The 144,179-nt window shown below is 43.9% G+C and overlaps 3 protein-coding genes across 19 annotated transcripts in view; 1 reads left to right on the forward strand and 2 right to left on the reverse strand.

Moving 5' to 3' along the window:
• The first annotated feature begins 18,990 nt into the window (after positions 1-18,990).
• On the forward strand, positions 18,991-25,183 carry PDHB (pyruvate dehydrogenase E1 subunit beta). Its single transcript, NM_001131433.2, has 10 exons — positions 18,991-19,048; positions 19,132-19,185; positions 20,827-20,934; positions 21,018-21,080; positions 21,183-21,218; positions 21,873-22,158; positions 22,579-22,689; positions 23,025-23,116; positions 24,200-24,341; positions 24,634-25,183. Exons 1-10 carry the CDS (start codon positions 19,007-19,009, stop codon positions 24,777-24,779), a joined length of 1,080 nt encoding a protein of 359 aa, NP_001124905.1. The 5' UTR covers positions 18,991-19,006; the 3' UTR covers positions 24,780-25,183.
• Positions 25,184-26,805: 1,622 nt separating this feature from the next.
• Positions 26,806-120,546, reverse strand: PXK (PX domain containing serine/threonine kinase like). Of its 16 annotated transcripts, none has more exons than XM_054551970.2 (19): positions 117,622-120,546; positions 84,156-84,206; positions 80,592-80,639; positions 70,357-70,543; positions 62,467-62,544; positions 61,598-61,671; positions 60,978-61,052; positions 57,838-57,942; positions 57,180-57,281; positions 55,736-55,897; positions 55,214-55,331; positions 53,560-53,638; positions 49,058-49,106; positions 44,006-44,083; positions 43,387-43,473; positions 42,836-42,905; positions 40,032-40,091; positions 39,180-39,280; positions 27,877-28,091 (listed from the first exon to the last, which is right to left on the reverse strand). In XM_054551970.2, the coding sequence occupies exons 1-18, from the start codon at positions 117,721-117,723 to the stop codon at positions 39,201-39,203; spliced, it is 1,605 nt and encodes a 534-aa protein (XP_054407945.1). In that variant the 5' UTR covers positions 117,724-120,546; the 3' UTR covers positions 27,877-28,091; positions 39,180-39,200. The 16 variants fall into 16 exon arrangements, with proteins under 16 accessions (XP_024100175.2, XP_063578088.1, XP_024100174.2 ...); XM_054551969.2 differs by having other exon boundaries at positions 40,032-40,094; XM_024244421.3 differs by lacking the exon at positions 39,180-39,280 and adding an exon at positions 29,360-29,393 and having other exon boundaries at positions 27,908-28,091.
• Positions 120,547-130,327: 9,781 nt separating this feature from the next.
• RPP14 (ribonuclease P/MRP subunit p14) overlaps positions 130,328-144,179 on the reverse strand; it is a 13,884-nt gene continuing 32 nt past the window's right edge. The window contains exons 1-6 of one of the 2 annotated variants that reach the window (XM_009238854.4): positions 144,039-144,179; positions 140,070-140,167; positions 139,889-139,973; positions 133,942-134,018; positions 133,540-133,618; positions 130,328-133,092 (exon numbers count right to left, since the gene is read on the reverse strand). The exon at positions 144,039-144,179 is cut by the window's right edge and continues 32 nt beyond it. In XM_009238854.4, coding sequence (XP_009237129.1) covers positions 133,036-133,092; positions 133,540-133,618; positions 133,942-134,018; positions 139,889-139,973; positions 140,070-140,146 — 375 coding nt within the window. In that variant the 5' untranslated portion in view covers positions 140,147-140,167; positions 144,039-144,179 and the 3' untranslated portion in view covers positions 130,328-133,035. 2 annotated transcript variants of the gene reach the window in all.

Below are 144,179 nucleotides of genomic sequence, written 5' to 3' on the forward strand. Positions count from 1 at the left end.
CTTTTTACTTCTTTTACATGGACCCTTCCATGATATGGGCACTAAAACTACAGCAAATGGTAGAAGAGGGATTGCTATCATATAGAAATATTTTTAGAGAAATGAACAAAAAAGTCAAAAATAAATTACATTGCATTTCTGTAGTTTCACTGAGTGTGTCCACTTCTGCCTCCCCTTCCACCTCCTCCACCTCTTCTGCCTCTGCCACTCCTGAGACAGCAAAATCAACCCTTCCTCTTCCTCCTCCTCAGCCTACTCAACAGGAAGTGAAGAGGATGAAGACCTTTGTGATGACCCATTTCCACTTAATGAACAGTGAATGTATTTTCTCTTCCTTACAATTTTTTAAATAGCATTTTCTTTACTCTAATTTACTCTATTAAGAATATAGGGCGGGTGCAGTGACTCACACCTGTAATCCCAGCACTTTGGGAGGCTGAGGCGGGTGGCTCACCTGAGGTTGGGAGTTCAAGACAAGCCTGGCCAACAGGGTGAAACCCTGTCTCTACTAAAAATACAAAAACTAGCCAGGCGTGATGGCGCATGCCTGTAATCCCAGCTGCTTGGGAGGCTGAGGCAAGAGAATCGCTTGAACCTGGGAGGCAGAGGTTGCAGTGAGCCCAGATTGTGCCACTGCACTCCAGCCTGAGTGACAGAGTGAGACTCCATCGCAAAAAAAAAAAAAAAAAAAAAAGAAAGTGGTATATAATAGATATACAAAATGTGTTAATTGACTGTGTTATTGTAAAATTTCTAGTCAACAGTAAGCTATTTGTAGTTAAACTTTGGGGGAGTCAAAAATGACACATAGTTTTTTTTTTAAGACAGAGTCTCGCTCTGTCACCCAGGCTGGAGTGCGTTGGCGCAATCTCGGCTCACTGCAAGCTCCGCCTCCCGGGTTCAGGCCATTCTCCTGCCTCAGCCTCCCAAGTAGCTGGGACTACAGGCACCCGCCACTGTCTCACGCATCTGTGTGAAGAGACCACCAAACAGGCTTTGTGTGAGCAACAAGGCTATTTATTTCACCTGGGTGCGGACAAGCTGAGTTTGAAAAGACAGTCAGCAAAGGGTGGTGGGATTATCATTAGTTCTAATAGGTTTTGGGATAGCCGGTGGAGTTAGGAACAATGTTTTGTGGGCAAGGGGTGGATCTCACAAAGTACATTCTTAAGGGTAGGAGGGAGATTACAAAGAACCTTCTTAAGGTTGGGGGAGAAACAAATCACAATGGTGGAATGTCATCAGTTAAGGCTATTTTCACTTCTTTTGTGGATTTCCAGTTGCTTCAGGCCATCTGGATGTATACATGCAGGTCACAGAGAATATGCAGGCTTAGCTTGGGCTCAGAGGCCTGACAGCCACCACACCTGGCTAATTTTTTGTATTTTTAGTAGAGACAGGGTTTCACCATGTTAGCCAGGATGGTCTCCATCTCCTGACCTCATGATCCACCCTCCTCAGCCTCCCAAAGTGCTGGGATTACAGGTGTGAGCCACCGCGCCCAGCCGACACATGGATTTTTGACTGCAAACAGGATCAATGCCCCTAATTCTTCAAGTTCAAGGGCCAACTAAATACAAAAATCAACTCAAAATGTATCATAGACCTAAATATAAGAGCTAATATTGTAAAACCCTGAGAAGAAAACATATGGGAGCAGCTCCATGACATCTAACTTAAAAATTTCTCACATGACCCCAAAAGCACAGACAATAAAACAAAAAAAAGTCAAATCAGACTTTACCAAAATTTAAAAATTTGTGCAACAAAGGACACTATCAACAGAGTAAAAATGCAACCCAAGAAATAAGAGAAAATAATTGTATCTGATAAACGATTAACATCTAGAATATATACAGAGAGAACGTCTACAATTCACAGCAGAAAAAAACTATTTAAAAATGGACAAAGGACTTGAATAGACATTTCTCCAAGGAAGATATGCAAATGGCCGATACACACATGAAAAAATACTCAATATCACTAATCATTAGGGAAACTAAAATCAAAATTACAACGAGATATCACTGCAAACACACTAAGATGGCTATTATCTAAAACAAACATATACATGGCCCGGCATGGTGGCTCATGCCTGTAATCCCAGCACTTTGGGAGGTCAAGGCAGGCAGATCACTTGAGACCAGGAGTTTGAGACCAACCTGGCCAACATAGCAAAACCCCATCTCTACTAAAAATACAAAAATTAGCCGGGCATGGTGGCACATGCCTGTGGTCCCAGCTATTTGGGGGAGGGGGTGCTGAGGCATGAGAATTGCTTGAACCCGGGAAGCAGAGGCTGCAGTGAGCCAAGATCACACCGTTGCTCTCCAGCCTGGGCAACAGAGTGAGACTCCATCTCAAAAAATAAATAATTAATTTTTAAAAAATTTAAAACACACAAAGCAACAAAACAGAAAATAATGTAGAGAAATTGAAAGTTTTATTGTGTGTGTTCTGACTCTTCCACTGACCAGTTACCCCAACCAGTCCACCCCATCTCTCTCTCCCTTTCCTCGGGCCTTTCTATTCCTTGAGACACAACAATATTGAAATTAGGCAGGGTGCAGTGGCTCACACCTGTAATCCCAGCACTTTGGGAGGCCAAGGTGGGAGGACTGTGTGAGCCCGGGAGGTCAAGGCCACAGTGAGCCATGATTGTGCTACTGCACTCCAGCCTGGGCAACAAAGCAAGATCCTGTCTCCAAAAAAAAAAAAAGAAAGAAAGAAAGAAAGAAAAAAAAATTAGGCCAAATAATAACCCTAAAATAGTCTCAAAAGTGTTCAAGTGAAAGGAAAAGTCACACATTTCTCATTTTAAATCAAAACCTAGAAATAATTAAGTTTAGTAAGGAAAGCATGTCAAAAGCCAAGATAGGGTGAAAGATAGGTCCCTTGCATCAAACAGCCAAGTTATGAATGATAGAAAAAGCTCTTGAAGGAAACTAAAAGTGCTACTCCAGTGAACACACAAATGACAAGAAAGCAAAAACAGCCTTTTGCTAATGTGGCAAAAGTTTGCGTCATCTGGATAGATCAAACCAGCCACAATATTCCCTTAAGCCAAAGCCTAATCCGGAGCAATTCTTAAATTCCATAAAGGTTCAGAGAGTGAGGAAGCTGCGGAAGAAAAGTTGAAAGCCAGCAGAGGTTGGTCCATGAGGTTTAAGGAAAAAAGCTGTCTTCATAACATAAAAGGGCAAGGTGAAGTAGCAAGTGCTAATAGAGAAGCTGCAGCAAGTTCTCCAGAAGATCTAGCTAAGATCATTGATGAAAGTGGCAACACTAAACAACAGATTTCCCATGTAGATGAAACAGGCTTATATTGGGAAAAAGATGCCATCTAGGACTATCATAGCTAGAGAGGAGAAATCAATGCTTGGTTTCAAAGCTTCAAAGTACAGGCTGACTTTTTTGTTTTTGTTTTTGTTTTTTTGAGACAGGGTCTCACTCTGTTGCCCAGGCCGGAGTGCAGTGGCAGTCATGGCTCACTGCAGCCTTGACTTCCTGGGCTCAAGTGTGATCCTCCTGCCTCAGCTTCCCAAGTAGCTGGGACCACAGGTGCATGCCACCATGCCCAGCTAACTTTTTAAAAATTTTTTGGACTGGGCATGATGGCTCACACCTGTACTCTCAGCACTTTGGGAGGCCGAGACGGGCAGATCATGAGGTCAGGAGATCGAGACCATCCTGGCTAACATGGTGAAACCCTGTCTCTACTAAAAATACAAAAAATTAGCCGGGCGTGATGGCGGGTGCCTGTAGTCCCAGCTACTTGGGAGGCTGAGGCAGGAGAATCACTGGAATCCGGGAGGTGGAGCATGCAGTGAGCCGAGATCATGCCACTGCACTCCAGCCTGGGTGACAGAGGGAGATTCCATCTCAAAAAAAAAAAAAAATTTTTTTTATAGAATCAGGGTCTCCCTACATTGCCCAGGCTGGTCTCATCTGGGCTCAAGCAATCTTCCTGCCTCAGCCTGCCAAAGTGCTGGGATTACAGGCATGAGCCACCATGTCCAGCCCAGGCTGACTCCTTTGTTAGGGGCCAATGCTGCTGGTGACTTTCATTTGAAGCCAATGTTCATTTACCATTCCTAAAATCCTAGAGCCCTTTAAAAATTTCCACTCTGCCTGTGCTTTAATAAACGGACAAACAAAGCCTGGATGACAGCACATCCATTTACAGCATGGTTTACTGAATATCTTAAGCCTACTGTTGAGAACTACTGCTCAGAAAAAAGATCCCTTTCAAAAGATTAGTGCTTATTGACAGTGCACATGATCACCCAAGGAGATGTGTAAGATGTATAAAAAGATTAACATGTTGTTTTCATGCCTGCTAACGCAACAGCCATTCTGCAGCCATTCAAGAAGTAATTTCAACTTTCAAGTTTTGTTATTTAAGAAATACACTTCATGCCAGGTGAGGTGACTCACGCCTATAATCCCAACACTTTGGAAGGCCGAAACAGGAGGATGGCTTGGGCCTAGTTTGAGACCAGCCTGGGCAGCATGGCGAGACCTTGTCTCTACAAAACATTTAAAAATTAGCCAGGTGTTGTGGTGCATGCCTGTGGTCCTGAGGTGGCATACACTTGAGGAAGCTCAGGCTGGAGGACTGCTTGAGCCCAGGAGGTTGAGACTGCAGTGAGCTGTGATCATGCCACTGCACTCCAGCCAGGGTGACAGAATGAGACTCAAAAAAAAAAGAAATGCACTTCATAAGGCTATAGCTGCCACTGCACTCCAGGGTGACAGAATGAGACTCAAAAAAAAAAAAAAAGAAGAAATGTACTTCATAAGGCTATAGTGATTCCTCTGATGGATCTTGTAAGTTGAAAACCTTTCAGAAAGAATTCACCAGTCTAGATGCCATTCAGAACCTTTGTGATTCATGGGAGGGGGTCAAAATATTAACATGAACAGAAGTTTGGAAGAAGTTTGGCCAGGCGTGGTGGCGGGTGCCTGTGGTCCCAGCTACTCGGGAGACTGAGGCAGCAGAATGGCATGAACCCAGGAGGTGGAGCATGCAGTGAGCTGAGATCATGCCACTGCACTCCAGCCTGGGCGAAAGTGTGAGACTCTGTCTCAAAAAAAATAAAAACAAAAATAAATAAATAAATAAAAATAATTTTAAAAATTAAAAAAAAAAAAAGAAGTTTGGAAGAAGTTGATTCTCACCTACATGGATGGCTTTGAGGGGTCCAAGACTTCGGTGGAGGAAGGAACTGCAGATGTGGAAATAGCAAGAGAATTAGAATTAGAAGTGGAACCTGAAGATGTGACTGAATTGCTACAATTTCATGATTAAACTTGAATTGATGAGGAGTTGCGTCTTAACAAAGTGGTTTCTTGAGATGGAATCTACTCCTGATGTAGATGATTGTGAACATTTTTGAAATGACCACAAAGGGCTGGGCACAATGGCTCATCTATAATCCCAGCACTTTGGGAGACCAAGGCAGGTGGATCACTTGAGCCCAGGAGTTTGAGACAAGCCTGGGCAACATAGTAAGATGTCATCTCTACTAAAAACGCTTTGAAAAAATAAAATTAATTTTAAAAAAGAAACGACAACATAGGATTTAGAATATTTCATAGTCTTAGTTGATAAAGCAGTGACAGATTGGAGGAGACTGGCCAATTTTGAAAGAAGTTCTGTTGGGGGTAAAATGCTATCAAATGGCATCATGTGCTACAGAGAAACCTTTGTGAAAAGAAGAGTCAATTGACATGGCAAACTTCACTGTTGTCTTATTTTAAGAAATTGTCACAACCACTCCAACCTTCAGCAACCATCACCCTGATCTGTCAGCAGCCATCAACATCAAGGCCAGGCCCTGGGCCAGTAAAATGATTATAACTCACTGAGGCTCAGATGAGGTTAACATTTTTTAGTAATAAAGTATTTTTAAATTAAGGTATGCAAATTTTTAGACATAATCCTATTGCACATTAATAGACTACAATATAGTGTAAACATAACTTTTATATGTGCTGGGAAACAAAACAATTTGTGTGACTTGCTTTATTGCAATATTTGTGTTATTGTGGTGATGTGGAACCATACCTGCAATATCTCCAAGGTATGCTTGTATACCTAAAAGAAGTAAAAGCAGGCATTCAGACAGATATTTGTACACCAATATTTACAGCAGCATTATTCACAAATCCAAAAGGTGGGGGCAACCCAAATGTCCATCAACAGGCAAATGGATCAGCAAAATGTGGTGTAGGCATACAGTGGAATACTATACAGCCTTAGAAAGAAATGAAATTCTAACATGTGCTACAACATGGGTGAACCTTGACATGCCAAGTGAAATAAGCCAGACACAAAAAAGACAAATATTGGATGATGCCACTTATATGAGGTATTTAGTCAAATTCATAGAGACAGAGAGCAGAATGGCAATTGCCAAGGGGTGGAGTGTTGGGGTGATCAGATCCAACACCAAGTCGTGCGGGTGACAAAGTCCGGCAGAGTCAAAGGATTGAGAAAAAGACAGTGAGAGAAAAAGGTGGGACACCAGGGGCCATTGCTATTGTATGGAGGCTGCAAAGGCCCCGAGCTCTGAGACCCCACGGTATTTATTGGTAATCCAACAAAGAAACAGGTGGTGAGAATGTGGAGGTCAAAAGAGCACGTTCCATTAAGCACATGATTTACAGCTGTGATGGTTTAGCATTTCTATGGAACATGTCCTGCTACTTGAGATAATGGGAACAGGAGCCTAGGAGGGCTAGAAGCAAGCAGCCAGCAAGTCTAGACACATTCCAAAGGATACTATGCAAGCCCTGCCTCAGTTTCCCTCCCAACACTCAGCTTTTTCCCAACAGTGGCGGGAGGGGAGAATGAAGTTGTTTATTGGTAGAATTTTAGCTGGGGAAGATAAAACAGTTCTGGAGATGGATGGTGGTGTGGCTAAACAGTGGGAATGTGCTTAGTGCCACAGAACTGCACAACTAAAAATGGTAAATGTTATGTTATGCACATTTTATCACAATTTTAAAACACAATCTAATTAGAATATGGTCAAAAGACATAAACACACACTTTCACCACAGAGGATGACCTGTCACTAAAGATGGATGGCAAGTCAGCACATGAAAAGATGATCGGGCTGGGCACAGTGGTAACGGCTCATGTCTATAATCCCAGCACTTTGGGAGGCCAAGGTGCAAGGATCATTTGAGGCCAGGAGTTCGAGACCAGCCCAAGCAACATGACAAGACCCCTGTCTCTACAAAAATAAAATAAAATTAGCCAGGTGTGGTGGTGCACACCTGTGGTCTCAGCTATTTGGGAAGCTGAGGTGGGAGGATCGCTTAAGCCCAGACAGCAAGGCTGCAAGGATCTGTGATTGTGCCACTGCACTCCAGCCTGGGTGACATAGTAAAACCCTCTCTCAAATAATAATAATAATAATATTACCAAGTGCTGGAAAGGATCCAGATGTCTCATACATTGGGGACATAACATAAATGACACAGCCACTCTGGAAAAACAGTTTGGCAGATTCTGAAAATTTAAACATACATATACCATTACAATCATACAATTACCATACAATCATACAATCTACGATTTCCTGCAGAAATGAAAACTGATGCTCACCCCTAAACCTGTAAGCCAATGTTCTGTGGTGAGCAGGTCTACGTAAACCCCCAAAGACAAAGGGAGGTGAGAGGCTGAAGACAGAGGGTGAAAAATCCAGTTTCTCAGAAGGAAACATTTAATAGGGACTTACAAACAGAAGTGGCATCTCTGGCAGCCAAGAGATGGTGGATGCCCACACCCAGCTTCTTTCTGGAAAATATTCTTTAATTAGCAAGCTGTTTTTGGTAAAACATGTGCAGCTGGTCATGTCTCAGACCCTCTTGTGAAACAACTAGGGACCACTGGGGAAGTCAGATAAGCATCTTTATGAGGGGTTATCTATGTACAGGCGTTGTTTCTCTATGAGGAGTTGGATGCTATGGGCATTGTTTCTTGACCTTGTTGTGGGAATGGGAATGAGTTGGTATGCAGACATCAGTCATCACGGCAGTTTCGCTTCAAAATGGTGTTACTCTTGCCATGCAGCAGGCTGTTTTCCTACAACCAATGTTGATAACAGCGTTATTGGTAATAGCTAAAACCGGATATAGCCCAAATAGCCTTCAATGGGTGAAAGGGTAAATTAATGCAGCCACACAACAATTTAGCAATAATAAAAAAAAAATTTGGCCTGGCACAGTGGCTCACGCCCTTAATTCCAGTACTTTGGAAGGCCGAGGCAGGTGGATCACTTGAGGTCAGGAGTCCGAGACCAGCCTGGCCAACATGGTGAAACCCCATCTCTACTAAAAATATACAAATTAGGCGGCGTGGTGGCACGTGGCTATAGTCCCAGCTACTTGGGAGGCTGAGGCAGGAGAATTGCTTGAACTTGGGAGGCGGAGATTGCAGTGAGCCAAGATGGTGCCACTGCACTCCAGCCTGGGCAACAGAGCGAAACTGTGTCTCATTAAAAAAAAAAAAAAGGAAAAAAATTTGATACATAATTTGAATGGATCTTGAGGGCATGTCAGCTGATGACAAGAACCAATCTCAAAAAGCTACATATTGTATGATTCTTGAAATCAAACATATTGAACATTCTTGAAATAACAAATTATAGTACTTAAGAATAGATCAGTGGTAGCCAGGAGTTAGGAGTTGGGGTAGATGTGACTGTGAGGTAACAAGGAAGTTTCTTTGTGGCAAGGGAACAATTCTGTATTCTGATTGTGGTGGTAGCTACATGAAAATGTACATGTGATAAAACTCTACAGTACTACACACACACACACACACACACACATACACACAAACACAAGTACATATACAAACTGATGAAATCTGAATAAAGTCTCTCCTGGAGTTAATAGTATAGTTGTACCAATGTCAGTTGCTGGGTTTTGACAACTATGGCTATATATTATAATTGGGTAAAGGTACACAGAAAATATTATTATTATTATTATTTTTTTTAATAGAGATGAGGTCTCACTATGTTGCCCAGGCTGCTCTCAAACTCCTGGCCTCAAGCCATCTTCCTGCCTTGGCCTTCCAAAGTGCTGAGATTACAGGCGTGAGCCACCGCACCCGGCCCAAAAACATTGAATGAAGGACTTTCTGACAACTGACAAAGAACCCAAAATCTTCTTAAGGGCAAATATTCCATGTAACCCTGAAAAGATTTAGTTCCGAGAGAAGACTAGTTGGCCAATTTACACCTTGAAATCTCTTTTAGGAAAATCTAGTGAGCATAGAAATGCAGTCATTTTAAAAAGATTATGGATTTAAAATTCACCACTTTGACCTTTTGTGTTTTTTACTCTGTAAACTAAAAATAAAATTATAAGCCCCCCAATCAACTGAATGGACCCTCACCCCCTTGGCCAAGGGGATTCCCCAAGACAACCTGAAAAACAAGTTCAGGGCACTAGATGGGAAGGGAGGTAGGATACCCTCAGTATACTTTCCTCGCTTTGGAGTTTAGGTGCAACTGACCAACATTAACACTAAAATAGAGATCTTAAGACTGACAGACTCTTTATAGCAATAAGATACCAAATTCCAACCTGACTCTGGTATACCATCACATGACAGATAACAGGGTCTAAAGGAAATGCAAGTATTTTACCCTACAGTATGTTTATTTGACATATTTTGGAATGGCCCTGCAAAGCCTTGCCTTGGGGAAATTTGCATTCTGTAGAGAATCCCGTTCCTTTTCCAGGTCTTTCCCTGATCCAGGAGAAATTTAACTAAGAGTCTGACACCTTTGAAGGTCTGATAAGAGACATTTACCATCTATTTACTCTGAGGCCTGCCACTCAGAGGCTTCATCTACCTAACAAAAACCTTGGCTTCCACAACCACTCTTATCTTAACTCAAGCATTTCTTTATGCTGACTTCATCTCTTCAGGCAAAGCTTAACTTTTTCAACCAACTGCCAATCAGAAAATTTTTGCATCCATGTATAACCTGGAAGCATCCCACCCCTGACTTGGAGACGTCCCACCTTTCCTGGCTCAACCAATGTATACCTTACATGTGTTGATTTATGTCTTTGCCTGTAATGTCTGTCTCCGTAAAATGTATAAAACCAAATGGTAACCCAACTACCTTGAACCCATGTTCTCAGGACCTCCTGAGGCTATGTCCTGGGCCAAGGTCACTAAATTATAAGGCTCAGAATAAACTTCTTTAAATATTTTACAGTTTGACTTTCTTCGTTAACAGCTTTTAAACAGAAAATTCCACCCAGCCTTTCCAAACTGGCCAGTCTGAGTTTGAAAGGAAGGCACATGTACTAATGAATATACTTCTTGTCAGGCCTCTGAGCCCAAGCTAAGCCATCATATCCACTGTGACCTGCACGTATACATCCAGATGGCCTGAAGTAACTGAAGAATCACAAAAGAAGTGATATTTAAATGGCCTGTTCCTGCCTTAACTGATGACATTCCACCACAAAAGAAGTGAAAATGGCCGGTCCTTGCCTTAAGTGATGACATTACCTTGTGAAATTCCTTCTCCTGGCTCATCCTGGCTCAAAAACCTCTGGCACTGAGCACCTCGTGACCCCCATTCCTGCCCGCCAGAGAACAACTCTCCTTTGACTGTAACTTTCCTTTACCTACCCAAATCTTATAAAATGGCCCTACCCCTCTCTCCCTTTGCTGACTCTCTTTTCGGACTCAGCCTGCCTGCACCTAGGTGATTAAAAGCTTTATTGCTCACACAAAGCCTGTTTGGTGGTCTCTTCACACGGACGGGCATGAAACTTCTAATGTGTCTAAAATGTCCACAGTCGTTATTTCAAAAGAACATTCTCAGCTGGGGCCTGTGACTCACTTTGCCTTCCAGACTAGCTACACAGACTCAGTGTTCCTGGCTTTTCTGGATCTCTGTATTAAATATATCTCAAGAATACTGTCCTTTGTTTAGACCACAGTCCAGATCCTGGCTTCTCTTTGGGCTATCATTCCTTCATCTTGATTTCTCTCTCAGAGGTATGTGAACCAGAGCAACTCTATCTTGAGTAGGAGCTGGGTAAAATAAGGCTGAGACCTACTGGTGAGAGACAAGACTAGCTGGATTTCCTAGGCCAACTAAAAATCCCTAAGCCTAGCTGGGAAGGTGACCATATCCACTTTTAAACACAGGGCTTGCAACTTAGCTCACACCTGAGAAATCAGGTAGAAAAGAAAGCTCACTAAAATGTTAATTAGGCAAAAACAGGAGGTAAAGAAATAGCCAATCATCTATCACCTGAGAGCACAGGGGGAGGGACAATAATCGGGATATAAAACCAGGTATTCGAGCCGGCAATGGCAACCCCCTTTGGGTCCCCTCCCATTTTATGGGAACTCTGTTTTCACTCTATTACATCTTGCAACTGCACACTCTTCTGGTCCGTGTTTGTTATGGCTCGAGCTGAGCTTTTGCTCGCCGTCCACCACTGCTGTTTGCCACCGTCGCAGACCCACTGCTGACTTCCACCCCTCTGGATCCGGCAGGGTGTCGGCTGTGCTCCTGATCCAGCGAGGCACCCATTGCTGCTCCTGATCGGGCTAAAGGCTTGCCATTGTTCCTGCACAGCTAAGTGCTCGGGTTCATCTTAATCGAGCTGAACACTAGTTGCTGGGTTCCACAGTTTTCTTCCGTGACCCACGGCTTCTAATAGGGCTATAACACTCACCTCATGGCCCAAGATTCCATTCCTTGGATCTGCGAGGCCAAGAACCCCAGGTCAGAGAACAAGAGGCTTGCCGCCGTCTTGGAAGCGGCCTGCCACCATCTTGGGAGCTCTAAGAACAAGACCCCCCACCACCCTCTTAACACTGGATTCCCAGACAGGGCATTCTCAGTCACAGAACGAGATAGGAGGTCAGCACAAGATACAGGTCATAAAGACCTTGCTGATAAAACAGTTTGCAGGAAAGAAGCTGGCCAAAACCCACCAAAACCAAGATGGCGATGAGGATGACCTCTGATCATCCTCACTGCTACACTACCACCAGCACCATGACAATTTACAAATGCCGTGGCAACATCAGGAAGTTACCCTATATAGTCTAAAAAGGGGAGGCATGAATAATCCACCCCTCGTTTAGCATATAATCAAGAAATAATGGGAGAAATGAGCAACAAGTAGCCCTTAGAGGCTGCTCTGTCTATGGAGTAGCCATTCTTTTTTTTTTTGAGATGGAGTCTCGCACTGTCGCCCAGGCTGCATGGAGTGCAGTGGCGCAATCTCGGCTCACTGCAAGCTCTGTCTCCCAGATTCATGCCATTCTCCTGCCTCAGCCTCCCAAGTAGCTGGGACTACAAGTGCCCGCCACCATGCCTGGCTAATTTTTTTTGTATTTTTAGTAGAGACAGGGTTTCATCATATTAGCCAGGATGGTCTGGATCTCCTGACCTCGTGATCCACCTGTCTTGGCCTCCCAAAGTGCTGGGATTATAGGCGTGAGCCACCGCACCCGGCTGCCATTCTTTTATTCCTTTACTTTCTTAGTAAACTTGCTTTTGCTTTGCACTGTGGACTCGCCCTGAATTCTTTCTGTGCAAGATCCAAGAACCCTCTCTTGGGGTCTGGATTGGGACCCCTTTCCTATAACATCTTTCTGGTGACCACTGAAGGGACTACAGTGCAGAAACCCTGGACCCAAACCTCTTACTTACCAAGGTTTTCACCAAAAGTAAAAGTTGCTAAGAGTTAACATTGTAACATGTATTTGAGACTACTAAAGAAACAGTTCTTCTACATGTAAGGCGTGTAGGGAAAGCGAAATGTGTTTTTAGTAAAAGATTATAAGAAGTCACGGGAATGTGGATTTTCTTGTCTAAAGGGTTAAAGGATTGTTTTAAGTTAGACAGGATAAAGCTAAAGGTTTGAGCAAGTTATGAAAAGTTTATAAAAAATGAATCTTGTAAAAAGAAATTCTTTGTGTGAACATATTGGCTGAAGTTAAAGGGGTATTATTCAGTTTTTCCATAAATTAAGCATTGGACTAAAAGTATAACAGGTTTTTCTTAGAACACTAATCTGCTCTTTCACAAAAAAAGTAAAGGGTTAATAAAAGGTTTATGAAAATCTTACCTATGGTCAAACTAATTGAGTATTCCTAATTTATGCAATATAGTTATTTGCATAAGTGCAAATAAGTATCTGTTTTCTTTTGCAACAGGACACAATTGGAAAAACTGGTTATTTTATCAAGGCTTTGACTGGAAAGGCATGTTTTCTTTTAAGGAATTAAACTTAACTTATAGAGCCAATAGAAGCCCCTTGGGGAACTGGCCTCACACCTTGCCTACACAGTCCTTGTACAGGGTTTCTGACCCGTGGTAAGTAAAGAATGTCACTTTCTAACAGATCCAGGAACTCCAAGTTATCTTGGAACCTCAAGAAGAGAGGAATTTACCCAACTCATAAGTATTTGAGGGTACAAACCCATGGCAAAAAGTCTTATCTAAGATTCCTTCTTTGGAACAGAGTTCCAGGAAAGCCAATTTAAAAAGAGCTTATGTGGCTGGCTGCGGTGGCTCACACCTGTAATACCAGCACTTCGGGAGGCCAAGGTGGGCAGATCACTTGAGGTCAGGAGCTCGAGACCAGCCTGGCCAACAAGGTGAAATCCTGTCTCTACTAAAAATGCAAAAATATTGGCAGGGCACAGTGGTGGGCACCTGTAATCCCAGCTACTTGGGAGGCTGAAGCAGGTGAATCGCTTGAGCCCAGGAGGTAGAGGTTGTAGTAAGCCAAGATCGCACCACTGCACTCCAGCCTGGGTGACAGAGTGAGACTCCATCTCAATAAATAAATAATAAAAAGAGCTTATGTGAAAAATAATTATTCTTGCTACACTTTATACAAATAATCAGGCCAAGTATAACAAAGCAAATCAGTCTTACCAAGATTTGTCTTTAGTAAAAATGGGAAACTGGAGAGAGAAATATTATGTTTCAAGAACTATGGTACACTGGTTATTAGATTCTGGTCTCATCAGTTGTTTTTAAGTTTGTTTCTGCAATTTAGGCTAACCCCAGCTTATTCCTGTGAACCAACCAGTGATCTCTGACTGCTGCTCAAAACAAACAAGAGTGATGGTGTCAGGTCTCTGAGCCCAGGCCTGCATGTATTCATTCAGATGGCCTGAAGCAAGTGAAGAATCACAAAAGAAGTGAAAATGGCCGGTTCCTGCCTTAACTGGTGACATTACCTTGTGAAATTCCTTCTCCTGGCTCATCCTGGCTCAAGAGCTCCCCCACTGAGCACCTTGTGACCCCCACTTCTGCCAGCCAGAGAACAACCCCCTTTGACTGTAATTTTCCACTACCTACCCAAATCCTATAAAACGGCCCCACCGCTATCTCCCTTCGCTGACTCTCTTTTCGGACTCAGCCCGCCTGCACCCAGATGATTAAAAAGCTTTATTGCTCCCATAAAGCCTATTTGGTGGTCTCGTCACATGGACGTGCGTGGAAGATGGGTAATATAAAAATCTGAATCGATATTCTAATTCTGAACACACTGGAATCAGCTAGCAACCCCACATCAGCTTGGTTCCAACAGTTGCCCAGTTCATGGAAAGCCTTCTAATTTAGTTTAATTTTACTTATTTTGCTTTACTCTTGTGGAAGATACCGCTATTGTACTCTTTGTGTGCAGGATAAGCTTACTGAATGTTTTCTTAAACTGAATACTTATTAATCTTCCAGATATCACCTTTTGTCAGAACTTGGAGTTATGAATGGCCCTCACCATACTGATGTTTTCTGAGCTCCTCTCTACCCTGAACATAAGGGACCCTAATAGTTAAGCAGGAATATCATCACCCCTATTCGGCCTGAAGAAGTTACAGAAGATGCATCTTCATCCCTCCGAAACTTTTAGGATCAAAGTTTCTCTTATAATAGGGAGAAGGCAAATGTCAGAAGAATGTGAACCAGAGCAACTCCATCTTGAATAGGAACTGGGTAAAATGAGGCAGAGACCTACAGGGCTGCTGCATTCCCAGACAGTTAGGCATTCTCAGTCACAGGACGAGATAGGAGGTCAGCACAAGATACAGATCATAAAGACCTTGCTGATAAAACAGGTTGCAGGAAAGAAGCTGGCCAAAACCCACCAAACCCAAGATGGCGATGAGCGTGACCTCTGGTCGTCCTCACTGCTACACTCCCACCAGTGCCGTAACAGTTTATAAATGCCATGGCAATGTCAAGAAGTTACACTATATGGTCTAAAAAGGGGAGGCATGAATAATCCACTCCTCATTTAGTATAAAATCAAGAAATAATCATAAAAATGGGCAATCAGCAGCCCTCAGGGCTGCTCTGTCTATGGAGTAGCCATTCTTTTATTCCTTTACTTTCTCAATAAACTTGCTTTTGCTTTGCACTGTGGACTTGCCCTGAATTTTTTCTTGTGTGAGATCCAAGAACTCTCTCTTGGGATCTCGATCAGGACTCCTTTCCTGTAACATCTCCTTTTGCTTGGCAAATCTGATCCTGAAATCTTTTGGTGCTAGTTGGTGGGAAAGGTGGGAAGGACTGATTCACTTTTTCATTCTGAGCACCACCCACAAACTTTTGGGGGCTGAAATCTCAAGTTCAGGAGTTTCTCAGGGATGCTGTGGCAGTCTAGGAAGTGCTGGCCATTCCTGAGGCTTCCTGGCAGGGACAGTTGGGACTAGATGATGGTGGCAGGTGAGGGAGACTCAGAAGGTGTTGATTCCATATCTTGAAGATCTTCTGTCCATTTTACAGATGAGACAGTCCCAGAGAGTAAATGTCATCTCTATGCAGCTGTCCCCAAATTTCTATCTTTGACCCTGACTAGGCCCTAGGCTCCAGACAACCTGGGTATGTCCCAGTCATCTAAAGAATAAAGGCTGGCTGCAGTGGCTCATGCCTGTAATCCCAGCACTTTGGGAAGCTGAGGTGGGTGGATCACTTAAGGTCAAGAGTTCAACACCAGCCTGGCCAACATAGTGAAAACTCATCTCTACTAAAAATAAAAAAAATTAGCCGAGCATGGTGGCAGTTGCCTGTAATCCCAGCTACTCGGGTGGCTGAAGCAGGAGAATAGCTTGAACCTGGGAGGCAGAGGTTGCAGTGAGGGCCACTGCACTTCAGCCTGGGTGACAGAGTGAAACTCCGTCTCAAAAAATAAACAAACAAAAATACACTCTTACTTCCCCAGCTCCTGGCACTTACACTGCCTCAGGCTCCTCCCTTACCCCATCTATCCATCCAACAATGACAAAAATCCAAAATTTTCCTCTGCTCTTCCCTAGCACTTACAGCATTCCTATTGATTCTAGCCCAAATAGATCTCAAAACTGTCCCCCTACTCTCCATCTGGAAGTTGCCTCCTAGTCTGGCTCTGTTGCTGCCACAGACTTCCCAGCATCCGCCTGCTCTTCCTTTGCCTCCACCCACTCCCATTCCCAGTCAGCAACCCATTGGAAGTTGCAAATTCTTAATTTGGCAGCCTGCAGCTGTGATCCATAGAAGGGAATGTTTGGAATGTCGTGGGGATAGGTGGAGACTGGGTCCCCAATTGTCCCATCTGACCCCCAAGGGCCAAATTAAGACTAATGAACTTCCAGAGGTTGTCCCTATGGCCAAGTGTTTGACACCTCCCCATAAGGGAGGAGACCACCCCTCATATTGTCTTATGCCCAATTTCTGCCTCCAAAGAAAGAAAAAGTAAAAACTAAAAGGCAGAAATGAAATCCACAAGCAGACAGCCTGGTGCCACACCCTGGGCCTGGTAAAGATCAACCCTGACCTAATCGGTTATGTTAACTATAGATTACAGACATTGTATAGAAAAGCACTGTTAAAATCCCTATCCTGTTCCGATCTAATTACCGGTGCACGCAGCCCCCAGTCACGTACCCTCTGCTTGCTCAATCAATCACGACCCTCTCACGCACACCTCCTTAGAGCTGTGAGCTCTTAAAAGGGACAGGAATTGCTCATTCGGGGAGCTTGGCTCTCAAGACAGGAGTCTTGCCCATGCTCCCAGCCGAATAAACCCCTTCCTTCCTTAACTCGGTGTCTGAGGAGTTTTGTCTGCAGCTCGTCCTGCTACACCCATAGGGCCGCCCTTCTCTAAAGTTGTTGTAACCTTCCCGCAAGCAGGACCCCAACTTCTGCTTTAGGAAGCAGTGGGAAAAAGACCATGCTTTAGAGTCAAGACAGTTCTAAATTGAAATATCGGCTCATTTAATCAATTTCTGCTTCAATTTAACCATCTTCAAAATGGAGATATTATAATAACACTAATTACCCAAGTGGGGTACTGTGAGAATGAGCTATACAGCACATATCTCAATGCTTGGCTCACAGTAGGTGCTTAATGCAATCAATGAAAGCTATGACGTGCATTATAAGGAATAAACAAACAGCACTGTCCAGGGAAGACTAGGCTAACTCATGAAGTGTTAAGTTCCCCATCACTAGAGTGTGTGTAAGCATTTCTTGGTGCCCAAAGGATTCCAGCACCCACAACAGGTTGGCCTAACTCTTAAGGTGTGGGGAAAAGCAAGAGAGATCAGACTGTTAATATGTCTGTATAGAAAGAAGTAGACATAAGAGACTCCATTTTGTTCTGTATTAAGAAAAATTCTTCCGCCTTGAGATGCTGTTAATCTGTGACCTTACCCCCAACCCCGTGCTCTCTAAAACATGTGCATAAAACTCAAGGTTAAATGGATTAACGGTTGTGCAAGATGTGCTTTGTTAAACAAATGCTTGAAGGCAGCATGCTCCTTAAGAGTCATCACCACTCCCTAATCTCAAGTACCCAGGGACACAAAAACTGCGGAAGGCCGCAGGGACCTCTGCCTAGGAAAGCCAGGTGTTGTCCAAGGTTTCTCCCCATGTGATAGTCTGAAATATGGCCTCGTGGGAAGGGAAAGATCTGACCGTCCCCCAGCCCGACACCCGTAAAGGGTCTGTGCTGAGGAGGATTAGTATAAGAGGAAGGCATACCTCTTGCAGTTGAGACAAGACAAAGGCATCTGTCTCCTGCCTGTCCCTGGGCAATGGAATGTCTCGGTATAAAACCCGATTGTACGTTCCATCTACTGAGATAGGGAAAAACTGCCTTAGCGCTGGAGGTGAGACATGTGGGCGGCAATACTGCTTAACAAAGCATTGAAATGTTTATGTCTATGCATATCTAAAGCACAGCACTTGATTCTTTACCTTGTCTATCATGCAAAGGCCTTTGTTCACGTGTTTGTCTGCTAACCCTCTCCCCACTACTGTCTTGTGACCATGACACATCCCCCTCTCTGAAGAACACCGATAAGTAATCAATAAATACTAAGGGAACTCAGAAGCCAGGGGGATCCTCCATCTGCTGAACGCTGGTCCCCTGGGTCCCCTTATTTCTTTCTCTTCACTTTGTGTCTTTTCCTGTTCCAAGTCTCTCGTTCCACTCAACGAGAAACACCCACAGCTGTGAAGGGGCGACCCACCCCCTTCATTAAGGTCTCTCCAGCTTCCAGAGATCATGCTCCTCAGTGTCTGACTTCTAGTCCCCATGCTTCAAGTAACACCGACCAGGCACGTGTGCCCAGCGTGTACCCCGCCTGTCGGTCACCGCCTACTGTCAATAAAGTTGATTTGACGCGGCTCCAGGCAGAGGGGATCTAGTCCCCATGCTTCAAGTAACACCGACCAGGCACGTGTGCCCAGCGTGTACCCCGCGTGTGGGTCACCGCCTACTGTCAATAAAGTTGATTTGACGCGGCTCCAGGCAGAGGGGAACGGCCACCCACACGCCACCTCGGCCAGGCCCCGCGGCCCCTCACCCGGTGGGCGGGTGGGCGGGTCACGCAGGCGCCGCACCTTCCCATTGGCCCGCGCCGGTGGAGGCGGGGCCTCCTCAAGTCTGCCCGCCCCTCTGTGTTGTCATTTGGCAGCGGATAGAGGACACGATCAAGATGGCGGCGGTGTCTGGCTTGGTGCGGAGACCCCTTCGGGAGGTAGGCAGCAGCGCGCGGCCTGTATTCCCACGCGACCCCTGCCCACCCTGCGTCCCGTCGTCATCTTCCTCTCTCCCTGCCAGGTCTCCAGGCTGCTGAAGAGGCGCTTTCACTGGACCGCGCCGGCTGCGCTGCAGGTAACAGGCGCGGGCGCTCGTCGGACGAGGGCGGGGAGGGTCCCACTTCTCTCGGGAAGGAGGCCGGAGTCGCGCCTGCGCTGTGGCCGTCCGGCGTCGTGGGCCTTGGGTTTGCGGAGCCAGCATCCTCCGTGAAGCTCCTGCTGCCTCTGTCGCCGCCTGGCGCTTATCACACCGGCGAGTCACCACCTCACAGCTGGCTGGGCAATGGGGGAAAACTAAGACTAGGCATTTCCTCCCTCACTCCATGTTTTTTTCTTTAAATTGCAGCAAAATAGACCTAACTTAAAACGTACTTTCTAGAAGTGTATAATTCAGTGACATTAAGTACATTCACCGTGTTGTACAACCATTAACCACCATCCATTTCCAGAACTTTTAAATCATCCCAAACAGAAACTGTCCATTACTCGGGAACTCCTCATTTCCCTTCCCCAAACCCCTGGTAACCCCTGTTGTACTTTTCTGTCTCTATGAGGTTGCCTATTCTAGAACTTCATATAAGTGGCATCATTTGTCCTTTTGTGTCTGGCTTATCTCAGCGTAATGTCCTCAAGGTTCATCCACGTTGTAGCATGCGTCAGAGTTTGATTCCTTCCTAAGGCTAAATAATATATATATGTATTTTTTTTTAGATAGTCTCCCTCTGTCACTCAGGTTGGAGTGCAGTGGCGCGATCTCAGCTTACTGCAACCTCCACCTCCTGGGCTCAAGGGATTCTCGCGCCTCACACTCCTGAGTAGCTGTGATTACAGGCGGGTGCCACCACACTGGGCTAATTTTTGTATTTTTAGTAGAGACAGGGTCTCACCATATTGCCCAGGCTGGTCTTGAACTTCTGGCCTCAAGTGATCTGCCTGCCTTGGCCTCCCAAAGTGCTAGGATTATAGGCATGAGCCACCTCGCCCAGCCCGACATTTTCTTTTTTTTTTTGAGACGGAGTTTTGCTCTTGCTGCCCAGGCTAGAGTGCAATGGCACTATCTCAGCTCACTGCAACCTCTGCCTCCTGGGTTCAAGCAATTCTGCCTCAGCCTCCTGAGTAGCTGGGATTACAGGCACCCGCCACCACACCCGGCTAATTTTTGTATTTTTAGTAGAGAATGAGTTTCACCATATTGGCTAGGGTGGTCTCGAACCCCTGACCTCAAGTGATCCACCTGCCTTGGCCTCCCAGAGTGCTGGAATTACAGGTGTGAGCCACTGTGCCTGGCCTTGTTTTGTCTATTGTGAATAATGCTGCTGTGAACATTGATGTGCAAGTATATGCTTGAATCCTTGCTTTCAATTATTTGGGGCATATACATAGAAGTGGAATTGATGGATTGTATGTTAATTCTCTCCTTCCTTTTTTTAACTAGATTTTACCATTATATTAAAATAGCAACTCCTACATTCTGGATGCAAAGTATTTGGCAGTGTTTGGCACCTAGTGAGCACTCAGTACATTAACATATACAGTCAAAGACCAACTATGTGTAATAGAAATGTTACTTTTACAATTCTTTTGAGTTTTTAGAGAGAAGCTTGTTCTAGTGTTTTTATATTGTATGCTGTGGGCAGCCTAGGTAAATATAAAGGAAGAAAATCTTAGTTGAATCCCAAACAATTCTTTATTGACTGTTTTTGCATACCTGTGACAGGTGACAGTTCGTGATGCTATAAATCAGGGTATGGATGAGGAGCTGGAAAGAGATGAGAAGGTATTTCTGCTTGGAGAAGAAGTTGCCCAGTACGATGGGGCATACAAGGTAACTAAAATATGTGAGAGTTATACAAAATTGAGATCACTGTTACCCCCAGATACACTTAAGGGATCAACTCTTAATTGTAGGTTAGTCGAGGGCTGTGGAAGAAATATGGAGACAAGAGGATTATTGACACTCCCATATCAGAGGTAAGCCTTCCAGTGGGAAGCAGACCCTGGAGGGCATGTCTGTTAGTGTCCATCATCCTCATTTTTATGGATTTTCACTTATGTTTATATTTTACTTTATAGATGGGCTTTGCTGGAATTGCTGTAGGTGCAGCTATGGTATGTAATACTCTTTATGAAACTTATCCAAAGACATTTCTTGTTGTTTTTTTTTTTTTATTTTGAGATAGAGTCTCATTCTGTTGCCCAGCCTGGAGTGCACTGGCACCATCTCAGCTTCCAGGTTCAAGCGATTCTCCTGCCTCAGCCTCCATAGTGGCTGGGATTACAGGTTGCGCCACCGTGCCCAGCTAATTTTTGTGTTTTTAGTGGAGATGGGGTTTTACCATGTTGGCCAGGCTGGTTTCGAACTCCTGGCCTTAAGTGATCTGCCTGCCTCGGCCTCCCAAAGTGCTGGGATTACAGGCATGAGCCACTGTGCCCATCCCCAAAGAGATTTAACATCACCTTTTAAAAACATCATTTGGGAAAAAAACAAAAAAATACCAAGTAGGTAGATGTGGTGGTGCTGGCCTGCAGTCCCAGCTACTCGGGATGCTGAGGAAGGATTACTTGAGCCTAGGAGTTAGAGGCTGCAGTGAGCTATGATGTGCGCCACTGCACTCCAGCCTGGGTGACAGTGAGACCCTGTCCATAAAAAATAAAAATAAAAAATAAAAACATTATTTGAATGTTGGAAGACTTGGAGTGATTGTTTGCTACTATTTGTTGCTGTTTCTAGTCTTTTTAACATCCACGTTTTTTATTTTACAGGCTGGGTTGCGGCCCATTTGTGAATTTATGACCTTCAATTTCTCCATGCAAGCCATTGACCAGGTTATAAACTCAGCTGCCAAGACCTACTACATGTCTGGTGGCCTTCAGCCTGTGCCTATAGTCTTCAGGGGGCCCAATGGTGCCTCAGCAGGTGTAGCTGCCCAGCACTCACAGTGCTTTGCTGCCTGGTATGGGCACTGCCCAGGCTTAAAGGTGGTCAGTCCCTGGAATTCAGAGGATGCTAAAGGACTTATTAAATCAGCCATTCGGGATAACAATCCAGGTCAGCACAGGGACCCTTTGGTTTGTTTTGAAGATTGAAAAACTAAAATGATATATTTGCACAGAGGAAACCATTAAAGTCTTTTAGTTAGGTTTAGATATATCGTATAAAATGTTAATACTTTATATAGTAAAGACAGTAAAGAATGTGCTTGCTTTTCCTATTTCCGACTATAAGGGGGCCAGCTAGGTAAGTGGGACATTTGCTGCACACCCACAATACTGGTTTGATAGATAAAATTATATTGACCAAACTACAAATTTAAGTCCCTAAACTGCTCTCAAGGCTGCCGGTCATGGTAGAGATAAGGCTAATCAGCACAATGAAACTTCTCACAAGATGAATGATATTGCTTTCTATACAGTTTTAGTCATTCTGGATGTGATTAATTACTTTTGTTTAAATATTTATGTTTTTCAGTGGTGGTGTTAGAGAATGAATTGATGTATGGGGTTCCTTTTGAATTTCCTCCGGAAGCTCAGTCAAAAGATTTTCTGATTCCTATTGGAAAAGCCAAAATAGAAAGGCAAGGTAAGAAAACTAAGATATATAAACAGTATTTTTAATCCAGCCCTCTATTTTGGTAAAATTTAATCTAGAAGTTACTGTCATTTACTTTGACTGAAAAATTATAGGATGAGCTCAAGAACGTGTGATGCCCCAATTTCTCATTCAGTTGTGCTTTTCTAGATCTCAGTCTGGTAGGTTTGTGTTTCATTTCTAGGAAGGCTGCCACATTCCTCAGCTCACTGGAATGAAGTTGAGTTGAAGACTTTATGAATGAACAAGAGCCACAGCTGGCTGCACAGTGGTGTAGCATCTTCAGTTTCAACCTGATCTTTGATCTGTGACCACTCTGTTTTCAGGAACACATATAACTGTGGTTTCCCATTCAAGACCTGTGGGCCACTGCTTAGAAGCTGCAGCAGTGCTATCTAAAGAGGGAGTTGAATGTGAGGTGAGTGGACATTTACTTGTTCTTGAAGAATTAGAAGGGCTCCTTTTAGATTTAAGACCCAGAAGAGTTCTGTTAACAGGTTAATTAGATGTAAAACCTTGCTTTATCACTGATTTCTGTCTCTGCTTAAAGCTGGGAACCTGCCTGCAGTTCACATACTTAGCTTTTTACCACTCAGGTCACTTAGGTTCTGGATCTTTTTTGAGAGGCAGCAGGGGCTCTCTGAACCTCTTCTGGTTCTCAGTGATACCCCCCGGAGGGAGGAAAAAACAGGGTTTTGTTCTGTTGCCCAGGCTGAAGTGCAGTGGCTGGATCATGGCTCACTGTAACCTTGAACTCCTGGGCCCAAGTGATGCTCCCACCTCACCCTTCTGAGGTTCTGGATCTTTTAGAAACCTACCATGTGCTAGTTACACTTGGGCAAGTTATATACTCTAAATCTGTTTCATCAGTTATAAAATGGGGATAATATAAATACTGTCCCGTCATAGGGCAGTTGTGAGAATTACACTTAGTATAGTGCTTGGTACATGATAGGCACTCAGCTGTTAACTGTTACTTATTTTGATGAGGGAATTTAAAGTGAAGGAGGATTGGCTGGGCATGGTGGATCTCCTGAGGTCAGGAGTTCGAGACCAGCCTGGCCAACATGGTGAAACCCCATCTCTACTAAAAATACAAAAATTAGCCAGGCGTGGTGGTCTGTGCCTGTAATCTCAGCTACTCCAGAGGCTGAGGCAGGAAAATGGCTTGAACTGGGAAGGCGGGGGTGGCAGTGAGCCGAGATCACGCCATTGCACTCCAGCCTGGACAACAAGAGCAAAACTCCGTCTCAAAAGAAATAAAAAAGTGAAAGAAGATAAATGAATCTTATAACTGCACAGAGCTGCTTGTGGTAGGCATACAGATCTTTGTTTTAATTAAAACTTTTACAGTTTGTACATTCATGTACCTATTCATAGGCAGATTAGATTTTCCTAGATACAAAGATTAACAGGAAACAAAAAAGGAAATGGTATTATGGGGATAAGGCTCTATTTGTGCTGCAGTAGCTCTGTAAACTTGATTATATTACCTGTTTAGGTGATAAATATGCGTACCATTAGACCAATGGACATGGAAACCATAGAAGCCAGTGTCATGAAGACAAATCATCTTGTAACCGTGGAAGGAGGCTGGCCACAGTTTGGAGTAGGAGCTGAAATCTGTGCCAGGATCATGGAAGGTATTTCAAAGAAACTGGTTCTAGAATACAGTCAAGCTATAGTAAACATCATGTACCTGAATACGTACAGGATAAAGAGATTGAAAGCTAGGAGTGGCCAAACGACTTCAACTTTAAACTTATAAGTTTGGCATTTCTCTTTAGGCAGATATTTTAAAAGCAAATCCAGAAAGCGGTTCCCCATAATTAGCATTCCTTACATTTTCTTTTCCTGGTCAGCCACACCTCTGTGCCAAGGTGGTAGTGCCCAGCTGGCATTTGCTGTCTCTCAGTTGAGCCTTCCTTCTCCTAGGTCCTGCGTTCAATTTCCTGGATGCTCCTGCTGTTCGTGTCACTGGTGCTGACGTCCCTATGCCTTATGCAAAGATTCTAGAAGACAACTCTATACCTCAGGTTAAAGACATCATATTTGCAATAAAGAAAACATTAAATATTTAGTTTGGACTTGAATATCAAGTCGTTGAAATTTATTTGAAATACTTGCTGGCACTGCACCTGGATTTGTACTGCAAGACCTGACTACTCATAAAGGAAAACAATTTCTAAAGCAACAGCAGGTATTTTTGTACAGGGAAGTTTAAATGTGTCTGTGTATGGAAAACTCTCCACTCGCCTGCCCTAGACGCCATGCTTCCTTTTGTCTGTTACAGTTGCCATGTTCTTTGAATAACAAATTATATAACATTTTACCCTCTCTCACCACAAGGACAAAGTATGGATGTGGCAGAGTCCTGATGAAAGATATATCCAAACAAGATAACTTATATGTATAAAATTAAAGCATATAATATACATTTACTGTTAGTTTGTTTTGATAAGGAATAAAGGAATTTCTAACATGACTTTTTTTTTTTTTTTTTTGAGACAAGGTTTGGCTCTGTTCCCCAAGCTGGAGTGCTATGGCACAATCCCGGCTCACTGCAGCCTCCACCTCCCAGGTTCAAGTGATTCTCCTGCCTCAGCCTCAGGAGTAGGAAATTAGTCACCACATCCGGCTAATTTTGGTGTTTTTAGTAGAGGTGGGGTTTCACTATGTTGGCCAGGCTGGTCGTGAACTCCTGACCTCAGGTGATCCACCCGCCTCAGCCTTCCAAACTGCTGGGATTACAGGCATGAGCTACCACACCTGGCCATGACTATTTTATTTTTATATTGAAAGAATTGGCTGGGCTGGGCGTGGTAGCTCATGCCTGTAATCCCAGTACTTTGGGAGGCCAAGGCGGGCAGAACACGAGGTCAGGAGATCGAGACCATCCTGGCTAACATGCTGAAACCCTGTCTTTACTAAAGCCGGGCATGGTGGCATGTGCCTGTAGACCCAGGTGCTCGGGAGGCTGAGGCAGGATAATTGCTTGAACCCAGGAGGCGGAGGTTGCAGTGAGCCGAGATGGCGCCACTGCACTCCAGCCTGGGCAACAGAGCAAGACTCCGTCTCACAAAAAAAAAAAAAAAAAAAAAAAAAGAATTGGCTGGGTGTAGTGGCTCAAACGTGTAATCCTAGCACTTTGGGAGGCCGAGGTGGGTGGATCCCTTGAGTGTAGGAGTTCAGGACCAGCCTGGGGAACATGGCAAAACCCCATCTCTACAAAGATAGAAAAAAAAAGTCCATGTAGGTAGAAAACTTGAAATTCTATTAAGAAATTAGTGCTGCCAGGCCACAGTAGCTCATGCCTATAATCCTAGCACTTTGGGAGGCTGAGGCAGGGAATGCTTGAGCCCAGGAGTTTGAGACCAGCCTGGGGCAACGTTGCAAAAACCCTGCCTACAAAAAAAAAAAACAGGTATCTGGTGGTGTACCTACAGGAGAATCGCTTGAGCCCTGGGAGGTCAAGGCTACAGTGAGCTGTGATGGGGTCACTGCACTCCAGCCTGAGTGAAAGAGCGAAACCCTGTCTTAAAAATAACGATAAAAGAAATTAGTGCCATGTGGAAAATAAGCTGATACTGTACAAGACCATTACCTGTTTGTATTCATATATCTGAACTATCCAAAATAGTCGGCAAAACTGACTTCAGAAGGACTCAGGCCTCACAAGCCTCCATCAGGTAATCACCTAGGTTGCATCACACTTAAAACAGGAACTTCTCCACAGACTCTCCAAATGCCTAATTCTAATAGCATTCTCTTTAAAGTTATGGCAAAGTTTATATCAGGTGTTTTTCCCATTTCCAAAGATCAGATACTCTGTCAAATACTGCCCTCTTCAGAAGCTGAGATGGAAAAGATGGGTTTAAATTAGTTAGAGAAGCATATAGGTGGTACCTAATTTAAGTAGCAAGACAGGATTTTAGTTCTTAGAGGAAAAGTGAGACACAAAAGAAGAGACAGGATAGGTACACAAAAGAATAGAGACAGGATAGGTAGAGGAAGGAAACCTTAGACTGTGTGAATCTATTCTTTGTTAACAACAGATGCTACAACAAGTTCTCATTTGAAATATCTCGTCAAGCTACAGACAACACGTTTTCTTGACATGATTTTAATAAAAAATACAGCTGACATTTATTACAGATTACATGAAACTATACACAATGACATTCTCTCTGCATAGTAACCAACACTGATGTGTGTACTTGAATTTTTAAATGGATTATTTATAATCCTTTAAAGTGCAATTTATTGAAAGGTTTAAGCAAATCAGGATAAAGGATCTTTCTTTCTAATAAATGACTAACATTAAAGAGATGCTATATTGATACATTTAGATAAATCTTTCAAAAATCATAATTGATTTCTATAGATGCCAAATTTACTTCTGTTGTAACAATGACCTGCCCCCCTCAAACCCCAAACTTAATTGCTGAGGATTAAGAAGATCCTCTAATTGGCAAGAGCTTTTTCTGATGTTGATATTTTTGTCTGTTTCAATACACTCTAACTAAAAAGAACTATAGGTCCAGAGTAGTTGCTTTAGCAGCCCTGAGTTCTATAACCACAATGGTATTCCTGTTAGAACTTAAGAGAATGGTGTGAACGTTCCCCATTCTATTTGAGGGGAAAACGAAGAACTCAGTTGCTTTCTGATTCAGCAAAGTAACTATGCTTTGGGCTATAGTGTTAATGTCTAAGATAAAGGTAGCAAAAATTGGAGTTATCTAAGAATCAGAAAATGCTTTAGAGAAATGAACTGTAAGAGGAATGTTTCTAGGAGCTGTCTGATGGGGTAGAAGGGATTGCAACACAAAGGCCATTTACTGCTGTGACTGAATATTGTCATTGTTTTTCTGTCTATTTCCTTTAGTTGGTGAAAATATTTCAATATGCTGCTGCCCCAAAAGCATGCCCATTAGAGGATAAACAAGACTCCTTTGCAGGGTTAATAAAGGAGCAAAATCTTAAGGGAGCAATGCCAGCCTAACTTTATTCTGCTTAAAGAATTATTTCCCTCTTGAAAAGCTTCTTACATGAGCATCTGCAAAATAGTACTGTTTGTGGCTGTACTGGCTCAGCAATTACTTTCCCAGGAAGGAGGGTAGTTTGGGGGGTAGGGGTGAGTAGGAATAAAAAAGAATTTTTCCCTCCAAGTGTAAACAGGAAGCTTCAGCCGATCTTCGGAGCACTGTGATCACAGGTTTTGGCTTTCCTCAAAGTTCCTTTTTGGAAATTCTGGATGGAGCTGAGCAAGGCCCCTCGGCTCATGCCATTCACAGCCTGAGACGAGAGCTGGGCAGGTGCCTCGGTGCTCACAGGAGGCAAGGGAGCTGCTGGTGGTGGTGGAGGTGGAGGAGGTGGAGGTAATGCAGATATCCCTGTGGAGGAAAAGGGGGACAATCAGTATTCACCTCCGCAGCTGCCCTGCACACACGCTACTGCTCAGTCCTGAGCACAGGGGACTGGTGAGAGTCCACATGTTTTCCTCAGAAGGACCAACATACCTAGTACTGTATGAGTTCTTAAAATACTAAACAAAGCTAGAAGTATCAAAGGGGAATTAAAAGTTGCCATGTTTCTCAAATAATAGTCATGTTAAAGGCTGTTGGAACAAATAATTGCAGATTACATGAAGCCACATATGGTGACATTCTCTGCATAGATGAGGCTCTGACCCCATTTGCAAATATTAGTAATAGTCCCCAAAGAAGAGTTCCATCTATCAGTTACTTTAGCCAGGTCCCAGGAAGCTCTGTCTGCTTCTGAGCTAGCAATTAAAGATAGACATCTGCATGATGGAGTTGGGCTTCCTGAATGTCAATTATTCATAAGGGGTGAACAGTTCTTTCACTGCTCCAACACACACAATATTTGAAAGATGTGATTTTATGTAAAATGACAAACCACTCAGGATTCTCTGCAAGGAATCAGTGCCTCCTGGGTTATGCATTTCCCAGAGGAGTCTGTCTCGAATAATAATTTCCTATTAGGTTGCATTAAAGAAATATAAAATGCTAATAACTGTTAGCAATGCAAAGCAGGGGGCAGAGGGGTCTCTCTGCCATGGTATTCTTACAGAGAAATCCTTCTCAAGTACTATTCTCTCCATTGTGGCCCAACCAAGGAACAGGACAGAACTGCACTAAATGTGTCTTTGACGAAGCATCAGGAGAAACTAGAATGTTGTGCTGTACCACAGTGGGCAAGGAGAGGGAAACTGAGCAGGTGTCTAAAACTTCCCTCAGCTTCCAGGCACATGGACATTTGCAACTCGAATTTTATATTTTGGAATCAATGAATGGTTCTCTCAGGACAGAATAAACACCGAGTTCAGAAAAAGCCTTGCCTTAAAGAATGTTCCTGTGTCACAGTTAGTTGCCTTGTCTCCTGTGACCTTGCAGCTCTCTGAGACTGCCTGTCAGATGCTGTCTCTGTCCCTCCCAGGGCTACTCCAGGGAGACATTCTGCCAGGTGGTTTCCCCTACACTGCTACTGAGTTGTGATAACAGGTAACAGGTAAAGCTACCCTACTTAAGTTTGTATGGATGATTGGCTCAGAATCACCAATACAATACTCAAGTAAGTACATCCTTTTCACCAAGTGTGACAGGTATTGGTTAAAGTCTTACAATAGAAAATCACTTACCTTTCTTTACATCTTTTACTCAAACCTAAGGCAGCTGAAATTAAAGGATCACACAAATACACACGCTCATGCTCTGCAATCTTGGAATGCTCAAATATAGCAATACAAATAAAGACTAAATACAGACAAATGACCAACATGTTCATTGGTTCTACACAGTAACAACTGATGAATGAAATTCTGTTATGTTTTATGCTAAGGTGGATTGTGGGAAAATGTTCCTGGCTTTCTGTCACAGGGTTACAGAGATAAAAAGGACTTTAAACTTGAAGTAACTGTTGAAGTGGGAAAACGGAGAATAAGCGTGTGTGATAAGCACTCCTCTGAAGAGGACTTCTGGAGAGCAACCAGTGAAATACCAGGAGGAGGGGAGACCTCTGCTGAAGGCTTTTGGAACTGAGTTTCTTGACTGCAACACCAAGTGGGCCCGAAGGAGTGAGCTCTGCCCACTTGGGGGTGAGTAGGTGCCAATGCCCTTCCCCAGCACCCTCCCACCCAATAGCCAGAAAAGGGCAGTGGAATCTGGACTTGATATTCAGGGCCACATCGTGTAACAGAAGGAGCTCCAGGGTTTCTGCCTCCCAGGTTTGTGCTTTGACCCCCGGCATGAGAATCACTGTGCAGTTCTCGGCTGCAGCAGTACTTGGGAGTTCTACTAAAGGCCCGGCACTGGCCATCTAGAGACTGACTAGCCCTCCAGGCAAGGATTCTGGGAGGCTGGAGACGGACCTCAGGGCTGGGCTCAGGGGTAGGGGCTGCCATCTTGGCACAGAACAAAACTGCTTGGCCTCACAGAGAACCAACCCTTGGTTTTGGCCTCATTACCAGGCCCTCAAAATTAGAAGTGCAAATGCACCACCGCAGAGTTTGGGAGTTGAGGGTGGGGTTCAGTACGTGGATTTTCCACTGTCCAAGTAAAGGCTGAAACTTGTCACTTTAAATGAGTCTCTTTGAAAATGTGCAATTTATTGAAAGGTTTAAGCAAATCAGGATAAAGGATCTTTCTAATAAATGACTAACATTAAAGAGATGCTACATTGATATATTTAGATAAATCTTTCAAAAATCGCAATTGATTTCTATAGATGCCAGATTTACTTCTGTGGTGTCAATAAATACACTGTCCAAAGGGCTCCAGGGCTCCAGTAAAGCAGATGGAACGAAAGGACAGGCAGCAGGATCTCCCTGGTGTGGCCTCAGCAGGCTGGAGCAGTCCGGTGGGGCTTGATGTCCCAGGAGGTCCACTTTTCCTCACTGGGCCTGCAACAACCATGGTGGCTCTTATGTACAACCAGGGCAAGGAAGGCCAGACCCAGCTTGCCAGTTTGGAACACTGGAGGGGAGAGGAGGTCTAGGGGTCAGAAGGTAGAAACTGGAGGAGGCAGGAACACAGACCTGGGACTCGGTCTCACTCATTCTGCCCCACTGATTGTTTTTGGCTTTTCCTTTTGGCCCTTTCCATGGTCCACAAGCTTCCTGAAAGGTCCATTGGGGCTTCAGCTACAACACATGGCTAACAATGGAGGGAAGAGGGGGCAGGGGCAACAAGGGCCAAATGAAAGTTACCATTTGGCCTGTGACAAACCTGGGAACAACTGCCTGCTGCCTGCGCTCTCTCCACCCCTAAAATGTGAATGAGTCCCTCCTGCCCTTATCTTATCCTGCCCAATACCCTTATCTCCAGGCCACATACGAGGGCAGACCGATTCCATGTTAGACTGATGATACCTGAATTCGCACCCAGGAAGGGGGATGCTGCAAACAGCTTACCTTCAGTTACGACCAGGTCAGTCCCGATTTCTCCCATCTCACTTTCTCTTAGACAAAATCCCTGAGAGCCAACTACTTACTCCACCCACCCCAAAATCCTCTCCACCAAGCCACATGGGAACCTGGCAGTCCAGCAGAGGCCCTGTCAGAGGGCAGAGAATGCTGCAGCAAGAGCGTAGGTCAGATCTAGGGAGGAATGCCAGGCCAGAAACCCCCTCGACAGCCTTGTGGACAGGATGTCTGAGGGTAGCCCCCCACCTCCTTTTTTTGTTTGTTTTTTGAGATGGAGTCTCGCTCTGTCGCCCAGGCTGGAGTGCAGTGATGCGATCTCGGCTCACTGCAAGCTCCGCCTCCCGGGTTCAAGCGATTCTCTGTCTCAGCCTCCCGAGTAGCTGGGATTACAGGCGCGTGGCACCATGCCCAGCTAATTTTTGTATTTTTAGTACAGATGGGGTTTCACCATGTTGGCCAGGCTGGTCTTGAACTCCTGACCCTTGTGATCCACCCGCCTCAGCCTCTCAAAGTGCTGAGATACAGGCGTGAGCCACTGCTCCCGGCTCCCTTCCCCGCCGACTCTTAGGCCCATGTTAGCAGCCAGCAGTGGGTAATCTACAGGTCTCTCTAATTCCGAGCTCCTTTGTGGTCACATACAGGAGGGGAGGCCAAGTGGCCATGAGACCACATTAGGGTAACACCAGACTTACCAGCCACCCTCGGGAGAGAACCGAAGCAGGCAAGCCCCCAGCTCTCGGGAGAACCACCTTCTCCTTTGGCCTCAGGCAGGTGAGGAGGCTGTACTCCTGTCAGAGCTCGAGAATTATAAAGGATGCTTACAAAAGAACTGTTTTTCCCTACCGTCAGTTATAAAAGCCAGTAAGTTGTCTCCCTGTAACCAAGAGCTCAAGTGCCTAACACTCTTTCCTCTTCATCAGAGTAACTAGGAACCAACATTTTTGCAGCAACAGGACTTTGAGAGTTATGGTTTCCAAAATTAAAATATACCAAAATGCCATGCAGTTGATTTGCAGGTTTTAGAGCTGTATTTTAAAACTGAAATCAGAGTGAAAATGAAGATTTTGAAGGTCATGATGAAAATGAAATGAATATAGATGAAGTCACTGGGTGCTTTTTAAAGATGCTGTATTTCATTTAAATATTCAGATAAGGAAATAGTCTCAAATCTGCTTTCCCACTTGTTCATCACTTCAGCAATCGAGACACTTTGGGTCCTATTTCACACACAGAAACAGAGCATCTTTAAAGTTGAGAAATCAGCATAGTTTACTTTACCGAAAATTCACGTTCAAAATGGTGCATGCTCTACTGAAAACAGCAAAGAGAGAGAGAGAAAGGGGGGACACAAGTCATTATTCAGATTTTAGTGTCATTTAATCAAATAGTAACAGACAGTAAAATACTAGTCTGAATCACAAGCTGATTATTCTCACTTCAAAACTAGGATATACTCAAATTAACCACAGCACTGGTTTGTAAACACGATTGTGAGCCTTTTAAAACATGGCAAACGTATTTATAGAATAACCAATGAGTCGCTTTTTGAGCCACCTAATGAGTCATTTTCTTCACGTTCTTTGTCCTCTGAGCCAGTTAGATACTATTTTTATTTATTTACAAGCACGATGCTCACTTCAGAAGAGCCATGAAGGTTTTACCTCTGAAGAGCAGAATGGATATGAGGAGTGTGCTTAGTTCTATTATTAAACAAGGACGGTTGATCAAGAGGGGAGAAAAATGAAAACCCATAACTTTTTTCCAAGCAAGTCTTCTAGAGTCTACAATAGATTTGTCTCTTTAAAGTTAGAAGGAGTGTGAGCAGGCCTAAGGCCAGAGATCCTGGGCAGGCATCCTCAAGGCGGAAGCACTGGGCCCCTCCGTGAGGCCCTGTGAGTCCCTCCCTAGAGGCTGAATTGGGCAGTGAGACTTACTTAAGGCCCTAAAGCCATTTTAAAAAGGAAAGCAAGGCAAATGTTTTTCTTGTCTTCTTTTAAACTGACTAGATCCCCAGCTAAACGTGAAGGATCATGCTTTGGTAAATCTCAGAGTTCCTAATGAACCAACTCTGCCCCACAGCCTTCTTCTGGAAAGGGGCTGGGAAACGGAAAAGAGGCCCTCCAGCCTTCTCAGTACCATTGTCCCCCAAAGCTAGCCAGAGAAACTTGAATTCCTCCTTCTCCAAGGTGGGTCATAGAAACAGAACCCCTTTTTCCCAAAGCCAGCAATCATACCTAAAAATATTACTCTCCCTCCACCTTTCTGTGTAAAAACTGTCCATAAAGAAATCACTTGGCTAGGCGTGGTGGCTCACGCCTGTAATCCCAGCACTTTGGGAGGCCAAGGCGGGCGGATCACCTGAGGCCAGAAGTTCGAGACCAGCCTGGCCAACATGGCGAAACCCTGTGTCTACTAAAAATACAAAAAAGTAGCTGGGCATGGTGGTGGGCGCCTGTAATCCCAGCTACCTGGGAGGCTGAGGCAGGAGAATTACTTGAACCCAGGAGGCAGAGGCTGCAGTGAGCCAAGATCGCGCCATTGCACTCCAGCCTGGGCAACAAGAGTGAAATTCCATCTCAAAAAATAAATCATCTGACCTACCTTGTCTGACTATAGGTTGTAAGACCCCCATTCCAGAGAGGGTCCTGCCCATACCCAGAAGGAAGGAATGCTGCTCAGAGAGGCTGAGAACAATCTAGACAGACAGACTTGCTGGGTTTCCCCACTCAGCCTATTAGCATTAGATCATAGCCTTTTCCTCCAATCATATTTCCACACAGCTGTCCATACTTTGTTGAACCTAAGCATAAAAATGGACAATTTTCCCTGTACCTTTGGGTCTTCATTCTGCAGGCTTCTGTGTATACACATTAAATAAACTTGTATGCCTTTTCTCTTATTAATCTGTTTTGCGAGTTGAATTTTAAGCAAACCTTCGGAGGGCGGGCTCCCACACCTCTTCCTCTGCAGATTTGAAACTTCCCTTTTTCTCCACTCATTCTTGCAAACTGGGTTTTCTACAAACTGCCAGCTCTCTCACCTCAAAATTATTGCTTAAAACATAAACTACAAGCAAGAACAGCTAGAATTATCTGATTGCAAGACATTCATAGTTTATACCTGATAGTGCTTTACTGCTTATAAAGCCTCGCCATGTATGCCATCTATCTAATAAAGAGTGAGACTTCTTTTAAAAGACGGCCTCAAAGAACAGAAATTATTTGTCCAAGGTCATAGCGGGAATGTGGCAGAGCTAGGACTCAAGCCCTGGTTTACTGACTCAATATTCAGGGTTCTTTGCACACCAGCCAACCATAGTATTTAAGAGCACAGGCCCTGCAGCACACCCTGAAGAAAGCAGGCACTCAATACATCAATGGGGTAAATGAACAAAGAACAAGTTACACGCCTGGCTCTAGCACCGCCTTAACTTGTGTGACCTTGGTCAAAGTCTCTTAATCCTACTAGACTGTAAGTTTCTTCAACTGTAAAATGGAGCTAAGCTGGAGTCCACTCACACTGGATAAGAAGGTATTCACGATGATTAACTGAAACAAATGACTATAAAGCAACAGTGCCTGGCACAAAATAAGTGCTTCAAATATATTAGATATAATTATTTTAAATAACAATTTAGGGTCCTCTGCTTACTTAGCTTTCCCAAAATACTCTTTTACAAACCCATTTTTTAAAAAAAGGGTTGGGTGTGGGTGGCTCATGCCTGTAATCCCACCATTATGGGAGGCCAAGGCAGGCGGATCACTTGAGCCCCAGAGCTCAAGACTAGCCTGGGCAACATGGCAAAACCCGTCTCTACAAAAAAATACAAAAATTAGCCAAGGGTGGTGGTGCACGCCTGTAGTCCCACTCGGGAGGCTGAGGTGGGAGGTTAAGGCTGCAGTGAGCCGTGATTGCACCACTGCATTCCAGCCAAGGTGACAGAGAGAGACCCTGTCTCAAAAAAATAGATAGCAAGGCAACAGGCCTGTCTAATCCCAAAGCAGGGTGGGAGGGAATATTTGTGTGTGTGTAAATTGGGACCTTTAAAACCAATCAGTTCTATGAATAGAGTACAAATACTAGTTGGTGATATTACCATGAAATAAACCAGGATAAAGAATTTTAAAGTCCTGGAAAAAGTGACCTTCCTGAGGCAGAAAACAACCTTTTGCAGAAAAGACAGTGCTAGGAATGTTCTTACTGAAAAAACAAGGGTCTCAGCAAAAGAGTATTAGAGAATCCCACCCCACCCAATGGAACTGCCAGCAGACTTAAAGAAAGGATATTTCTCCCATCAGCTTGGTAAGGACCTCAAGAAGGAGCCCCCAGAGAAGAACCTACGATAAGAAAAGGCAGGGGCCCCAGCCCTTACACAATTGCTGGAAGGGGCTCATAAGGGTAAGACCCCTTCACTTAGAAACTGAGATTAAAACCACCTTTAGCTGCCATAAATGTGCTTACAACCGATGCTTTCGGGAAGAAAGGCACTGCTGCTGAATTCAACTTACCTAAGCTGATCTATTGCTGCTGATCTATTGCTGCTGATCTATTGCTGAGCAAACTGCCAAAGGCCAGAGTTCACAGTGGATTTAGGATTTAGAGTGTGCTTGATTAGAAAGAACTGTGAGGCCAGGTGCTGTGGCTCACATCTATAATCCCAGCAATTTGGGAGGCTCAGGTGAGAGGAGTGCTTGTGCCCAGGAGTTTGAGACCAGCCTGGGCAACATGGTGAGACCCCTGTCTCTACAAAAAATTTAAAAATTAGCTGGATGTGGGGGTGCACGCCTATAGTCCCAGCCTCTCAGAAGGCTGAGGCAGGAGGATCACTTGAGCCCAGGAGAAGGCTGACCTCCAGTTCTGCAAGGAAGAACAGCCTAAGCATGGGCTGGCCAGCCAAAAGTTGCAATCCTGGCCGGGCACAGTGGGTCAAGCCTGTAATCCCAGCACTTTGGGGGCCGAGGCAGGTGGATCACTTTGAGGTCAGGAGTTCAAGACCAGCCTGGCCAACGTAGTGAAACCCCATCTCTATCAAAAATACAAAAAAATTAGCCAGGCGTGGTGGTGAGTGCCTATAATCCCAGCTACTTGGGAGGCTGAGGCATAAAAATCGCTTGAACCCAGGAGGCAGAAGTTGCAGTGAGCCGAGATCGCACGACTGCATTCCATCCTGGGCGACAGACCGAGACACTGTCTCAAAAACAAAAATGGTGTAATCCCTAAGCTCAGAGTCCTGCTCTCACTCTGCAGAGGCCTTGAAGGCAGAGCAAGCCTATGTAAATCAAAGATTTGCCAAGCATCTCCTACACACGCCCCATACTCTAGAAGATGGAAAGCTGTAGAGAGAGGCCAAGCAGAATCTGAACAAACGGGCCTTGCTGGGGTTAGATCATACCCTTTTTGTCCAATCACACTGAGATGGAACTGGGACCGCCCCCAACTTTTAGGGACCTGTAAACCTCAAGGCATGGAAATAAGGGAAAATCCAAATGTTTTTTAAGAAAAATTCCAGGCATCCAGCTAGCCCTAGAAGTAATTAAGTAACTTGGTAAACAAGAAGGTAATAAGTGGCTTAAGAACAATAGCCAAGGAAGTTAAAGCTCCAGAGAAGTTCCCTTGCCTTATAGAAACTAAAGATAAGATCTTAACATATGTCCCTGAGTTGTCTTTCAAAGGCTCAGGCCCCCACTGAAGACCCTCACCACAAAGATCCCAGATCAGGAGGAAAAGAAGACTAAACTGTACCTATTATCGATCCCACCGTCCTTTGTTCTAAGTTTCTTCCTGAGAGGCTTGGAGAAAGTCACTCCCCCTAGCAAGTTAGCATTTTTCTACTGACCCCAAAATTCTTAGAGCTTCTGCAACTAAGATCAACTGCAAGTCAGATCTCTGAATCTACCTGTGAGCACCCCCTACCCCCAAGATGTCCTGCCCTTTTAAGCTTAAACCGATGTGCAACCTCGGTGTACTGATTTATAATTTTGCCTGTAGCTTCTGTTTTCCTGAAATTTACCCCACCGTTAAAAATCCTTGCCTGTAAGCCATCTGGGAGGTCAGATTTTTGAGCATTTTGCTGCCTGGTCCTCCTTGCCCAGCACTCTGCAATAAATGCCTTCCTTTCTATCACTGCAACAGCCTTGGTGTGGGTATCTGATTTTATTGCACTGGGTGAGCAGACCAAAATTGGGTTGTATAATAACATTTCTATATGGTTGTCAATCATGCCTATCCGATGACGTCTCCATAAAAGGCCCAAGAGGGCAGGGTTTGGAGAGCTTCCTGACAGCTGAACATGCGGAGGTTCCTGAAGGGTGATGTGCCCAAGGAAGGCATGGAAGCTCCTTCCCCCACACCTTGTCCTATGCATCTTTTCATCTGTATCCTTTGTAACATCCTTTATAATAAACCAGTAAACATGTTTCCCTGCATTCTGTGAGCTGCTCCAGCAAATTAACAGAAACTAAAGAGGGGGCTGTGGGAACTCCTACTTGAAGCTGGTTGGTCAAAAGTTCTGGAGTCCCATCCTCACAAATGGTGTCAGAAAGAGCAGGTAGTTTTGGGGACTGAGCCCCAACCTGTGGGGTCTGACGCTATCTGCAGGTAGATAGTGTCAGAATTGAATTGGAGGACACCCAGCTGGTGTCCACAGCAAAACTGATTGCTTACTTGGTGGTGGACAGAACCACTCCCCCACACCCTGACATTTGGTCACAGAAGTCTGTCTGTGTTGATTATTATTGTGTTGAGTGACATAATAGGGAAAAACACTTTTGAGTGTGAGTTTTTCCTAAACAGTGTCTATCATTTTGGAGCTTCTGAGAGGCACTGGAAATGTGACTCCACGAGAGCTAGGGCCTTGTCTTGCCACTTCTGTAACCCAGGGCCAAGCACAGTCCTTAGCAAACCATAGGTTCTCAGTAAATACACCTTGACTACATCTTGAATGAATAAACTCCCTTGGGTTGAAATGCGTAGGACCTGAAATGCTAGGTTGCCAGGCAAATGCTAAATACCATTCTCATGAGCTGCATTACAGGAAATGCCCAGCAGAGGTCAGATTGCAGGCTGAGTCAATTTCATCAACAAAACATTAAGGAGATAAAAGAAAGGAGGAGCCAATATTTGCTGGGAACCTCTCATCTCTGCCAGGCACTCTCACTCTGCCAGGCATTGTGCTGGGGCCTCACATGTGTTTTCCTTCTAAATCCTCAAGACTCCCCTTCAGGCTGGGTGCTATCAAATTCACAGGAATGCCCCTCCCACTCACCTCCAAGTTTTCCCAACATTGACTCTAATTACACAAGATTCCTCTTTTTTTCTCTCATTCTAAAAGTTACCTTATCTCATGCAAACTTGCTACTGTATGAGACAGCACCCATTTAAACACAGATAAATTAGAGAATTCCCCCCAAAAGTCCAAATAGATTGTAAATTCCCAAAGGCATTTAGAGATAAGAACGGGCAGTCAACTGAGCAGGGGCAGATCTAACCACACAGACAGGGGCTGTGAACCCTTAAACAGACGCCTCAAGTGCCTTGCTTGTTAAAGGAGGATTTCTGGATTCTCACTATTAATTTTCTCCAATTTTCTTAATATGCCCAAGTGGTGTTAAATTAATATCCTATCTTCTAGAAAATGGCTCAATATAGTCCGGGCAGTAGATCACCAGACATTTCTGATGAGCCTAAACAATTTATCTCCACAAAAGACAAAAAAGGCCTATTTTCTGTCTTGATCAACATTTGGGGGCTTTCTTGGGAAATCTGCTGACAAAGTAAGGTAAGGACAAGAATATCCTCCCATGGACCAGGTACTTTGCTACCCAAAACAGGCCCTAGAACATTCAGCAGTAAGGCACCAGTAACCACCCTCAGCCAGAAGTAAGTCATTCACACTAGTCCCCTTGTGTTTTCTTGCTCTCATTTTCTTAGGAGGGTCAGTTAGAAGCATCTGAGTGGAGTTGAAGAATGCTCTTGGCAGCTCCTGGGTGCTGTGTTAGGTATTATTAATAATGAATATGGGATCAACTCATATACCAACCCCCTGCCAATGACTCTCCCTTCACACAGCTGTAGGAACTCTTCCAGGCACAGCCGGCAAGCTCTGAGTGGCAGAAGCAGCTCCTCGCACATCTGGAACAACTGGTTCGTTTAAGAAGCAAAAGGAGATACTGGTGTCCCAATTGTTTTTACTGGGCTTGCAAAAGACTTTAGGAGAGACATCTTGGTTCAATAATAAAAGAAAGATAGTATTATGGGGCTACTCCACAAAATTAGGGATTATTTTTATAAGCAGTCTCCAAGATAAATTCTTTTTACATTTTTCAATCAAAACTAGTATCTAATTTACAAAAGTGAAGCAAAGGCTAATAACAGAAAAATATTCAGATAATTACATACATTACAGAAAAAACAGAGTCAAATCATTGCCAGAAAATCAGAAACGCAGTGACTCTTTCACTCCTCCACCTAGGCATCTTACCAGTTGTGCTCTGTGACAAAACTGACCCTATGGATGGGCTCCCTGAAGAGAGAGGCCTGGCAGGACGGGACCCCTGGGCTACAGTGCATTTGTGTTTTCAGCTAAGCATGCACCAAGACAGGCTCCAATCTGAGAAGCTCTGCGTGAAGCTTTTCAGCAAAGACAGCAAGCTGGAGCCCGGGGGTGGCTAGTAGCCCTGAAACTGGTCCATTCCCTGTGAAAGCCGAGCTTGGAAATCTAGCCCCTCAGCTCTCCCAAATGACACTGCTAATTTGCACTCCCACTGATCTCTCTTGAGAAAGCTGCTGCTATCTAACCCCTGAAATTGTTGGGCCAAGGCAGGAAGAGGCACAGCCAGCTCCTCCTGTTGGCGGAGAGGAAGGTGGCATGTCACTTTACTCCATCACTAACCTGATGTAGAGGGTGGAGTTGGCGATGACGGGGACGTGAGAGGTGAGCTGGCCCCAGATCCTGCTAAGATAAAACACAGAGAAACCCTCATGGGGACCAACAAAAGACATTTGGAATTTGGCCCAGGCCGGGACCCACTGCTGTCTGAGAATCTATACTTGGCTTAGTGTGTGAGCCTTGTGAAACAAGATGATGAGGGACAAAAAACTCAGAGACTGGACCCAATGACAGGCTTTAATCTGGTGCAAGGTCCACCTCCTTCCCCAAGCCACTAAAAGCTCCTTGCCTCCCACTGCTCCCCATGGCCTGCCTGGTTTGAAACTTTGCACAATCAACAGCTTAGGCAATTGGCTGCAGTATCTTTTCCTGACCCAACCTCCACTCCTGGGTAATGACAAATGACAGAAGCCACAAGTGGTACAGCGGACAGACAGGTGCAGAGCAGCCTGCTGGGGGCTTCCAAAGGAAGGGAGCACTCCCCACAGCATCCACCCAGTAACACGTTCTGCAGACGTTCCATTTTATCAGCAGGTAGAGTCAACTAGATGGGGTCAGTCTATTCAGTTTATGGATTTCACAGCCCTCTTCTTATCTAGAATAAGTAAATGTCCTTATTCACATTAAAACAATGTGAATCTCACCTGTTGCATGCTTTTTCTGGATCTAGTAACCTTATTATATTTCAAATATTCCCAAGTTCTCAGAATCTCCTCATTACTTGGCGATCCCTAGAAAATATCTTCCTGAGCTGACATGAAGTAGCTCAATGAGCAGAGGTTCCTACATAAGCCTTTCTGTGGACACAGAAAGCCCCCCCCACACACATAGAGATCCTATGGAGAGGTTAACCAAATCTGCCTAGTCAGGTGCTTTCTGGGCTGATGGGCACACACACCCCAAGGGAGGGCTGCCATCACATGCCTGAGAAGCCACCAGAGCTGGTGTGGTTAAGGCCCCAGCCATCACTTCACTCACTACCCACAGGACTTGTTGGTGTCTCATGGACACTGGCCATGAGAAATGTCCTGATTAAACCACACCTCCCTCCAGTTTAATGCTTTTCTACTTGCAATATTCCCTCAGTTTCCTATAAAATATGAGGGTGTTTTACTGAAAAAGGAGGTAAAACTCAATGCATGCTGTCTTTATACTGTTTGTAGTGCTAATGAACTTTAATGGGGAGAAGCTTCACTGCTTGACTCTGGTAAAGTTTGGGAATTATCTGTATATATCCATCAACTGCTACTTCATTTTCCTAAACTCCTGAGGGCACTGGGGTATCCTGAAGTCCTTGAGTCCTACCTGGCTGCATGTGACACAGCTTTGCAGGCAGGCAGGGTCTTAGAAGGTAGAGAGCACACTGTCGGGCTTTCTCTGCTCTATAAAAAATTAGCTACTGGACAGAATGACTGCTGGTTGGAATCATGAGTCTCAGCATAATAATGACCATGACTGGTCCATGTCCCTCCCATCAACCATGGCGAACATAGGCTTCCAACTGAAATTACCCGCCAGCCACAACAGCATTCACCTCCGAGGAGCCTGCGCTGGTCCTCATTGGGACCACCCCTCCTTCCTCTCCTTTGCAGCTCTTCCTGAGCCCTTCTCCAGTCTGGACTCTGCAGTGGTGTCAATGTGACTCTCACTCTCCTTCTGGAGTTTATGGGCTTTCTCTATTCAGGGCTGCCAATCTCCAGCTCTGGCCACGCCACTTGCATTCTCCAGCTGTGGCTCATGCAGCCCTCTGGGCTGCAGCCTAATCATCCTGTACACTTTTCTCCTCCCGCCCCAGGCAGACATTCTCCTCCCTGACTTCACTGAGAAGACTGAGGCATGACCTGTGAATACCCCCAATTTCCTCCCTTCTAAACATCTCTACCTCTTCACCTGCCCCCACCAAATCCTACCGCTAGGAAGAGATGCGTGGGTTTCCTCAAAGCTGAGACTGATAGCTGGGCTTTGGATGCTAACCCCTTGGCTTTCTACCCACCATGGTGCCCCTGTCAGTCACCGTCTCTTTTGCATCTTCAAATTCCCCCTCTCTGCTCTGTCCTTCCTCTGCCTAAAAGTATAAGCAGGTATTCCTCAACCCCAAAATCTCCCCTTCCCATGGCCCTCCAGGGCTAAGCCAAAACTGCTTGGTAACTAGGATGACACCTTCCCTTCTCTATGTGGGCTCCACTTCACAGATTCATAAACTAGAAAAACTGGAAGGCCCCCAGGGATCATTCAATCTGGCTCTGATTTCCAAAGATGGGACATTATGGCCCAAAGCCAGCAGAGCTGGGTGAAGGGCAGCTGGGAGTGGCAGCAAGGACTGCCAACTCAGGACAGTGCTCTTTGTACCATCTCAGTTTCTTGTCATCCCCACACACCATCGAGTCCTTTCCTTAATTCACACAGGAGGGCACATCCTCCCACCACGTGGGGTCCAGAGCAGCGGGCAGGATTTAAGGTCATTTCTGTTCATGCAGGCTCTACTAAAAACAGGAGGCCTTACATTTTAAGTCAGGTCTGTTTTCCTTCCATGACTAATGCTCCTGTGTCTTTAGTTGATCAAGTGCTGCCATCAATGAAGAAGGTGAGCTACCCAATTACCTCAGAAGTCTCTTCTAGCATTTGAGTGCTGTAAGCCTATGAATGCTGTTGCAATCTTTCATTAGAGACAGAGTTATTTTGTTCTCTGTAGTCATTACTACATTACCCAGTTTCTGGCCAGCAGAACTCAAAACCTCTTGACCAACTAGAGACTCCTGATCCTGATCTCTGGGTCCTGGGCCCCATTACCATCTATAACCAGTTACCTGAATTATTGGAGTTGTTGTACTTCGCTGAATGCTCTTCACTATTTTCAAGAGCAGATCGTTTTGACTTCTTTAAGAATAAAAGAAAAGGGGGAGGGAGGGAGAGGAAAGCAAAGAATAAACACAGTGAAGCTGGGAGTTAGAATAAAAATATTTTCCAGGCATACCATTAAACTAGCTACAGACAAGGTAATATTCAGTCCCATAACTTAATACAGTGAAGATGTCACAGCCAAAACTAAAGGGGGAAATAAAACAAAAAATGCTGACTTTACTATCTCAGGCCAATCGTTTCCTCCGATTATATTATGCCATAATCTGCCCAGCAAGCTAGGAAACTACATGGGCCATTTCTCTGCTGATTATCATATGGCTCTTTTTTTTTTTTTTTTTTTTCCAAGAAAAGCTGCACCCCAGTCATCTGGAAATAGTTTTAGCTTTCAAGGAGATATAGCACAGCATCTGTCATTAAATGGGCACCATTAACCTAGAACTTTCTTCACATGTACTCAAGAACCCATAGAGGGAATGCAGAGAGACACCAGGCTTACCTTTCGAGCTAAAATCTTTCTTTTTTTTCTTTCCTCCTCAGATCCATGGTGGGACTGAGCTCTTGTCAGTCTTCGATGCTGGTGAATCTTTAAGAGACCATAAGATGTAAGCATATCCCACATAAGGCAGCTTCCTAATGAAAATCTTCTCCAACATGTTTTGGCAAACCACATTTTATTGGGATAAAAAAAAAAATCTTTCCTTGCTCAAGCTGTCTACCTCCTGGTTCGGGTCTGGATGCCAGGTAGAGGAGTATGCCAGAGGAATAGGACCTTTCTCATGCTGCTAATGCCTTCCTGCCTTTCCCTCTTTTACAGAAGAAGAATGTGGTGAGACAGCATGGACCATGCATGCCCCCAACTACCACCGGCCGGCATGCTCTGATCAGAAACCCAGACTGCCCTTCCTGGACATGTTTGTTTCCCACATAGACTAAGCAGGACTGAGGGCAGGACTGTCAAGTATTCAGCTCCGCGGGGCAGCATTTAGCCTAAAGGCTGGCTGAGAGTAAGTATGCTTAAAATATTTGTGGAGTGAACAGTCAAATGTCAATCACTATAAAAACCATGGCAGAAGATGGGGACACTAAAAGGCAAAGAGGAACCGTTATCAATTTACCTGTTTCTGTTCTTCAATTAGTCTCTTCTCTATACATTCTTTGGCAATTCTCAATGCCTCTTTTAACTTTGTAGGGATCTGAAAGGAGAGAAAAGTACATCATCCATTGAAAAAGGTGACTGGAGATACTTCCAAGTCCTGGAGTAAATGAAGGAGCAGGTGGTTATCAAGAGTCATTTCGGCCGGGCACGGTGGCTCACGCCTGTAATCCCAGCACTTTCAGAGGCCAAGGCGGGCGGATCACGAAGTCAGGAGATGGAGACCATCCTGGCTAACACGGTGAAACCCCGTCTCTACTAAAAATACAAAAAATTAGCCAGGCATGGTGGCAGGCACCTGTAGTCCCAGCTACTCAGGAGGCTGAGGCAGGAGAATGGTGTGAACCCGGGAGGTGGAGCTGGCAATGAGCCGAGATCACACCACTGCACTCCAGCCTGGGTGACAGAGTGAGACTCCGTCTCAAAAAAAAAAAAAAAAAAAGGTCATTTGGAATAAAATCAGTTAAAGCTGTCCATTCAAATCCTACCCCAGCCACCTTTGGTATCCCTAACACACTCACTTCTCTAGCATTTTTTAGCAATGAACACATAAACTAAAACATAAATAAACATGATATGTTTCAAGTAATTCAAGTAATTTTCAAGGGCTGTAAATTGCCAAAACAATCTGAAAAAGAAAAACAAAGTTGAAGGCCTCACATTTCCTGATTTTGAAACCTATTACGTAGCTATAGTAATTAAAACAGTGTGGTACTGACATGCAGGCAGATACATAGACCAATGGAAAAGAAGAGAGAGCCCAGAAATAAATGCTTGTGGATATGGTCAAATAATCTTTGACAAGGGTTCCAAGAACATACAATGGGGGAAAGGACAGTGTATTCAATAACGGTGCTGGGAAAATTGGATATCCACATACAAAAGAATGAAGTTGGACCCTTACCTTACACCATAAACAAAAATTAACTCAAAATGGATTCAAAACCTAAATGTAAGACCTAAAACTATAAAACTCCTAAAAGAAAAGACACAGGGGAAAAGCTTCATTGACACTGGATTTGGCAGTGATTTCTTGGATATGACACCAAAAGCACAGGCAATAAAAGAAAAAAAATTAAACTTCATCAAAATTTAAAACTTTGGTGCAGCCGGGCATGGTGGCTCATGCCTGTAATCCCAATACTTAGGAAGGCTGAGGTGGGTGGATCACTTGAGGTCAGAAGTTCAAGATCAGCCTGGCCAACATGGCAAAACCCCATCTCTACTAAAGATACAAAAATTAGCCAGGTGTGGTGGTGCACACCTGTAATCTACTTGGGAGGCTGAGGCAGGAAAATCGCTTGAACCTGGGAGGGCAGAGGTTGCAGTGAGCTGAGATTGTGCTGCTGCACCCCAGCCTAAGCAACAGAGCAAGACCCTGTCTTCAAAAGAAAAAAAAAGAAAAATAAATAAATAAATAAATAAAACATTGGTGCAACAAAGAACGGAGTAAAAAGACAACTCAAGGAATGGGACATAATATTTGCAAATCATAGGTCTGATAAGGGGTTAATATCCAGAATATATAAAAGAACTCCAACAACTCAACAACAAAATATAAGTAACCCAAATAAAAAGAGGCAAAAGACATAGACATTTCTCTAAAGAAAATATACAAATGTCCAAAAAACATATGAAAAGACACTCCATGTCTTCAGTCATTAGAGAAATGTAAATCAAAACCACAATGAGACATCACCTCACACCCATTAGTAGAGCCACTATTAAAATAATAAAATAAGTGTTGGTGAGAATATGGAGAAACTGAAACCCTTGTACACTGCTGGTGGAAATGCAGAGTAGTACAGCTGCTATGGAAAACAGTATGGAGGTGCCTCAAAAAACTACAAAATGGAACTACCATATGAGGAATTCCACTTCTGGGTATATATCCAAAAGAACCGAAAGCAGGATCTCAAGAAGATATTTGCACACCCATGTTCACTGTAGCATTATTCATGACAGACAAGAGGTAAAAGCAGCCTAAATGTTCATCAACAGATGAATGGATAAAAAAAGTGTGGCATATATATACGATGGAATATTACTCAGCCTTAAAAATAGAAGGAAATCTTGTTACATGCTACAATATAGATGAACCTTGAGGACATTATGCTAAGTGAAATAAATGATTCACAAAAGGATAAATACTTATATAAGGTTTCTAGAGTAGTCAAGATCACAGAAACAAAGTAGAATAGTGATTGCCCGGAGCTGCAGGGAGGGAGAAATGGGGAGTCATTATTCTATGGGTATAGAGTTTCAGGATGTAAGCTCTAGAGATCTGTTATACAACAATATGAAGATAGTTAACACCACTAAACTGTACACTTAAAAATGGTTCAGAGAGTAAATTTTATATTGTATTTTTTATCACAATTAAAAATTTAAAAATTAGGTCAGGCACAGTGGCTCACACCTGTAATCCCAGCACTTCGGGAGGCCACTTGGGGCCAAGAGTTCAAGACTAGCCTGGGCAACATAGTGAGACCCTGTCTCTACGAAAAAATTAAAAAATTAGCAGGGTGTGGTGGTATGCGCCTGTTGTCCCAGCTACTCAACAGGCTGAGGCAGGAGGATTACCTGAGCCCAGGAGATTGAGGCTGCACTGAGCCCCGTCATTGCACCACTGCACTCCAGCCTGGCAACAAAAAATCGCCTACTTCAAAAAAAAAAAAATTAAAATTAAAAATTAAAAAAAATTGGCCAGGTGCGGTGGCTCATGCCTGTAATCCCAGCACTTTGGGAGGCTGAGATGGGTGGATCACCCCATCTCTACTAAAAACACAAAAATTAGCCAGGCGTGGTGGCACATGCTTATAATCCCGGCTGCTTGGGAGGCTGAAGCAGGAGAATTGCTTGAACCCAGGAGGCGGAGGTTGCAGTGAGCCAAGATCATGCCATTGTACTCCAGCCCAGGTGACAAGAGCGAGACTCCATCTCAAAAGAAAAAAAAATATTTAAAAAATTATATAAAGCTTATTGGAACATACACAGATTCAACCAGTTATTATTTTATAACTTCAGAGATATTTTCTTTGTGAGAGATTTATGTTCTGAATTTTACAAGATTAAACTTTCCCAGCTTTCCCTGTTGGGAGACATTCCTAACAACAGCCCAGTTTGTTTCTGAGCATATCATTTCTTTTTTTTTTTTTTTTTTTTTTGTTTGAGACAGAGTCTCACTCTGTTCCCCACGCTGGAGTGTACTGGCGTGATCTCAGCTCACTGCAACCTCTGCCTCCATCATCTCTTTTTTTTTTTTTTTGGAGACAGAGTCTCACTCTGTCGCCCAGGCTGGAGTGCAGTGGTGTGCTCTCAGTTCACTACAACCTCTGCCTCCCAGGTCCAAGCAATTCTCCTGCTTCAGCCTCCTGAGTAGCTGGGATTACAGGCACCTGCCACTAAGCCTGGCTAATTTTTGTATTTTTAGTAGAGACGGGGTTTTGCCATGTTGGCCAGGCTGGTCTGGAACTCCTGACCTCAAATGATCCACCTGCCTCAGCCTCCCAAAGTGTTGGGATTACAGGCGTGAGCCACCGCGCCTGGGCCATTTCTTAATTTATTAGCTTTTTAAACCATGAGGAGTCCGATCCTGGAAGATAAGACCCCCAGATCATGTTGAGCTTTTTGTCTTTATTATTCTGTAAAAATTTCAAATAAAAAAAAAAGCTGTAAGTAGGTAATACAGTCACATGGTTTAAAATCCCAAAGGTATAAAAGGGCACATACACAGTGAAGTCTCCCACCTACTTCCATGGAGGAAACCAACGTTACCAGTCTCCTGTATATCTTTCCAGAAAGTCAGTGTACATACAAGAATTAATGTTGGATTTTAAAATCATACTATCTTTGCTGCATAGGCTCTCTGGCTTAGGGGTAGAGCGAGGTCTAGTACTAATTCCTGAATCCTAGAGGCCGAACTGTCAGGGTTGGAGGAGAATATATTTATTGACAAGGCTGAAGAAATTTCCTAAGATGTTTCAGTGAAGAAGACATTAAATTTAAATGTTTTTTCTCTCCTACTTCAGATCCAAAGAAGCTATTATTGTCAGAATTCCTCTAACTGGCAAAACAGAACAGAGGAAAGCACCTCTCTCACTGACACAATCTTCTAACCCTGCCTTGGTTTTCTTTCTTTTTTTTGTTTTCTAAATTTATTTTCATCCTAATAGTATTACATGTTCTTTTGGAATATAGAAAGGAGCGAGAGAATTACCTTTTATCCTCCCACCCAAATCGCACTCACAGTGAGCACTGCCAAGAGCCATGGCCTGAACAAGGAGCTTCCGTAGATGACCTCAGTTGTCTAATGACAACAGACATGCATTACTCACCAATTTTACACATGAATACATGCAGACTCAAAGATTAAGTGCTTGCCCATAGGTCAGCAGCTCTCAACTGGGAGCAATTTGTACACCACCCCCCAGGAGACATTTTTGGTTGTCACAGTGCGGGAGAGGGGTCAAGGAGTATTGTTGGCATCTAGCGGTGAGGTTAGGGATGCTGCTTCACATCCTACCATGCACAGGCAGCCCTCACAACAAAGAATCATCTGGCCCAAAACGTCAAATACCGTGGTTGAAAAACCCTGCTGTAGATAACAGCTAATATTGTAAGAACAAAGTAAGATATCATTCTGGTTTTTTGGGTTCTGAAGCCCATTCTCTTTCCATGACACATGCCACCACTGCTTCCCAGGAGAAGACCTCCTTCCAGGCTTGTTTCTACATAGATATGTTGTTTTACACATTGTCTTATTTTTTTATACCTAAGCACAAATCTAAATCATTTTCCATATTACTACAATGTCTTTATCAATTTCACTTTTAATTATAGTATCAAATAGATGTACCATAAATTATTAAACTAGCCCCTAATTGTAGGACATTTAGATTATTTCCAAATTTTCCCTATTATATATCTTTTCTTTTTTTGGCTAAAAATACAGCTAACTTTCAAAGTCAACTTAGTTATGTCACAAACCAAAAAACGATATAATTGTCTTTACCTTAAACTGTGGTTTTTCAGAAGTGGTTAGTAAAACATCGCTGAATAATCTGTAAAGAAAAGAAACAAACAAAAATCTTTCTTGAACCAGGTGCACTCTCAGACTAGGATTAATGCAGATTAAGACACCTTTAGCCCATGAGGTCTCCCTTCCCTGCACCACATCCTCCAGCCCCCGGCCCAATCCACCATTCCATGTTCATTAACAAATGCAAAGGGGTTTGCAGGTGGCCCAGTGTGACCCCCTTCCCACTGTGTTACTAGGGTATCTGGGCCAGCTGTGTACTAGAGGGGGTTTCCCCGCTATGGGCAATATTGCATTTTTAAAAAATTACTTTTGCAAATGCTAATTTGCAAAAATGTCGCAAATAATATATGCAGTAGATATTTCTAAATAGAATAGTTTTCTGCTATTTTTCTTGCCTCAGAAGAGGATAAAATTTATTCTAGAGTTCAGTAACATAAAAATGTTCAAGTAAGTAGAAAGGAATTGTCCTGATTGGAATCTAACAGGAAAGTAATTTTCTTCTAAGTATTTCTCATGCTTCATTTTTAAAAGTAGTAGCTTTTGGAGTAAATCAATTCTCTCTTCAAAAATCTGTTACTGGCTGGGCACGGTGGCTCATGTCTTGTAATCCCAGCACTTTGTGAGGCTGAGGCAGGCGGATCACTTGAGGTCAGGAGTTCCAGACCAGAGTGGGCAGCATGGTGAAACCCCATTTCTACTAAAAATACAAAAATTAGCCGGGTGTGGTGGTGCATGCCTGTTGTCCCAGCTACTTGGGAGGCTAAGGCAGGAGAATCCCTGGAACCCAGGAGGCAGAGGCTGCAGTGAGCCGAGACTGCACTACTGCACTCCAGCCTGAGCAACAGAGTGAGACTCCGTCTAAAAAAAAAAAAAAAAAAAGGTATGTTATTGCAAAAAAGTAAACGACAGACACCGGGTCTACTTAGGGGGAGAGGTGGGGAGAGCAGCAGAAATAATAACTATTGCGTACTGGCCTTAATAGCTGGGTGATGAAATATGTACAACAAACCCCCATGACGTGTTTACCTATGTAGCAAACTTTCGCATGTACCCCCAAACCTAAAAGTTAAAAATAAAAATAATAAAAAATGATTTTAAAATTACCCATGTGACCAAAAAAAAAAAGTATATTATTAAAAACAATAGCATGGGCCGGGTGCAGTGGCTCACACCTGTAATCTCAGCACTTTGGGAGGCTGAGGCAGGTGGATCACCTGAGGTCAGGAGTTCAAGACCAGCCTGGCCAACATGGTAAAACCCTGTTTCTACTAAAAATACAAAAACCAGCCAGGTGTGGTGGCACGCACCTGTAGTTCCAGCTACTCGGGAGGCTGAGGCAAGAGGATCACTTGAACCTGGGAGGCAGGGCTTGCAGTGAGCCAAGATCACACCACTGCACTCCAGCCTGGGTGACAGAGCGAGACTCTATCAAAGAAAAGAAAAGAAAAGAAAAAAACAATAGCATGAACTGGGTGACCTGGGCACAGTGGCATGCGCCTGTAGTCCCAGCTACTCCAGAGCTAGAGGTGGGAGGACCCTTTGAGCTCAGGAGTTTAAGACCAGCCTGCATAACACAGCAAGACTCTCAAAAAGAAGGAGGGGGGAGAGGGAAGGGGAGGGGGAGTGGGAGGGGGAGGGAAAGAAAAGAGGAGAGGAGAGGAGAGGGAAAGAGGGAAAACAATAGCAAGAACAACTCTGAACTGCTGGGTAAAACAGGTCAAAGAATAGAAATGGTTGCTTGGGTAGTACCCAAACAGCTATAAGTGAGTCTTTCTTTGAATATGCCTCCTGCCCCTCCCCTACTTTTTAAAGACATGGAGTCTTGTTACGTTGTCCAGGCTGCCCTGGAAGTCCTGGGCTCAATCAATCCTCCCATCTTGGCCTCCTGAGTAGCTGGAACTACAAGCATGTGCCAGTATGCCTGGCTGAATATCCTGCACCCCCACTTTGTTTTATTTTTTATTTTTTTGAGATGGAGTCTCACTCTGTCACCCAGGCTGGAGTGCAGTGGTGCGCTCCAGCGCAAGCTCCGCCTCGCGGGTTGCTGGGACTACAGACGCCCGCCACCATGCTCGGCTAATTTTTTGCATTTTTAGTAGAGACGGGGTTTCACCATGTTAGCCAGGATGGTCTCAACCTCCTGACCTCGTGATCCACCTGCCTTGGCCTCCTAAAGTGCTAGGATTACAGGCATGAGCCACCACGCCCGCCCCTCACTTTGTTTTATTTTTGAGACAGGGTCTCACTCTGTCATCTAGGCTGGAGTGCAGTGGCGAGTTCACAGCTCACTGCAACCTCAAATTCCTAGGCTCAAGCGATTCTACCACCTCAGCCTTCCAAGTAGTTGGGATTATTACATGGCGCACACCACCACACCTAGCTAATTTTGTTGTTGTTGTATTTTTTGTAGAGATAGGGTTTCGCCATGTTGGCCAGGCTGGTCTTGAACTCCTGAGCTCAAGTGATCCATCTGCCTCAGCCTCCCAAACTGCTGGGATTACAGTTGTGAGCCACCGCACCCAGCTATATTACTCTTTTTTAAAGACGGGAACTTCATCACAAGTAGAAATGACAGGATTAGCTTTCCCCACAGGGCTCCTCAGGGCCCCATCTGTCCCTCAGCCACACATCTCTTTACTTCCAGAGGACACATTTTAATTGAACATGGTTTACGCCTGTCCAGGAGCTCTTCTCATGGCTGAAGCCCACATGGTAGAAAGACTTAGGTGAAGAAAAAAATATTTGGATTCACTTAAGGACTGGAAGACTGAGAGAAAGATGTAAGAGCTTTGGAATGGGGAGTGTAAATGCAAACTTGAGTAAATCAACCTGTATACAGGCTATTTCCTAAGTACAAGCGCATTTTGCTAGAAAAGTTTGTGTGAAAGTTGTTTTCCAAACTGGGTCTGTTTTTCCATATTCACATTGTTTGTTTTGTTTTGAGACAGAGTCTTGCTCTGTCGCCCAGGCTGGAGTGCAGTGGTGAGATCTTGGCTCACTGCAACCTCTGCCTCCCCAGTTCACGTGATTCTTCTGCCTCAGCCTCCTGAGTAGCTGGGATTACAGGAGTGTGCCACCACGCCCAGCTAATTTTTTTTATTTTCTTAGTAGAAATAGGGTTTCACCACACGTTGGCCAGGATGGTCTTGAACTCCTGACCTCAAGTGATCCACCTGCCTCAGCCTCCCAAAATGCTGGGATTATAGGCATGAGCCACTGCCCGGCCCACATTATTACATTATTATTAATGGTTGCTGGTTTGGCAACAGACACTTCAGTGTCTGTGGAACAGTAGAATGTCACATCCACGGGGCAGGGGCTTGGTTTCCTCTTTTCATTACAGTGCCTAGGACAGCAGCTGGCCTCCAGAAGGCCCTCTCTAAACACTTGTGGAAAGAAAGAACCAGGAACCTGAAGTTATCTCTACCTTCTCTGAACTCTGGCTGCATGCCCTTCAAGCCGTCCCCTGCCTTGTTTCCCCATATTATTGTTTTCAGAGTATATCTGTTATATAATAAGCCGGTGCAGACAAAGCACCAGATACACTGCATGGTGTGTGATATTCAAAAAAGATCAGCTGATTCAGTAGTAAGCATAACTCTTAGTGAGCACATATTAAGTGCCAGGTCCCTACTAGGAATCACCTCATTAAATCCTCCCAACTACCTTCTAAGGTGGGAACTTACTATCATTCCCATTTCACAGTTCACAAAACGCTACTTCCAGAGGTTAGGAAACTTGTCTAAGGTCACCCAGGTAGAAGTGGTGAAGCTGGAATCCACCTCCAGGTCTGTCCGACCCCAGGCACACCCTTCTTAACCACTCTGCTGTCTTTCCATGAAAGAACAGAAAATGCACCTGAAGGGAAGGCCCCACAGCACTATTTCAGCTGCCCTGGTTATCTATTCATAACCCAGTTTCAGAGAAAATGTCTTCTGAGCTCCAAGACCTTAGAACAGTGCCTGGTACATGCTAGAGTTTAATAAATAGTACCCAGTGAGTAAATTCACAAGCAAAAGCATGGGTGCTCAGAAACACGTTGCCCTCTTCCTGGAGGGCAGACCCTTCAAGGCCCTGTGACTTGTGAACTATGCACAGCTGGGGGCCAACTGGTTTGCTGATGCAGGGTCAGAAAGGAGCCACTTGAGAGGGCCCTCCTTCAGTATTTCCTAAGCTGGGGGCTGCGACACGTACGCACACCCAATGCTAATGTACGTACACACAATGCTAACGTTGAGTGAGGAGATACACATGAAAATGACACAGATGTTAAAGGATAGCCATCAGACCAGGAGAGCAGAGAGGTCACAAACAAAGGGTGAGGACATCATGCTGCAAGTGCCCATCAGCAAGCAGGCCACGCCAACTCTGCAGGGACCGCAAGAGTCTTTACTACAGTACCAGGTGCTTGGACACAGTGGTCTGGCGTTCAACATAGTTATCAAGATTACAACCAACGCATATGATTGACTTACGGCATCTGTAAGAGCCGGGAGACGGTAGGCATGCCATTTTTACAGGCTTCACAAGACAGCGTAGACTCCAACACGGCCACTTGAAATGAACAGATACACATTTTAGTTCCACAGAACACGCTGGCAAATCCACTTGCTGATGAAAAGTTTGACACCACTTTGCAATAACTGTCTGCGGGCTGATCAGGACAGTGTCAAAAATCTTCACACACAGACAGATGGCATACGTGGGGTGGGGGAATGTTGGCAACACTGGCGTTACTGATGACTCAAAAGAAATGGTTTAGAAACTACATGCTGACAGAAAGCTAAATATATTTCAAAGATAATTGGAGGAAGGATTCAAGATATCATTCATAAAAGTGTTTGTTCTCTTGAAAGAGATGTAAACACTACACAGAAGTAAAATTCTGAACTTGAAAGACGTTTTGCTGCTTGCCTGCTTTTCATCAAAACCAGCACACAAAATGCCAATTGTTGATATCTCATCATCCAACACCTTGGATGCTATTAACAGGAGCAGCCAGATTTTTCTACCCACAGGTCACTGTTCAGTTTCAGCGGTTCAAATTCAACACAATATAGTCCCAGGGTCTGTTCTCTTGAATTGCCTCTTTTGACACAATAACGCTTGGTGAAAGGTGGACCTGAGTATCTCCAAGGCACAGGGGTCCAAGAGCTACCCTGCCCTCCCCTCTCTCTGCTCCAGCTGTGGGTGCCAGCCTGGCCGTGGAGGGGATGAAAGGGTCCTGGATGAGTCTGTACCAGTTCCTGCATCCCTCCTTCCTAAAGGTGCTCTCAATTGTCCTCCAGCTCCCCTCAGCCCCCACAGGTAATGCTGTAAGAGATCCTGGATCCAATTTGTCTGGATGTCTGCATTCCTGCCTGCCTGCCCTAGGTCTGGGCCTGCTAGGCTCTTATCTACTAGGCTTCTGGCCTATGGCATTCTTGTTTTGTTTTGTTTTTGTTTGAGGCAGAGTCTTGCTGTGTCGCCCAGGCTGGAATGCAGTGGCGCAATCTCGGCTCACTGCAACCTCCACTTCCAAGAGGCGGGTTCAAGCAATTCTCATGCCTCAGCCTCCCAAAAAGCTGGGATTACAGGCATGCACCTCCACACCCAGCTAATTTTTGTATTTTTAGTAGAGATGAGGTTTCATTATATTGGCCAGCTTGGTCTTAAACTCCTGACTTCATGTGATCCACCCACCTCGGCCTTCCAAAGTGCTGGGATTACAGGTGTGAGCCACCATGCCTGGCCTCTCTTGTTTCTTACAAGTCTCACTTCAGTCTTGATCTGACGTCTGACACCTGCCTGAGTCCTCAAGACTGGCTTCAAGTTGCCTGGCTCTGGCTTCTGCATCACACTCATGCAGGCCATACCTCTCTTTACATCCTCCTGCTTCCAAAGCTCTAAAGCATTTTACAAAAAGTTCCCAGAAATTTCAGATAGCCTGGCAAATGGACAAGCCACCTGAATTTTCACAGAAGTGTATTTAAGTAAACTACTCAAATTTGGTTTACTTTTAAATTGGGTAAGAATTTCTGGCTACGGAGGACAGCAACTTCCTCTGGGTCTTTCCTGGACTCTGGAAAGGGGATGAGTGGCTCTGCACACTACCAGGGCCCAGAAGACCCTTCCCAACCCCATACTGACCCACAGCCATGGATGGGGAAGGAGGGAAGGAGTCCACAGGCACCGAGTCTGGCGGTCGTCCATAAGTCATTTCATACAGTAAGTGGCCAAAGCAGTGGACATCCACACTTTCCAATGTCTGTGGAAGAAAGAGCAGCAGCATGTTCACCCTTCACTTTGGCTTTGTGGACCCCCACGCTCCTGCCCCAAGCCTTCTCTGAGAAACAAAGCCCAGGGATAACCCCACTCCTAATTGGTAATGTAAATGCAACTCCAAAGCCTTTTGTAAAACCTCATGAGGTATCCCAAAGGTCTTGGTCTGACCCTCCACAGTTTTCCAATCAGTGAGTCCACCTCCCTCCTTACCCCACCCACCATTTCAACTCAGCCTCCCAGAGATACAGCAATGCTCCAAGGACTGATGGGCAAGGCCTGTCCCAACTATACCTTTCACTACTTGGTGCGTATTTCCTACATGGGCAGATCATGGGGATAATTGACACCTAAAAATGAACCTGCTATTTCATTACTTTAGCAACTTACATTGATTTTCCTGAATTGTGAAAAATAAGATCGGTAGAAGGAAGGCAGGCCCAATAAGGAATTCTCAAGGTCTAGCAGCCGGCAAGTGTCCCCATCGAGCATCACATTGGAGGTGTGAAGATGCCCATAAGGGAATCCCTTGTCATGAAGAAACTTCAGTACCTATCAAAACATATGGGAAAGTTACATTTTCCCTAAACTCATTCAAATATAAGACAAGTTAAACTTTATTTTTTAGTCAATATACTTTGAAACAAAACCAAACAGGTCACTGGGAAGATTCCTGAAGAAAAATGCCACCTCCACCCATTTGTTTGGAAAAGGAAGTGAAGCTGAATGCTTTCCAGTTTTGAGGCTGTGAGATGCAACATCAGTTCTTTCTTTCCCCAAAAGAATAGAGAAGCAGCCTGCATATGCTTGGAATTAATAACTCTGATGCCAAAAGGCTCTGCTTTAAGCACTTTCTGATTCCAACAGGCCAGCTCTCTTCAGGACAAAGTCTTGATCCTCCTGCATAGATGAGTGAAGCTATCATATCATTGCTTCTGCCAGTAATTCAGAAAAAGGGGTTGAACTAGAAAACATCTCTAGTTCAGTCTCTCCTCCAAATATATTTAGCTGTTTATTAATAGGAACACACAACAGGATCCCAGAAAAAGCAGTAAATCTTTCGGCTGCTATGTAAATAATCAGTGGCTTACCCAGTAAGAGAGATGCCTAGATATAGCCCTGCAGCGTCCTGGTGAACTAGAGCAGTGATAGCCAAGTGGGGTGCCCAGAGCAATTCACTAAGGACTAGAAGAAAATATTACAACTTCTCTTCCTAGTTGTTGTTTTTTAAAAATATTACTTTTTTAACTTATAATATACAAAATATATTACTAGCATGCTGTCTCTATCCAAACAAATATAATATATATACACACATACACATATATGTATGTGCATAGTAGTACATGCATATAATTTATAGTTAAATAGACATAACATTGGGATATTAAATTGGTTATTACTGATAGGGTTGCATAATCCCAGAAGCTTGGAGAATTCTGATCTAGAGGGTGATGTCAGAAAGGCTTCTCACTGTTGGTTATACTTCTGTAAGGGAGCCATATGGCTATGCATATGACATAACAAAATCAAAAACTTTGGCATGGGGATAAAGAGCAACCAAAGATAATACAAAAGTTGGTATCCACACAGTAAAGTTCTTAAAACTCAGACACTAAATTACAACAGCTAAAGTTTTAAGAATTTTGTAGACCTAAGTGACTGTTGCCTTAGTCTCAAATATTTACTTTTTGAGGCAAAATATGACAATGCAATCAGTTTATAAGTAATCAGACAACTTAAGTGATTTTGGATATTACTTAAGAACTTTTCCAGGTGAATAATGTAATTTTGGATGGAATTTGAATGCAACTTAAACAAAAGTACCTCTTACCTCTAATATTTGCCGTCCATATGTTTTTATTTGCTGGAGTTCCAGGCCCTGAATCTTCTTAGGGTTGCAGTACTTCTTTAGAAATGGGTCTTTTGGTTTTGCCTTTGGAAAAGAACAAAGAACACATAAGAAAGCAGCAGAGGGGCCAATATCTGCACACAGACTCCCTGAGCAGGCAGGATTCTACAAAGGCTAGGGGCGCCAGAGATGGCCAGCTGCAAGATGTGAGCTTTTAAAATACAACAGTCTGCATTGTTGATAGAAAGAGGCTGACCCAGGTTCCATCCCTTCTCTAGCCCAGTGAAGATGTGCCTGGTCTTGCCCTTAGCAGACCCCAAAGTCTTGCATATTGTTCGAATTCTTCAGTACTGCTTTGTTAAGTGCAAAACACAAACTTAAAAACTGACCTAAGAGAGCAGCTTGCAATGTAATGGACATAATTATTAAATGTTCAACCTTTCCTCACATGGGAAAAGGAATGCTCTTTAACCAAACTAAGTAGAGTTTTTATTGCATGAATAAAAATAAATTCCAAATAAAATCAAAACTAACATCAAATCCTCAGGGCCTAGCCTCTGGAGTCTTAGAGACTTAAGTATCAATAACAGGTTCTAAAGAAATGTGAGACTTCCTTATGACCATGAACTTGCACAGGTACCTTGTAGATCAGATCCTTCAACGTTCCCTTTTCATTAAACATCCTAATTAGCAATGCTGAGGATTCATTAGCTGTGGCAAAGGTAACCCGATAGATGTAAGGGTGCTGTCAAAACAAAAAAGAAATTCACATTGATTTGCATCAGGATTTAGGTCCTTTTAAATCCAGGATCTGGTTATGCAGAGTCAAGTAGCACTGTGGTGGTTTAATTGCATACGAATGTAGTGATATTCCCTGAACACATGGCATTTTCAAGTTATTCAGTTACCAGCTAGTTCCTCCTTCTTCAGATGGAGGAAGGGACATAAACTGTAGGAACAAAGGAAAACAGGAGACAGATAATGGATGTGGTAAACTCCACAAGTGAAGGGGTCCTCTTTGGTGTGTGCATTCTCATAGCTCAGGCAAAAGTGTGGTGGAAGAGATAAAATGTCCGAGTTTTGAGGATAATAGTGTTAATATCCTGTCTCTGTAAGTCAGTAAAGAATACAGCCAAATCTCAGAACAGCCAAATGGAGACCAGGATCAATGTGTCTTTGCTCACAGCTTTGCCTAACATTCCACACTGCTGTTTGGGTGCCGAGCCAAGAAGCATACTAGCCAGAAAACAGGCAAAAGTAGCATCTTCTGGAATCTCAGCTCTTTCCACAGTAGCTGGCATGAATCTTCCTACCCTTCTATAGGATTTTGCAACATAAAGATTCACAGTGTCCTTCTCAGATGGAGAAACTGACATTAAGCAACTGGGGTGGAGAAAAGACAAATTATTTAATGAGTGAAAGGAAAGTGCTCTTTTTCCCTGGAATTCTGGTTACATGAAACAAACTGGGTCCAGACAGGTATTACAATGTTCATTAGCTTAAAGGAGTATCACGAAAATTTAAACCCATGGGAGCTGAGCTATGCAGGAATTTTGGAGGCTGGCATGCAGCAGGTTGGGGGGTGGAAAGGTGTACCCAGGAAAATACAGTAATCGATCATGAAGTTCTCCTGATCATCACATCAAAATGGTTGCTGCTGACTTTTTAACAGCTTTGTTGAGATATAATTCACATGCCATTACTATTCACACATTTAAACTGTACAAGTCAATGATTTTCAGTATATTCAGTTATACAACCATCATACAATCTAATTATAGAACATTTTCAACACCCCAAAAAGAAACACAATGGGTAGAATAAAAATCTTTGAGTACATACTAATGTAAATTTTTTAAAAAGGGAGAAGAGAAGCTCTTTAGAGTAGAATGCCAACTAATAAGTAAATACAGAAGGAATAATAGAGTTAGAAAATCACATTAAATGCTAAAATGCTAGTGGGCTTGATAAAGAACAGAATATGTAGTGTCACAATATCTCCTTACACATTGGTTATTATAGGTATTTACCTTAAGAAATTAAGTATGGGTAAAAAAAAAAAGAAATTAAGTATGGATATAATGTTTAGCAACAATTGTTCACTATGGCTTTTTTCTTTTTTAAAAAATAAGAGCAAAAAGCTGGAGGTGATCTAAATGTCAATAGAAGATTGAGTAAACTAAGGTATAGCCAATGATAATTCTATACAGCCCATAATAATGACGCTATATTTACTAACAACTAAAGATGCTCATGGTACACCATTAATGAAAAAAAATCAGGTTTTAAAGCACTACATATATAATTTACTTTTTTATCATAAAAATTCTTAAAAAGTAACAACTGAACATTTTGGTTCATACTTCCGGTTGATTGGGATTACTGGTGAGCTTTCTTTTCTTTTCTTTTTTTCTTTCTTTTTTTTTGAGACGGAGTCTGCTCTGTTGCCCAGGCTGGAGTGCAGTGGCACGATCTCGGCTTACTGCAAGCTCCGCCTCCCAGGTTCACGCCATTCTCCTGCCTCAACCTCCCTAGTAGCTGGGACCACAGGTGCCCGCCACCACACCCGGCTAATTTTTTCTATTTTTAGTAGAGATGGGGTTTAACCATGTTAGCCAGGATGGTCTCGATCTCCTGACCTTGTGATCCATCCACCTCAGCCTCCCAAAGTGCTGGGATTACAGGCATGAGCCACTGCACTCGGCTTATTTTCTTATTTTTGCTTATCTGCCTTCTGACTTTGCTACAATTAATATGCACCATTTACATGTCCTTCTTTTTTTTAAAGAAGCACTTCTATTAAAAGAAATTTAGGGCCAGGTGCGGTGGCTCACACCTGTCATCCCAGCACTTTGGGAAGTCGAGGCAGGCAGATGGAGGTGGAGGTTGCAGTGAGCCGAGATCGCACCACTGCATTCCAGCCTGGGTGACAGAGAGAGACTCCACCTTGAAAAAAAAAAAAAGAAATTTAGAACTAGGTCCTGACAGCCTGTGTCACACAACCAATCAAGCTCTAAGACTAAAGTGTCTTTTTGGCCTCACATTGCACCTCATTAATAGCTTGGTTTTGCTAGCTTGACAAGACACTATATGGCCAAAAACAAACTTGTCAAACCAAGTGCACAAGTCAGTGTAATTGTGTTCAGTTCGCTAGTGATTCATTCCAGGGAACTACATCTTCATGCAGACAAGATAAAGAATGTCAATGTTAACTCAGTTTCCTGGCCAGATTAGTCTTTGCTGAAGACATTCTGCACATATTTTGAAACATATCAATGTGGTTCTTTGCACTGAAGGCCCTGGATTAGAGCTGTGTAGTAGCATAAATAATATCATGTATTCCTAAAGGTCATCTGGTTAGCCTGTGAGGGTAGTAACTCAGATACAAAAATGGTTATTTTGCCTTTTCTTCACCCAGCTTATCTAAATCCTCATTAGTTCTGTTTTCTCAGGCTGGAAAGAGTATCTTTCAGTCCCACTGAGATAAATACCTTCACCAAGAACAAGAGGCTGGGAGAAGTGGCTGCTTCCCTACTCTCATCTTTGTTTAAAATTCAAAGTCTATATTTAAATTACTATGTTTCATGGGTTGTGCAGATGTCATGAATGCCATTTCATATAGCCTATGATCTAAGAGATTAGCCCTACACAATTTCAGTCTGAACTGAAATCCACTGTATCTCCCCATTCTCTTTTCCAGCTTTTCTGTCCATGTTCACCCAGAAAAAATACTGTGACTCTGTCATCAGCACTGAGAATAAAAGAAAGATGTATACTCACCAAACAAGAAGGCAGAAGTTTGATTAGACACTGAAAATCTTTATCTGACAAATACTTGTCTGGGCCAAGGTCAGCCTGAAAACATGGAAGGGAATATCAGGGTACTGTTTTGGTCACGAAAAGAAAAATTCCTTGTCTTTCCCTTTAATTTTATTATCCGAAATATGACTGGAAACCAAAGATGAAAACAACACTAAGTCTGGCTGCCTCAAGACCTTTCTGGAGAAGCAGTGTGTAAAAATACCAGACTTAACTGTAATCTTATCTAATTCCATTAACCAAATGTATCACTAAAACTCTCAAAGTCAAAGAGATAAAGTAATACCCAAGTATTTTTTTTTGGGAAGTAAACTCCAAAACTATAAACCCTAAAGAGATTCGAGAGAGTTATTTTAAGCTGTTCTTATTTCTTTCCAAATGTTTACTAGTTGACCAAATATAATTGCATTTATATAACCAAATGCACAGGAAAATGACTCAAAATGACTTTTCTTTGGACCAAGGAAGCCTTTACATCATCACTTAAGAGCACAGTACAATTTTGTAATTCTCTTGTCAAATCTGCTTTCATTAACCCATCTAAAGTCACTGAAGGAGACCGAAGCAAAAAGCTAGCTTACCCAGCTTAACACTAGCCGTTCCTTTGGCTGATTTTTAATCTTCATCAAGAAATATTTCTTCCTTATTCTCCAACCTGCCATAAAAGCAAAAATGTGCTTAGAGCTGCACAATTTTTGCAACAACTGATATGTTTCACTGACTAAGTAATCAAGAAAAATTAAGTTTGGCAATATTATTCGCAGCTACATAGGCACAAGTAAAAGAACCATTTGATAATGTTGACATAGTAAAGGCTATACTTAAAAAGAAACAGTAAATGAAGAAATTATTCACGGAAAAGGCAGGAAAATAGCACTTCAGTTTAGATTTAGTGAAAAAGATAGATGAAGAAGGAATGGTGTTTCTGAAAGTTATTACCATCCAAATCCTTTGATGGGGCTTTAACCAAGGTTCATTAAGTATTTTGTTTGTTTTTGAGACGGAGTCTCGCTATCGCCCAGGCTGGAGTGCGGTGGCGCGATCTCGGCTCACTGCAGGCTCCGCCCCCTGGGGTTCACGCCATTCTATTGCCTCAGCCTCCCGAGTAGCTGGGACTACAGGCGCCCGCCACCTTGCCTGGCTAATTTTTTGTATTTTTAGTAGAGATGGGGTTTCACCGTGTTAGCCAGGATGGTCTCGATCTCCTGACCTCGTGATCCGCCCGCCTCGGCCTCCCAAAGTGCTGAGATTACAGGCGTGAGCCACCCCGCCCGGCCTTCATTAGGTATTAAAAATTAACAGCTGTATCCTCAAGCAGTTGGGATGCAAAAAGAAAAAGAAGTCACCTGCATTTAAGCATGTTCCTGGGATACGTATCAGAAAGCATGACTAAGGATCCAGTTCTGTGATCTGGCTTTTAACAGAATGAGCATGCCAATGTCTCTCTCACCTATGTCTTTCAAAGGTTCCACCACCTCCCACTTTGGTTCTGATCGGAAGAACATGGAAACCTGTTGTAAGGCAATCTCTGCAAAGACATTTTAGAAACCCATTAGTCAGACATATCAGGAAAGGGCCATATGCTGAAGATATTATTCTTGTAAATGAAATCCTTATAGTCTATGACCTTTTTAAAAAACTTAATTACCAAAAAAATAATAATAATAATAAAGAAAGAAAATACACACAAACTAAATGCAATGTGGGATTTTAGATTGGATCCTGGAATAGAAAAAGTACACTAGCAGAAAAACTGGTAAAATCTGAATAAAGCCCATAGTTAATAGTAACATTACTAATATTCACTTCTAGTTTTGATAAATGTGCCATGGTTATATAAAATATTAACATTAGGAGAAACTGGGTGAGAAGTATATGGCAATTTTCTGTACTATCATTGCAACTTCTTTTGTTTAGTTTTGTTTTTTGTTTTTTGAGATAGGGTCTCACTCTGTTGCCCAGGCTGGAACTCAGTGGCACAATCACGGCTCACTCCAACCTCAACCTCCTGGGCTCAAGTGATCCTCCCACCTCAGCCTCCCGAATAGCTGGGACTACAAGCATGGGCCATCACGCCTGGCTAAATTGTTTTTGTTGTTTTTTTTTTTTGAGATGGAGTTTCGCTCTTGTTACCCAGCTTGGAGTGCAATGGTGCGATCTCGGCTCACCGCAACCTCCACCTCCTGGGTTCAAGCAATTCTCCTGCCTTAGCCTCCTGAGTAGTTAGGATTACAGGCATGCGCCACTATGCCCAGCTAATTTTGTATTTTTAGTAGAAACGGGGTTTCTCCATGTTGGTCAGGCTGGTCTCGAGCTCCCGACCTCAGGTGATCCACCCACCTCGGCCTCCCAAAGTGCTGAGATTACAGGCATGAGCCACTGCACCTGTCCGACACCTGGCTAATTTCTGGTGTGGTTTTTTTTTTTTTTTTTTTTAGTGACAAGGTATTTGCCATCTCACCCAGGCTGGTCTCAAACTCTCAGCTCAAGAGATCCTCCCACCTTGACCTCCCAAAGTGCTGGGAATACAACCATGAACCACTGTACCCAGCCCACTGCAATTTTATGTAAATCTAAAATTATTCTAAAATGTAAAGTTTATTTTAAAAAGTATTAATAATGTGAAAATGTATACTTTTCAAAACTGGAAAATCTAAAATATGTAATCTAGCTGGTCTAAGCCAAGAATTCAATATATGCACCAGACCACAACCCAAGCCCAAAACTCAAAACATGTTCTAAAGTCAGCTGGGAACAGTATTTAATGTTGCTCCAAGTACTATTTATCCCATCTGGAATTATAGCTTTCATCAACAAAAAAGTGATTAGCCTTAAATATATACTAGAAATAAAAGCCAGTGTACAGCAACAACATGGTTCTATTGTGGAAAGTCTCCAAGTGCCTGTTTACTGGGAAAAAAAAATCCATCCTCTTTTTGTGTTCATTTATCATGAAAATGTTTCCCCCTTTTAAGAAGACAATGAGAAAGGAAGTTCTTTAAAGTTCTCTGCATTAAGAAATTATGAAAATAGCTGTGCTTTTACATTTCCTGTAAAAAGCAACATCTGTAATTTGCCATTTCCCCTCATTGCAGTGAGTAAATGAAGCCACTCCAGATCCTTGAAAGCAAACAGCAATCCTCCGAATGCACTGTGGAATTTCACTTCTGCCTAGCATTAATTACATTCCAGGCAGACTGGTGAGGCATGAGGGATTCAGTAGAAATGCTCTCCATATGTCAAAATGACCTTGTTTGGAATTCACATGTCAAGAGCTTGGCAAACAATATCATTTGGATATATTTTATAGTACATTTTGAGTTAAGAGATCAGGGAAGAAAACAATTTACTAGCTATTTGTTTACTGACTCAATATGTAAAGTGTCACTGGCATCTACTCAGAAGAAAACACGTGATATGATGACCAAATACAAAACTGGCTCCATTCACATTTGTTCTAACTACCCCAGAGTATGACAAACCATCTGGAAGATCTGGGTGCAACAGAAACACACAGACTTTCATTATCAACACTGGGAACTTTGTATCTCTTCTATAATTCATGTTAATATAAAGTATTTTTAGTATTTCCAAAGTAACTCGAACATAAAGAAACCTAAAAGGAAATTAAGTGAAAATCATTCATATCAACTTTGAGAAGGAGCATGAAAAAGAATTCTCTAATGTGTACAATGTCATTCTAAAAGACTGACAGTGACACGGAATTCCCTACAAAATCATTATTCAGCAATATCTACTGTATGCTACTATGTGCCATACATTGTTTTAGGAATAGGGGAAATAGCTGTGAACAGATGGAACATACTGGATTTCTCACTGATAAACTGAGGACTGTGAAATAGCTTTTTTCACTTAGGGTCAGGGAATCGGAGAAAGGACAATTTCTTCCCACTGAACTGTGATTTACTGTCAAATAAACTGCATGACTATCATGTGCCAAATAATAACCCCCTCCTTCCCCAGACTCAGGCAACACATTTCAATCCTAAACATCTACTCCTTTGCTTAGAAGCCTTTACTGGTTCCCCACTTCCTTGCCCAAATCAAGACCAAACATAAACCGAGTGTTCAACCAACCTCTGGCTTTAACCTACCTTTCTGGCTTTATCTCCCACAGTGTGTGGGGTCTCTCTGCACTCTGAGATTTGCCTACCATGGCCTGCCCCCACTCCCTCAGCATTTTCCATCTGGCCCAGACTCAGCCCAGATGTTCTGCTCCATTAGCCAGGACTCTCTCCCTCTCTCCTTCTTTCTCTCCTCTGTACACTCCCAGTGCTCTGTGTGTCCCTCTCTTATGGGATTACCTATGAATGTCCTCTATTAGGGCTACTCTCTTCCACCTAGACTGTATGCTCTGGCTGGAAGGGTAAAGCCAGGATATATCTTCTCAAGCTGCTCTGCCCAGAGCACTGGCCACTGCCTCTCGGCCTGGCTACCTTCTACTCACCCCTCAGATTTCCGTGTAGGAATGAACTCTTCTGGGAAGCCTTCCTTCAACTTTAGGTGTGGATCATCCATGCCCCCACCCCCTTCCCCAAGGTGCTCCCTAACATTTACTCTGCCACAGCCATCACCTGTCAATCTCCCTGTGTAACTGTCATGGAGTAGGAAGTGGGGGAATTATTCTTTCCTCCTGGCTGCATACATAGCACCTGGCACACAGCAGATGCTCAATAAGTATCTGATGAAGCAGGAATCAAGGGTTCAATTGTGTTCAGCAGATGTGGAAACTCTCTCCCATTAGAACATGAAATCCATGAGAAGGAAGGTATCTGCCCTCTAGTTCTGACACAGGAAACTGACTGACACGTGGAAAAACTGCATGCTCAGAAAGTGCTGATAAACAAGCTGGAGACAGGAAACGGAGAGCACAGCCTTCAAGTCCATCCTGTGCTTCCCACAGAGCTCAGTTGTACCAGGCGCGCCCAGTGCGAGCAGTCATTGAATTCCTCGATCACAGCCCCATGGAATGACTGCAGGGAACAAACACTGACTCCTCTAGGACCGGAGCTAGGGTCCAGACCCCTAGTCCACTACAGCAGGTTGCAATGCAGAGAGGCCTGCAACCTCACCAAATACCCTGCTGTTGTTCTAAATATAGTCCTCTTTCCCCACTCTCTCCCTTTTTATATCCTGGAGTCCACTACTGTCCTACCTTTTCAAGGGATTCCTGGGGCTTTAGGCCTAAAAGGGGAACTTCAGCACTCCCTGGTCTATTCCCCCTCCCCAGCCTCTTGTTTTATAGGTCAGGATGTGGGCCCACAGAGAGGAAATGCTGCTAATGACAAAGCTGGGACCAGGATACAGGCCTCTTGATTTCTGGTCCAAATGACTTTTGCGTGGACGTTAAAACCCCCTTACTCCAAAGGGTATAAGGACTGAGGCAGGAAGATGGCTACAGTGCAGTGAGGCTTTTAAATGATAGAAGTACCTTGTTAAAAAGATGACTATTGTAGGCCAGGCGCAGTGGCTCATGCCTGTAATCCCAGCGCTTTGGGAGGCCGAGGTGGGCGTATCACAAGGTCAGGAGTTCAAGACCAGCCTGGCCAACATGGTGAAACCCCATCTCTACTAAAAATACAAAAAAATTAGCTTGGCATTGTGGCAGGTGCTTGTAATCCCAGCTACTCGGGAGGCTGAGGCAGGAGAATCACTTGAACCAGGGGGCTGAGGTTGCAGTGAGCCAAGACCACACTACAGCACTCCAGCCTGGCCAACAGAGTGAGATTCCGTCTCAAAAAAAAAAAAAAAAAAGTAAGGGGGATATATGTGTGAGATAGATTCTCAACACAAACTTCTCAGGACCAGGAGATACCTGTTTTCCCTGCACAACAGCTGGCCCTCAATTAGACTTTCTAATTCAAATGAACACCTCACAACTCCCTCACAGAAGACCAAGGGTCTACATTTCCTTTCTGAGGATTGGCTCTTCTAGAGAAAACCTGGAAAAGAAAGAAAGGCCCAGCAGTCCCAGGCTGGGGACCCAGGGAAGAGAGAAGGAAGCTGCCGATGTCCTGAGAGCTCCTGGTTAGCCATCCCCTGAGAGCAGAATGTCATCACAGTCCCCCTCCAACAAGGCACCCTCACCCTCCGTCAGAGCAAGGACCAGGAAAAGTGCTCTGCTGATTCTGGCCACCACTTGAACACAGAACTCAAATCCTGCTGAAATGAAGCTGGGTGGTGACTGCAGACCATGTGGAAAATGAGAAGAGGTGGAGACATTATCCACATTAAAAGGCAAAAGTGGGCCAGGCACAGTGGCTCGTGCCTGCAATTCCAGCACTTCGGGAGGCTGAGGTGGGCAGATCACTTGAGCTCAAGAGTTTGAGACCAGCCTAGTCAACATAGTGAAACCCCCTCTCTACAAACAATTAAAAACTTAGCTGGGCATGGTGGTGTGCACTTGTAATCCCAGCTACTCAGGAGGCTGGGGCGCAAGGATCACTTGAACCCAGAAGGTCACGGCTGCACAGAGCTGGGATAGTGCCACTGCGCTCCAGCCTGGGCAACAGAGTGAGACCCTTACTCAAAAAACAAACAGGGAAAGCGGCCCTGCTTAGAGAAGTGCCACAAGGTGAGGGGCGTGTAGGGTATGTTCCGTGGGCCATGCTGTGAATCTCAGGAATGGTCCTGTCAAGCTGGCATGGAGGTGGCAGCCTATGCTTCCTTTTCCTGAGGTGGCTGCTATGTCAGCCTTGAGGCTAGACAAACTCTGAAATTTCATTCAAAGGGGGAAATAAATCAACATCTCTCTGAAAACAGCATCCATCACCTATTGTTTCATTCCGGGATTGTGCCCTCTGAATAGCAGCCAGCACGGGTTCTGGCAGGAGTTTCTGATGGTCTTTTTATACCCCTGCCCACATCTGCTTTGGACTCCTGACCCTCTACCATGCTGGAGGCCTGGGGGTGGGGAGGGGGAGTGGAGATCAAAGACAACAACAACATGTGGGGCAGGTACAGAAAAAAGCAGAGAACCGACAACTGTCAGAATAGACAACCTTCTAGGAGCTACAAAGCATTTTAACTTAAACACTCAGACCAGACTAAAGTCACGCTAGGGCCCTCCCTCTCTGGGGGCCTTAGGTGAACTCATTCATGAAAAGAGAGGGTTAGACATGATACATCTGCTCTAAGATCCCTTTTAGCTCTGACCCCATGGGACTCAATGTACTTCTGGTGCCAGCTCCCTGAGAGCAAGGAACACATTTATTTGTGCCTGCATCCTAACATCCAGCACACATCACATTTGTTGAATAAATGGCATCATTACACGTGCACTACACGTTGATGCTTGCCCTCAGGAGAACATTAGCAGGCACTCGCAGGGAATGAGGGAGATAAACCACCGAGTGGGCCTGGGTTAGGGCTCATTTGACAAGTCAGTCCAGATGGCCTGCTGTCTGACAATTCTGGGAACAATCAAGGTGAAACACTGAGAAATGAAAGCCACAAAAGATGCTACTTTGACAGAATTCAAGCTGTCCCTAGAGCCCCAGTCCTATCTGTGCTATCTTTTCTCTTCCCTGAACAAAAAAACAAGTGAAGGCAGGAATGGAATCCTTGTAACAACTCAATGCTCCATTTGGTAACTTACAGTAAGTGTGAGTTTGAAATAAACTTTCCTTCTCTTGGTTACACTCTAGAAAGGCATTTTCCTTAGCCCTGCACAGCACTTCTGTTAGGAAATGGCAGGTACATCCTAGTGCGAGGCTTCTCACGCTTTAATGTGCGTGCAAATCACCTGGGGACCTTGTTAAAATCAGATCCTGATTCAGGAAGTCTGGGATGAGGACTGAATTCTGCACCTTCAACAAGCTCCCAGTGATGCCAATGCTGCTGGTCAGAGAACCACACTGTGAGTCATAAGCCTCAAGGGCTGTGGTTTTCAAACTTGGCTCCATATTGGAATCACTTGGGAAGCTTTACAGACTACAAGCTCCACCCACGAGACTCCGATTTAATCAGCATGCACGCAGCCTGGGCATGAGAAATTTTTTTAATGCTCCCCAGGTGATTCTACTGTGGAGAAAAACTTGGTGCCTGCCAAGTAGACATCTGTTTCCCCTCTCTGAAATAGGAATATTTTGATGAATGAATGGATATGAATAAATAAATAAAAGTGAAATAGGAATAAAAGTGCCTCTCTCTAATTACTTCAAAAGCAATGTTTTAAGGACTCAATTATCTGATATGGTATATTCTCTTAGCAAGTAAAGTAACAATATCCATAGTTCCACTTAGAAAGTCTCTAAAGCATGGTTTCTCTTTAACAAATCAGGTGAAACAATGGTTTCTACTGTTCTTTTCAAAGTGACACCAGAATGTATTAAATATTTAGTTTCTCATTCTGCTGACATCAGGCTTAGGTTATTGATGCCAGCTTTGAGTGTAATAGGTACTGGAAGAGAAGCCCTTTCAACCACAGTACCTTGGCGGCTGCCCTGATCCAGGAAAGATTTGGAAGAGAATGACCTCCTATGCTTTGCACTGAGTGGGTCTCAGGGAGCAAATAGGAAGACACAGAAAGGACCCTTCTGAATCACTGCTGTGTTTAAAGTAAATTCCCAGAAAAAACAGAACACACAACATATAAATACAAAAACAGAGCCAAATGCAAATCAGATTAAGATTACTGTATGTATAAGGTGTTGATTAGAGGTCAAAAGTAATATAAAAAATTACTGTATGCATTATTGTGGATTATTATTATTATTATTATTTTTTTAAGACAGAGTCTTGCTCTGTTGCCTAGGCTAGAGTGCAGTGGCGCTATCTTGGCTCACTGCAACCTCCACCTCCCGGGTTCAAGTGATTCTCCTGCCTCAGCCTCCCGAGTAGCTAGGATTACAGGCATGTGCCACCATGCCTGGCTAATTTTTGTATTTTTAGTAGAGACAGGGTTTCACCATGCTGGCCAGGCTGGACTCAAACTCCTGACCTCAGGTGATCCACCCGCCTTGGCCTCCCAAAGTGCTGGGATTACAGGTGTGAGCCACCGTGTCTGGCCTACTGTAGATTACTTACTCTCTGTTCTGTCAGGGAAGACAATAAAGGCAAGAGTATAAGTATACATACAATAATTTCTCTTCCATATTTTTCTGTGCAGACTTTACAAACATTTTGGAAGTAAATTATTTTCTTCTTATACATCTACAGTAAACTACAATCAAGAAAATCTTAGTAAATTCATAATATGCTACAACAAATGTATACACATCCCCATTTTGAGAAAACGTTCCTCCCACATACGTTAACTCCACCAAGGGACAGTGCCTCTTTAGCCATGTGACCATAGCTCACAGATTCCTTCGCTTACCAGTGTAGTTTGCGGAATAGTTGTTTGGATCTAAAAACTTCTTAACCAGCTCACAATTAGACAAGATATGATTTGTGGTGATCACGTTGAGATAGTTTTGAAGACCTTTCTGCCTTTCAGCTATGAATTCACGATCCATGTTACCAATCAATTTTTTGGGAGGAAGAGGTAGACTTAGGCCTGCAATCTTTAAAAAAAAAAAAAAAGTTACACTCATGTCATCCACAAAAAAGAATCAATACAAAAATCTTGACCTATCATATTTCATTAAACCTAAGACAATGTAGATTTTAGATGCATCCTAATTTCAGTCATATAAAAATTGTGAAAAACTGCATTTAGAATTGATAAAATACTGTATTAAGCATATTTTATTTTATTTTTGAGATGGAGTCTCACTATGTCACCCAGGCTGGAGTGCAGTGGTGCAATCTTGGCTCACTGAAACCTCCACCTCCTGGCTTCAAGAGATTCTCCTGCCTCAGCCTCCTGAGTAGCTGGGACTACAGGCATGCGACACCACGCCCAGCTAATTTTTGTAGTTTTTAGGAGAGACAGGGTTTTACCATGTTGGCCAGGCTGATCTCAAACTCCTGACCTCAAGTGATCCACCAGCTTCGGATTACAGGTGGTGGGCGCCTGTAATCCCAGCTACTCAGGAGGCTGAGGCAGTACAATTGCTTGAACCCAGGAGGCCGAGGCTGCAGTGAGCCAAGATTGCACCACTGCCCTCCAGCCTGGGCAACAGAGCAAAACTCTGTCTCGAATACTACAACTACTACTACTACTAATAATAAAGGGCTACCAAAATATATAAGCTAATATCTGATCAGACTAGTTATGTCTACATACTCTTTAAAAAAATGAAGTCCGACTGGGCGTGGTAGCTCACTCCTGTAATCCCAGCACTTTGTTTGGGAGGCCGAGGCAGTCGAATCACCTGAGGGCGGAAGTTTGAGACCAGCCTGGCCAACATGGAGAAACCCCATCTCTACTAAAAATACAAAAAATTAGCTGAGCGTGGTGATGCATGCCTGTAATCCCAGCTACTCGGGAGGCTGAGGCAGGAGAATCGCTTGAACCCGGGAGGCAGAGGTTGCAGTGAACCAAGATCCCACCATTGCACTCCAGCCTGGGCAACAAGAATGAAACTCCGTCACCAAAAAAAAAAAAAAAAAAAAAAAAGAAGAAGAAGAAAAATGAAGTCCAAATCCAGTGAAAACATTTAAATAAGAAACAAAAATGAGTCCTGTAGGAGTCTGGTGACCCTTGGTTATCAGCCCATATTCAAGAGTGGAGCACCAAAAGTTAACTGGAACCTCTGGGTGAGTGCCCTGGGATTTATCTACTGTGGGCTTTATTTTACCAGATGACCCTACGCAGCTGTTTTACTGGACAAACCTTTAGCTCTTTCCTCTTAGGCTGGACAGATTCCCCTAAAACAATCTTCTAATATCCTGCCTGAAAAGTCTGAAGCCTGACTGCCAGAATTCTGGGAGTTGAGAGGAAGAAGGAAGCTAGGGAGGGAGTGGGGTCCTCATGTATATTATGTACATGTTTTCAAATGTGCCTGCATACCCCAGCCTAAAGACTGTTTGACCCTCTCCAGAAAATAAACTTACTGTTTTTTGCTAGACGGAGGAGGGCAGGCATAAATTGTACGGACATGGGAGATTTGGGGATCTGACTGCTTCTTAAACAGACTTGCAACTCCTTGACCTTCACCCCACTCTAGGGGCAGCACCTGGTACTGCCAATGCTGGAACCTTCCAGGGGTTCTGTGATATAAATTGAGACCCAACGAGATTATCTGCTTCCCATCTCAGAATTCTGCCTTCCTACATTTGCTTAATCAGTTAGCTTTCACCCACTGGATTTTCAGCTTAAAGTGTTTTATTGTGGTTTTTTCTTCTCCTGTTCTGTTTGTCCTCGAGAGTGTGTTTGTGTACATAAACAATCCACTGTTATTCTAGACTGATTTCCAGAGGGAGAAAAAGTAAATACAGGTACTCAATCTACTATCATTTTCCACATTATTTAAAACTTTTAGTCTTTTCTTTCTTTTCTTTTTTTTAGAAAGAGATAGGGTCTCACTATGTACTTGAACTCCTGGTTGTAAGTAATCCTCCCACCTCAGCCTGCCTCTCGAGTAGCTGGGACTGTGACTTTATTTTTTAAACATAAAAAGCAAAGCATGAGATCGGCATTTTAATTTAATGAGCAAAGTCACTTTCAAAGAGTAGTACTATTCTAGACTTGTGCTTATATTAGAGCAGTCCAGTGGCATGTGTATTGATCGAGGGTAAGGTCTAAAGAGAAGGGCATCTTGAATTCAGAAAAGGATGTAATCTTAAACCATTAAATTGGGCAAACCTAACTGTTCCATTCTGTATTTTTCAAACAACAATGATGCAGCCAAATGAAGACTCTGAACTTGATACTGGACAAGATGAAAAGGTTGGCAGATAATTCTAAATTGCCAATTTCTCAAATATAATTACGAAAATATGTCAGAGCATACACAGAGTAAATTTTCTATCACAGCATAATTCATTTCCAAATAAGATAATCAAATTTCACGTCATTTGCCTCATTTATACAGTTAGGCTTTATCTAATAGCAGTTTCTTTTTTAGCTGAATAAAATGCATACATATGAAGAAAGTACATCACTTAGCTATTGTACATCCAAGCCAATCACTTTATTTTTTGGTTCAAGGACATAATGAATTAAATTAAGGGTAGGCCGGGCACAGTGGCTCATGCCTGTAATCCCAGCACTTTGGGAGACCGAGGCAAGTGGATTACCTGGAGTCAGGAGTTAGATACCAGCCTAACCAACATAGCAAAACCCCATCTCTACTAAAAATACAAAAACTAGTCAGGCATGGTGGTACATGACTGTAATTTCAGCTCCTCAGGAGGCTGAGGCACAAGAATCACTTGAACCCAGGAGGCAGAGGTTGCAGTGAACCACGATGGCACCATTGCACTCCAGCCTGGGTAATGGAGTGAAACTCTGTCTCAAAAATAAATAAATAAATAAATACATAATAAATAAATAAAGGGTAATATATTACCTAAAACACAACTGATGTATCTTTCCTGAAACTATTTTATGAAGTTACAGAATATCATCTCATTTATGTGTGTGTACGCTAAGTTATCACTTAATGCTGTCTATAGGTTCTTACAAACTGGGACTTTAAGCAAAATGAATAACAAGGCTAATTTTACCATAGGCTAATTAATTAATTAATTTTATTTATTTATTTTTAGACAAGAGTTTCGCTCTTGTCACCCAGGCTAGAGTGCAATGCCACAATTTTGGCTCACTGCAACCTCCGCCTCCTGGGTTCAAGCAATTCTCCTGCCTCAGCCTCCTGAGTAACTGGGATTACAGGTGCCCGCCACCACGCCTGGCTAATTTTTGTATTTTTAGTAGAGATGGGATTTCACCATGTTGGCCAGGCTGGTCTCAAACTCCTTATCTCAAGTGATTCACCCGCCTCAGCCTCCCAAAGTGCTGGAATTACAGGCGTGAGCCACCACACCTGGCCAGGCTAATTTATATAAACAAGAATTAACTTCCTACAGCATATTTCTGCTCACAAAAACATCAGCAAACTTCTAAAGACCTAAAACATGTCTAATAATAAACACTGAAATAAATATTACCTATATATAATTTAAGAAAGATTAATAAAAACAAGATAATTATTATTTTGGAGGGTAGCTGTTGTTAACTTGGTGTATTTTTGCACTTAACATTCATTACTTAAAGCAATTATATAGATATTAAAATGTAATTAAAGAATCCAGAGGAAATGGAAAATTACTTAAGCAATTATAATGCTTAGCATTGGTGAGATTTTGCCAACTTAACAAGATAATTATTTACGCCATGTTTCCAGTTTAGGGTCTCAGGCGGCCGGAGCCCATCCCATGTCAGGATGCACTCACACACACCCACACTCACATGGGGACTATGCAGACATGCCGGTTCACCTAACCTGTACATCTTTGGGACGTGGGAAGAAACTGGAGTACCCAGAGAAAATCCACGTAGACATGGAGAGAACATGCAAACTCCATTCATACACTGGCCTTGGTCATGGATAGATTTATTTTTTTCTCATCAACATTACAACCAAACAATGTTGAACAAAACAGTGTTATCTGAGAACCCGCTGTCTTAGCCCGGGATATGGTTACACAGGCACAGAAAAAATGTCTGGGAGGACTCATACCAACTGCTTAACAATAACCATTTCTAGGAGTGGGTTGGTTCATTAATTTTTATTTCTCTACTGTGAAATGTTTAGTGTTCATTTACTACTTTTTTTTTCAATTAAAGAAAGAAAATTGCTTTTGTATATCAAACTGATTGTATATACAGCAAGGATTTTTAAAATACCATTACCCAGTATCGACAGATTTGCCTGCACTACTGCATAGCAGCAGCCCCAGCTGAGTCCACATCACTCAGAAAGGAGTCACATCTGACATCATTGGATTCAAATCCCAATATTCTGGCTCCTTTTCTTTCATTGTGGGGATGTGAGAATGAATTTCATAAAGTATCTGTTTTGAACTTTGTGGCTTCCAAGCTTCAACCAATCCATTTTGTCAAGCTTCATTTCACTTTTTTAAATGTATTGCTCTGCCCAGACATCCCATCGGTTCTTTCAAACCATCAGGTGGAACAAAGAGCTCTTTTGCCAACAGCTGCAATTATAATGTCCCTGCTATGTCAGACAGACCGGAGGTGGTTTTCCTGCCCTAAGTTTAAGATCTCACAAAAAAAAAAATTCCTAAAGGTACTCAGACTGTGCAACATATGTGTTATTTTAAAACCCCGTCTCTTAAAAAAGACTATTCAAGAGACACTTTCTCTTTCAGCTTTCTCCTAGAATTTCTAAACTGCTTACCAATTACAGAATAGAAAATTTAGAACTCCAATGGCTAATTAGAAGGGAGGGAAAAAAAATACTACACATGGAATAATAAAGTCTCTAAGCCACTGATTTCCTAGACACCTCCACACTGATGACTTCAAGCCAGGATGCCTCATCATCTCACTTTCACTACCTTCCTCTTTAACATGCCCTATGGATTCCCTTCTTGAGTTCCTTATAGAAGGAAAAGAGAACAAGACAGCCAGCAGAGGAGTCCCCAGAGTTCCACGCACAACTGCAGAGTGAAAATGGAAAAGGGAGGCCAGGCGCCGTGGCTCACACCTGTAGTCCCAGCATTTTGGGAGGCCGAGGTGGGTGGATCACCTGAGGTCAGGAGTTCGAGACCAACCTGGCCAACATGATGAAACCCCCATCTCTACTGAAGATACAAAAAAATTAGCCAGGCATGATGGTGGGCGCCTGTAATTCCAGCAACTTGGGAGGCTAAGGCAGGAGAATTGCTTGAACCCGGGAGGTGGAGGTTGCAGTGAGCACGATCTCAGCTCACTGCACTCCAGCCTGGGCAACAGAGTGAGACTGTCTCAAAACAAAAAAAAAAAAGAAAGAAAACGAAAAGCAGGGAATGATTCCCAAATTGGGATTTAGAGCCCAAAATTGTATGACAAACTATATTACAGTTTCAAGAAAACTAGCTTTTATCTGGAGGGAAAACTTTCTTTTTTTTTTTCTTTTTTTGAGACGGAGTCTTGCTCTGTCGCCCTGGCTGGAGTGCAGTGTGCGATCTCGGCTTACTGCAAGCTCCACCTCCTGGGTTCACGCCATTCTCCTGCCTCAGCCTCCCGAGTAGCTGGGACTACAGGCGCTGGCCACCAGGCCCTGCTAATTTTTTGTATTTGTAGTAGAGACGGGGTTTCACCATGTTAGCCAGGATGGTCTCGACCTCCTGACTTCACGATCCACCCGCCTCGGCCTCTGAAAGTGCTGGGATGACAGGCGTGAACCACCGTGTCAGAGGATGAGATGGCACTAGCCACAAGGGCACAGCAACTTCCAGGCAGAGGAAACAGAACACACAAAGGCCCTGAGCTAAGACAGGAATGAAAAACTTTCAACTTCAATCTGTTCATTGCTCCTGACTTCCAACATCAGATCTTAATGATCTGCAAATTGCCTTCAACCATATTCCAGTCAGTATCCTAGGGAGTTCTAAGCTTTCAACAGACCCTCAATTTGTCTCAACCCCCTGCTGTCCCCTGGAGTACAGTACGTCTCTCCAAGGTCAACAATGGGGAGTAAAATTCTAATTACAAAATATTTGTGCTATAAGAGATCTCAGAAGTCATCTAGTTCAACCCCTTTATTTCAGCGGTGAAAGTGAAACCCAAGAGAAGAAATGATGGACTCGGCCGGGCGCTGTGGCTCACGCCTGTAATCCCAGCACTTTAGGAGGCCAAGGTGGGTGGATCAAGAGGTCAGGAGATCGAGACCATCCTGGCTAACACGGTGAAATCCCATCTCTACTTAAAATACAAAAAATTAGCCGGGCATGGTGGCGGGCGCCTTGTAGTCCTAGCTACTTAGGAGGCTGAGGCAGGAGAATGGCGTGAACCTGGGAGGTGGAGCTTGCAGTGAGCAGAGATTGCACCACTGCACTCCAGCCTGGGCGACAGAGCGACTCCGTCTCAAAAAAAAAAAAAAAAAAAAGAGAGAAATGCTGGACTCAAGGTCTCAACGCTGGAAGGGGGAGGGCCTGGGTTCCTTTTCAAGTCTAAGGAACAGAGACTGAGTTCTTTCTCTCTCTGCCCAGTTCCCAACATTTCAACAGCCTGCTTCTTTCCCTTCGTTGTTTGCTGTCTCCCTGGATGGCTGCTAATCTGATGTTGCATTTAAAATAAGATGGTGATTTTCTTCATTGTTTCCACAAAATATGCTCACTATAAAAAGTCTGGCAGCCTGGCCAACATAGTGAAACCCCGTCTCTACTAAAAATACAAAAATTAGCCGGGCATGGTGGTGCGTGCCTGTAATCTCAGCTACTCGGGAGGCTATGGCAGGAGAATTGCTTGAACCCAAGAGGCAGAGACTGCAGTGAGCCAAGATCACGCCACTGCACTCCAGTTTGGGTGACAGGGCGAGACTCTATCTCAAAAAAAAATTCAGAAAATGCAGCTTTTGCCGGGCGTGGTGGCTCACGCCTGTAATCCCAGCACTTTGGGAGGCCGAGGCAGGCGGATCATGAGGTCAGGAGATTGAGACCATCCTGGCTACCATGGTGAAACCCTGTCTCTACTAAAAATACAAAAAATTAGCCGGGCGTGGTGGCGAGCGCCTGTGGTCCCAGCTACTCAGGAGGCTGAGGCAGGAGAATGAGGTGAACCCGGGAGGTGGAGCTTGCAGTGAGCCAAGATCGCGCCACTGCACTCCAGCCTGGGTGACAAGAGTGAGACTCCGTCTCAGAAAAAAAAGAAAAAGCAGCTTTTTTCTGTTTTTCTGCTTAGAATAGCCTACATGTGCTTGTTTGTGGAGCACTTGGAAAGTACAGAACATTAAACAGAACAAAACAAAACAAAGAAACAGAAAAAGACATAACCTATAATTCCACCACCTGGGGATCACCATTAACATTTTGGCATATTTACTTGCAATCCTGTTTTCCAAACATTTCTTGTAATTATATTATATGGCACATATAATTTTGCATTCTGCTTTTTTTCACTTAGACATGTTCCTATTGGACTCAGACAACTCTGCATATGTGTATTATATTTCTCTTTCTTCAGCAGGAACTCATTTATCTGTCAAAAGGGTAATTGGACACTGAAAATCATGGTCACAGTTTTATTCTGAGGTTTGAGTCTTTTTGGTCTGTTTTATGGATATTGTTTTAAATAATTTCACTGCCAAAAAGCTGTATGTGCTTTCTTCTGTTTGTTTACTTGAATCCAGAAAAACCTCCCACTGAAATGATGTCTGGCCATATTCTGCCCAACACAAGCCAACATCAATACATGGGGATATTTGCATTTGAAATAAGATGCACATTGAAAGTCCCCATTTTAAAAGGTAAAATTACACTGAAGCAAGAATAAAATTCACTATATTAAAAAGGCCGTAAGTGAAGAGTTGTGGAGAAACCTTATCATCCCAAAGTATGTGTAAATGAGGATAAAACTCTCCTTCCCACCCTCTATTCTTAGAGGCTAAGTCTAGGCAATTTCAATTTCAAAAATATTTCTCCCACAATTCTTACTCTGCCTGGCTGAATGACATTGTACAAAGATCACTCCCCCTTTATGCACAAGCAAAGGTTCGCTTGAGCATAAAGGCAGAAACAGTTAGTAGGCCCACTGTTAATTCCCAAATGCTTACACCACTGTGGAAATGTCACATGGGCCACTGCATTGGGGAGAGGACGGCCTGAGGAGAAAATCCACTGCTGGAATAAACTGCACATTGATGCCTTAACTACAATGTCATCATAGGACCAGCTCTTTTCTGAGTGCAAAGAAGATGCTATTAAAATCCATAAATAAAACCAATTAAACCCACTGATGAGAATTTGATCTCTGCCAATATTCTATCTGAAAACTCAAATGGGTCATACTAAAATTAAAACACAAAAAGACAATATGTGTCAAATGCATGACAAGTATGGCAATTACATAATCGTCTGCAGATAATTAGGCCCCTTCCTTCAAAAGGAAAACAAGGCATTCATGCTTTCAGCAGCATTATAAATAATGTTAAAGTGTGGGCTCTACAAATACTTATTTCCTTTTTTGTTTGTTTTTTGAGACAGAGTCTCACTCTATTGCCCAGGATGGAGTGCAACGTGGTGCAATCTTGGCTCACTGCAACCTCCCCCTCCCGGGTTCAAGCAGTTCTCCTGCCTCAGCCCCCTGAGTAGCTGGGATTACAGGCACCCATCACCACACCCAGCTAATTTTTGTATTTTTAGTAGAGACAGGGTTTCGCCATGCTGGCCAGGCTGGTCTTGAACCCCTGACCTCAGGTGATCCACCCGCCTCAGCCTCCCAAAGTGCTGGGATTACAGGAGTGAGCCACCACATCTGGCCCAAATGCTTATTTTCTGAAGTCTGACCAACAAAACGTGGCCTTCTGAAGGAAAGGAAGTATTACGCTTCCTCCTAGTGCACAGTCCTCCTGACCTTTATGGGCAAGATCAGAGGTCACTCAGAATGAGCGATGATGGCTAGCTCACCAATGACGGGAGCAGTCCTTTCCCTCCTGGCTGAGTCCTTTACCTCATATGCCATGCACTCTTCCTCAGGTTTAAAGGGTTTTATGTTACCAATCAAACCTGCAGTATGACACACAAGAGCGCAATAGTCTTCAGTAATCCAAGGCACTTGAAGACCAGCCTGCCAAGTGAAGACACGGCTGGTATTGGCAGGACTTCCTAAGGTGCTAAAGCTCCTCTTGGACCCTTTAACCATTACCAACACTGGCTGTGTTTCTAGATGAAGACCTTCCAGCTCATGCTTCTTCCCATTATGGCCCTCAAGTTAGGAACATTTAAAACAAAGGGATTTCTAACTACATATTTAGGATAAAAAAGTTAAACACAAAAAGGTTGAGACTCTCAGTTACTGCTGCATGTTGATCTGCAGAGCTGATATGTGGCCTAGTTCAATGAAGAGATTCAGAGTCCCAGCTCCACCTAAGTGAACAACGCTAGCAATCCACGCAATCATTCCTCATCTGTTAAAAGGAGATATTACGTCAGCCTCCTATGACTGTGGTAAGGATACAGTCTGGCACAATAATACTTGGTTGCAAGGTGACTATTAATTGTAAATCACATGTTGATTCCCAAAAGTTTATTTTTGGGACTACTTTACATCATCTGTGTAAAGTATGAATTTATTTTCTTTGACAGGGAAATGTGCTAATTTCTTGTTTTTGATATTGCCATTTCCAACCAGTTTTTTTTTTTTTTTTTTTTTTTTTTGAGATGGAGTTTCACTCTTATTGCCCAGGCTGGAGTGCAATGGCGTGATCTCGGCTCACCACAACCTCCACTTCCCAGGTTCAAGTGATTCTCCTGCCTCAGCCTCCCAAGTAGCTAGGATTACAGGCACGCACCATCACGCCTGGCTAATTTTGTATTTTTAGTAGAGATGGGGTTTCTCCATGTTGGTCAGGTGGTCTTGAACTCCTGACCTCAGGTGATCACCCACCTTGGCCTCCCCAAGTGCTGGGATTACAGGCATTGAGCCACCATGCCCAGACTCCAGCCAGTTTTTTAGACACCCCAAGTAATCAATCTGTGTAATTAGAATTTCAAAACATTTACCTGTAAGCTGTTGTTAAGCAAATCAAAGTCACTGTATCTTCTAACAATCTGTAAGAGACAAGAAGTAGTGTTTTGATTCAGCAAAGACTATCTCTTTTCATTTCTTTATTTAATATGTATTAGAATTAGTAATACTGGCACTCTAGAGCTCAGGCACTTGTACTAAGGGTAGTAGGGCTTATACCTGGTGCTTAACTGTTTAACCTGACAAGCCTAGAAAACAGACTTAGCAGTGCCAAGCGTTGGCTGGGCCATGGGAAACTGGTTAATACCTGTCAAATTCACAAGATGCCAAGAGATGAGTGAGAATATTTGTTTTCAGGGCAAACAGCCCTTCAAATGTCTTTCTTATTAACCAGGCACCTAGAAAGATGAATGACTTAAAAAAAAAAAAGTTTTACTGAGCATGGAATCAAAGCAAGAGGAAATGGACAGTTTTGAGGCCATTTCACCTTTGTCCTGGGTCAAACTTCCCCCAAGTGAGCTCCCATCACCCTGGAGACTGGACTGCATTGCAGGCAGAGCTGCCACACCTCACCCTGATTCCCCAGGGTTCCCCCTCTTGACAGACAGTCCACCTTCCATTGTCTACACATTCTTTCTCAGTTGTATTGATGCCATTGATTAGGCTATAGTCAAATTCTACTAGTTCTTCAGGTCCTGATCAAGAAAATAATTTTGGTTTGAAATAGTTTGACTTTAACCTTTATAGGTGATTTTCAAATGTTAATGTGCAGAAAAGTATTACCTGGATATCACCTAGAACCCTATTGGGGCTCAGAAAATGATATCCCAGTATGGTACTTTGGCATGCTAAGTACTTTGAACTAAAGGAGATTAGAAGGCCTCAGAAATGGGCTGGGCACAGTGGCTTGTGACTGTAATCCCAGCACTTTGGGAGGCTAAGGCGGGTGGATCACCTGACGCCAGGAGTTCGAGACCAGCCTGGCCAACATGGCGAAACCCATCTCTACTAAAAATACAAAGATTAGCTGGGCATGGTGGCGAGCACCTGTAGTCTCAGCTACTTGAGAGGCAGAGGCACTAGAATCGCTTGAGCCTAGGAGGCAGAGATTGCAGTGAGCAGAGATCGCTCCACTGCATTCGAGCCTGGACAACAGAATAAGACTCTGTCTAAAAAAAAAGAAGGGCTCACAAATGAGTTATTCTTTCTGGTCTTCTGCCCTCCTGTCTCTAGCCCCTCTACCTCTCACAAAGTAAGCCATAAAACCTAGAGGTTGCTCTCTCCCTTCTCCCTTGAGGACTCTCATTCTAAAGGGGTCCTGCCCCACACCCAGGAGGAAGGAAGGCTACACGGACAGACCAAGAAGAACAGACAGGGCCAGGCACAATGGTTCATACCTATAATCCCAGCACTTTGGGAGGCAAAGGCAGGAGGATCCCTTGAGCTTAGGAGTTAAAGACCAGTCTGGGCAACATAGCAATACCCCTTTTCTACGAAACTAAAAATTAAAAAAAGAAGAACAGACAAGGCCAGGCATGGTGGATGATGCCTACAATCCCAGCACTTTGGGAGGCTAAGGCAGGAGGATTGCTTGAGCTCAGGAGTTCGAGACCAGCCTGGGCAACATGGCCAAACCCAATCTCTATAAAAAATACAAACAAATTAGTTGGGCGTAGTGGCACCTGCCTGTAGTTCTAGCTACTCAGGAGGCTGAAGTGGGAGGATCACTTGAGCCCAGGAGGTCGAGGCTGCAGTGAGCTGTGATCACACCACTGCACTCCAGTCTGGGCAACAGAGCAAAACCCTATCTCAAAAAAATAAAAATAAAAATAAAAACATAAAGAAATTGTTTGTTCAATCACATTCTACATGGCTATCCACTCTTCATCAAATCAAGCATAAAAATGGACAGTTTTCCCCGGGTCTTTGGGTCTTCATTTCTGAAAGTTCCTGTGTCACATAAAACTTTGATTGGCCAGGCACACGCCTGTAATCCCAACACTATGGGAGGCTGAGGCAGGCGGATCACGAGGTCAGGAGATCGAGACCATCCTGGCTAACACAGTGAAACCCTGTCTCTACTAAAAATACAAAAAAATTAGCTGGGCGTGGTGGCGGGCACCTGTAGTCCCAGCTACTCGGGAGGCTAAGGCAGGAGAATGGCGTGAACCCAGGAGGTGGAGTTTGCAGTGAGCGGAGATCGTGCCACTGCACTGCAGCCTGGGCGACAGAGCAAGACTCCGTCTCAAAAAAAAAAAAAAAGCTTTTATTAAATAAATTTGTTATGCTTTTCCCTTATTAATCTGTCTTTTGTTATAAGAGTGTTGGCCACAACCTTTACCATGGGTGAAGAAAGGTATCACACCTCTGCCCCTACAACCCCACCCATTGAAAATCTGATCAGTAACTGATCTAGGATGGGGCCCAAGAGTCTACATTTTTGTTGAGTACTCCTGGGTTTCTAATGCAATGGATCTAGAAAACTGCACCAAGGGTTGATCTTTCTGGTAGGACACTGCTGTTGGCCCTGTTTGCCAAATATACATCAAAAAGTTAAATATAAGGTCATCCCTGATAAGAGCCAAGAAGCAAAAGATCGTAGAGTGGTTAACCACAGAGAATGAGCAAATTCCAACTCTATTCTGCCAATGATCTAACTGTGACCTCAGACAGTTACTTACTTCACAAATGTAAAATGAGGACAATACTACCACATAGGACATTTTTAAAAGCTTAAGTGAATTAATGTGCTCAAACCAGTGAACACTTAATACATGCTCAATAGATGTTAAATATAATAATTATTCAAACAAACAGTAGTTTGAAATTTAGGCAAAGAAAAGACCAAGTGTGGACAACTGTGTGTAAGAGGCTGCTTAAGGTAGAAGGTTAAGGTTTGAGCTGGGCTGTGAAGGAGAAGGTAAGATTTTTGGGAGAGAAGAAGGGTTGCGGGGAGGTGGAGGTGGTAATTATAATTACTAAACCAGGAAAGAAAGGGCCCCTATGCAGAATTCAGCCACCCTCTGTAAGTCAACTCAGATGGGAAGGACCTCTTGATCTGTCCAGGAATTCTTTTCTCTTTGAAGCCACCACTGAAGAAAGCAGAGCCTGGGGCCCCAAGAAGACCCTCCCCTAGAGACAATGAGGGAGCTAGCATCAGAAGCTGCCCATGAGTGGACCTGAGATCCATAAAATGTAGTGGCCCAAACTGTACAATAGCCAAGACTCAATCTCACCTTTCTACCTGGTAGACTGAACTCAAACCATAGCTATAGGGGTGAAGGTGTGAATTTCTAGAAAGAAAACAAGTAATTTGCATACACTATTTGCTCTGGGTTGAGCTGGGGAACAAATTCCTAGATACCCTCAATAGTAATATCAATCACACACAATTTAACCAAACTACTGGAGACAGGAAAGACTCTTATCATACTTGTCTTAAAGCTAAAGATTTACAGCTAAAAGAAACATGGTTTGTATTTATGCATGTTCTGATTTTTCCAGACTTTCAGATGCCCCAAGTCAGGGTTTTAGTCACGCATTTAAATATTTTTCTAATTGACAAAAAAAAAAAAAAAAAAAAAAAAAAAAATGCTTACCTGCCAGCTGTTTTCCACAGAAATTCCTCTTTGCACTCGAATAATATATTCCTTAAAAAGAGAAGGGAAAAATAGCCTCAGTTATAAAACCCCCAAATCAGGGAATCAAAAATAAGTTTTAAAAAATCAGATAAAGTAGACTTCAGAGCAAGGAAAATTACCAGAGACAAAGAGAAAGGGACATTACATAAAAACAAAAGGGTAATCTACCAGGAAGACATAGCAATCCTAAATGTATATGCATCAAACAACAGAGCTGCAAAATATGTGAGGCAAAAAACTGATAAAACTAAAAGAAGTGACAGACAAATCCAAAATTATAATTGAAGACTTCAATACTCCTCTGTCAGGAATTGATAGAACACCTAAACAGAACACCAACTAGGATATAGAAGAACTTAACAATACCAATACCATCAGCCAACAGGATTTAATTAGCATTTATAGAGGACTCCATCCAGTAACAGCAGAATACACATTCTTTCCAAGTCATCATGCGTATCACAGACCAACACAGATCATATCCTGAGCCATAAATCTCAAAATATTTAAAAGAACCAAAATCATACAAACTAGAAATCAGTAAGATTGGTAACAGGAAAATCTCCACAACAGTTGGAAACTAAACAACACATTTCTAAATAATCCATGTTTTAAAGACAAAATCTCAAGGGAAATTAAAAAATATATACATTGAACTGAAAGAAAATACAGCATATCAAAATTTGTGGGACACGTCAGCTAACCTAGCACTGAGAGGGAAATTTACGCACTAAACGCTTATATTAGAAAATAGAAAAACTATCAAATCAATAACCTAAAATAAACTTCACCTCAAGAACCTAGAAAAAGAAGAGCATAGTAAACTCAAAGCAAGCAGAAGAAGGAAAAATAAAGAGCAGAAATCAATAAAATTGAAAACAAAGAAATAGAGAAAAGTCAAGAAATAAAAAGTTGATTATTTGGAAAGACCAATAAAATTGACAAAAATGGACAAAATAAAGATAAGACATGTATTATTAATATCAAGAATGAATTAGGATACCACTACAGACTGTAGAGATATCAAATGGATAAGGGAATGCTATGAACGATTCTACATATATCAATTTGACAACTTAGATGAAATGGACCACTTCCTCAGGAACACTAAATACCACAACTCACTCAATATGAAATACATAATTTGATCTGTATAATGATTTTTTTTTTTGAGACCGAGTCTCACTCTGTCGCCCAGGCTGGAGTGCAGTGGCATGATCTCAGCTCACTGCCACTTCCGCCTCCTGGGTTCAAGCAATTCTCCTGCCTCAGCCTCCCGAGTAGCTGGGATTACAGGTGCCTGCCACCGCGCCTGGCTAATTTTTGTGTTTTTAGTGGAGGTGGGGTTTCACCATATTGGCGCAGCTAGTCTTGAACTCCTGACCTCAAGTAATCCGCCCACCTTGGCCTCCCAAAGTGCTGGGATTACAGGCGTGAGCCACCGCGCCCAGCCTATAATGATTTATAATTAAATTCATAACTAAAAAACTCCCCCCCTGCCAAATATGTATCAAGGCCCAATGGTCTCACTGGAGAATTCTACTAAGTGTCTTAAGAAGAATCAACACCAATTCTCTACAAACTCTTCTAAAACACATAACAGGAAGGAACACTTCCCAATTCACTTGATGAAGCTAGTATTACCCAGGTCCCAAAACCAAAGACAGTGCAAAAAAAGAGAACTACAGATCAATACCATTCACAAACATAGGCTCAAAAATCCTTACCAAAATATTAGTAAATTGAATTCAGCAATTTATAAAAAGAATTATATACCATGACCAAGTGGGTCTCATTCTAGGGACACAAGGTTGGTTTACCATTCAGAAACTGATCAATGTAATCTGCCATACTAACAGGCTAATCAAGAAAAATCACGTGATCATATCAAATGACGCAGAAAAAGCATCTGGCAAAACTCAACATCCTTTCAAGATAAAAACTTTTAGAAAAATAGGAATAGAGGACACTTTCTTAAGTTGATGAAAAGGTTCTACAAAAAACCTACAGCTGACATACTTAATGGTGGAAGACTCAATATTTTCCCCTAAGATCAGGAACAAGACAAGGCAGCGTGTTCTCCTACTCAACAAACTACTGGAAGATATAGCCAGTGTAATAAAAATAGGAAAAGAAATAAACGGCATATAGATCAAAAGGAAGAAATAAAACTGTTCCTATTTTTAGACAACATGATAGTCTATGTGGAAAATCCCAAGGGATCTACAATAAAACTGGAATTAATAAACTCTTAGGCCAGACTCAGTGGCTCATGCCTGTAATCTCAGCACTTTAGCAGGCTGAGGTGGGAGGACTGCTTGAGTCCAGGAGTTTAAGACTAGCCCAGGCAAAACAGCAAGACCTCGTCTCTACAAAAATAAAAAAATTAGCCAGGCATGGTGGCACATGCCTGTAGTCCCAGCTACTCAGGAGGCAGAGGGAATGCTTGAGCCCGGAAGGTCATGGCTGCCGTGAGCCATGTTGGCACCCGCACTCCAGCCTTGGCAAAAGAGAGAGACCCTGTCATTAATTAATTAATTAATTGAGTTCAACAAGGCCACAGAATACAAGTATACAAATATCAATTGTGTATCTATATACTAGAAATGAACAAATATAGGTATAAATTAGAAATACAATACCATTTACAATTACTAAAAAAAAAAAATACTTGGAGGGAAATCTAAAACATGCACGGTACTTATATGTCAAAAACTACAAACCACTGATAACAGAAATCAAAGCTCTGAATAAATGAATAGAAATAAAGATTTCAATTATCCCTAAATTGATATACATGTTTAAAACAAATTATATTACAAGTTTTTTTTTCCAAATATAGGCAAGATTATTCTAAAATGTAGATGGGACCAAGTCAGCGGCTCATGACTATAATCTGAGCATTTGGGGAGGTCAAGGTGGGAGGATCGCTTGAGCTCAGGAGTTCAACCAACCTGGGCAACATGGTGAAACTCCATCTCTACAAAATATAAAAAAATTAATTAGCCGGGCATGGTGGTACGCACTTGTAGTCCCAGCTACTCAGGAAGCTGAGGAAGGAGAATTGCTTGAGCCTGGGAGGCTGAAGCTGCAGTGAGCCAAGATCATGCCACTGCACTCCAGCCTGGGCAAGAGAGCAAGACCTTGTCTCTAAATAAATAAATAAATAAATAAATAAATAAATAAAGTATGAGGAATCAGTCTACCTGATGTCAAGACTATTACATCAATACAGTAATCAAGACTGTGTAGTGTTGGTGGAGGCATAAACATATACATCACCGGAAGACAACAGAGAACCCAGAAATAATTCCATATAAGCAGCCTAATTAAATTTTTGATGAAAGTGCAAAGGCAATTCAATAGAGGAATGATAGCCTTTTCAACAAATGGTGCCAGAGCAATTGGACACTCAGCAATGAAATGAACCTCAACTTAAGATTCATGCATTGTATTCACACATTGTACTACCAAAATGAATTATGTACTTAAATGTAAAATGTAAAACTGTAAGACTTTTAGGAAAAAAAATAGGAGAGAAAAATCTGGGATCCAGGTTTAGGCAACGAGTTCTTGACAGCAAAAGCATGATCTATGTAAGGGAAAAATTGGACTTCATCAAAATTAAAAACATTTTTCTATGAAAGAACAAACATTTTTTAAAAATCCAATTAGAAAATGGGCAAATGATAAGAATACATTTCACTGAAGAGGATATACAGATGGCATACATGAAAATATATTCAACATTACTAGCCCTCAGGGAAATGCAAATTAAGGCCACTATACGCCTATCAGAATGGCTTAAATAAAAAACAGTAATAACACCAAATCCTGGCTAGGATACAGAAAAACTGGATCATTCATACATTGCAGATGGGACTATAAAATGGTATAGCCACTCCAGAACAGTTTGGAAGTTTCTTTAAAAACTATATATGCAACTACCATACAACCCAGCAACTGTATTCCTAGACATTTATTCCAAAGAAATGAAAACTTATATTCACATAAGAATTTATACACAAATGTTCATAGCAGCTTTATTAGTAAAAGCCTCAAAGTGGAAACAAGACAGATGTCCTTCAATAGGTGGTTAAATTCTGCTATATCCATACCATGGAATACTACTCAAGCAAAAAAAGAAATGAACTTAATATACACAATAACTTGGATGGATCTCCAGAGAATCATGCTGAGTGGAAAAAAAAGCAATCTTGAAAGGTTATATACTGTACAATTCTATTTATATAACATTCTTGAAGTGACAAAATTATAGAGATGGAGAACAGATTAATGGTTACCTGGGGTTAAGGCTGGGGTAGTGAGATGGGTGTCAGAGGGAAGCAGTGTGGCTACAGAAGGGCAAAGTGAGGAATGCTCGTAATAATGGAAGTGTTCTTTATCATGACTGTATCACTGTCAATATTCTGGTTATAATATTGTACTATAGGTTTGCAAGATGTTACCATTGGAGAAAATTGAGTAAAGGGTATATGGGATCTCTCTGCACATGTTTTTTTTTTTTTTTTTTGAGACAGAGTCTTGCTCTGTTGCTCAGGCTGGAGTGCAGTGGTACAATCTCAGCTCACTACAACCTCCGCCTCCCGGGTTCAAGTGATTCTCTTGCCTCAGCCTCTCGAGTAGCTGGGATTACAGGTGCACGCCAACATGTCTGGCTAATTTTTTTATTTTTAGTAGAGACAGGGTTTTGCCACCTTGGCCCGGCTGGTCTCTAACTCCTGACCTCAGGTGATCCGCCCACCTCGGCTCCCCAAAGTGCCAGGATTACAGGTGTGAACCACTGCGCCCGGCCCAAATGAGAAGTTTTAATAGCTTCCCCAGGTAATAATTATTAAGTAAGCAGGAAACACAGACCTAGAGCAGCCTCCAGTTATACACACAGGACATTATGATGAAAGTATAAATTAAATCATAAAGAATGTTACTGTTTCCTCAAATGTTCAGAACTCTTCATTAACTTTTTTTTTTTCAGTTGGGGTCTCACTTTGTTGCCTAGGTTGGAGTGCAATGGTGCAATCTCGGCTCACTGTAACCTCCACCTCCCGGGTTCAAGCAATCCTCCTGCCTCATCCTCCCAAGTAGCTGGGACCACAGGCATGCACCACCACCCTCGGCTAATTTTTGTATTTTTTGTAGAGACGGCGTTTCACCATGTTGCCCAGGCTGGTCTCAAACTCCTGGACTCAAGTGATCTGCCCACCCTGGGATTACAGGTGGGATTACAGGTATGAGCCACTGTGCCTGGCCTGGGGCTGGGATTACAGGTATGAGCCACTGTGCCCAACCTGTTTTACTAACTTTGAGTGGTATCATGTAGGCATTACTACAGTCACTACTCAACAAATCCTTTCTACTGAATTAATTCCACTGATTTAAATAGGTTATTTAGAAAATAAAGCCAAATGAGATGTTAACCTGGTAACTACATTTTAAAATTGATAGTATTACACTATCATTCATTTATATGCTGTTTATTTGGCAAAGGCTGATAAATTCCAAATAAGCAGGAACTTCTGCCTCTACTGGATTATGTTAAGGATGGTACATTCAAAGTTCAACAATATCCGCTCAATTATTATGTACTTGGCATGGTTTTATATGGGGTTATTAAACATTTCAAAACTGACTTGTGTAGTGTGACAAATCTCTTTTTTTTTTTTTTTTTTTTAAAGATAAGGTGTTACTCTGTCATCCAGGCTAGAGTACAATGACATGCAGCCTCGACCTCCCGGGCTCAAGCAGTCCTCTCACCTCAGCCTCCTGAGCGGCTGGGACTACAGGTACGCTCCACCATCTTCAGCTAATTTTTAAATTTTTTGTAGAAACAGGGTCTCACTATTTTGCTCAGGCTGGTCTCGAACTCCTGCCTCCAGCAATTCTTCTGTCTCAGCCTCCCAAAGTGCTGGGATTACAGGCATGAGCTACCATGCCCAGCCTCAGGCAAATCTCTGTGTTTTTTTTTTTTTTTTTTTTTTGAGACAGAGTCTCGCTCTGTCACCAAGGCTGGAGTGCAGTGGCGCAATCTCGGCTCACTGCAAGTTCCGCCTCCCGGGTTCACACCATTCTCCTGCTTCAGCCTCTCGAGTAGCTGGGACTACAGGCGCCCACTACCACGCTCGGCTAATTTTTTGTATTTTTAGTAGAGACGGTGTTTCACCATGTTGGCTAGAATGGTCTCGATCTCTTGACCTCGTGATCCACCCGCCTCAGCCTCCCAAAGTGCTGGGATTACAGGCGTGAGCCACCGCACTGGCCAAATCTCTTAAGCAATATGCTAATGCAATTATTTCTGAATACATAAAGATAAAATGCTAAAAACAACTGACAGTCTTACATTTGGAGATCAGTCCTTTAGCATTTAAATGTTCTTGTCATCTTAGGTTTGTTTTACTGACACATTTTCTTGGCTTTTACATTCTTATAGAAATATAAATTGGCATGTATAATTGGGTAACTCCAAACAACTACACATAAACATGTTTTTTTTTTATGTCTAGAAGGAAAAAATGTTAAATCACAAAAATCACTTTGCACATCGATTGCTTCATGTATCAGAGGAATAATTTTTTTTTTTTTTTTTTTTTTTTTTTTTTGAGACAGAGTCTCACTCTGTGGCCAGGCTGGAGTGCAGTGGCGCGATCTCGGCTCACTGCAACCTCTGACTCCCTAGTTCAAGCGATTCTCCCACCTCAGCCTCCCGAGTAGCTGGGATTTACAGGCACACGCCACCATGCCTGGCTAATTTTTGGGGTTTCACCATGTTGGTCAGGATGGTCTCGATCTCCTGACCTTGTGATCCGCCCACCTCGCCCTCCCAAAGTGCTGGGATTCCAGGCGTGAGCCACTGCGCCTGGCCATCAGAGGAATAATTTTAATGTTTAAAATTCCAGCTCAATGTTGGGCACTTAGAAGCTACTAAGTAAGCATTTGCTAGTCTCCTTTATATAAACACATATAAACTACATAGCTTTGAGTTTAAAGTTTGGACATGTGTTTTTATGAAGATGTTGCTGCCAATTTTAAGCATGGATTAAGCACCTATCACGTTCCAAACCCGTGCTTTGTCCATGCTGGGGAAATGATTCTCAACAGAAAAGTGCATTCTGACGAGAAAGGTACTGTGTTCCATTCCTTTCCTGTGTATAGATATAATTTAGATTAAAAAAATAAACTTGGCTATAAAACACACAATAATGTTTGGGGAAAGCATCTGGCATATGGGAAGCAGTAGCAGCAAGACAATGCCTGCGTCCTGATGTCAGGCTATGACATCCCAAAATGATATCCTAGTTAATGTTTCTGCCAAGACACTCTATGTTTAGGTCAGTGTTCTTAAAAGGGTGGTGATTCTGCTCAGCAGACATCTGGTAATGTCTGGAAACATTTTAGGTTGTCACAGGGGACAGGAGTGCTACCTAATAGGTAGCGGCCAGGAATGCTGCTAAATGTCCTGTAATGCACAGGAGACCCCCACAACAAAGAACCATCTGACCCCAAATGTCAAAGTACCAAGGTTGAGAAACTGGGGATCAGGTGAGTAGAAGAGGTCATACCAGCCCATGGAAGCTTGGGATACAGGATGGAGTGGGAGTTACTTCTGCTGTCACCTGCCCTGGACCATGGCCCACTGCTATCCTACATGCAACACCATTTGTACCATGTGCATGTCTACCTACAGGGTGCGCTTAGTTACTGGTAGCCCCAAGGCACCACCCATTGTGCTTCCCCTGTAAAGGAACATTAAGAATGTGCCTCCAGAAGTAGAGTAGGATGGTGGTTACCACAGGTGGGAGTGGGAGTAGACCAAGAAAGAGATGATGTTGGTCGAAGGTTTCTAGTAAGACATGAAGAATATGTTGTGGTGATCTACTGCACACCATGGTGATTGTAGTCAATAATAATGCATATTTCAAAATGACTAAAACAGTGTATTTTAAATGTTCTCACCACAAAGAAATGATAACTACATGAAGTGATAATATGTTCATTGGCTTGATTCAATTATTCCACAAAGTATATATAGTTATGCACTGCATAATGACATTTCAGTCACAACAGACCACAAATATCATGATGTTCCAGTAAGATTAGATTTTCTTTCTTTCTTTCTTTCTTTTTTTTTTTTTTTGAGACAGTGTCTCACTTTGTCACCCAGGCTGGAGTGCAGTGGCATGATCTCACTTCACTGCAACCTCTGCTTCCCGGGTTCATATAATTCTCCTGCCTCAGCTTCCCAAGTAGCTGGGATTACAGGTGCCCACCACGAAGCCAGGCTAATTTTTGTATTTTTAGTAGAGATGGGGTTTCACCATGTTTACCAGGCTGGTCTGTAACTCCTTACCTCAAAGTGATCCGCCCACCTTGGCCTCCCAAAGTGCTAGGATTACATACAGATGTGAGCCACAATGCCTGGCCAAGGTCTAATAAGATTATAATGGAGCTAAAAACATTTCTATTGCCTAGTGACATCACAGATGTCTTAACATTATAGCGCAATGGATTACTCATGTGTTTGTAGTATGGTGGTGTAAATAAACCTACTGCTTTTTATAGTTATTTCAGAGTATACTCCTTCTACTTAGAAAAGTAACTGTAAAACAGCCTCAGACAGGTCCTTCAGGAGGTATCCAGAAGGCATTGCTATCATAGGAGAGCTCTATGTGTGTTATTGCCCCAGAAGACCTTCCAATGGGACAGGATGTGGAGGTGGAAGACAGTCATACTGATGATCTTGATACTGTGTAGGGCTAGGCTAATGTGTGTGTTTATGACTTAGTTTTTGTTTTTTTTTTGAGACAGAGTCTCGCTCTGTTGCCCAGGCTGGAGTGCAGTCGCACAATCTCAGCTCAGTGCAACCTCCGCCTCCCAGGTTCAAATGATTCTCCTCCCGCAGCCTCCCACGTAGCTGGGACTACAGGCGTGTGCCACCATGCCCAGCTAATTTTTGTATTTTTAGTAGAGACGGGGTTTCACCATGTTGGCCAGAATAGTCTCCATCTCTTGACCTCATGATCTGCCTGCCTAAGCCTCCCAAAGTGCTGGGATTACAGGTGTGAGCCACCGCGCCCAGCCTGAAATTTTCTAGATTGCTCGATATACCAACCAGCCTAATCAAAAGGGAAATGTTTTCACCTCAAGTTTCCAATGCTGTGAACAAAAAAAAAAAAAAGAGGCCGGGCACAGTGGCTCATGCCTCTAATCCCAGCACTTTGGAGGCCGAGGAAGGTGGATCACAAGGTCAGGAGTTCAAGACCAACCTGGCCAACATAGTGAAACCCCGTCTCTACTAAAAATACAAAATTAGCCGGGCATGGAGGTACGCATCTGTCAGCTACATGGGAGGCTTAGGCAGGAGGATCACTTGAACCCAGGAGGCGGAGGTTGTGGTGAGCTGAGATTGCACCACTGCACTCCAGCCTTGGCAACAGAGCAAGACTCCGTCTCAAAAAAAGAAAAAAACCCACAGCTGCCTATTGCTTGCAACCAGGCTGTAGCTCTTATTAAAGCAAAGAGAAGAGAGCCCTGGAGACCAGCAGAAACTAGACATTTGAAATTAGGCCTCCACCTCCCGAGCTGGAGTCAGCAGCCTGGGATCCTCCAATGAATCATTCCCATCTTTACTGCCCTCTCCGATGTGGAACAGGATCGACAGAGTGCATAAAAGAGAAGATAAAGCACCAAGGCCCATCAGGCATGGAAAGGAGAGCTAACAGCCCTGCAGGGCAGACCTGAGTCAGATGGATTTCAGCCTGCCACCAAACCCTGCCATCTGCTGCCACTTCCCCAAAGGGCCCACTCCTTTCTGCCCCTCCTCTTGACACAACACCCCCTATCTTGGCATGCCAGGGAGGCTGCTGTGTGAAGCCCTAGCATGTGGGCATTCTGGCAAATCACTGAGGTCTGGTGCTGAAGTTTTTCAAACTGGAAATGCACTTGCACCAGGACCACGTGATTTCTGACTTAAGCGAGGGAGGAAAAGAATTAACTTTAAACGAGCACTGATCATGTGCTGGGAATTTTGCTAAGCCCCTAACCCAATACTTCTCATTAATCCTCACAGCCACCCTAGTTGGTAGATCTCAGCTCAGCGAGATCAAATGAGCTATCCAAGGTGGCATAGCTAGGATGCAGCTGGCTGGGAACTGGAACCCAAGTCCTGCTGACTCCCAAGACCCTCCAACCTGCCAGACATAGCTGGCAACCCGGGGAAGTCCTGAGGCCAGGCTCTTTCTGCAACTTGGAAAGGTGGGAGTCCTCACTAGTCCATGGGCTGAGCTGGTTCACCCCAATGATGTAGACCCACTGACTCTTACCTGAGGGTGCAGAGGTGGGGGCTGTCATTCCCACACGTTTGGAATTGATTAATGCTCCCAACACTGGCCATGCCATTTTCCAAGTAAGCATCCCCACTAGCAATTTGTTTTCCTGAGTTTCTGAAAGGGTATGTGGGATTTCACTGCACAGTAGCAGGTACTCAGAGGTACCTCGGTTTGGTGAAATTTTAGGAAAACTAAGTAGGAAAACTTATTTTGAACCTGTCTGGCCCCAAATTACTTTAGTGAGGCTACAAACACAAATTACTTTGAAATAAACATGTTAAGTAACTCAAGCCAAAACTTACGCAAACCTTCAAACCAGCCTAGCCCACGTAATTCTCTCTTCCCTTTTGGCACAGCTATCAGATGTGCTGTGAAACTTAAAGTACAGAAAAAGACACCAGCAGCTGTTCAGAGATGTTTTGCAGATACCTGTCAGTGTTCCCATCTCTCTACCCCTAAGGCAGAGCGTCTCAACCCTGCTGCATTCTAGAATCACCTAGAGAACTTGAAAAGATACCTACGCTTGTGCCCTCACAGATTCTGATTTAATTTGTCTGGCCTGGGCACAGGCATTAGCAGGTCTTCTGTTTTTTCTCTTTTTTTTTTTTTCCTTTTCTTTGAGACAGAGTCTCACTTTGTTGCCCAGGTTGGAGTAAAATTCACAATCTTGGCTCACTGTAACCTTTGCCTCTGTCTCCCAGGTTCAAGCGATTCTCGTACCTCAGCCTCCTGAGTAGCTGAGACTGCAGGCGCACACCAACATGCTCGGCTAATTTTTGTAATTTTAGTAGAGACAGGATTTTACCATGTTGGCCAGGATGGTCTCGAACTCCTGACCTCAGGTGATCCCACCTGCCTCAGTCTCCAAAAGTGTTGGGATTACAAGTGCGAGCCACTGCCACCACACCTGGCCAGCAGGTCTTAAATGTTCCTCAGTTGATACTAATGCACAGCCAGGGGTGAGAACCATTGTTCTAAAACCTCTTAAAGAAATTGGGCCGGGCGTGGTGGCTCATACTTGTAATCCCAGCACTTTGGGAGGCCGAGGTGGGCGATTCACAAGGTCAGGAGTTCAAGACCAACCTGGCCAACATGATGAAACCTCCATCTCTACTGAAGATACAAAAAAATTAGCCAGGCACGATGGCGGGCGCCTGTAATCCCAGCTACTCAGGAGGCTGAGGCAGGAGAACCTGGGAGGTGGAGGTTGCAGTGAGCTGAGATCAGGCCACTGCACTCCAGCCTGCGACAGAGTGAGAGACTCAGTTTCAAAAAAAAAAAAAAAAAAAAAATAGGAAGCAGCTCCACACCACAAAAATAAAAAACCTTGCATGAGTGGAAGGAAAGAGATGACGCAACCACCAACCAAACCTCATACATAATCTCCTCTACTCTCACCCATTTCTCCCCACCTCCTCTTGAGGGCTCAGCTCATCTGTCTTTTTGGGGGTATGGTTGGTGTCTAACCTGAGCCTCTAGAAATCCCTCACACTGGGCTCTGTAGTGGTGGCTCCCATAGGTACCACTCACACTATCTGCCAATGCCATTTAAAGGGAGCAAGAAAGAACTATTTCCCTCTGCTGGAGGAAATGAGTCTCAGAAGGATAGATGCCTTGACTAGAAAGTGGTGGATCTGGGAGAGGAGGCAGGCCTGTTTGTCTCCAGAGCCCATCAGCCACACCACCCCCTCTGGGTTCACTCCCAAACTCACTTCTCCCCTGGCACTTTCTCTTCACAGGAAGGCCTGAAAAGAATGCTGAAAACAAGTGACCTGGCTGGAATCTACCACCATGCTACTTCTCTGCTCCAGGACCTTCCATGGCTCCCACTGGCTCACGAGATAAATCCAAATTCCTCAGCCTAGCTTCCATATTCTTCTACCACCTGACCAAACTGTCCTAACCCTTTCTTCCCATGCAAATCCTCCTCTACCTAGTCAGACTGTTTATATCCTAAATATCCCTTACTTACACCCCTCTTTTTGCTCTTCTACCTATTCAAAATCACAGTGTCACACAGCATAACAGCTGCAGCCATAGGCAGCAGTCCACATCATCCTAGAGGACAGCAAGGTTTCTGAGCAAATTCTCATAGAATTCAGCTTGCAGGACTTCTGCTTAGCTCACTGGCCACCTGCCTGGCTGCTTACAGTCCTTAATATTTCACTTAGAATTAGTGATTACTCCTTGCTCTGCTAAGTAGTCATTATTTCCCATTGTTTCATCTGCAGATTTTCAGTGCTAGAACCTACCTTTGTTTTGTTTCGTTTCAATTTTTCTGCAACCTAATAATATGCAAAAACTGCCCCAAAACAAATGAAAATGTTAAGGGTATTTAAAGGCATCTGAAGAATCATTACTGTATTAACCTAAATTTCGGCAGGTGAATAAAGCCAAATGCATCTTCTTTTCAGCCCCACGAAATAAACTTTATTTAAAAATCTAATTCATAGAGACCGGGCGCAGTAGCTCACGTCTGTAATCACAGCACTTTGGAAGGCCGAGGCGAGCGGATCACGAGGTCAGGAGATCAAGACCATCCTGGCTAACACGGTGAAACCCTGTCTCTACTAAAAAACACAAAAAATTAGCCAGGCGTGGTGGCAGGTGCCTGCAGTCCCAGCTATTCGGGAGGCTGAGGCAGGAGAACGGCATGAACCTGGGAGGCAGAGCTTGCAGCGAGCCGAGATCGCACCACTGCGCTCCAGCCTGGGTGACAGAGCAAGACTCTGTCTCAAAAAAAAAAAAAAAAATCTAATTCATAGAATCATGTGCTTTAACTTTAGCAAAAGAAGAGACGAAGCACACATTGCAAACACGCTTTGATCCCTGCAGTGAGATGAGCGTCATGATCACGCATGCTTCTCTTCTCCCTTCTCCAGGTCTTTTGAAGTCTACACTCTCCACTGTGGGATGGTCTTCTGCCCTACCAGGAGAGCTGGTCTCCACACCGACTTCAAAGACAGCTGAAGTTCCAGAGAGGAAAACTGCAAAGAAGCACTCCAAAATCCTTTTGACCTCAAACGTGACTGCAGAATGGATACGGCTTTTTAAATAGCCACTTCCTGCAGCATTCTATAGTACAATGACCCTTAAATGACACCCATGCAAATTACATAATTTGCTAAAATGGAAACCCAGTAATTCCATCTTACATCAAAGTAAAGAAAAAAAAACCAAACTTTAAAAATCTGAAGCTCAATTAAATAGTAATTAAAAACGAAATATAACCTTCACTTGTTCAATAATCCTCGCAATGTCCTAAAACTGTACAAATGGATGAAGTGAACATAATCTCAGGGAACTACCCACTACATGTTTAGTAGGCTAGAATAGACAACAACATAGAAACTCGGATCCGCTGGAAATGATGCTTTTTCTTTGGGCTCTGGTATCTGAGGTGGCCAGCTCCTCATCCCTCACGCCCTTCACTGGCACTGACCTGAGTACCTGCTGGAGACTGAAGTGCTCCCTCCTGGGCCATGTCTCCTCTACCTTTCCCCTTTTCCACTGCCTCAAAGACAGGCCACCTGGGAGCCCTTCTGGAACCTGAAGGAGGAGCTGGTCACTGTGTCATGATCAGCCACAATGTGCCATCCCTCCTCCATAGCACAGCCACAAGTCCCCAGCAGGGGAGGGCACACGCTTTCCAGTCACAGAGATCTGGAACGAAGCCCAATAACTGCTTATTAGCTTTGCAGCCTAACTTCTCTGTGCTTCAGTTTCCTCATCTGAGCTAAATCACACCTTCAGGGTCGTGGTGAATATGAAAGAGACAGTATATTTAGAGCAGCCAGCACAATGGCCAGCTTTGTAACTGTTCGTTTTCTTCCCTGCTAAGAAAATAGCAAACACAAAGTGTCTGCAGGTGAGTATATCATGACTCTAATCAGCAAGCACAGAAGACGGTGGCAGCACTGTAAAGAGCACCCAGAAAAAACAAAAAGCAGCCATTCTCTTTGAATATGAGAAACAATTGTATCAGTCTCTGATTTCTAAGAAGGAGTACCATGACTCCAGCCTCTGTTGTCCTAGATTCTATGCCCACTTTTGGCTATTTTTTTCCTATGTTTTTCAGGTTATCCTCAATGAGCATAAATTATTTTACAATCAGGAAAAACAATTTTTGGAAAAGTTTCTCAGTTTGCTACACATGTAATTTAAAACATGATACTTTAAAATAAGAAATCCTGGCCAGGCACAGTGGCTCACACCTGTAATCTCAGCACTTTGGGAGGACGAGGCAGGCGGATTGCATGAGCCCAGGAGTTCAAGACCAGCCTGGGCAACATGGTGAAACTCTGTCTCTACAAAAAATATACACACACACACACACACACACACAAAAGCCAGCTGTGGTGGCGCACGCCTGTAGTCCCAGCTATTTGGGGGGCTGAGGCGGGTGGATTGCTGAAGCCCAAGAAGGATCATTTAAGCCCAGGGAGATGGAGGCTGCAGTGAGCCTTGATTGCACCGCTGCACTCCAGCCTGGGCGACAGAATGAGACCCTTTCTTGGAAAAATAAAATAAATTAAATAAGGAATCCTGAGTAATAAAGATTGAGATCATCTGAGCTTGGGTAAGAGCCTGGTATGTTATCAATGATAAATGCACCTTTTTGCCTTTGACAAGGGAGCTTTTGGTCATTTTACTACTCATCAGTACTTTCTGTGCTGGGGAGACTGGGAAAACAGAAGATGAAAGTAAAGTAAATGAGCTCTTCTACTTGTATCACGGCTGCTAAAGCATTTAGTGGGAGAGAAGCTTGAAACTATAGGCTGAAGTCAAGCTAGAAGTCCCTACTGGTTTTAATAATGGTCACCATCACTAAGGATAACGTACACATAAATCTATCCTACCTAGTCTGAGAATGTTGCTGTGTCATCCTGAGACACTAGCTCCAATTTCATAACCAACTGTGGAAGTGACCACGGTATAAATGCCATGCAGACACGTATCTTCAGAGAGGGAGGTATAACTGCTCTGCTTATGGGGCACTTACTCTCTGCCTTCTAGCCCTCAGTTTACTCCATCTCCCAACAATGTCTGAAGGGAGGCGTCACTACATCTCTTATACAACAAGAACCCTGAAGCTCAGAGAGGGTAGATGCCTTAAACAAGGGCACACCACTAGTATGTGATGAGAACAGACTCCACCCCAGGCCAGTCTGACCCAGGGGCACAGCGGTTCCTACCTTCTATGTCCTTGGACACAATGCTTTCACATGCTCCAAGGTCTCATTTTGATGAACAGAGTGCAGCTGGGCAGGCAGAACCAGTCTATCAAGTCAGGGGGAAGCTGACAGGGTGAAGGGCAGAGTAAGGACAAGAACCCGGTCCTGGAGAATATGAGTTACTATAGCAATAGAGCTCTCAGAATACCACAACCACCTGGTTTTAATACCCCTATACTTTGCAGCCTACCTCCTACTACATGGACACGAACTGCTGGAGCTGAATGTAATGTGAGCACCACCTAGAAGTTGTGTACAAGTAAGAAACGATTTTTTTCTCCAAAATGTTAAGCAAGCCCCATAATGTACATTAGGCAGTTAAGAAACAGTCGACTTGGAACCAATCCAAATGACCAGCAATGACAGACTGGATTAAGAAAATGTGGCACATATACACCATGGAATACTACGCAGCCATAAAAAATGATGAGTTCATGTCTTTTCTAGGGACATGGATGAAATTGGAAATCATCATTCTCAGTAAACTATCGCAAGGACAAAAAACCAAACACCGCATGTTCTCACTCATAGGTGGGAATTGAACAATGAGAACACACAGACACAGGAAGGGGAACATCACACTTTGGGGACTGTTGTGGGGTGGGGGGAGGGGGGAGGGATAGCATTAGGAGATATACCTAATGTTAAATGACGAGTTAATGGGTGCAGCACACCAGCATGGCACATGTATACATATGTAACTAACCTGCACATTGTGCACATGTACCCTAAAACTTAAAGTATAATAACAATAAAAAAAAAAAAAAGCAGTCGAAAGGAACATTTTTATAAGAACATGCCTAAAGTGCATATTAGGTTTATGTGGTCCTCAGCAATTTGAATAGTAGTTAATTTCAGTTGTACAAAAACGGAACAGGGTCCTCCACGAAGCTGTTTTGCTTCCACACTGTGCTCCTGTTAAACTCCCCAAGGTACTAATAACGGTTGCACCTCAATGAGCTTCCTTCCTGTGCGTTACTCTTAAAAACCACAGAGGCTCTGGGACTCAGTGGTCACAAAACCCCAATGGCTGCAGGGCTAGCAGGTTCTATCCGTTAGGCTCAGTCTTTCTCAACCAGTTCAGCAGTTTGAAGAGAGCAGTGACCTAAGGCTTGATATCCAATATGGTAGCTACTATGCACAAGGGACTACTGAGCTCTTGGAATGTGGATAGGGTGATGAAGGGACTGAATTTTTAGCTTAATTTTATTAGCCTAGTGGCTACAATACTGGACAGTGTGCAGTTACAGACTGTTTATTTGCAGGTATAAACACAGATATTTATGAAAATGTAGCCAGGTGCTGTGGCTCATGTCTGTAATCCCAGCACTTTGGGAAGCCGAGGAGGGTGGATCATTTGAGGTCAGGAGTTCGAGACCAGCCTGGCCAACATGGTGAAACCCTGTCTCTACTAAAAATACAAAAATTAGCCAGGTGTGGTGGCAGGAGCCTGTAATCCCAGCTACTGAGGAGGCTGAGGCAGGAGAATTGCTTGAATCGGGGAGGCAGAGGTTGCAGTGAGCCAAGATTACATCACTGCACTCCAGCCTGGGCGACAGAGTGAGACTCTGTCTCAAAAAAAAAAAAAAAAACAAAAAAAAAAGATATTTATGAGAATGAAAGCACACTAAACATAATATGTTATGACTTGCTTTTTCTCTCACTTAATATAAGATGGATCTCTTTCCATAACAACACATTTGGGATTTTATTTTTAATTTCTTTTGGAGATGGGGTCTGGCTCCATTGCCCAGGCTGGAGTGCAGTGGTGCAATCATAGCTCACTGCAGCATTGAACTCCTGGGCTCAAGTGATCCTCCCACCTCAGCCTCCCCAGTAACTGGGGCTACAGGCATGAGCTACCATGCCTGGCAGATATTTTTAATGTCTGTATCTCTGCTGCCCAGTATAGTAGCCACAAGCAATATGTGGCTACTAAGCACCTGATATGTGGCTAGTCCCAATTGAGATATGCTGTAATTGTAAAATACACACCAGATTTCACATACTTTTATGACAAGAGGAATGCAAAACATATTAATTTAAAAAAAGTACAGACAGGGTCTCACTCTGTTACCTAGGCTGGAGTGCAGTGGTGCAATCATAGCTCACTGCAGCCTCCACTGCCTGGGCTCAAGGGATTCTTCTACTCAGCCTCCTGAGTAGCTGAGACTACAGGTATGCACCACCACAGCTGACTTTTTTTTTTTTTTTTTTTTTTTTAAGTTTTGTAGAGACTAGATCTTGCTATGTTGCTTAGGCTGGTCTCAATCTCCCAGCCTCAAGCGATCCTCCCTCCTCAACCTGCCGAAGTGCTGAGATTACAGGCATTAGTCACTGCACCTAACATAGTAATAATCTTTATAATGATTCCATGTTGAAATTATAATTTTTGGATATATTGGGTTAAATATATTATTTAAATTAAGTTCACCTGTTTCTTTTTACTTTTTTAACCTGGCTACTAGAAAATGTGAAGTTACATATGTGGCTAGCATTATATTTCCATTGGACAGCACTGCCCTAAGGCCTCTGTTACATGAAGTGAATTAACTCCATCCCTATGCAGCCAGAATGGAAGAACTGAGAAAATGGTCACACAAATCATTGTCTGGTTCTGTGGTTCAGAAGGGGACCACTAGCTTGTCCTCTTTCATCCAATGCTTAGTGGAGCCATCAATCAGGTCCACCATTCTGTAGGCCCTGACAACAGATCAGCTTAGGGATGGCTGCCAACTCTTACCTCTTTCATTCAAAGTTCACTAGTCAGCTGGGCACGGTGGCTCACACCTGTAATCCCAGCATTTGGAAGGCAGAGGTAGGTGGATGACTTGAGGTCAGAGTTCAAGACCAGCTTGGCCAACATAGCAAAACCCCACCTCTACTGAAAAAACACAAAAATTAGCCGGGCACGGTTTCATGCGCCTATAGTCCCAGCTACTTGGGAGGCAGGAAAATCACTTGAACCCGGGAGGTGAAGGTTGCGGTGAGCCGAGTTCACACCACTGCACTCCAGCCTGGGCAACAGAGTGAGACTCAGTCTCAAAAAAACAAAACAAAACAAAGTTCACTAGCCTCATAGAAATCTTCATTCTTACTCTTTTTGCACCTCATTTTCTTCAACTACAAAATTGGTATAACAACAAATGCAATTCAAACTATCATGAAGGTAAAACAAAAATCTAGAAAAGTTTGGCAATTTCTTATAAAGTTAAAACATACATTTAGCCTATCACTCAGCAATTCCATTTCTAGGCATTCACTCAGGAGAAATGAAAAAATATATCTACACAAAGACTTTACCCAAATATTCATGGCAGCTCTATTTATAATAGCCCCAAACTGGAAATAACCCAAATATCTACCAACTGGTGAATGGATAACAAATGTTAAATCCATACAATGGACTACTACTCAGTAATAAAAAGAAACACATAACATCATAGAAGAATTTCAAAGCTTCATGTTAAGTAAAAGAAGCCAGACCAAAAAAAGACTATATTATATAAGATTCCACTTATAGATGACATTCTATTAATAGAAAGGATGAAACAATAGTAACAGAAAGCAGATCAGTAGTTCCCAGGGACCAGAAGGAGGGCAGGGTCTGCGAAGGGGCACCAAGGAAACAACTGGAGCGATGAAAGTGGGTGTGTATATATATATTTGTCAAGATTTATCAAATTGTATACTTAAAATTGGTGAATTTCATTGTATGTAAATTTTACTTCAACAAAGTTGACCAGAAAGAGAGAAAGAGAGAGAGAAAGAATTATCTAATCCCTTAAGCCCGGGAATTCCAGACCAGCCGGGGCAACATAGTGAGACCTCGTCTTTATAAAAAATGAACATGGCCGGGCACGATAGCTCACACCTGTAAGCCCAGCACTTTGGGAAGCCGAGGCAGGCGGATCACTTGAGGTCAGCAGTTTGAGACCACCCTGGCCAACATGATGAAACTATGTACTAAAATACAAAAAAATTAGCCAGGCATGGTGGCACGCACCTGTAGTCCCAGCTACTCGGGAGACCGAGGAAGGAGAATGGCTTGAACCGGGGAGGCGGAGGTTGCAGTGAGCCGAGATCGCACCACTGCACTCCAGCCTGGGCAACGAAGCCAGACTCCGCGCCCCCCACCCCACCCTCCCAAAAAAAGGACAAAATTAGCCAGGTGTGGTGGCACGAGGCTGTGGTCCTAGCTACTCAGGAGGCTGAAGTGGGAGGACCGCTTAAGCCCAGAAGGTTGAGGCTACAGTGAGCCAAGATCATGCTACTGCACTCCAGCCTGGTGACAGAGTGAGACTCTGTCTCAAAAAAAAAAAAAAAAGAAAAGAAAAGAAAAAAGAAAAATAATTATAGAATTACTATAAAGCACTTGGCTTGGCACATAGTGAATGCTTAAACAATGTCATCTATTATGACAAGTAACACTCCCTTTTCAGTATTACTCAAGGTGTCTAAAACCAAACAGACTCATCATCTTCCTGGGAAAACCAGCTACCCTTCATCTACCTTGTACTACTTCTCTAATAATTTTCTGGTGCCTCTGTTTCCCTTGTGGCCTCTACTTGGCAGACTTTTCCTCTATTGTGTTCCTCCCCTCTCCCTGCCATAGACCTGAGCTGTGGCCTCTCTAACTTCACTGTTCCATTAGCACCCTTGACGCTCTTCTCTCCTTCCTTCACCCTTTCCACTGCACCTTGCACACAGTCAGCAAATTAAGCTTCCTAAAATGCCACTTTTATGAGCCACACATCCACCCAAACCCCCCTCAATGTTGTTCAGATTCCTTAGCCTGGCATCCAAGAGGCCCCACAATTGGCTCTAATCTTTCTTTTCCGTCTTTTACCCCACCCCAGAATCTTCACCAATAAACCCAGTTGGAATGAATGAACAAAGAAGGCAAGAACCAAGTCTGTCTTGCTTAGACCTGTACCCCAAGTGCCTAGGCCATGCCAGGAATACAGGGCATACTCACAGCAGTATCTGCTGAATGAACTAATGAACTCCTGAAGTCTACAAATGCAACCTTGACCTCAGAGAAGAATCATTCTTCAGATTTTTAAACTGAGATCCTTACGGTAGGTTACTAAGAGTTTGGAAGAGGATGAATAACGAGGGGCCCCAGAAGGTGTTTCAGGATGTATATGTTAAAGGCTATAAGGCTTCTGTTTCTACTTTTTAAAAATAATAACTTAAATATCGATAAAACAATAACATAAATATTTTTTCCCTTTAACCCAGAATAGAGTAGGAGCTTCCAAATGGGCACACAGGAAGCATGGGATGAGTTGTGGAAGTCATGAGTATGCTCATAACTCAGTTGGTTTATCACAGTTTTTACCATTACACAGTATTTTAATTGACTTTGCTCTTAGTCATATATTATTTCATTTACATCCATAATAAACCACTGACTAAATGTAGGCTCAAGCGATGCCAACAACAAAACACATTAGTGAGAAGTTAATAAGAAATACAAGTGAGAATTATCATAAAAACGGTAATTCTACAAGTTGTCTGAAGATGCTGTTTCTCAGGGCCTTAAGTTGTATTCCTCTGAACACAATTTAAAAATATATATAGTTCAGATCCCAAACAACTTTTAGTAATATACTGATCTAAATAAAATATTTTTATATTTAAAATAACTTCCAGAGAGTCTGTACCATTCCCTATTACTATGAAAGGAGTTCGCAAGTTAGAAAAGGCTGAGGCATACTGATTTAGAACGTTTTCTCTAAAATGCTGGCTCCTCTGTTAACCACTCCGAGTTCCCTAAGCCCCAGGGAGGACCTGACCAGCCTCTCCCCTGTGCCCTGCTCTCCCAGGCAGAGGGGCCCTTTAGTACTTTGCTTCATCTTTGCTTTTGTGGCTGCTATATTGACCAGGATGTCAGCTCCCTGCTTCATTCATCTTTATCTTAATAGGCAGCACAGTGCCTGGCACCCAGAAGACTCTTGGTAAGTAACTGTTAATGTTCCTGAGATCAAATGTCTGTGTACTGATGTTGGAACCCCTTTAGGGATTAACAAATGCTGGGAGAGGAAGAGCTGAAATGGGCATTTGCTAGGGGCTGCCTCCCTTCAGGTCTGGCCTCCGGGAGCTCATGGCTGAGCCCTATGGCCTGCCCACTTGTTTTTTGTTTTGTTTTGTTTTGAGATGGAGTTTCACTCTTGTTGCCCAGGCTGGAGTGAAATGGTGTGATCTCGACTCACTGCAGCCTCTGCATCCCAGGTTCAAGCGATTCTCCTGCCTCAGCCTCCTGAGTAGCTGGGATTACAGGTGCCCACCACCACAACTGGCTAATTATTTGTGTATTTTTTAGTAAAGATGGGGTTTCACCATGTTGGCCAGGCTGGTCTCGAACTCCTGGCCTCAGGTGATCTGCCCGTCTTGGCCTCCCAAAGTGCTGGGATTATAGGCATAAGCCACCATGCCCAGCCGACCACTTGTCTTTTCCGTCACCATTGAACATCAATAGCCAGCTCTGCAGCCTGGTAAGGAGGCCCTGAGCTGCATCTCCCAAGCATGGCTGTCAAAATGTGTTACCTCCAGGGTAAAAAGGAAAAAACAGGGGGAAACCTGCTCTTGGAGGTGTCACTGATGTTTTTTGCCACATATTAGCAAAGTAATCACAGTTGACAGTGAGACAAACTTTTAAATAAATAATTTTCCTTTTCCCATTCAAAACATATATTTGAATGCCAAAAAAGCACTAAGTAGTACACGAGTGCTCTGGCAAATACAACAGTAATAAACAACAAAACAAATGACAGTTATGTGCTGAGCTTTGTTCTGAATACTCCATGTGGATGAGCTTGGTTAATCCTTATAGCAGTCCTAACATACTCCTTCTATCCTCACTTTACAGATGAAGAAACTGAGGCTGGAGAAATCAAGCAGCAATTTGTCCAAGGTCATTAAGCCATTGTCGCTCTTCCCAAATATATACAGTTTTACCTGTGTGGGACTAGGGGAGGGGGGTTATAAACAGAAAACAAGGTAGTAAGAAATAATAGGTGTATAAAATGAGTGTACCTTTGAGGCAGATATACTCTATGGGAATTTCAGAGGAAGGAAAATTATATCCAGCTTGACAGACAAGAGGCAGAAGTACCCCGTAACCCGCTTGGCAGGTACAATGGTCAGTAGCAGTACATAAGAGCTTTACCTCCAATAATGGCATTCATTCTCAAATTCACTTATTCAGCAAATGTTTGCTGTATGCTTACTATCTATGTGCCAGGGACTGGGCTAGTTTGAAATTGAATCAACCCAGCAATACATAGGCAATACAGTCTGGATTCAGAGAAAAAAACAAAACAAGCCTCAAAGAGGCAGAACAAGCTGCCTGCGCCCCTTACCATCTACAGAGTGGGAAGAAGCAGAGGTGTGTCTTCTATGCACAGACCCTCCTGTCCACCCTCAACAGCATGAGAGCCCCTAGAGCAGCGACTGCTCACCACTGCATTCCTGGAGACCATAATGCTCACCAAAGAGCGGGAGCTTGAGAAGTGCCTGTGGAATGTGGAATAAACCAGTGCCAGGCTGCTGGTGGATATGGTGGGCTACATGGTCACATGCATAGATGCCTACAGCATGGCAGTGTGACACTCAGCCATTCCCTGTGCTCTCGCGGACCAGCAGGGTGCTGTGAAGCTGCCTGATGCTAGAGGTCTGGTGTGAGCAGGCCTATTTCTTTCTGGCTTCATTTCCCTCTACTTCCGCCAAGAGGAACGTATGCAGGACTAAAGTGCAGTGAATCCCTGCCCAGGAATCACTTGTTACCTGGTGGAAGGGCAGGCTCAAAAGGAGCCTTTTCACCACTACAGGTGGCTCTTAGACATTTTGAGATCCAGGATTCTCCCATACCAACACTCCATTCACTTCCCCCCAGTCCAGCAAAAAAGCCTCAACTGAATTAACGAGGAGAAATGACCTATTTCTGATGAGCACATCAAAGAAATGTGAGCAGCCTTGTTTAAATATCATAAAGAGGTGCTGCGACAGCAGGCAGAGCCGTGCCTAGAACCCTGCTCTCCGGCACAGAGCCCTTTGCCCTTCCCCATGCCACTGTCTAATAAGTCATCTGTGCACACACTTAAACGCGCCAGGCAAGCTGCAACCCAAAGCAATTTGTTTTCAAACTAAGAGGACATAGTTCATCTATTGTTCTAAATACAGGATTTTCTTAAAGTATGGTATAGATGGTATTATAGTACATTTTTCAGATGCACATATTTCACCAACTAACACCAACTAAAATAAGTAATACTCCCAAGTTTACAGTTTTAAAAAGTTTTTCTTTTTCTTTCTTTTTTTTCTTTTTCTTTTTTTTTTGAGACAGAGTGTCACTCTGTCGCCCAGGCTAGAGTGCACTGGCACGATCTCAGCTCACTGCAACCTCTGCCTCCCAGGTTCAAGCGATTCTCGTGCCTCAGCTTCCCGAGGAGCTGGGACTACAGGCATGCACTACCTTACCTGGCTAATCTTTGTATTTTTAGTAGAGACAAGGTTTCACCATGTTGCCCAGGCTGGTCTTGAACTCAAGCCATCCACCCACCTCAGCCTCTCAAAGTGCTAGGATTACAGGCAAGAGCGACCGTGCCTGGCCTAAAAAAGTTTTTCCAGCAGTGATTCTTGCCCTAAGATCCAAAGCCTAAGAATGGGCTTCAGGTCAGTGAGGTTCTGAGAGGTCACAAAGACATGTTTATGGGTATTTATGAACAGGGAAGCAGTCCCTGTGATGAGATCCTTAAAGGAGTCGGGCCCGAAGAGCTGAAGAACTTGTGCTTAGAATACATTCTGAAACAATTCCGATAACAATAGAACTTGGTTGTTTCTTGGAGTTTGGTAATCAGGTGTTTATATTAAATTAGTTTAGTAGCCTTGCAGGTTTAAAAAAAAAAAAACAAAACATATTCTGAGTTACAAAACAGGGTGATGACTAAGGCTTCTTTTTGGGGTACTGAAAATTTTCTGGCCAGGCGTGGTGGCTCATGCTTGTAATCCCAGCACTTTGGGAGGCTGAGGCAGCCAGATCACCTGAGGTCAGGAGTTCGAGACCAGCCTGGCCAACATGGTGAAACCCCATCTCTACTAAAAATACAAAAATTAGCCAGGCGTGGTAGCGGGTGCCTGTAGTCCCAGTTACTCAGGAGGCTGAGGCAGAAGAATCACTGGAACCCGGGAGGCGGAGGTTGCAGTGAGCCAAGATCACATCACTGCACTCCAGCCTGGGCAACAAAGCAAGACTCCTCACAAAAAAAAAAAAAAAAAAAAAAAAAAGAAAAGAAAAGAAAAGAAAATGTTCTAAGATTGATTGTGGTGATGAATACACAACTCTGTAAATATACCAAAAGCCATTGAATTGTATGCTTTAAATGAGTGACTCATATGGTATGTGAATTATATAAAGTTTTGTTTTGTTTTTGAGATGGAGTCTCACTCTGTCATCCAGGATGCAGTGCAGTGGCACGATCTTGGCTCACTGCAACCACCGTCCCCTGGGTTCAAGCAATTCTGCTGCCTCAGCTTCCCAAGTAGCTGGGATTACAGGCATGTGCTACCAGTCCCAGTTGATTTTTGTACTTTTAGTAGAGACAGGGTTTCCCCATGTTGGCCAGGCTAGTCTCAAACTCCTGACCTCAAGTGATCTGCCTACCTCAGCCTCCCAAAGTGCTGGCATTTCAGGCATGAGCCACCATGCCCGGCTCAAAACACTTGATATTTTAACTTCAGCTAAAAATGGTTACTTACCCTAAATGTGGTTGTCAGCAAGGTGAGCTGGAGACTAAATGGTCAATCTGAAGAAACTCTCCTCCTCCTGAGGTCCAAGTATTTACCAAAGATAAAGCACTTGTTCCACACTCCTAAGTCAAAAGTTTCAAACCACAAATGAAGGGCCACTGTCATCTCTTCTGAAGAGGAGTCAACTTTAACTTCCCCCTGTACATCCTTGGTGCTTGCAAAGGAAGGCACTGATAAGAATGACTTCTAGTTTAAGGAAAAAAAAAAGGAAAAACTCTATTACTCCCCCTCTGGTATCCCAAACACTTAAGCTCTTATGACTTCTAAAATGGGATCCATTTCCCCCTTTCTCAGGGTGCTAAAAGCTGGAACATAAAGGAGATTCATTTCCTATGACGTTACCCCAAAATCTCTAGCAGCCTAAAAAGAAACCACTACCTGCCCTGCAGTGAGGAACAGAGGGGTTTACTTTACTTGCTCCAAGTAAACCCATTCAAACTTTTTTTTTTTTTTCTTTGAGACAGAGTTACCCTCTTGTTGCCCAGGCTGGAGTGCAATGGTGCCATCTCGGCTCACTACAGCCTCCGCTTCCTGGGTTCAAGGATTCTCCTGCCTCAGCCTCCCAAGTAGCTGGGATTACAGGCTTGCACCACCACGTCTGGCTAATTTTGTACTTTTAGTAGAAATGGGGTTTCTCCATGTTGGTCAGGCTGGTCTCCAACTCCTGACCTCAGGTGATCTGCCCACCTCAGCCTCCCAAAGTGCTGGGATTACAGGTGTGAGCCACCGCACCCAGCCTTAAACTTTCAATCAACAATCTAGGCTGGGTGCGGTGGCTCACACCTGTAATCCCAGCACTTTGGGAGGCCGAGGTGGGAGGATCACTTGAGGCCAAGAGTTTGAGAACAGCCTGGGCAACATAGGGAGGCCCTGTCTCGACAAAAAATTTAAAAATTAGCCAGGTATTGTGATGCATGTCGGTAGTTCCAGCTACTCAGGAGGCTGAGGCAGACGGATTGTTTGAGCTGGAGAGGTCAAGGCTACAGTAAGCCCAGATTGCTCCACACTGCCCTCCAGCCTGGCTGACGGAGAGAGACCCTGTCTTAAAAAAAAAAAAAAAAAAAAATCGGCCGGGCGCAGCGGCTGGGGCCTGTAATCCCAGTACTTTGGGAGGCCAAGGCGGGTGGATCACCTGAGGTCAGGAGTTCAAGACCAGCCAGGCCAACATGATGAAACCCCGTCTCCACTAAAAATACAAAAAAAATTAGCCAGGCATGGTGGCAGTTGCCTGTAATCCCAGCTACTCTGGAGGCTGAGGCAGGAGAATCGCTTGAATCCAGGAGGTGGAGGTTGCAGTGAGCCGAGATCGCGCCATTGCACTCCAGCCTGGGCAACTACAGTGAAACTCCGTCTCAAAAAAAAAAAAAAAAATCTATATATTGAACAATCTCAAGATCACAATCCATATGGAAGCTAAGTACACATGGGTGGCTCTTTCCACTGTTCCCTAGGGAAGCAAAACATGTAACTATCTTTTCACATAAAATAAATCTCAGCCCCAGAATCTTAGATTTCTTCCTAGTAATTATAGTCAGGTACTCAGATTTATATTCTTATTACGAGAAACCTTTCTCATGGGATAGTCCTCAAAACAGATCATATACAGAGATTGAGTATCACCAGCCCATAAATGCTGCAAAAAAAAGCAACTTCTGGCTGGGCACGGTAGCTCACGCCTGTAATCCTAGCACTTTGAAAGGCCGAGGCGGGCAGATCACTTGAGGTCAGGAGTTCAAGACCAGCCTGGCCAACATGGTAAAACCCCATCTCTACTAAAAATACAAAAATTAGCCGGGCGTGGTAGGTGGTGCCTGTAATACCAGCTACTCAAGAGGCAAGGCAGGAGAATCACTTGAACCTGGGAGGTGGAGATTGCAGTGAGCCGAGATCGCACTACTATACTCCAGCCTGGGCAACAGAGTAAGACTACATCTCAAAAAAAACCAAAAAAACCCCCACAAAACCCAACAACAACAAAAAAACCAACGTCTTCAATAGGAAGAGACAACTTACAATCTCTAAATGAACTAATTACCAGTACCTAAAAGCTTTCAACTCAGGGTTTTCCAACTGCGTCCATCTCAGATTTCCAGGACAAGTGGGGAAAAATACATAACCACATAGAATAGATGCCCAGCAAATAACTGCTCTTATATTTTATTATAATGTGTGGAAGTGCTGCAAGATGGCTGAGTGCAGTGGCTCACACCTGTAATCCCAACACTTTGGGAGGCTGAGGCAGATAGATCACCTGAGGTCAGGAGTTCAAGACCAGCCTGGCCAACATGGTGAAACCCTGTCGCTACTAAAAATACAAAAATTAGCCGGGTGTGGTGGTGGGCATCTGTAATCCCATCTACTCGGGAGGCTGAAGCAGAATTGCTTGAACCCGGGAGGCAGAGGTTGCGGTGAGCTGAGATCGCGCCACTGCACTCCCACCTGGGGGACAGAGCAAGACTCCAGCTAAAAAAAAAAAGAAAAAGGAAGTGCTGCAAGTTAACTATCACACAGTATGCAAACATCTTTAAAAGAATTTTTTTTTTTTTTTTAGACGGAGTCTTGCTCTGTCTCCCAGGCTGGAGTGCAATGGCACAATCTTGGCTCACTGCAACCGCCACCTCGCAGGTTCAAGCAATTCTCTTGCCTCAGCCTCCCAAGTAGCTGGGAGGCACACCCCACCATGCCCAACTAATTTTTGTATTTTTAGTAGAGACGGGGTTTCACCATGTTGGCCAGGCTGTTCTCGAACTTCTGACCTCAGGTGATCCACCCGCCTCAGCCTCCCAAAGTGCTAGGACTATGGGCATGAGCCACCGCACCTGGCCTAAAGTAATTTTTTTTTTTTTTTGAGACGGCGAGTGCAATGGCGTAATCCCGGCTCACTGTAGCCTCCGCCTCCCGGGTTAAAGGGATTCTCCTGCCTCAGCCTCCCAAGTAGCTGGACAACAAGCATGTGCCACCACGCCCAGCTAATTTTGTATTTTTAGTAGAGACTGCGTTTTATCATGTTGGTCAGGCTGGTCTCGAACTCCTGACCTCAGATGACCTGCCTGCCTTGGCCTCCCAAAGTTCTGGGATTACAAGTGTGAGCCACCACGCCTGGCTAAGAAATTTTTTTTAAGTATTCAGTATAACTTGGAATTCTAAAGAAACTTCCAAGTAGCATTCTAAAAGGAAGTTCTAATTCTGATACTGAGTACTAGATTACCTTAAAATTTCAGGATCTGAAAGCAGCAATGTCTCCTAATTTGGCATTACATTTGAATAGTTATTCAAATTGAATAGTTATTCTGGTGATAAATAAATAGAGTTTAAAAGTCTATAAAAAGGGTCGGGTCACTGATGAGAAGCTGAAGCTCAATAAACCAAGCCAATAAAACCATCTGTTTTATGAATGGTAAAGATCCTAGTTGAGGCCAGGTACAGTGGCTCACACCTGTAATCCCAGCATTTTGGGAGGCTGAGGCAGGAGGATCACTTGAACTCAGGAGTTTGAGACCAACCTGGACAACACAGCAAGACCCCATCTCTACTAAAAATCAAAGAATTAGCCAGGTATGGTGGTGCATGCCTATAGTCCCAGCTACTCAGGAGGCTGAGGCAGGAGGATTGCTTGAGCCAGGAGATCGAGGTTGCCGTGAGCTGTGGTCCTGCACTCTAGCCTGGGTGACAGAGCAAGACCCTGTCTCACAATGAAAAAAAAAAAAAAAAAAAAAAAAAAGACCTTGAAATCCAACAGAACAAAAGCTCCATGGATGCAGGAGCTGTCTGGTTCACCATTCTATCTCTAGCATGTGCCTGGCACATAGTAGGCATTTAATACATTTTTGTTGAATGAATGAGTACAGCTGAATAAATAAGCCATGCAGGAATGCAATTTCCAAATATCAAAATTTCAAGGAGAGATCCATTTTCAGTAAAGATTTTAACATGTAATATTATCTTTTCCACAGATTTTAAAAAATGTTCTCTGTTGTGCCTTAACTATCACTATAATTAACTGTTTCTCAAAAACAAAATGTCCAAATGGAAGATAAACAGTCCCTGATCCAGATGAACTCCACAGAAGAATATTTAAAAAGGAGAAAACTGCCAAGCATGGTGGCTCAAACCTGTAATCCCCGCACCTTAGGAGCCCGAGGCGGGTGGATCACCTGAGGTCAGGTGTTCAAGACCAGCCTAGTCAACGTGGTGAAACCCCATCTCTACTAAAAATACAAAAATTAGCCGGGTGTGGTAGTGCATACCTGTAATCCCAGCTACTTGGGAGGCTGAGGCAGGAGAATTGCTTGAACCTGGGAGGTGGAGGTTGCAGTGAGCTGAGATTGCGACACTGCACTCTAGCCTGGTGACAGAGTGCGACTCTGTCCCCCACCCCCCAAAAAAAGGAGAAAACTGAGATGAAAAGCTATCACACACAGCCTACCCACCAGCAAAAATTGGATGTGCACATTTGATAACAGCGCTTTCCAAAACTTTCTGTTTCCTCTGGTTTCTATTTCAGCTAGGTAAGCATTTTTTTAGTCTACTGACTTTAAAAAGTTTTCCCTTTTATGTAGCCAAGAACTTATCTTTCCCTTGTCCTCTCTTGGTCCTCCTAAATTTTCTCACAACTCACCTGTGTGGCTTTTCACCAGAATTCCTTTTGTCTGGAAAATCCTTCTTCTTCCTCCAAACCTAACCTGAAAGCATCCTCCCCCTAAATACTAGCCTGTCTGATTTTATAGAAGCTTCATTTCCTTGCAGCAGAGGGCTGGTCTAGCTCTTAATGCTAAATTCATTTTGCTCCATAAAAATGATGCATCGGCATCAGCAAAGCACAGAATCACCTACCAACACACATCCTTTCTGCCAGTTGCTCATCCAAATATGCCTTTCTGGTGGTGACCTTGTGTTCCCTTCATCCTACTGGTGACTGAGTTTTCCAAATCACAGAATTTTTTCCTACCAAGTTCACAAATCCTAAATCATTTATGTTATAGGTGGTTTCCCAGCTGGGTGCAGTGGCTCACACCTATAATCCCAGCACTTTGGGAGGCTGAGGTGGGAGGATCACTTGAGGTCAGGAGTTCAAGACCAGCCTGGGCAACACAGCAAGAACCCCATTGGTATTTAAAAAAAAAAAAAAAAAATATATATATATATATATACACACACACACACGTTTCCCAAGGTTAAACAAACTTGATAAATGAAAGGAACTATGGACAGAAATGAGCTTACTTGCAATAATGCCCTCTAATGTGTTTAACCCTTTGCACAAATGTTGTCAGGGAGTGAAGAGATGGAGCGAGGAAGATTATACACTTCACAAATACTTCATCAAGATGATTTCATTTGATCTTCCTAACAACCTTGGGAGGCAGGCAGGGCAGGCATTTATTACTCCCATTTACAGATGACAAAACTAAACTTCAAAAACGTTTCAGTGACTTGCCCAGCCTATATCACATGACTAGCAAGTATCAGCCCAGACCTGTATTAAGGTCTTGCCTCTTCCAACCCCAAGTCTGTCTCTATCTCCGTATGTTTCTGTCTACAGCCAAGGAGTAACTTCCTAGAGATTCAGCATTTCAAAGGGAGAGTAGAGCTCTGACTTCTGGAACACCATCTCCCTTCAGCTACCAAGCTGGAAAGCCATCTTCAATCTTCCCAAGAAAAAACAGTGCCTTTCTCTTCTACATACCGCTCTTAACAACTACTTCTTTCCAAAATAATTTCCAACAGTTCCTGTTTTAAAAAAGACTTACTCATAAGACACTAACAGTCCAAAAAGTTTGCATCAGCGTAAGATTTTCTCAATAAAGTTCAGGGCTGATGCAACATTTCTCAGTCAAACTTTACAGCTGAAATGACAAGAACACAGAACAGTCAAAAAATTATGCAAGACAATGCTACGTTTTTTACTCTACCACATCTGCCTCTATGGGTCTCCTGTGAGTCATTGTCTTTTGTGTTCAGTCATCCCTATAAGAACTGCCATTTTCTACCCTAAATTATTTTATTTTTTAAAGAAAAGATCTGCAAGGCCAGGTGTGGTGGCTCACATCTGTGTACCAGCACTTCGTGGGGCTGAAGCAGGAGAATGGCCTGAGCCCAGGCGTTCCAGACCAGCCTGGACAACATGGTGAGACGCTGTCTACACACACACACACACACACACACACACACACACACACACACACAGAAAAGATCTACAATAAAAACAGAATCCTATTGCATCTTTCGCCACCTAACTGAAGCACTGATCTCTAGGTTATTTTTTCAATGTTCACAATTACCATTTTACATAAACAGAAAAAGAGGCATAGTAAGGTTGAAGTTGGATTATTTAGTCATTTGATAAACACATTTGAAATCCTATCAAAAACCAGGTAATGAGACCCAAAAGTGAGGAAGAAGTGCCCCTCCTCTTGTAGCCTGATGGAGACAAAAAGTAAAGAAGTAATTACAGGACAAACTAATCAAGATTAAGGTGTGGGTAGGCACATGGGCTGGGACTGTAGAAATCATGGAATGCTTCCTAGAGAAAGTAATTTGTGAGTATTTATAAACATCTATCTCTTTATTTTCAATACAAATAAACCTAAAGGACTCGACTCTATTCCCTGAAAGGTTATAAGACTTACTTGCCAATAGTCAAGTCAAAAATCAAATTTAATAGCGAATTACTCTTGACTCTCTATCCTAAATTTCAACCCTTATGCCATACTCCCTTTAGGCACAAATGATAGCAAGTTTAACAAATTCTGTCCTGTATGTGCCCTCTCACATGTCTACAGAATAGGATTAAAGATACGCAGTGTGAAATAAATAGCACTTTTTAAAAAAGATAATAATTTTCTTAACTGGAAGTGAATGCTTTGAACAATTCAAGCTCTACAAAGCATGGCTGTCAGAAGAGGAAACTGAGGTTCAAAAAAGTCTCACTTTAATACAACAGAATAAAAGGTCTCTTTGAAGTCATCAGAAGAACTTGAACGAAAAGAGAAACAGAAGGCTATTGTGAGCTTTAGCCTCCAGATGATGACACCCCAAACACACTGCAATGGTAAACAAACAAGCCTCTGAGTCTGAATCTGATTCGGTGGCCTGACAAAACATCACAATTGAAGGAATCTCTCTCCTCATTCATTACTTTTCCAAAAAAGTCCCACTAGCTGGTAGCTCCAGGTTTCTTGCTGGTTCCTGGATTTATTGCTTGGAAATTATAATGCATAGTGGGCCTTTCAAAAAAAAAAGGTACAAGCAAATGAAAACAACCACGGATTTAAAGCCCCATAAAAGACAGTATATGTAGCAGAAATGAACCCTGCCAATGTTTACTATGAGGACCTATTACTCCTTTATGCTACTCGAGTGGATTTTAAACTCAAATGAATGCTACCACTGCCCACAAAGAGCAAGTTAGAGAAGCACATTCATACACCTGCTTAACAGCCCCCCGACTGCCGCCCCTACCACTTCTCGGGACCAGGGCCAAGCGGCTAACCTGGAAACGGGGCTGCAGACCCCAGCCATTTACACTCTGCTGTCCCAACAAGTAGGCTCTGGAGTCACACTTCATTTGGCCCGGCACACCCTCATCCCCATCACCCAGACCCTCAGCTGCAAGGAGGAAATTCCACGGCCTCAAAAAGGAAAAGGCTAGCGGCGGGCAGAAGTGGATGGTCCTGAGCGGTCTCGTTCCTGCTCCCCTGGTCCAAGGTGAGCCCGGGAATCCTGCAGCCCCCGCCCCCGCCCCCCAACTCGGAGTCGCTTTCCTGGTCGCCGCCGAGCTCCTTTCACCCCGCGGCGCCGGGAGCTGCGGTCCACATCCTCGGCCCCTCCGGGCCTCAGCGTTCGCCTGGGCCCCAGGGGCCCTGACCCAGACCCAGCGGCGCGCCACAGCCTTCTCGGCCAGGGCCGCCCACCCTGTGGCCCGGTCTCCGTCCGACGACCCTGCCCGGCCCGCGCCAGGCAGCCCGCAGCCCCCTCGCGGCCCGGGGCCGCCCCACGCCGCCCGCCCGCCCGCCCGCCCGCTGGGCCGCGCACCGTGTGAGACTGCAGGCTCTGGCTCGCCTCGATGGCTGCTGTCAGCGGCACCGTGTCGTCCAGCAGCACCTTGCCGGCTGGCGGCTTCTCCATGAAGGCCATCCCGGGACGCCCGGCCGCCGCCGCCTAGGGACGCGAGGCAGGAACCCGAGGCGCCGACTCCCGCCGCCCGCCCGGTTCCACCGTCGCCGCTGTCAACACGCGCCGCCCCACGCGCCGCCGGGCCCGCGGGGTCCTAGCGCCGCCCTTCCCACGGCCGCCGCCCCGGAGTCCTAGCGCCGACCCAGCGGAGAACGTGTGGGGGCCGCCAGCACTGCCGCCCGCTGGCCCGCTCCTCCGCCTCGCGGCTGCCATGGACCTGCGCTTCCCAGCTCCTTGCAGCCGCACCGCAGACCCGGTGCCCTTAGCTCCGGGCTTCGGACCAGGGAACACCACCCTAAGCCATCACTACCAGGATCCTCAGATCCAGAGACGCCTGGTCCCGAGCCCTGGGATCCAGGAATCTTCAGGGCGAGATTTCCAAACCAGGCCTCTCAGAACTGGGCTTTTCTGGGACTGTACGTCTTGAAACCCTCAGAACTGGACCTCTGTCACCCCCCAGGCCCAAGGACCCTAAAACTCAGAAAAAGGGCCTTCAGGATGGGACCCCCAGTCTGAGCCCTGCAAACCCAAGACTTTCTGAAACAAGCCCTTCCTATTGAGACTTCACAGGGACTCTTGAACGTGGCTCCTCAGGCCTGAACACCTAAGAGCTGGACCCCATAATTGGAGGTCTTGGGCCCCAGAACCCTCAGACCCAAGCTCTAAGAACTGGAGACCCTATAAAATGGTCCAGAGACCCCCTAGCCTCTACTTTTGGCCCCCACTGCGGGCTCAACCACATCCCTTAGACTTGGGAGTTTTTGATCCCACCATATGGGCTAGAAGAACTTCAAACCAAGAGCCAAGCCAGAGAACCTTGGGATCAACTTCTCAGCCCTAAATCTGCCCACCGTCTGCCTGAACCCAAAGCCATAATCCTGGCACCACCTCATCCCCCCATCTCCATATATACCTAGAAATTTCACCCACACTGCCCTCTCCTAGGGCAGCATTCCAGGATACTGAAGAGTTAAATTTAGAATCAGAGGACCATCATCTCCATGGCTCTGGCATTTACCAGCTGTGTGATCTTCAATAAGTTACCCAACCTCTCTGAGTCCCAACTCCCCAATTTGCAAAGTGGAGATAACATTATTTGTATGAAAAGGTTAATACAAGGAATGCAGTAGACTGGGAAGGGGCTTGGCACATAAGAAAAACTCAAACGGTGGTCAGGCATGATCGCTCACGCTTGTAATCCCAGCACTTTGGGAAGCCAAGGTGGGTGGATCACCTGAGGTCAGGAGTTTGAGACCAGCCTGGCCAACATGGCAAAACCCCCTCTACTAAAAATATAAAAATTAGCTGGGCATGGTGGCACGCGCCTGTAGACCCAGTTACTCTGGAGGCCGAGGCAGGAGAATTGCTTGAACCCGGGAGGGGGAGGTTGCAGTGAGACAAGATCATACCACTACACTCCAGCCTGGGTGACAGAGTGAGACTCTGTCTCAAAAAACAAACAAAAAAACAGACAAGCAAAAACACCTCAAACCGTAGTCAGGCATGATGGCTCACCTTTGTAATTCCAGCACTTTGGGAGGCTGAGGAGAGTGGATGGCTTGAGCCCAGGAGTTTAGCCTGGGCAATATGGTGAGACCCTGTCTCTACAAAAAAAAATTAAAAAATAGTTGGGCATGATGGCTCACACCTGTGGTCCCAACTACTCAGGAGGCTGAGGTGGGAGAATTTTTTGAGCACAGGAGGTTGAAGCTGCAGTGAGCCATGATCATGCCACTTCACTCCAGCCTGGGCAACAGAGCAAGACCATCTCCGGAAAAACAAAACAAAACAAAGTCAATATTAGTTTCCTCCTTCCCCTACAGTTGACAGAATAGAAGGTTCCTAACTCTTAAATTTGCCTCCACTAAATTTCTACATTTCAGATAAGGGAACAAAGTTTCTTGGTAATCCCACCACCACCACCAAAATTTGACATCACAGGAAAGGCCCACATCATATATAAAGGGTCCCTTCTCCAGATCTCAAGCTTATCGGGATTGTTGGGCAGCCCCATTGAGTCAAGTAGCCATGACAGATTGGTCCCAGGGGCCAAGATCCAATAGAGCAAGATGTGAAGAAGGAATCCTGGACCTTCATGATTCAGCCCTAAAATAATCAGAACTCTCCCTCCATTCCATTTTTGTGCCAGTGTGTTTAAAAGCAGCAGTCTATTAAAGCAAAACCATATGTCATTTAGGGAGGATTCAACTTTTTACTTTCATTTCTTTGTTTTAAGGCAAATAGATGATTTCTCTGCCAGAGTCACAGAAACCAAAATCCAGCTATAATCATTACTCCTATTGTGATGTGGACTGACCAAGACAAGGCTCTTTTCTCTTACTGCAGGTGGGAGTATAAATTGGCCCCACCTTTCTGGAGGGCATTCGTACATTCATTCAACAATTATTTGCTAAGTACCTACTATGTAATAGGCCTAGTACTAGGAGCTAAAACAAATATGTATTAAGGGCTTTGAAAATGTACTTATCCTATGACCAAGTAATTCTGCGTCTAGGAGGGTATCCTAAGAAAATAATCAGAGATCAGTAAAAAAAAAAATAGCATGCAAAGATAAATGACTAACAGTTGGGTTTTGGACAAATCTTGGTAAAATCATGAATTTTTTGCAATGTTAAAAATCAGGCCAGGGTAAGTGGTGCATGCTTATAGTCCCAGGCACTCAGGAGGCTGAGGTGGGAGGATCACTTGAACCTGGAAGGTGGAGGCTGCAGTGAGCCAAGATTGCATCACTGCATTCCAGCCTGGGCAACAGAGCAAAACCTTGTCTCAATAAACAAACAAACAAATAAATAAATAAAAAGTCACATAATTAAAGAATATTTTATGATCTTGAGAAATGCTCTTGATATAATAGTAAATGAAAAAAGCAATTTAGCATCTGTATAATCCCAACATATCTATAGGACAAACACCAGAAGGAAATATATCAAAATATGGGTCGAGTACAGAGGCTCACACCTGTAATCCCAGCACTTTGAGAGGCCGAGGCGGGCAGATCACTTGAGGTCAGGAGTCCGAGACCAGCCTGGACAACATGGTGAAACCCTGTCTCTATTTTTAGAGAAAAATTAGCCAGAACATGGTGGCACACACCTGTAATCCCAGCTACTCGGGAAGTTGAGGCAGGAGAATCATTTAAACCCAAGAGGTGGAGGTTGCAGTGAGCCGATATCGTATCACTGCACTCCAGCCTCGGTGACAGAGCGAGACTTTGTCTCAAAAATAAATAAATAAATACGAACGGTGGGCCTCTAAGAAGCAGAATCATGATGATTTCTTCTGTATGCTTTTCTGTATTTAACTTGTAAGATTGGGGGAAAAAATGTTAGACAACTGGAGTCCAGTGCTCTGACAATTGCTTCCATAAGATAAAGTCATGACAGTAACAGGAAGAAGGCTTCTGTGGGGTTTAGCTCCATTTTCTCTGTAATCTGTCCAGACACACAGTCCAAATGCTTTTGTAAGAGAAACCAACTTGTCCATAGTTCATACCTTACAAGAAATTTCACATGCTCTGAAAAATGCATTTTGCATACTTTTACAAATTAGATTTTTTTCATTTAAGATTATGTGATTGGCGGATGACAATCTTCATGCGTATGTTTTTGACAAATGATCACAGTAATTATTTTTTTCAAAGTCAGTAAGTGGTACTTGAAGACTTTCAATATTACAGGTCCTGTAGAGGACAACATGGAAAAGAAGCAGACTCCTTTTCATCCAATAATTTTTAAGGAGGATAGGAAAGATTGTCACAGAAACAGTGACTCCAAGACAGCCTATACTGAGTCCTGAAATTGAGGCTCTGGATACCATGAGAAGATAAGAAAGAAAAGAGTCATGGCACTAGACTGGGTTATGGGGCAGTTCATGGAAGAATTGGGGTTTGAGAGGGGCCTTTAAGGATGGGTGAGATTTGGATAGCAGGATATGGAGAAAGAACATTTCACTCAATCTTTTTTTTTTTCCAAAACGGAGTCTTGCTCTGTCGCCCAGGCTGGAGTACAGTGGCACGATCTCGGCTCACTGCAACCTCCACCTCCCAGGTTCAGGCAATTCTCCTGCCTCAGTCTCCCAAGTAGCTGGGATTACAGGCACCTGCCACCATGCCTGGCTAATTTTTGTATTTTTAGTAGAGACGGGGTTTCACCATGTTGGTCAGGCTGGTCTTGAACTCCTGATCTCATGATTTGCCCATCTTGGCATCCCAAAGTGTTGGGATTACAGGCATGAGCCACCGCACCCGGCCCATTTCACTCAATCTTTTAGCAAACCCCTTGCAGAATACTAGATACCAGACACTATGTCAGGCACAGGGGAGTTAAAACAAACAGGACAGATGTCATCATCTATCAAGCTGCTTACCTACATGAACGAGAAAAACGATGAGTCCGGGCTCAGTGGCTCACCCCTGTAATCCCAGCACTTTGGGAGGCTGAGGCAGGTGGATGGCTTGAGGTCAGGAGTTCAAGACCACCCTGGGCAACATAGCAAGATCCCATCTCTACAAAAAATAAAGGCCAGGTGCGGTGGCTCATGCCTGTAATGCCAGCACTTTGGGAGGCTGAGATGGGTGGATCACTTAAGGTCAGGAGTTCAAGACCAGCCTGGCCAACATGGCAAAACCCCATCTCCACTAAAAGTACAAAAATTTGCCGGGTGTGGTCATGCACCCCTGTAATCCCAGATACTCGGGAGGCTGAGGCAGGAGAATCGCTTGAACCCGGGAGGTGGAGGTTGCAGTGAGCCAAGATCGTGCCACTGCACTCCAGCCTGGGCGACAGAGCAAGACTCTGGCTCAAAAAAAAAAAGAAAGAAAGAAAAAGAAAAAGAAAAAATTAGCCAGGCATGATGGTGCATGTCTGTAGTCCCAGCTATTCAAGAGGCTGAGGTGGAAGGATAGCTTGAGCCTAGGAAGGTTGAAGCTGCAGTGAGCCATGATGGTACAACTGTACTCCAGCCTGGGGAACACAGTGAGAACCTGTACCCATCACCCCCAAGCCCTGCTAAAAAAAAAAAAAAAGAAGAAAGAAAGAAAGAAAAGAAAACAACGTGGACATGCAGTGACAGGCTAGTTCAGGGGTTTATGGAAGCCCTGGGCACTGCAAAGCCATGTAGGCTGCAGGACTGGAGAATAGGATGTGTGAAGGGCTGGGGAGGAGATGGCTCAACAGGAAAGGTGGGGAAAGAAGGAGGCTTTCCGCACCCTTCTATCCCCAGCTGTGTTACACAGGCTCCTGACAGTTAAGGATGTTTGCAAGGGAACAGATACTTCCCTCGGAGGAGCCCCTCTGAGATCACAGTGACCACTGACACATATATCTGGCCTGGGCTCTGCTGCTTCAAGGAGGGGAACATGAATAACACGCAGATAAAAGTAATGAGGGAGTCGGAAGCAGTGGCTCACGTCTGTAATCCCAGCACTTGAGGAGGCCGAGGCAGCGGATCACCTGAGGTCGGGAGTTCGAGACCAGCCTGACCTACATGGAAAAACCCTGTCTCTACTAAAATTACACAATTAGCCAGGCACGGTGGCAGAGGCTGAGGCAGAATAATTGCTTGAACCCGGGAGGCAAAGGTTGCAGTGAGCCGAGATCACGCCACTGCCTCCAGCCTGGGCAATAAGAGCGAAACTCCATCTCAAAAACAAAACAAAACAAAACAAAAAGGCCTGGCACGGTGGCTCACACCTGTAATCCCAAGACTTTGGGAGGCCGAGGCAAGCAGATCACAAGGTCAGGAGTTTGTTTGAGACCAGCCTGCTGGCCAATATGGTGAAACCCCATCTCTACTAAAAATACAAAAAATTAGCCAGGCATGGTGGCACACGCCTATAATCCCAGCTACTCGGAAGGCTGAGGCAGAAGAACCGCTTGAACCCGGGAGGCAGAGGTTGCAGTGAGCTGAGATCGTGCCACTGCACTCCACCCTGGGTGACAGAGCGAGACTCCATCTCAAAAATAAATAAATAAATAAATATAAAATAAAAAAGTAGTGAGGGAGTGATGAGAATGAGAAGAGGGAGATAACTGGGGAAGTCAGGAGGGAGAGGGGAAGGTAGGCAGATGGGAGAGAAAAAAAGGCAGAATGTGAGATCCAAAAACTAGGCAAAAAGCTGCCCTCATAAGCCTGAGGAAGAAGCTGGAGTGTTGGTCACGGTTAAGGGCCTAAGCTCCCAGGTTACTTCTTGGGTTCACACTGGCTACACAGCTCACTGGCAGCCTGACCTCTCTTTGCTTCAGTTCCTCGTCTGCAGAATGAAGATAATGATAGCCTCCACTCTGTAGGATCATTGGGAGGACTGGATGCGCTAATATAGGCAATGACCTGGAAGACAGGCTGGTAGGGAGAATGCAGAGTATTAGTTCTTATGTTATAAAGGAAATCAGGGCCAGGTGTGGGGGCTTGCCTCTTTAGGGCTCCTGAGTCTCTTTGGGGACAGTTCCTGGCACAGAATTTGTGCTCAGTAAATATTTGTCAAATGGATGTGTGAACAAACCAAAAAAGGAGGCAGGGCATGGTGGCTTACACCTATAATCCCAGCACCTTGGGAGACTGAGACGAGAGGATGGCTTGAGGCCAGGAATTCAAGGCAGAGCAACATAGTGAGTGAGACCCTGTCTCTACACATTTTTTTTTTTTTTTTTTTGAGATGGAGTCTCGCTCTGTCACCCAGGCTGGAGTGCAGTGGCGCGATCTTGGCTCACTGCAAGCTCTGCCTCCCAGGTTCACGCCATTCTTCTGCCTCAGCCTCCCGAGTAGCTGGGACTACAGGCACCTGCCACCACACCCAGCTGATTTTTTGTATTTTTAGTAGAGACAGGGTTTCACCGTGTTAGCCAGGATGGTCTCGATCTCCTGACCTCGTGATCTGCCCGCCTCGGCCTCCCAAAGTGCTGGGATTACAGGCATGAGCCACTGTGCCCTGCCTGTCTCCACAAAATTTTTAAAAATTCACCAGGTGTGGTGGTGCATGCCTGTAGGTCTAGCTACTCCAAAGGCTGAGGTGGGAGGATCTCTTGAGCCCAGTTGAGGTGGCAATGACCCATGATTGTGCCGCTGGCCTCCAGCCTGGGCAACCAAGCAAGACTGTCTCTAAAACAAAATAAAAATTAAAAATAAAGGAAATCAGCAGATGAACCGTACAGGGAGAGAAAAGTTGTTCAACGGAAAGGAATTCAAATACTTTTCTCCCTGGAAGGGAAGAGAACAGAAAAGGAATTAGAATTGAAGGTCAGAGTTGCAAAGGTCATAAAATAACAGCCTTATCTAGTTTTCCTTACTAAGGAAAGGAAACTGAAAGTGAGAAATCAGGTATTTGATGAAATGAAGCCAGAGACAAGCTCTCAGTCTAGCCTTTCCCTTTCTCTGCGAATTCTTCTGGGAAGTGAGCCCCTTAAAATAAATACTGTGGTAAGCCACATGATTTATTTTTATCTACCCAAATCAGTGTCTTGTCAGTAACCCCTTGAGGATACTGGATTTAAACTGGATCCATGATCCATGGGGAACCAGGTTTCAAACCCCAAGACAGCCTCGATATCCATCTGGCATTTGAAATGGCTAAGGCTTAGCTGGGCATGGTGGCTCACGCCTATAATCCCAGCACTTTGGGAGGCCAAGACAGGTAGATCGCTTGAGCCCAGGAGTTTGAGACCAGCCTAGGCAACATAGTGAGATTCCCATCTCTACAAAAAGTCATAAAATTAGCTGGGCATGGTGGCACATGCCTGTGATCCCAGCTACTCAGGAAGCTGAGGCAGGAGGATCCCATGAGCACAGGGAGGTCGAGGCTGCAGTAAGCTGTGATCCCACCACTCCACTCCAGCCTGCAATATATATATATGTGTGTGTATATATATATATATATACACACACACACACACACACATACACACACACACACATTTCCCACTGTTGCCAAATGTTTAGATGGCCCACAGGTTGTTTGTCTAACAACTTGATGTTTGCCCAGATTGACTGAAGATAATGAGTTTTAGCGAGGATGCTCCTTAGGCCTGGCAACTACTCTACAAAATCAAATCATAGAAGCTTGTGAAAAACTCAGTGTTTCCTAAGTAGCCTGGCCTCCTAACTCAAAATGCTTTTATTTCTTTAAATATTCATGATCTGGATCTAAAACAACAAAACTCAACCCACAGTCATTCTTATTTCCTTTATGTGTTGATATTTTCCACCACATCACAGGGGACTTTTGCCCAGGGTTTATAAGAAGGTCATTTGAATTGCTTTATAGCTAAGAACCACCTTAGGAATTACCTGTGGGGCCTCCTATTAATCTTGTTGTATTTATGTAGTGTTAACATTGGTTCTGGGTTCCTTATGATTTTTGAATTTAAATGGTTTCTTCTAGTTGGTGATTCTGCTCTAACCCACAATTTCGCTGAAAATGCTGAGAATTAATTTATCTGCTGTGTTTGTAACCCAAAATAAAAGCAAAGATAAGAACAAAGGAGGTGAAACATCTGGGACCCTGGAGATACTTGTGGACCAAGACTAATTCAGCAGCACTCCCATTCTGCTCAGACAGAGCTAGATAAAAGCTATGCTGACACATGAGGCATTCACAGTGGCACAGTTGCTCAGAGTGACAGTCATCCCTTGGTAGAAAATGTTTTAATATAAAAACTTAATAGATGTAATGGCAATTTTCTTTGGGAATAAATTGGTCTCTGAATCATACTCTAAAAACATAAAGGAAAAATGACTAATAATTCAGCACGAAATGAAAACCTGTGGTTACCTAAGAGGTATCTGTGCGCATTTAGCAATTTCTTCTTTTTCTAGGTGAATACGCATGTCAGGTCCACAAGACAAATGGTGGCTGTTGCCAGGCTTTCTTCCCATTGCTACTCAAGATTTGCTCCTCAGAAAAAGAAATGAGTGGCATTTCACCAACATGGAAACGTTTCTAATATAAAAATCCATTAAGCAATTTTCCAGTACATTGGGCTAAAAGTGCTTAAAACGAGTATCTCTTTCTGTGACAATTAAACATCACATAATTTGCAGTCGTATAATACCCCTATGTAGAAAGTGCTTGGACAACTTGGCCTATTTTAGTCATTACTTTTGTACTTACTTCCACATGTGACCTGGTACAGTCAAGGCCACTTCTCAATTATCTGGGAGAGAATTTCCTAATTTGAGGGTAACTCAAGCATTCATTAAGAGAGTCATTCTTTTGAGCAGTTTGTGTAGACTCAGAATGAAAAAGCCAAGCAACCAGGTTTCCTTATAGCCAGCTTTAACAAAGCACGTGTGGGTTTGAGAATCTTGACTCTGGATAAAAATGACAAGTTATTATTTAAAGAGAAGTACTGATAACTTCTTGTTTACTTCTCTGTTTCCAACCTTTATTGATTTATAGATTTCAAAGACCATGACTCAGGGAGCATAAAAATGTGGAAATCTGTATGCAGAGGCTCATTCCAGCATTTTGGGAGGCCAAAGCAGGAATATCGCTTGAGACCAGGAGTTCAAGACCACTTGGGCAACACAGTGAGACCCACATCTCTACAAACAATACATACATTTTAAAAAAGTGAACATGAAGGCCGAGCACAGTGGCTCATGCCTGTAATCCCAGCACTTTGGGAAGCCAAGGTGGGAGGACTGCTTGAGCCCAGGAATTTGAGACTAGCCTGGGCAACAAAGTGAGACCTCATCTCTGCAAAAAATCAAAAAATAAGCCAGACCTGGTGGTGTGCGCCTCTGTTCTCTGCTATATAGGAGGCTGAGGCAGGATTGTGTAAGCCCAGGAGATGCTGCAGTCATTGCACCACTGCAACTCCAGCCTGGGAGACAGAGTGAGACTCTGTCTCAGAAAACAAACAAAACCACTGGAAACGCTCACACTGAGAAGCTACTTTTGAAAGTTACACAGTATAAATCAACTATCATTCAGATCTGACATCCCTTCCCTACCCTATATTTTTCATCTTTAACCCTTTAAGCAATTCTTCAGTGAAGACAAATAATCACTGAATGTCGGCTTAGAAAACGGGTAGGTTATATGCTTGGGTGGAAGACTTTCAACTAACAGTATTAGGAAAATGCTACAACTCTAGCAGGGAATAAGATCTAGAACATTCCGAAAGCAAAAAGATTGCTATAGAATGATTCCAATTATTTTAATGCCATCTAAGATGCTATTACAGAAACTGACAGTGCTCCAGTTCCAGCAACACGAATGAGGGAAATAAAAATATTTCACCCCAAAATATATTGGTCATATTTTCAGATGGCTGTTCAGAAAGCCAACAGAAGTAGCCCTGCAAAGCTGTCTTTTGTGGGGAAAACTTGCATTTGCAGAGAATCTGCTTGATGCAGCCAGGCCTTCCCTTGTCCGGATCTCGGGAAGATTAACTTAGTCTGACACTTTTAAGGTCTGAAACATGCTGGACATGGTGGCTCACACCTGTAATCCCAGCACTTTGGGAGGCTGAGGAAGCCGGATCACCTGAGGTCAGCAGTTCGAGACCAGCCTGGCCAACATGGTGAAACCCCATCTCCACTAAAAATACAAAATTTAGTTGGGCATGGTGGCGCATGCCTGTAATCCCAGCTACTTGGAAGGCTGAGGCAAGACAATCACTTGAACCCAGGAGGCGGAGGCTGCAGTGAGCCGAGATGGCGCCATTGCAATCCAGCCTGGGCAATAAGACTCTGTCTCAAACAGCAACAAAAAAGGTCTAAAACATTTACCATCTATTCTTTTGAGGGCTGCCACCTGTGGGGCTTCATTTACGTAACAAGACCACCTTTGCTAGCCAGGCTTCCTCTTCTCCATCTCCCCGAACCTGTTATGCCACTGATCGGAGCCCACACTCTTTCTGTAACCTTAAGGTGGTATTTAAGCTTCTAAACCCTATTGGGTGGGGGTTTGGAGGGTAATCACTCTGGGGCTCTCCCCTTCATTCAAGCTAATATATTGGTATGCCTTTTCTCCAATTAATTTGCCTTTTCTCAGTTGATTTTTCAGTGAACCTTCAGAGGGCAAAGGGGAAGTTTCCCCTTGGTCCCTACAGGAACCTAAGACCCACAGAGTGAAGGAAAAAGGAAAGGCTTTGGAGCCAGGCAGGCCCAGGTTTGAATCCCAGCTGTACTGCTTATTCGCTGAACAACCTTGGGCAAGTCAGTTATCCTACTTAAAAACAGGATGTTAACTTCACACAGTTGTTTCAAGGATTAGCGTTAATGTAGTAAATCAACTCATCAGGCATTGAAAAAATGGTGGCTATCAGTATCAATGATCACATCCCAATCCAGTTATGGACCTAACTTTAAGACTGCTGCTAAATCCCAGGGAATGAGTTCTGCAGGAGCAAGCAGTCTTGGCCTCAAGTCCATATATTTGTGCCTCATGTTCCCCATTTTGTTTTGCCATTTGAACACATTTTCAGCATGTCTAGTGATTCACCTATGTCTTCTTCAGGTGGATCTCAGCCTGCACATGCTGCACATTCTGAAACTCACGAGAACAGCACCCTTGCTCCTCACACTGATTTTGGTCTTGTCTTCCACCTTCGAAAACTAGAGTATGTATAATACAGTATTAGTTTTAAAGTACTAACTTTATACACAGCACTGCCCTCTAGCGACTAGAATAATCCGTTTTTTTTTTTTGTTTTTTGAGACGGAGTCTCGCCCTGTTGCCCAGGGTGCAGGGGCATGATCTCAGCTCAATGCAACCTCCGCTTCCCAGTTCAAGCCAATTCTCCTGCCTCAGCCTCCGAGTAGCTGGGATTACAGGTGCGCACCACCACACCCAGCTAATTTTTTCGTATTCTTAGTAGAGATGGGGTTTCATCATGATGGCCAGGATGGTCTCAATCTCTTGACCTTGACCTCATGATCCGCCTGCCTTGGCCTCCCAAAGTGCTGAGATTACAGGCATGAGCCACCACGCCTGGCCTAGAATAATTCTTTCTAGTTGTCTGTTCACCTGCTCTCTGGGTAAAAATTAAAAATTCTGTCATAGATTGTCTTGAATGTGTTGGCTGACATTAGAGAAATGGAAATCATAACTACAATGAGATACCACCTCATGCCCAATAGTAATTTGAACAACAATTTGACAATTCTTTATAATATCAAAGTTACATGATCCAGCAATTCCACTCCTAGAATTTAAAACCTGTCGGCCAGGCGTGGTGGCTCATGCCTGTAATCCCAGCACTTTGGGAGGCTGAGGTGGGCAGATCACGAGGTCAGGAGATCGAAACCCCGCCTCTACTAAAAATACAAAAAATTAGCCGGGCGTGGTTGCAGGTGCCTGTAGTCCCAGCTACTCAGGAGGCTGAGGCAGGAGAATGGCCTGAACCCAGGAGGAGGAGCTTGCAGTGAGCTGAGATCGCGCCATAGCACTCCAGCCTGGGCAACAGAGCAAGACTCCGTCTCAAAAAAGAAAAAAAAAAAAAAAAAGAATTTAAAACCTGTGCACATAAAAACCTCTTCTATAATGTTCATAACATTATTTTTAACAGCCCAAAAGCGAAAATAATCCAAATATCAACTGATGGATGGGTAAATACAATGGTATATTATTCAGCCATAAAATAAAATGATGTACTGATACATGCTGTTAACATGGATGAACCCTGAAAACACACTATATCAAAGGAGACAGTTCCAAAGGACCATATATTGTATGAACTTACATGAAATGTCCAGAACAGAGAAATCCATAGAGACAGAAAGTAGACTGGTGATTCCTGAGGACTGGAAAGAAATGGATTGACTGCTAATGGGAGGTTCTTTTGGGGGTGATGAAAAATGCTATAAAAAATTGATTTGGTGATGGTTGTACAACTTTGTGGATATTCTGAAAACCACTGAACTGTACACTTTTAAAACGTGAATTTTATGGTATGTGAATTATATCTCAATGTTATTAAAAAATGGGAAACAAAAAAAAAATGGGAAACAAAAGTGTTGGCTGTGTTGGGATGGCCATTTAGTACTAACATGTTAGGCACATCTCCCCTTCAATGACCCCAGCCCCCAAAGTCTTAAGAATTTGGCCTCCATAGTCTTCTTAATATTTATTTCTTACAAGTTTTTTTTTGTTTGTTTTTTTGTTTTTTTACTATAAGCATGTATTACTCATATAATGGGAGGTAAATCCAAATTTTCAAGGAATAATCTGAACTTTTAAAACAGAAACTGTACTTAAGAACACTAATAGAGGTTGGCCGACACCCTGAAAGACTGGTCTGTTACGTTTAACTGTGGGCCAGTCAGCTTCAAACTCAGGAAAACCTCTCACCTCAGTTGCAGGGGAAACGGGCAACAATAATAGTAGCTACTGCTGACAGGCTGGGCCCTGTGCTTAACTCCATCTATCATCTCCACCAACTATCCCACGTGGCATGTGCTACCATTATTTTACAGATCAGACCGTTTACATAACTGAGACCAAGGATGCACATACGCCCCTCCCCTGAAATGCAAGTCTCACTGAAGGTAGACCAAGATGCCACCTTGGTGTAAATAACAAATTACAATAAACTCTGACTCAGATACTGAAGAACAGGGTCTAAAAATATTCATTGATAAAAGGCAGGTGTTCAAAGATGACCCAACTTCTATTTTCGCCTTCAATAATTGTTACACAGTTAAAATACAGTGAGAAGCTGCTTCCACACGGCTATAGGTAGGGCTCTGTTATCCAAATGCAAATCTATCTAGGTCTGAATTTCTAAAAGTAGAATCTTTTTTTTTTTTTGAGGTGGAGTTTTGCTCTTGTCGCCCAGGCTGAAGTGCAGTGGTGTGATTTCGGTTCACTGCAACCTCCCAGGTTCAAGTGATTCTCTTGCCTCAGCCTCCCAAGTAGCTGGAATTACAGGTGCCCGCCACCATGCCCGGTTAGTTTTTGTATTTTTAGTAGAGATGGGGTTTCACATGTTGGCCAAGCTGGTCTTGAACTCCTGACCTCAAGTGATTCGCCTGCTTCAGCCTCCCAAAATGCTGGGATTACAGGCGTGAGCTGCCATGCCTGATTTAAAAGTAGAGTCTTTAGATAAATAAACTTCCCAATACTTTTTTCTTTTTTGAGACAGGGTCTCGCTCTGTCACCCAGGCTACAGTGCAGTGGTGCGATCTCAGCTTCTCACCATAACCTCCAGCTCTGGGGCCCAAGCAATTCTCCCACCTCAGCCTCCCGAGCAACTGGGACTACAGGGCCAAGTCACCAAGCACAGCTAGCTGCATTTTTTTTTTTTTTGGTAGAGATGGGGTTTCACCATGTTGGCCAGGCTGGTCTTGGACTCCTGACCTCAAGTGATTCACCTGCCGCAGCCTCCCAAAGTGTCAGGATTACAGGCATGAGCCACCGGGTCCAGCCTACTTCTTGAATCAAAAAACAAAAAACAAACGAACAAAAAACCCAGGCAGATAATGAAATCCTGCATACACTCAAGTCTGCATGAAGCATAAGGCCAAACTGGAAAGTGGGCATTTGAACAACCCTCTTCCTGCTCCCTTCCCCTAACTAAGATGGGCTTCTGGGCCTATCAACCCATTCTTTGGTGAAGAGCAGCAATTCCCCAGAGGCTCTTTAACAACAGCATTGGTGTTTAAGGCTGCATCTTTAAAACATGTATTTCAGGATTTGGGAGCTTCTGGAACCATAACTTTAACCCAGCCTTCCATAACAGTCTTTTTACTTTCTATTACAGAACATGACACTGCAATAATAGCAATGAACCGCTTCAGCTTTTTCACTTCTGCAGAAGCTAAAACAACTTCTCCAATATACAAAGGGGCTGGAAAGCTAATTTCCTGGGAAAGAAATACACAGCCTGGCCCTGGCATTTTAGTTCCCAGGAGAGCTGAGATAAGTCCGTTGATCAAAACTCCATGTACAATTGTATTTCCAAACTTGGTGTGTTTTGCAAAGTCTTCATTCAAATGCAAAGGATTGACATCCCCTGTTAATTCTGAGAAGGTAGCCACATCCGTCTGTGTGAAGGCCCTCCTAAGTTCAGCGCGGTCTCCAACTTTGATGTGCATATGCTGAAAGTGCTGCAGGGTCAGCACTGGCAGGTTCAGGCAGACTGTCCTCCGAAGCCCACCCCACCAAAGATGATGGCTGGAAATTAATGGGAACATCTTCAGCACCCTCAAATTTCATCAAGAGCTTTTAGCCTGCTTCAGTCTTCAAACATGCAGGCACCAAAAAATAAATCTGAGAGTGGACGAATGTTTCCAAAATGGAAGACTATTCATTCAATCCAATACTAGTTCCCTACTATTACCAGATAACGCAAGGAGAAATGGAGAAACCTACAAGAGAAAGAAAAAGGTTAAGGCATCGGGAGAAACCACACTGAAGCACAGGGCAATGGGGAAACATGCCCAGTTTTATAGGATAAACAAAGCTGATGCAGGAGCATTTTACAGAGCATCCCGAGAGGAAGCCTTTGATAACAAGTGGTCATATCTCAAAAAGAGCATACCAACATATAACACACAAGGCATTAAGCGTTAAATAAAAAAAAGTAAGCCTTAACCACAGGGTTGCAAGTTTTATCCCAAAACATCTCCCACAGAATTTAAAATCTAAGTGCTCTGTCTCACATTTTTGGAAACAATCAAGTCCTTTATTTTCCTCTACTTAGATCATTTTAACCATATTACATTTATGCAAGCACAAAAATGAGTTGTGTATGTTAAGAAGCAGTTGACCCATCACTCAGTCTTGTTTGGAATATGTGAGGGAATAGTCTTTACCTGAATCACCCGGAAAGCACATTTTTTGCCTTTATAGGATCCTAACAGGGTCAAAGAGCTCCACAATTTGACAAGACCACTGCAGAAAGATCAAGAAAATACACAGTGTGTCATAGGCAGAGAACAAAATGAACCTCAACTAAGGTTTCTAAAATATTCACTTCTGACTTTGCAACTATAACCATCAATGGGAAAACTACAGCTGCAACCAAATTGTAAGTTTTGCCCTCTCTAGAGTACAAGTTTCTGGTGGATGAATGTTCATATTCATCCCAGTTTAAATTCCCAAAAGCTGCTCAGAGTTCACAACAAAAAAATTATTCTCATTCTCAGAAGAGAGCATTTTTGCTCCATCGGTCTCTCTGCCCTGTTATACTAGAAATTTCCCACTCTCTGTCATACCTGCTACATATTCTCAAGATAGCTGACAAGGTCTTCTCTTCATAGGTTAGGATGTCCAAAGGTAAGGCGGCATCAACCTGCATATGGAATAATGCTATTAGCAGGCTATTCTCACCATTATTCTTGAATGCTTGTCAACTTTTGACAACAAATGAGTTTTGAGCTTTTCTCCTCCACAAAAGCAGTATTTTATTTAATGGTGCTGGCGCTTTAGTTGCCTACTTACAGCTCCCCCTGCCTAAAATGTTCTGCCTACACCTCTTCTTTTGGCTGATGTCCCTCATCCTTTGAGCCTTCATTTAAATTGTTCCTTGACTGATCTTCAAGATGAGACAAAGTCAGCTTGCTATGTTCTTTCTTGTACAGGACACCATACTTTCTCTTTCATAATTCCCTTTATTCTTGTCACTAATTGTCTAACATGTTTTCCTACTACAAGAACCAAGACATTAGTCCATGTGGCAGAGGCCATGTCTGTTTGTTTGCAGCTATATGAACCCCAGGAACGAGGTTTTCTACCTGACACACAGGGATATTTTTAAAAAAAATTTTGTATTTAAAAAAATTATAGACTCACAAGAGATCATAAAGAAATGTACAGGGATTGGCCGGGCACAGTGGCTCACGCCTGTAATCCCAGCACTTTGGGAAGCCAAGGAGGGCGGATCACCTGAGGTCGGGAGTTTGAGACCAGCCTGATCAACACGGAGAAACCCCATTTTTACTAAAAATACAAAATTAGCCGGGTGTGGTGGTGCATGCCTGTAATCCCAGCTACTTGCAAGGCTGAGGCAGGAGAATCGCTTGAACCTGGGAGGCGCAGGATGCGGTGAGCCAAGATCGTGGCATTGCACTCCAGCCTGGGCAAGAAGAGCGAAACTCTGTTTCAAAAATAAATAAATAAATAAAAAAGAAATGTACAGGGAGGTTCCATGCACTCTTCATCCAGCCTCCCACAATGTCAATGTCTTGCATAACTACAGTACAGTAGCAAAACTAGAAAACTGGTATTGGTACCATCCAGAGGTTATTCAGATTTTACCAATTGTATGTCTACTCATATTTATACCTGTGTGTGGCTCTATGTAATTTTCCCACATAGGTAGCTTCATATAACTACCACCACAATCAATGATAAAGAACTGTACCATCATAAGACTCCCTTATTCTACCCTTTACAGCCACACCCACCCCTCCTCCCCTACTCCTCACCCCAGCAACCACTAACCTTTCTCCAGATTATATATAGTATTTCAAGAGGTCTTCTATAAATGGAAACACCCAGTATGTCATGTTTTGGGATTGGCTTTTTTTTGCTCAGCATAATTCTCTGGAGATTCATCCATATTGTGTCTAATAGGTCATTCCTTTTCATTGTCAAGTATATTCCATATTAGGAATGTACCATAGTTTATTCACCCATTGAAGGATATATAGGGTATTTTCAGTTTCATTGTCACTAAAAATAAAGCTGCTATGAATATTCATGTACAGGCTTTTGTACGAACTTAAGTTTTCAGTCTTCTGGAACAGATGCCCAGGAGTGCTAATGCTGGGTTCTATGGCAGATGCACGTTTAGTTTGTTAAAGATACTGCTGGCCGGGCGTGGTGGTTCACACCTGTAATCACACACTTTGGGAGGCCGAGGCAGGTGGATCACAAGGTCAAGAAATCAAGACCATCCTGGTCAACATGGTGAAACCCCGTCTCCACTAAAAATACAAAAAAATTAGCTGGGTGTGGTGGTGTGCGCCTGTAGTCCTAGCTACTTGGGAGGCTGAGGCAGGAGAATCGCCTGAACCCGGGAGGCTGAGGTTGCAGTGAGCCAAGATTGCGCCACTGCACTCCAGCCTGGTGACAGAGCAGATCTCAAAAAAAAAAAAAAAAAAAAAAGATACTGCCAAACTATGTTCCAGAGTGGCTGCACCATTTTACATACTCACTGTAGTGTATGAGTGATCCAGTTTCTTCGCATTCTTGCTAGCGCTTAGTGTTGTCATTTTTTATTTCAGTCATTCTGCTAGGTACACAGTGGTATCTCGTGTCATTAATGTGCATTTCCCTAATGGCTGATGTTAAACATCTTTCCATGTGCTTCTTTGCCAACCATACATTCTCTTTAGTAAAATGTCTGTTAATGTTTTTACCCATTTTCTAATTGAATTGTTTGGCTGAGTTTTGATACTTCTTTTTTATTATTACTATTATTTTTTTGAGACAGAGTCTCGCTCTGTCACCCTGGCTGGAGTGCAGTGGCGTGATCTCGGCTCACTGCAACCTCCGCCTCCCAGGTTCAAGTGGTTCCCCTGCCTTAACCTCCCGAGTAGCTGGGGTTACAGGCATGTGCCACCATGCCCGGCTAGTTTTTATAGTTTTAGCAGAGACAGGGTTTTGCCATGTTGGCCAGGATGGTCTCGAACTCCTGACCTCAGGCAATCAACCCACCTCGGCCTCCCAAAGTGCTGGGATTACAGGCATGAACCACCACGCCCCATGTGTTATTATTTTTGAGACGGTCTTGTTCTGTTGACCAGGCTGCAGTGCAGTGGTGCAATTATAGTTCACCACAGCCAGCCTCAAACTCCTGGCCTCAAGCAATCTTCCTGCCCTGGCTTCCCAAAGGGTTGGGATTACGGGCGTGAGCCACTGCACCAGGCCAAATGTCATTTATATGTTCTAGACACTATAGTCCTTTGTTGGATACGTGGTTTACAAATATTTTCCCCCAGTGTGTAATTCATCTTTTCATCCTTTCCCACCCCTAACCCCAGCCATGGTGGTGTGATTACCACTCATTGCAACCTTGAGCTCTTGGGCTCAAGCAATCCTCTCACCTCAGCCTCCTGACTAGTTGGGACTATCAGTGCACACCACCACGCCCAGCTCAATTTTTCAAATTGTTTTGTAGAGATGGGGTTTCACCAGATACCCAGGCTGGTCTGGAACTCCTGGGCTCAAGTGATCCACCCGCTTGGCCTCTCAAAGTGGTGGGATTACAGCTGTGAGCCACTGCACCTGGCCCTTTCATCCTCTTAAGAGTCTTTTGCAGAGTAAAAGTTTTAAATTTTGATGAGGTACTTAGCATATTTTGATTTGACAGACTATATAAATCACAAAATAATTTCCTGAGCATCCTGTCTTCTCTCAACTTCTGAAACTCTACTTCTCTACTTCCGCTCTCAAAGTTGCTTAAAATGCTGGTCTATGACAAAATAATGAGTTGAATCAGAATATAAACCAATAGTATCATTAATCACCATGTTTAGTTCAGTTCATCTTTTTTTCATGAGGAGCCTTTTTTTTTGAGACGGAGTCTCGCTCTGTCACCCAGGCTGGAGTGCAGTCGCACAATCTCAGCTCACTGCAAGCTCCACCTCCCGGGTTCATGCCATTCCCCTGCCTCAGCCTCCCGAGTAGCTGGGACTACAGGTGCCCGCCACTGCGCCCAGCTAATTTTTTGTGTTTTTAGTAGAGACGGGGTTTCACCGTGTTAGCCAGGATGGTCTCGATCTCCTGACCTTGGGATCTGCTCGCCTCGGCCTCCCAAAGTGCTGGGATTACAGGCGTGAGCTACCGCGCCCAGCCCTTTTTTTTTTTTTGAGACGAAGTCTTGCTCTGTTACCCAGGCTGGAATGCAGTGGCGTGATCTCTGCTCACTGCAACCTCTGCCTCCCAGGTTCAAGCAATTCTCCTGCCTCAGCCTTCCAAGTAGCTGGGACTACAGGCGTGCGCCACCACGCCCAGCTAATTTTTGTATTTTCAGTAGAGAAAGGGTTTCACCATGTTGGCCAAGCTAGTCTCAAACTCCTGACCGTAAGTGATCTGCTCGTCTCAGCCTCCCGAAGAGCTGGGATTACAGGAGTGAGCCACTGCGCCTGGCCCATAAGGAGACTTTCTCATTAAAAGTGGTTCTGCTGCAAATTCCTTATCTCTTCAAGATGGTCAAAGAGTTTGCAGGTTGCCAGTCTAGGCCACACTTTGAGTAGCACTGTGCTACAACAAACATTTGTCTAATGTGTTCCTTGTCAAACAGAAGGCATATTAGAATAAACCCAACAAAATTCATCACTTCTGAAAGTTTACTTCTGCAATTTCAAAGACAGTTTTAAAATAATCTCGAGGGGAATACAAAAATTAGCTGGGCATGGTGGCAGGCACCTGTAGTCCCAGCTACTCGGGAGGCTGAGGCAGGAGAATCACTTGAATCCGGGAGGGGCAGGGGGGGCGGAGGCTGTGCCACTGCACTCCAGCCTGGGTGACAGAGTGAGACTCTGTCTCAAAAAATAAATAAATAAAAATAAAATAAAATAATCTCTAGGGGAACCCTCATACACTACTGGGAGGAATGTAAATGTACAACCACTGTGGAGAGCAGTATGGAGGTTTCCCAAAAAACTAAAAATAGGTCAGGTGCAGTGGCTCATGTCTGTAATCCCAGTGCTTTGGGAAGCCAAAGCAGGAGGACTGCTTGAGTCCAGGAGCCTGGGCAACAAAGTGAGACTTCGTCTCTACAAGTAAAAAAAATTGGCGTGGTGGCACACGCCTGTGGTCCCAGCTACTTGGGATACTGAGGTGGGAGAATCACTTGAGCTTGGGCGGTTGAGGCTGTAGTGAGCCATGACCATGCCACTGCACTCCACCCTGGGCATCATGGCAAGACTTCATCTCAAAAACAAAAAACAAAAGAAACTAAACTAAAAATAGAATACCATTTAATCCAGCAAGTCTACTACTGAGCATAAATCCAAGAGAAAGGAAATCAATTCAAAAGACATGTGCAGCTGGGCGTAGTGGCTCATGCTGTCATCCCAGCACTTTGGGAGGCCAAGGCGGGAAAAAAAAAAAAAAGACATATGCACTCTCATATTTATTGCAGTACTATTCCCAATAGCCAAAATATAGAACTTAAGTGCCCATCAATGGATTAAAAAAAAAAAAAGTGGTATATATTACAATGGAATATTATTCAGCCATAAAAAAGAATGAAATTCTGTCATTTGCAGCACCATGAATAGAACTGAAGGCCATTTTGTTAAGTGAAGCCAGCCAGGCACAGAAAGACAACTGTTGCATGTTCTCACTCATATGTGAGAGCTAAAAAAGCAGATCTCGCCAGGCACCGTGGCTCACGCCTGTAATCCCAGCACTCTGGGAGCCCAAGGCGCGTGGATCACCTGAGGTCAGGAGTTCAAGACCAGCCTGGCCAACATGACGAAACCCTGTCTCTAGTAAAAACACAAAAATTAGCTGGGCATGGTAGCATGTGCCTGTAATTTCAGCTACCAGGGGGGCTAAGGCAGGAGATCCCTTGAATCTGGGAGGCAGAGGCTGCAGTGAGCCGAAAATGTGCCATTGCACTCCAGCCTGGGCAATAAAGCAAGACTCCATCTCAAAAATAAAGTAGATTTCATGAGGATAGAAAGTAGATTGGTGATTACCAGAGGATGGGAAGGATAGGAGGGTAGAGAGGATGAAGGGGGAAAAAATGGAATACAAATGTGTTTATTACAATAAATGAATAAAAATTTTAAAATACAGAGTTGTATAATTTAAATTTTTTTATGTTTGAAAAGCATTCTTTCTGGATTTTTTTTTTTTTTTTTTTTTTTGAGACAGAGTCTCGCTCTGTTGCCAGGCTGGAGTGCAGTGGCGCCATCTCGGCTCGCTGCAACCTCTGCCTCCCGGGTTCAAGCAATTATCCTGCCTCAGCCTCCAGAGTAGCTGGGATTATAGGTGCCTGCCACCACACCCGGTTTATTTTTGCATTTTTAGTAGAGATGGGGTTTCACCATGTTGGCCAGGATGGTCTCGATCTCTTGACCTCATGATCTGCCCACCTCGGCCTCCAAAGTGCTGGGATTACAGGCGTGAGCCACCGCGCCCGGCCTCTTTCTGTATTTCTTACAAAGATCTTTGGAATGTTCAATCTACCAAGTGATTCCATACCTCCCCAAACAGGTCCTTCACAGCAGAAATAAGCAGCTGTTTGAACTGTGCAGCATTCAGTCCAACTCCACAATCTTGAAATTCTCTAAAAAAAGTGGAAAAAAAAACATATTAAATTTCATTCTATTCAGATTCATGTTAGAAAAGTAATCTAAAATAGAACTTAGGAAACTAAACTTACAGGCAGACTTTCATGTAGTGGTACTCGGAAGGGTTTTTGTAAACTACTCTTTCATATGTGGCAGCAGGGGCAGGCATCTTTTCCAGTGCTGATCACACCTACAAGTAAGTCGAGAGGGCTAGAAATGACCAATGCACATGCTATTTTTCACAATTTTGATGAGAATTTGGCCTATTTGTTTTTGTTTGTTTGTTTGTTTTAAGGCAGGGTCTCACCCTGTCACCTAGGCTGAAGTGCAGTGGTGCAATCAGAGTTCACTGCAGCCTCCACCTCAGGCTCTCCAGGCTCAGGTGATCCTCCTGCCTCAGACTCCTGAGTAGCTGGGAGTATAGGCACGTGCCACCACATCCAGCAAATTTTTGTATTTTTTGTAGAGACAGGGTTTCACCATGTTGCCCAGGCTGGTTTCAAACTCCTGGGCTCAAGCTATTTGCCCATCTCAGCCTCCCAAAGTGCTGGGATTACAAGTGTGAGCCACCAGGCCCTGCCTTCCTGTTATTTATTTTTTTTGGAGAAGGAGTCTTGCTCTGTCGCCCAGGCTGGAGTGCAGTGGTGCAATCTTGGCTCACTGCAACCTCCGCCTCCCGGATTCAAGCAATTCTCCCGCCTCAGCCTCCTGAGTAGCTGGGATTATAGGCATGTGCTACCACGCCCGGCTAACTTTTTTGTATTTTTAGTAGACACAGGGTTTCACCATATTGGTCAGGCTGGTCTCGAACTCCTGACCTTGTGATACACCCGCCTCGGCCTCCCAAAGTGCCAGTATTACAGGCGTGAGCCACCGTGCCCAGCCTCCTGTTTGGTTTTTAAGACTTCTGAGCACAGTAACTCATCTAATTCTGATCAAACTAAGGTTACCCCTACGAATACAAAATAAGTTTCTATATTCTGTATATGCCAAATCACTGTACTCTTACTTAAAACATAACAACATAATTTTGGCTAACAATTTTCCTTATGAGCACACAGCTCTTTGCTAAACATTTCACATCCCTTAGCTTGTCTTCAAAATGCTCCTGAGGTAAGAGATATTATTATTCCCATTTTCGAGAAGATGACACAGAGGTTTAGTAAACGTAGGTAACATCTGTCCAAGGGTGCCCAGAGATTCCAACCACTCTGAGCCCGCTCAAGACCAGTTATGATGCCTCTTTATCCAAAGAAAAAGAAAAGGCATAAAGGAGTAAAATCTAAGATTTGAAGGTCCTCTTCTTGTTTACTCTCAGTCAACACAGAACACAAAGAGAAGAATGGGGGATGGTCGTTCTGCCATCTCCTCCCATCCCGGGTCTGCCTGCTCTCAGTCCCAAAGCTAGGTCTGTGCAAGACTATCTGTGAACGACTGAGCTTAAACAGCACAGGGGTTGAGAAGAGGGATTCCTGGAAGGGGCACTCCATGCAGCTTCTAAAAGGACTGAACTTTCAAGAACGTAGAACATGCTCATCTCTCTGTAGACAGTTCCTTTCTTTGGCTCCATGCCAACCTTGCTCTCCCTCTGGATAGGTCCTATTCATCCTTCAATTTTCAGTTTAAATACCACCTCTTCATGAAGGTCTTCTCTGACACCCTGCTCTAAGTTAAGCCCCCATGTTATGCAATCTCTTAACATTGTCTATTTGTTTACCCACTACAGGGACCAGGAAGCTGAGGCCCAATCAAGGAAAGGGACTTATCCAAGGTCACAGAGCTATGGACCAGCATTTCAAAACCACTCTGGGTTAGACCCAGTTCTAACCACTCCCAGATGATGACCTCTGGAGAAAAGAAGTCAGGGTCAAGGAGCTACATCTACCAATCCATTCAACAAACATTAATACTTTGGGGCCTGGCGTGGTGCTCATGCCTGTAATCTCAACAGTTTGGGAGGCCAGGAGTTTGAGACCAGCCTGGGAAACAGTGAGACCCTGTCACTAAAAAAAAAAAACTTAAATTAGCCAGGCATGGTAGTGTGTGCCTGTAGTCCCAGCTACTCCAGGTGCTGAGGTGGGAGGATAGCTTGAGTCTGGGAGGTTAAAGATACAGCGCACTGTGATTGTACCACTGCACTCCAGCCTGGGTGACAGAGCATGACCCTGTCTCCAAAACAAACAAACAAAAAATACTGTAATACTATGACACAAAGTAGGTATTCAAATGAGGGAAAAGTGATAGTGGTAGGCCTATATATTCAAAAGAATCCTTGGTTTCAGGACAGCGGCAACAGTTACCTGATGCTTCTTTCCCAGTCACTAGAGTCTCCCCTAACTAGAAGGGCAGGGAGAACAAGAAACCTCATCTGTTTCTTTCATTGCTTGGCACATATATGTTTTTTAGTGTTACTGCCTTGATGGAGCTGGCTGCCTAAAGTAGGGGAGTGAAATTAGGCCCAGGGCTTAGATGCCAGTAAAACGAAGACTTACACAACATTCACGAGATGGACAGCGGTGATGGCTGCACAGCGTTGTGAATGTACTCAATGCCACTTACGATAAATTTTATGTCACGTATTTTTTGCAATTAAAAAAAAAAAAAAAAAAAGACTTACAAATGACAGCACTGCCCTCTGCAGGCTGTTCTGAGATTAAAGGAGAGGATGCCTGGGAAATTATTTTGTACAGACTGGTATTAAATATGTTCACCAGGCTCTCCACAGATGTGGGCTCACTAAGTCACTGTCATCGGCATCTTTAAAGTCAGTCTTGTTGTTTGTTTTGAGATAGAGTCTCACTCTGTCGCCCAGGCTGGAGTGCTTCGGGTCGAAGCAATTCTCGTTCCTTAGCCTCCTAAGTAGCTGGGATTACAGGCGTACGTCATAACGCCCGGCTAACTTTTGTATTTTTAGTACAAATGGGGTTTCGCCATGTTGGCCCAGGCTGGTCTCGAACTCCTGGCGTCAAGTGATCCGCCGACCTCGGCCCCCTCAAAGTGCTGGGATTACAGGCATGAGCCACCGCGCCTGGCCTAAAGTCAAGTCTTTTTTAGTGGCGGCGCAGGGATGCTCCTAATCTGACCTATTAGTAATAAATCTTTGATTCCCCCTACTCCCCCGCTTCTCCATCCCCACGGCGGCCAGAGAGTCTATTAACACCTACTCAAGCTACATCATTCCTCTGCTCAAAATCTTGCTGTGGTTCCCGTTTTATCCAGAGTAAGGCCAAAGTCCTTAGAGCAGCCTGCAAGGCTCTGCCTCATCTGCAGGGTTGCTCCCTCTACACCTCTGACTTCATGTCCTGCCATTCTCCCTCCGCTCAATCCCCACCACCACACAGGCCCAGCCTAGCTCTTTCTCACGCGCCAGTCTCGCTCCCACCCCTGGGCCTCGGCTCTAGCTTTTCCCCATGCTGGGAAAGACGTTCCTCCAGGCAGCCACCGGGCTCACACCCTTGCCTCCTTCCTGGCTTAGCTCAAATCTCAATCGGTTTGGCCCAGTGCCCTTCTCGGCTAACACCGCACCCCACCCCCATGCCCCGTCCCTGCTTTTTTCTTCGTAGCATTTGCCTTTTTCTATGACAATTATGTAACCCGTTTATCTTTATCTGTACTTCCCCTCCCCATCCCAACAAAAGTTCACTCCAAGAATCTTGCTATCTTGTTCACTGCTGTTTCCCAAGGCCCTAAAACACTGGGTCGTGCACAGCGGGCGTGCAACGTACAGTTTTTGGACTAAATCAATCACTTTAAAAAGCTCAATTTCCCTACTGTTGAGCACTTGGGTGGCTTTCAATATTTTTCAACAACCACTATTTAGCGTTCACCTCGCGCCGGGCGCATGGAGCGCGCTCAGCAGACGGTTCCGAAGTCTCGCCCGGGCCTCTCGGCCGCGTTCTGCAGCCGAGACCCTACGCGGCGCCGTACGGAAGCCATCAGCGCCCCGGGCCGGAGAGGACAAGCTGCCCAAGGCGCACCGCCCGCCCCGCGCATGCGCCCGGGGCGCGGCCAACTGAGACGGCTTCCGAACAACCGCCGCTCTTTGGAGGGCTTCCACCTACCCACTCTTCGTCGGACTAGCCTGTCGCCTGCCCAGACTCCTATTCGCTGCAAGGACCCGCCAAGGCTTGGGGCTCCCCGGCAGCAGCCAGAGCTGGGCCCGAGAAACTCCTGGTGTCTTTACGTTTGGCTTCTCCTCGTCC

This window comes from Pongo abelii, chromosome 2 (assembly GCF_028885655.2).
Source record: "Pongo abelii isolate AG06213 chromosome 2, NHGRI_mPonAbe1-v2.0_pri, whole genome shotgun sequence".
Taxonomy (NCBI): domain Eukaryota; kingdom Metazoa; phylum Chordata; class Mammalia; order Primates; family Hominidae; genus Pongo; species Pongo abelii.

What these genes read in the sequence shown, in the direction of transcription:
- PDHB (NM_001131433.2), top strand. Translation starts at nt 19,007, where the DNA reads ATGGCGGCGGTGTCTGGCTTGGTGCGGAGACCCCTTCGGGAG. An exon ending in AAGAGGGAGTTGAATGTGAG is followed by an intron (nt 23,117 to 24,199) that starts GTGAGTGGACAT and finishes TTACCTGTTTAG; the next exon opens with GTGATAAATATGCGTACCAT. An exon ending in CTGTGCCAGGATCATGGAAG is followed by an intron (nt 24,342 to 24,633) that starts GTATTTCAAAGA and finishes TCCTTCTCCTAG; the next exon opens with GTCCTGCGTTCAATTTCCTG.
- PXK (XM_024244420.3), bottom strand. Translation starts at nt 117,723, where the DNA reads ATGGCCTTCATGGAGAAGCCGCCAGCCGGCAAGGTGCTGCTGGACGAC. An exon ending in AACTTCTGCCTTCTTGTTTG is followed by an intron (nt 57,943 to 60,977) that starts GTGAGTATACAT and finishes TTGTTTTGACAG; the next exon opens with CACCCTTACATCTATCGGGT. An exon ending in CACAATTCAGGAAAATCAAT is followed by an intron (nt 55,332 to 55,735) that starts GTAAGTTGCTAA and finishes TTTCTTCCACAG; the next exon opens with ACATTGGAAAGTGTGGATGT.